General features: G+C 45.5%; 1 protein-coding gene and 1 long non-coding RNA gene across 2 annotated transcripts; one reads left to right on the top strand and one right to left on the bottom strand.

Moving 5' to 3' along the window:
* Positions 1–13726: 13726 nt before the first annotated feature.
* On the top strand, positions 13727–102327 carry Vstm4 (V-set and transmembrane domain containing 4). The gene is made up of 8 exons (XM_070020790.1): positions 13727–13789; positions 22119–22517; positions 43085–43153; positions 54381–54488; positions 61147–61180; positions 75477–75583; positions 77561–77622; positions 100434–102327. Exons 1-8 carry the CDS (start codon positions 13735–13737, stop codon positions 100557–100559), a joined length of 960 nt encoding a protein of 319 aa, XP_069876891.1. The 5' UTR covers positions 13727–13734; the 3' UTR covers positions 100560–102327.
* Positions 63838–77631, bottom strand: LOC138825970 (uncharacterized). The gene is made up of 3 exons (XR_011371537.1): positions 77543–77631; positions 64939–65091; positions 63838–63937 (listed from the first exon to the last, which is right to left on the bottom strand). It is a non-coding gene; the product is annotated as an uncharacterized lncRNA (long non-coding RNA).
* Positions 102328–121953: the final 19626 nt, after the last annotated feature.

The following is a 121953-nucleotide window of genomic DNA, read 5'->3' as shown; positions in this document are numbered from 1 at the left end:
TGTTTAATATGTCCTAATGAGACCTTTTGTTAGCCAGTGTCTGTGTTCTGTGCATCTCTCTGGCCTAGGCAGAGAATTCAGAGCCAAATGAATGTTATGGTTTTTCAGGACAACTTGGGGGAGAGGCTCTCAGCTCCAATATCCAGGGTCTTGCTTATTCAATTCTAGTATTCACATTGAGCAGCTTCAGTATTATTAACCTTGGCCCCATGGAAGATGGTCAGCTAGATTATAAACCTACATCATAAATATTTGCTTCCACCTTATGGTTTCTGAACTAAGCAATGTTTTTGTTGTTGTGCCAGTACTAGGGCTTGAATTCAGGGCTTTGAGTTCTTATTCATTTATTGTTTTTGTTCACACCTTGAGCTCTACCACTTGAGCCATAGCACCACTTCCAGCTTTTTGCTGGTTAACTGGAGATACGAATCTCAAAGATATAAGTCTCACCACAATTTTCAAATCTCAGCCTCCTGAGTAGCTAGGATTACCAGCATGAGCCACCAGTGCCTGGCTTAACACCACATTTTCTTTCTTTCTTTCTTTTTTCCCCTTTGTGGGTAAATGGATCCTTTATAACTTTCCTATGGATCTTTTTTTTTTTAATTGTGAAAATACCGTATAAAGAGATTACAATTACATGGGCAAGATAATGAGTATATTTCTTATCAAGCATTGTTGCCTCCTCTTTTGTTTCCCCTTCCCATCCCTTCCCACCCCCTCAATCCCCCCACCCTCGCACCCCCACCAAAGTAGTAAAGTTCATTTTTCGACATAACGACTTGTACATCTCATTGTTGCAATGGGTCCACTTGTATCCCTATTTAAACGATTTGTTTTTCCCCTTCCCCTCCACAAATTATACCAACATCAAATACAATGAAAGCAGGGGTTATACCGTGGGGGAGGGTAACACTATATTTTCTAAGTTCCTTGGGTCATTTTTTTTAATGTGCCAGAATTGAAGCATGTACTTTCCAGTTCGCTTCATCATCCCACCTTCCAGGTGCTGGAAACCCTCCTTACAGCTAGGGAGAAGGGAGACTCAGAAGGATAAATAAGGCCCAGGAGGGCCGGCTATAGGTGACTGCTTCCATCTCAGCCCTAGGGCTTGGCCAGGTGGACCCCCACACATGCCTGCATTGTGCTTCCCCCTGAATTCACCCCTGTGCTGCCTCTATTGCATGGAAAGGGCCTCTATCCCAGCCGCCTTCTTGCTCTATGAAAGTATTTAGCCAAGACCACCCATGCCGGGCCCTGCCCCTCCCCCACACCGCCGCTCCTGCCTTTGTCCAGCTGGTTCTCTGGGTCTTGCCAAAAAGCTCCTTGCTTGGCTGCTGCAGCCAGCAGCCAGCGGGGGTGGTGTGCAAACACCCCGAAGGACAGCACAGCCCTTTTCTTGAAGCTCCATGTGACCTGGCTGGCTCACGGCATGAATTGCATGCAAACCCCAAACCTCATCTAGAAAAGCCTTGGAGTCGTATCCAGTCTTTTTCTTCCAAGGCTGACTCTTCCCTGGCTGTTCTCAGTGGAGAAGAAGGCCAGCAGGAAGCAGAGCCGCCGCCGCCAAAGCAGGAAGCAAGGGTCCCACCCCAGCTCACTCGCTGTCCTTTGCTTCTAACCTCAGAGATTGGCTTTTGCTTTAATCCAGGCTACCTGGACAACCAAATTATTCATCCCAGCACTGTCGGGAGTCCAGAAATAGCCTGTCCCCTTGGCCAAGGAGCCAGAAGTGATGTGTGGGCTATGATTGTGGGATTTTTGTGGCTGAGTCACAGTATAACAATGTTTTGAATGTTTTCAATGGGGAAGCCTCTCTCTTTCTCTCTCTTTGTCTCTGTCTCTGTCTGTCTCTGTCTCTCTCTCCTTCCCTCCCTCCTCTCTCCCTCCTTCTCTGTCTCTCTCTGTCTCTCTCTCTGTCTCTCTCTCCTTCCCTACCTCCTCCCCTCTCTCCCTTCCCCCCCCTCACTTGCTCCTCTCTTCCCCCCCTTCACTTGCTCAGCTAGGGCTCGCGCTCGCGCTCTCTCTCTCTCTCTCTCTCTCTCTCTCTCTCTCTCTCTCTCTCTCTCTCTCTCTCTCATACCAGTGCTAGAATTCAGGGCCTAGGTACTGTCCCTTAGCATTTTTTGCTCACAGCTGGTGCTCTACCACTTGAGCTACAGCTCCATTCCCAGTATTTTGGTAGTTTATTGGGGATGAGTCTCACTGACTTTCCTGTAGGGAGGTTTCAAATCATGATCCTCAGACCTCAGCCTCCTGAGAAGGTAGGATCACGGGGGTGAGCCGCCAGTGTCTGGTCCATGCCTCTTCTCTTCACACTGAAAGTAGAAACACCCCCACCCTAGCAGTGACTCCATGCTCTTGTGTTCATGCTAACACCCAAAGGAGGGAGAGAAGTAGGTGTTGGCTCATTCAGATGAGTCAGATTTGGCAACTCTGGAATAGAGGAGAGAGGGGATCTTATGATGCAGGAATTAAGGATGACTATTGTGGTCCTAGGTCTGCAGAAAAAGTTGCAGAAGTGATCAAACAAGTTGAGGACAAGCATTGAGAAGTATTGTCTTTTCCAAGTTCCTTTTCGGTTGCTTTTTGTAATTCTTGAAGAAAAAAAAAAGTGAGTCAGTAGACCACAGAAGGAAAACCTCAGCCACGGAGAAACGTGGAAACGACAAGCAAATGTAGATGGCAGTTTTGATTTTGTTTTCCTTTGGATTTAATAACAGGCCGTTCCTTTCCCTAGGTTTTCTTGGCTCTGTCTAGGGTTTTGGCCTTGGCTTTGGGACACCCACACGGCTGCTCCAGTTTTCTCTGTCTTCAGGGAACAGGGAGGGGCTCTGGTCTCTGGGTTAAGCCCATAGCACATCCTGTGCAGTGCAGATCTGGCCTCCATGCAGCCTAGCCCTGGCTCACTCGGAACGTGATGCTTAACAAGGTTCCTGGATACACAAGCATCTCCATTCAGCACATGATTTCTTGGAGAGAAATCTAAGCAAGGCCTTGGACATCCCACTGGGTGCCACCCCCATGACCCTGCTCAGCCTCGCAGCAGCTAGCCATGCCCTTTGTGTGTTCTTCGAGAGCCTTGCAGAAAGCTCTGGGAAAAAGGCGATATCTTCCCCTCTGTGAATCCAACATGGACCGAACACAGACCGCCTGGATGGTTTCCAAGGCTGCAGATGCTAAATTGTATCGAGTGACCCTTCTGGCAGCATAGCCCAAGGTGCTCACTGGGAAGGTGAGATCCAAGACCACCAAAGCTGACACTACGTTACCTCCATTTCCAAGTCATTGTACATCCCCCAGTGCAACCTTTAGCTTGCACCCAAGGTGTGTGGGTGATTTATTACTGGGAAACAGCATATATGTTTATAGATTATCCCTAAGTCCCAGCTAGATTGGCGTGCGTGCGTGTGTGTGTGTGTGTGTGTGTGTGTGTGTGTATGTGTGTGTGTGTGTGTGTGTGTGTGTACATGTCCTGGGACTTAAACTCAGGGCCTGGGTGCTCAAGGCTGGTACTCCACAGCTCTACTTCTAGCTCTTTTTTGCTGTTTAATTAGAGATAAGAGTCTCTCAGACTTTCCTGCTTCAGCTGGCTTTGAACCATGATCCTCAGATCCCATCCTCTTGAGTAGCTTGAATTATAGGCATGAACCACTGATATCTGGCTAGGAAAGTTTTTCTTTCTTAGAATGTTTGCACACACATAATGAAATGTCATTGGGATAATACTCAAGTTCAGGCACAAAATCCATGTGTTTCATACACACCTCACACGTCTAGCCCCAAGGCCAGGCCATACACTCTGAAATTCCTCTGCTTCCTGATATGAGCCAGGCGTGGAGCTTTCCATGAGTAGCGTCATGTCAGCTTGCAAAATTATTTCAGATTTTGAAGGCTTTTGGATCTCTGGGTTTGGAATGAGTGCTGATCAACCTGTATGAAAATGGTGTCACTTCCAGTGAGAAGACAGGAACAATTTCAAGTCAAACTGTATGAATCATATCAAGGATGCTTGGAGGAGCCCAGAACCGGACCCTTAAAACATAAGCTGTTTGATCAGAGGAAAAACTGACTTCCAAAAGTGATTCTTACAGATGGAATAAGATAGGCCAGTACTATTGACATTGCTCACTAATTCATATTCTTCTGTGAGGGGCTACTGTTGGAAGCCAGTTGCATCTAGTTGTCTCTTGGGCACTTGTGACCATCAAAACGGTCCCCAGCATGAGGCATAGCTCAGCTGCAGAGCACTTGCTAGCACTCACAAAGCCTTGGGTTCTGTCTCCCATGCACATGTGCACACACACACACATACACATGCACACATGCACATCCCCCCCACACACACCCACACAGCAGAGTCTCCAGATATTACAACTTTTACCTGGGGCAAAACTATACCTGGGACAGGCACCAGTGACTAACGCCTTGTATTCCTAGCTACTGAGGATCACAGTTCAAAGCCAACATGGGCAGGAAAGTCTGTGAGATTCTTATCTTTAATTAAACACCAAAAAGCTGGAAGTGGAGCTGTGGCTCAATTGGTAAAGTGCTAGCCTTAGGCACAAAAGATCAGGGACATTGCCCAGGCCTCGAGTTCAAGCCTCAGGACACACACACACACACACACACACACACACACACACACACACACACACACACACACACACACATCTCTGGTTGAGAAGCAATGAGTTAGAGAGAAGTGAGGACTTTGGGAGAGAGAATAACAAAATGCATTTGAAGAATTGCTGAACACTTAACCCAGATGCAAAGTTGAAGGCATTTATCTCAAACCCATAAACACTCAGCACCCACCATCTTCCAGGCACTGAACTAGGTGCAGGGAGTAAAATGTGAATAAAGGGAATGAAAAACCCACAGCTGCTGCCCTATGGAGTTTATGGCCAGCAGGAAAATACATATATATGTACAATTAACACTAATTATGAAAGTGCATTTTCCCTTCCTGGCTCAGCCTTATTTGACTTTCTATTACCATCTCTTAGAATTCTGTCTCACTTACTTTGCTCTAACCAAACTGATTTTCTTTTAAAATCATTTATACCCCATGACCTTTGTACTTGCACTCTCCTTTGAGTGGAAATCAACCTTCTTTTTCTTTTCTTTTTTTTTTTAATGTCTCATCTGTGAGGTTTCAGCTTACATGTCATTTTCCAGTGGAACTTGTCAGGATGAGGAACTATTACAATCTGGTCAATTCTAAATGCTAATGCATATTGCAGCAGAGATGTTGAATAGGAAGTGGTTTGTGATTTAGAACTCTGCATTGGGGGATCAAGGGAAAGAAAGAAGGAGAGAAATAGCAGGAGGAGAGGATTGGCTGAGAGACTAACCACTTGTGAACAAAAACTTGGTTTGAGAGAGGAACATCTGGCTTGAAAGGTGTCCAGCTCTGGAAGTGTAGGAGGCAGGTTGGAGAGAGATTTGTGGTTATCCACAGATGCACGGTCAACAGGCCTAGTGCGTCCCTTGAGCCTTGTGTTGGATACGCTTCCTCACATCATCTCAGAAAAGCCATGATGTGGTCTTAGAATGAACATCAGTTACAAGGATGCTATCAGCCTTTTCTTGTTACCTCAGATGCCACAGGCTGTTTACATTTTCTATGAAAAAATGCTGAATGCTGGGCACTGGTACCTCTTGCCTGTAATATAAGCTACTCAGGAGGCTGAGATCTGAGAATGACAATTCAAAGTCAGCCCGGGCAGGAAAATCCATGTGACACTACAGCCATAATTAACCAGCAAAATAGCCAGAAGTAGAGTTGTAGCTCAAGTGGTAGAGCTCAAGTGGAGAAAAAAGAGCTCAGGGACAGTGCCTAGGCCCTGAGTTCAAGCCCAAAACCTGGCGTGCGCGCACACACACACACACACACACAGGTGCTGGATGATCTGTAGGAAGAAAAATGGGCCTCAACTCTGTTAAATTGTCTCAGAAGAGCTGGCTGGCATTGGAGGGAATTCAGTAGACTCAATGGGCAGGTAGAATCCAACAGTCTAAGAGGACAGAAGGCTGCTGAGTCTGAGAGAGTAAGTCTTAATTAGACAAATATTTTATTTTATACTGGTGCTAGGGCTTCAACATAGGCCAGGGAGCCATCTCTTAGCTTTTTTGTTCAAGGCTGGCTCTCTACCACTTGAGCCACACCTCTACTTCTAGCTTCTTGATAGCTAATTAGAAATGAATCTCACAGACGTTCTGCCTGGGCTGGCTTTGAACTTGGTAGCTGGGATTGCAGACACAGACCACCAATGTCCAGCTAAGAAGAACGCTTTTATTTAAAAATGTATCAAATGAAGAAATGAAAATGAGAGTTGCTAAAGTCTGAAATTTCAGCCCTTAAAAGGCGAGTGTATGCTGGGAGCTGGTTGCTCATGCCTGTAATCCTAACTACTCAAGAGGCTGAGATCTGAGGATTGTAGCTTGAAGCCATCTCAGCTAGAAAAATCCATCATCAAACTCTTATCTCCAATTGACAATAAAAGGAAAAAAGCTGAAAATGGATCTACAGCTCAAGTGGTAGAGCACTAACCTTGAGCTGAAAAGCTCAGGGACAGTGCCCGGGTCCTGAGTTCAAGTCCCAGGACTAGCGTACACACACACACACACACACACACATACACACACACACACACACACACACACACACACACACACACACATACATACACACACACACATCAAGAGATTGAGATAAAACTAAAATATGTCAATGACTTCTTGAGAATTAGATATGGCTAGTTAAGAAATAATATGGAAAATAATTCTATCCACTGTACCTTAGTCTGTTCTCTTGTAATTTATAAAGAATACAAGAGAATTTGGCTGTTGGCTTTGGAGGCAGGGCAAGTCCAAGAGCATAAGAGCAGCATCTTGCGTAACATGGGGCGATGCATATGCTTGTGACTGCTTAGAGGACCTCTTTTCCTCTTCCAAGGTAATCCTGTGAGGCCCCACCCCATGAACTCATTGAATCATAGTAACCATCTAAAAGCCTTACTGCTAAAACTGTTGTGTTAGGTTTTATCACTTCTACAAAACCTGAGAAAAGCAGCTTAATAGGGAGAAAGATTTATCATTATAGTTATTGTTATTGTTATTGTTATTGGTGCTGGTGGTCCTGGGGCTTGAACTAAGGGCCTGGGTGCTGTCTCTGAGCTTTGTTGCTCAAAGCTACCACTTGAGTTACAGCTCCACTTGTGATTTTTTTTTTTTGGTGGTTAGTTGGAGATAAGAGTCCCACAGACTTTCTTGCTTGGACTGGCTTTGAATCTCCGCCTTCAGATCTCAGCCTCCTGAGTAGCTAGGATGGCAGGTGTGAGCCACTGGCACTCAGCTGAAAGATTGGTTTTTGCTTCATGATTTTGGGGGTTTCAGCTCAGGGTCAGGTGTCTCTATTGCTAAATTTTAGGCCTGTGACAAGACAGGACATCATGGAGGAAGGGAATGTTGGCAGCCAGGAAGCAATGAGGACCAACAGGAAGGAGGCATAGCCAAGACATACACTTCCTTGGCACACCTCAATGATTCCCTTCCTCTGATTTGTCCCCACCTTCCACAGTTCTTCTACGTCCTGGACATTCAAATTTGTAAGCCCTCCATGGGTTAAAGAATTTAAATAAATTTAAATACTAGGTCACACCCTCATAATCTAATCCTCTCTAGAAATGCCTTCATAAACACAGCCAGAGGTGTCTCTCCCCTGTCTTCTAGGTGTCTCTCAATCCAGCCAATGTTCACCCGCAAGAATCACCATCACACACAGGTCTGAATGTAAGGGTCAAGTTGCTAACTCATGAACATGTAAGGGACACATTCAGTGAAGGATGCACTCTATAAACAGATGTTCATGAAAACACTGAAAATGCAATGAAATGTCCAAGGGATTGTTACTCGATCATCATTTGTCCCTCTTGTTTGCTTTGTTTTGTGAGTATTCTGTATTGCAAATGACAGCTTCTAGAATATAAAGGTAAATACATCTGATTTATAACAATACCTCCATTTGAAGCATCTCTAAAGCCATTCTTACTTACATTCATGCTCTACAGATCTCACTGTGAGAACACCAATTCTTAACATTCTATTCCTTAGCCCTTCCTAATTAAATTAGCTTTGATGTTAAGAGCACTCTGTAATAGATGGGGACCCAGCCTACTCAAGATAATAGGATGGCAAAATTTTTCTGGAAGTGTGTTCGTGTGTGGGGGGGGGGGTGTGGGTGTGTGGGTGTGGTCCTGACAGCCAGTCCTGTGTACCTGTGTGTGTCCTGTGTGGTCCTGAGTGCTGTTTGGGGCTTGAACTCAGGGCCTGGGTACTGTCTCTGAGCTTTTTTGCTCAAGGCTATTGCTCTACCACTTGAGCCACTGATTCACATACATGAATCAGTTACAGAAATAGCGAGTCAATGAGTTCAAAATCTTCCTCCATGAAGATCAAATGGCTGTCCTGCTCATCCTACATCTCTGTTGCTTACAATTGATGGCTTCTGTGATACCTTGAGATTAGTCTTGCTCCAAGCTAAGTGTCTTTGCAGCTCTGTATAGAGATGTATGGAGAGATGTCTTTTTCTTCATTTTCTAAATTATTAGGAATTTCCCTTAAGAGCAAGTTTTCTGCTTGGATTCCCAAAGCATCAGAACTGCATTTCATTGTAACATATCTGAAATTAGGAAAGAGCAATTTCAAATCAATTATGCTTTATAATAACAATATGAAAATTACCTGGTATATTAGATAATCATTACAGGATGTTTGTAACCATCATATAAATCAAATTGAAATGGATATTTTAACATTCATAGGCTTCTTTTAAATGAGTTTTTCCTCTGATGTCTGGGTAAGCCTTGAACTCCTGAGCTCATATGATCTTTGTGCCCAGCCTCTCAAGGAGCTGATACTACAGGTATATGTCACCATATCTGGTCACAAATTAACTTGCATTTCTAAACCTTATTTTTTTAAAAAAAAACCTTAGTTACAAAAACAGGACAATGATTTTCATATACTCTTCATTTAGCTTCATTGACTCTTTTTGCCTATGTATATGTTTGTTATATAATAGACATTGCAAATACACTTTTTGAATTCAGGGTCTAAGCACTATCCCTGAGCTCCTTCTCTTAAGGCTAGCTTTCTACTTCTTTGAGCCACAGCTCCACTTCCAGTTTTTGAGTGATTAATTGGAGATAAAAGTCTCATGGGGACTTCACTGCCCTGGTAGCCTCCTAAGTAGCTAGGATTACAGGTGTGAGCCACCAGCACCTGGCCAGATAGATTTATTTTTGCTAATCAATGAAGAATATATTTCCTGACCATTGAAGAGTAATTTGCACAAATCATGTCTGCTCACACACCAAATACTTCAGTATTTGTCTCCAGAAATACAAAAATTTCCCTTCTATAGCCACAATTAGGAAATACAACACTTACATAGACAATATGCTTGATCCGGCTCAGTTTTTCTCCCAACAAAACCAATAATGTCCTTTTCAGAAATTGTTTTCTGATCTCAGATCTGATCCAGAATCACATATTACATTTAGTTGATATGTCTTCCTGGGAGTTACTCAGACCATCTTTTTGCTCATTTAGTGTGACTCAGTGGTCAGTTTGAAGGTAAATATTTTTTGGGGGGTCCGGTCATAGGGCCTGAACTCTGGGCCTGGGCGCTGTTCCTCAGCTCTTCAGCTCAAGGCTAGCACTTTTACCACTTGAGCCACAGCGCCACTTCCAGCTTTTTTCTTTTTGCTTATGTGGTGCATGCAAGGCAAGCGCTCTACCACTGAGCCACCTTCCCAGCCCCGGAAGGTAAATTTTTTGTGGTCATTTACACAGATGGCTTGTCTAGTTTCTAGGTTCTTCCTATTCTGATCCTCTCTTTCTGGAGCCTTCTAAGAATCCTAGGCCCCTTCATTCTGTGTCCTGGGGGCTGGCCCAGGCTGCTGCTCCCAGCCAACCCACAGAATCCTTGGACCCAAGTTCACACTTACTTCTAAGGTTCTGGTTTGAATACAAAATGTTCAGAAGACTAGGTCTCCAGGTAGGGGCGCCATTGTGGGAGGGGCTGGGAACTTTAGATGGAGGAAGTAGGAAGTAGGTTTCTGAAAGTACTTTTGGGATGTATCTTGCCCTGGCCTTTCTCTCTCCTTTTCCTTCTCCGTCTCTTATTCATCCTCATCCCTCCTTCCCTCCCTCCCTCCCATCCTTCCTTTATTTCTTCCTTCCTTCCTTCCTTCTTTCTTTCCTTCCTTCCTTCCTTCCTTCTTTCTTTCTTTCCTTCCTTCCTTCCTTCCTTCCTTCCCCTCCTCCCCTTCCCCCATCCTTTTCCTCTTTTTCCTCCTCCTCCTCCTCTTCTTCCATACACTTCTGCTTCAGTGATGTTCTGCTTTACCATAAACTCTGGAGCCTAACACCAAGTCCTCTGACACTGGGAGCCAAAATAAAGAATTCTTCCCATGAAGCTTTTTTCTTTTTTATTTTCTAATCACAATTGTTTGGTTACAACAAACGACCTAACACTATGAATGAGGCCCATCTATCCAGAACACCATGGTCTGCAGTCTTTTGTTTCTTGTGTCAGGGGACACCGAGTGCACACCACATGCCTTCCCCAACTGTGCAGGAGGAAGGTGCTGTTGCAGGAGTCATGAACATTCTACCATGGATGGTTCTAGGCTTTTCCTTCCGGATGCACATGGATGGATGCATGCATGCATTGCCTGTAACTCTGATCACTTATTTATCTTCCTGGCCATCAGTTCCAGCTGGAAACCTCTTTATCCAAAGTCTATGCTTGGTTCGTTCCCTTTTGGTGGCAATTCAAGCACGTAGCTAACTGTTGAGCCATCTCCCATTGATGAGCAACAGGGTAGAAAATTCCTTCATAATTATTTGAACACAGGCAGATTGAAAGAGCAACATGTAGAAATCTGAGGAACACAGGACTATGAACCTTTCCATAAGGGTTTTATATAGGAATCTATTTGCTCAACACTTAACCAAGTTGATGACACATGCTCTCCTATCCTTGGCTCAGGTAGCAATAAACACTGAAAGAGCTTGAACTCAGGGCATGGGCACTGGTCCCTGAGCTTTATCTGCTCAAAGTTAAAACTCTACCACTTGAGCCACAGCTCCACTTTCATTTTTTGGGGGGCCATGGTTAATAGGAGTCAGGGATTTTCCTGCCTGAGGTGGCCTTGAACTGTGATCCTCAGATCTCAGGCTCCTGAATAGCTAGGGTTACAGACATGAGCCACCAGAAGGAAGTTATTTTGAGAAACTAGATTCTGATCCATGACACTCATAGGAGTGGCTGGATATTCATGTCCATGGAGATCTAGACCAACTTCAGAATGATCTCAATACCCATACAAAAAGCCCAGACAGGGGTTTTTAGGAAAGGTAATTTTGTTGTTGTTTGTGCTCATCCTGAGGTTTGAACTCAAGGCCTGAGCACTGTCTCTGAGCTTTTTTGTTCAAGGCTAGTACTCTACCATTTGAACCACAGCTCCATTTCTGGCTTTTGGTGATTAATTGGGGATAAGAGTCTCACAGACTTTCCTGCCTGGGCTGGCTTCAAACCACAGTCCTCAGATCTCAGCCTCCTGAGTAGCTAGGATTATAAATGTGAGCCACTGTTGCTCAGCTTTTTAATTTAAAATAACCGGGTATTGCTGTTTAATTTAAAATAATTGGGTATTGCTGTTTTAATTCAGAACAAAGTTGGACCTGATAGAACAAGACAGTAGAGATTCTTCAAATGACCTCAAGCTTGTGAGTGTAGTGAGTGAGAAAGCTGCAGGGGAGAGGGCAAAAATCAGGACAGTTTGTGCCAGTGTGGTCCAGAAGGGCTGAAATACTGAGTCTCATCTGGGTCTTTGGCCATGTTTCCCATGGGGCAGAAATGTGTTTCCTAGACACTGTCTTGCCAAGATGTTGTGCTACATCATTTGGGAAGTTGAAAAGCACTGACAGAGCAACCGGCTGAGAAGAACACATTATTATACATAGCACAGAGCTGCAAGAAAAGCACTTTAACAACTCCAAACCTTCAGCAAGCATCAGTTCAGGCAGAGAGAAGCAGGGTCCAAATGGTGGCTGTTTGGAACATCTGCTTGCTTCTAAGAGGGAGACTGATGATTTAGGAATGTACAAGGATCAGAGAAGATTTTGATGACAGCAGTCAGGATATACATTTTTCAGTTCATTCTGTAAGCCACAGAACCCTGGGCCTCCAGTCCTCTGGGAGCCTCAGTTTCCCAGTCTGTAAAACAGGACCTGGGTGGGTCATAAGGCTCACCCTGGGACTCAGCACCCTGGATCTCTCCACCCCTCATGTCCTCTAGAGAATGAGATAAGACTGGGTGCTGCTGTTGCTGCTGCTGCTGCTGCTCCTCCTCCTCCTCAAACATGCCCTCCCCCACTCTACTGATCTACTTTTATGAAACTCCACTAAGATTCCCACACACAAAATTTATTGCTTAGTGAGGTACTGAACATAACAGTCAAGCCTAGCAATCAAGCTTGGAGCCCCGATGAAGAAACCAAGCCTTAGCTCAAAGTATCCTGGACTAGGTGGCTTTGTTACTGCTAGCTGGTGGTGTGACTTAGGTCTGTCTCTTCCTCGCCTGTTGTTTGTGCTCCAGTCTATAATAATGGCAGTGGTCATGAAAGCTGATGTGAAGATGTCACCTGTCGGGTGCCAGCCTTTCACTTGATCTTCTTGGTCTTCTATTTGTCTCTGTGTTGGTTCTGTGGCTTGAACTCAGAACCTGGGCACTATCCCTGAGCTTGTTCATTTAAGACTAGCACTCAACCATGTGAGCCACAACTGCACTTCCGTGTTTTTGGTTGAGATAAGAGTCTTCGTGGACTTTCCTGCCCACATTGGCTTCAAACAGCCATCTTCAAATCTGAGCATAGGAGGAATGGGCCTATTGTCAAATTGTACAGAAGGAGAAACAGAAACAGGTGGAGATTAAGGAGCTGTCCCGGGACCTCACAGTGGAAGGATACATTAACTCCTGCAAGCCAACTTAGCTCAGATTGGTCAAGGGTGCCCTAGATGGTAACTGTTGGTAATTATTTCCACATATTCCGAGGGTCCCATATTCCACTAATTTTCCAAGGGTTCCTACCCTGTCCCCCTCTCATCTTCAAATTTAGGGTAGGAGGAAGGCTTTCCTGCCCCTTGGCTGCTCTGGGGCTCAGAAGATCCAGACTCAGTGTCTGGTGGAGTCTCAATTTTCTCATCTGGGACAGGGGCACAGGCAGTCAAGGGGACATTCTCAGGTCACTCAGCAAATGTTTCAAAAGGCCACTGCCCATTGCCCAATATGAGCCACAGGGGACTTAGAAGACATGCCCTGAGGGGGCCAGGGCTGGCCTGGCCTGTCCTAGAACTAGGGACGGAGGAGGGGCCGGACAGGGGTGGGTGGAGCCAGTGAAGCCAAATGGGCGGGGCAAGGTAGACAGAGGTGGGGGGCTGGAGGAGTGGGCGGACCAATGGGCGTGGTATTCTGGGCTTGGGCGGGGCCAAGCCAACGCGAGCCGGGCGGCAGGCGTGGCTGGGAGGCGTGGCTAGGCCGGGAGGGGCGTGTCTGGGGCGGGGAGGGCGTGGCTAGGGGCCGGGCCCGGCGGCGCAGGACCGCCTAAGCCCCGGCGCTCTCCCCTCTGGGCGTCACAGCGCCAGGCGGCGGCAGGGAGATGCGGCTCCTGGCGCTGGCGTTGGCGGCGCTCCTGGCGCAGGCTCCAGCCCCGGGTAAGCGCGCGGCGGGGGAGGGGGGTGCGGGAGGCGGGGAGGCCCGGGATCGACCGGGCCTGGCTCGGAGGCCCTGAGCTCCAGGTCGTCCCGGCCCTGCCGCCCGCGGTGGCCCGGGCTGCGCTGCCCTTGCGCGGGGCGCACTCCCTTCGCAGGCTCCGGGCAGCGCGCGGAGCAGCCCCTGGGCCCCGGCCCCGCTGTCTCCTTGCTCCCGGGACAGTGCTCTCGGGGTAGCGGCCCCGGTGTCCCTCCAAGTGTCTGGCGGTGGCAGGGAGGCTGAAGAGGGGGCGGTAGCCCCGGGCTGCGGTCGGCGCCCGCGATACCCTGGGCTGGCGGCGGGCAGGTTCCGCGGGACAGTGCGCTCTCCTCCCTCCCTCCCTCCCTCCCTCCCCATCTCTCTCGCCCAGGCACTCTTGTTTGGCTTTTTCACACAAGGCCACTTGAGCCACACCTCCACCTCCAGCTTTTTGCTGGTTAATCGGAGATCAGGGTCTCTCCGATTTGTCTGCGCCCGGCTGGGCTGACTTCAAACTTGGATCATCAGCTCTCACCAGCCTCCTGAGTTAGGGGTGGATTACAGGCGTGAGCCGCCAGTGCGGGGCCAGAGCCTCTCTCCTTAACTCACTGTGGAGACCCTGGGAAAAGGAGACCAGGAGTGGCTGGGTGGAGAGCTGGGGATCTGTCCCGCTAGGGGCTGGTGAGACTCCTTTGGCTGGGGGAGGGAGACCCTTTCCCCCCCAGCACCCCACTTGGCGGGAGCCACCTCTCTGACTTGCATTTGGGCAGCAGAACTCCATTTGGGCAGCAAATGGTTCAAGTTTCTTCTCTTGGTGTCCCCAGGTCCGGTGGGGCCCAGCTCCCCGCTTTGAGGGCCCTGCTGGCCAGACTTTACTCAGCAGTACACCGCTGGTCACTTTTCCTGGGTTGCCTCTCACATGCCAAGTGTTTATTATCTCATTTAACCAAAGTAATGATGACAAGAACATATTTATAGATCCAGATACTTCACAAAACATTGACTCAGTCAATTGGGCCGGTGCTGTCAATCATTCCTCCCAGATTATTTTGTAGATGAGGAAACTGAGGCTCAGGCCTACGATTGGACTTGCTGGAAGTTGCTTAGTTTGCAAGCTGGTGTGTTGAGCTGAGATTTGAATCCAAGAAACCAGGCTCTAGGCTGCTCAGAACCACTGTGTTGCTTTTGTTTTGAAACTCTGACACCCAGACTTACTTGATTTGCCAAGCTCCCAAGGGATACTGGCTGGAGCTGGCATTTGGGCTGCCATGGGCCAGAGTCTGAGGAGTAAGGCCCTCCTGGCCAGAACTGCGGCAGAACTTTCCAGACATCCTGGGAAATACTCCTGTCTAGATAGTCACTATCCTGGCTAGGAGTGGAACAACTGAGATTGGCTAGACCCAGGGTCTGGCCAGAACTTGTGGCCAGCATACAGAAGCCCCACCACTGGGTGTACTGGCATGGGTCCTTCTGTCCATACTTCCTCTGACCACAGGGATATCAGCAAGGGTTCAAGTCGTATGACCCTGACTACTGTCAAGGTAAAGAGCAACCTCTTATTCCAGAAGCCCTTGGCAGTCCTGACAGCTAGAATTTGAGGTCATTGTGCTTGTGTGTGTAACCTTTTATTTATTGTTGTTGGCCTAGTGTCATTTGGATATTGATAGCACCATTTGCAGGCCATACAACATGATCAATACAGGAAAATGACCATAAGCCTTCAGCCAGAATCGTGTCAGTCTTGCCATGTAACAAATGATTTTGAGAGCTTCATATGGCCTACAGGCTACATGTCTCAACATCTACCCTGCAGACCTGCTTAAGGTCCAGGCTTTTCTACCTGTCTTCCACCTGTCTTTCTTGGTGGGAGTAAGATCTTCCTGCTCACTTGATCCCACATTGCATTTTATTTACTTTATTATTATTATGATTATTGTACCAGGGTCTGAACTCAGAGCCTGGGTGCTGTCCTTTTAGCTTTTTTCCTTTTTTCTTTTCATTCTTTTTTTTTTTTTTTTACTTGAAGCTGGAGCTCTACCACTTGAGTCACAGCTCCATTTCCAGCCTTGTGGTGGTTGATTGAAGATAAGAGTTCCCTGTCCTTTGCCGGTTGAGCCACGATCCTCAGATCTCAGAGTCCTAAGTGGCTGGGATTACAGGCATGGGTTACTAGCATCCAGCTCCACCTTTTATTTTAAAGTAAAGAAAACTGACAGGTCAAGTATTTGCTCAAAGTCAAGCTACGATGCAGAGGGGGTGAGAGGAGTTGTCTTTGAAGCCAGATCACCTAATTTCCATTCAAATATTAGTTCTACCATGTGCAGTGTGAGCTTGAACATATTGCTTAGCCTCTCTGTGCCTCAGTTCTCTTGTCTGTAAATGGAAAATCAGCAGAAAATGAAGATAAACTGGAGAGTTTATCTAAAGAGCTTAGGACCATGCTTGACCTAGAAGCCATGGGTGATCTTCTGTCAGGCCATGTTTGTCCTGCATAAGAGCTAAGTTGAGTCATGGCTTAATATGAGTCACCCTTGGGCAACTCTGGTGGCCTCTCTTCACAGAGCCTCCTGGGACTATGGGTTTTATTTTATTTTCTGTGTCAGTCCTGGGTTTGTACTCAGGGGTTCATGCTCTCCCTTTATCTTTTTTTGCTCAAGGCTGGCTTCCTCCCACTTAAGGTAGAAATGTGGCTTGAGTGCAAGAGCCTTGAGGAGCAAAGCCAAGCAGGGCACAAGACCCTGAGTTCAAGTTCTAGTATCAGCACAAACAACAAAACACACATTTTAAAGATGTTACTCATGGGACCTTTGTGTTCAACGTGAAAGGCACCACCCATATTGCAGATAGAGAAGCTAAGGATTGTCTCTGAGAATGCATTCCTGTTCGATGCAAGTTCTAGCCCAGCGCAGGTAGACAACAGCCTCAACCTTTCCACCTCCACCCACAATTTCAATGGCCTGTTACTTCTCTCCAGAGAATGAGGAAGGCCTAGGGGCATGCACATGCATTTCATGTTTAGCCCGGTTCCCTCCTGAGACCCATATTCAGGCAGAAGTGGGTACTTGAGCCACAGTGGGTTGAAATTTACCCACAGACACAGATTTTTTTCTATTTGTAGTCTGCATGGGTTTTCTACTGCCTCGGGGCCTTTGCACAGATGGGACCCTCTTCCAGGAAAGTCATTCCTGGCTACTACTGTTTTTTTTTTATTACTTCTGATGTAAACTTTCTAGATCACTACTTTGACCTCAAAGTCTAGATCAGGTTTGTTCTGTGACTTTCCCAAACCCTGGACCATAGTTAAATTTTCCGATGACTTGTCCTGGCTTTGTGAGGTTTAACTGGACATTAATGCCTGGACTAGCTTTGAACCTGTGATTCTCAGATCTCAGCCTCCTCAGTAGCTAGGATTACAGGGTGAGACACTGGCACCTTGCAATAATGATTTTTGTTGTTGTTGTTGTTGTTTATTGCGGGGGCTAGTACTGGAGCTTGAACTTAGGGCCTGGGCATTGTCACTTGGCTTTGTCACTGAAGGCTGATGCTCTACCACTTGAGCCATAGCTCTACTTTTGGCTTTTTGCTGGTTAATGGGAAATAGGAAGTCCATGGACTTTTCTGCCTGAGCTGTCTTCAAATAGCTCATGTTCTTCAGATCTCAGACTCCTGAGTAGCCAGGATTATAGGCATGAGCCACTGGCACCGAGCAATAGCTATGTTTTTTATTGTTGTGGTGGTGAAGATTTTTATTTGTTTTGTTTTTGTGTTGGTATAGTACTGGAGCTTGAATTTAGGGTCTAGGTATATCCGTTAGCTTTTTCACTCAGGACTGACACGCTACCACTTGAGCCACACTTCCACTTCCAGCTTTTTGCTGGTTAATCCGGAGATAAGAGTCTCAGGGAATTTTCTGCCTAGGCTGGCTTTGAACCTTCATCCTTCAGATCCCAGCCTCCTGATCCCTAGGATTCAAGGCTGGTTTTAAGCCTGGATCGCTTTTTGAGGATGGTGATACGATGCAATGGAATGTCTGATTCAGTGCCTGCAATCTGTCTTTTTTCTTCTACAAGGGCTTGCATACTGTCTTCACAGCATGTGTGGCCCATGGTGTGGCTGGAGGAGCTGGGGCTCTGCGTGGGGAGGAGTGATGTGTGTGTATGCTGGTGGTTGGGCTCCTCTTCCTCAATTCCTTGGGGCTGTGTAACTCTAGCAATTTTAGGCAAGGTGAGGGCCGTTATGAGGGGGAGTGAGTTTAGCTGGTGGAGGAATGGTGAGTGTCAACTCTCTCGGTGCTGGCTCAGCCTGCCCCCTTTGCCTACGGGGCAGGGCATGCCTGCTCTGTCATTCAGACTGTCCTGGCGGAGGTATGAGGGAAGGCCTGAACACCCTGGTCATGGAACTCTCCTGGTTTGGCCTCTGGATGCAGCTGTGCCTGATCCCCACCTTTCTGCCTTCCTTTGTTTTCTCCATAGAGTCTAGGTCCTGATGACCACTGTCTCTGTTAGTAAACATCCTACTGTGTGCTCCTTTGCCGGGCTGACTCTACAGCAATATGCTATACTTGTGTCTCTCTTGGCTGGGCCAGATACACACACACACACACACATACACACACCAAGCTTCCACCTCTGCCAGGTAGAAAACTACCTGTGGTGCCAAAGGCCATACCTGACTCTGCAGTGGGGACCCTACAACTCTAAGTATATGATGTCAGCAAAGCTTTCAGACTGGTGAGGACTCAGTCACCTCAGTTCACCATCTACCCTATTTTGAAGGTGGGTGTGACTATCAGCTGGCAGAAGGCAGGGGGCTGTGTCTGTTTTCTTAGTCTGACATTTTAAAAAAATGTCCCAGCTAGACACCCATGTCTCAGGCCTGTAATCTTAGCTACTCAGGAGGCTAAGTTCTGAGGATCACCGTTCAAAGCCAATCTGTGCAGAAAAGTCCATGAGATTCTTATGTATAATTAGCCAGTGAAAAGCCAGTAGTGGAGCTGTGGCTCAAGTGGTAGATAGCCAGCTTTGATCAAAAATAGCTAAGCAAAAATACGGGTCCCAAGTTCAAGCCCCAGTACTGGCACACAACACACATACAACCCCCCTCAAAACAGCAACAACACAAAAGCATGTTGGGAAATAAACCAAAAAACTTCACATATTGGGGACCTAAACCACCAGTCTGGAAGGTAGAAGCTTAAGGTCAAGGTGCCAGGGTGGTTTCTCCTGAGCCTTCCCTCCTTGGCTGGCAGATCCTTTCCTCCCCTCCTCCCTGCATAGTCCTCTCTTCTGTGTGTCAGGACCCTCAGCTCCTCTTCCTCTTTGGAAACCAATCATGTTAGAGGGCATCCACCCTGATGACCTCATTTTAAGTAATGACCCCTATAAAGACCCCCAGCATGGTCCTATCCTTAGATATCAGAGATGAGGATATGAGTCACAGCTCAGCCCAAAACAAAGATCTTTGCACGTTGGTGGAAGAAACAGATGCGGGGCCATTTGGAGACCCAAACAGGTCAAAATAATGGCAGAGCAGTGAGCTGCCAAAGGGAAAAGCAGCTCGTTGCCTAGGGGAGTTAACTCAGCCCAAGCCTTTTCCTGGGAACTGCTGATGGAGCCTGGGCTGCAGGAATGGAAGGGTTACTAGTTTGTTTCCAGGATGGAATCTGGCCTCTCATGAGGACTGGAGCACTTGGCACATTCTCCTGGTTTCAGTCACTATAAATAATCCCTTCATTGCTGCGTTAACCAGAGGGGAGCCTGGAGTGGGGTCAGGGCTGTGTTGTCATCTCACCCATATTGTCTCCATTTCCTGCCTTCCCAGCTTGCCTGGGCTCCTGCTGTGGGGAGCCATGGGGTTGGGGTAGGCTTGGCTTTGGAGTCTGGAAGGCAGCTGCTGTGTCTCTCTGCTCTCTCCTCCAGTGCTTGTTGGGGTGGGGTGGGGTCAGCCTGGGGTCCCAGCTGCTGCCCTGCACATAGGGAGCCATGAGAAGAGACAAGTACACATCAGCTAGGCTTCAGCAGTCAGCTGTTTAGCAGGGCCTAGGGCAAGAGGCCCACCAAAGTGGGAGAGAGGCAGGGATGGGACTGGACAGTCCCTCTTTGCCCATTTCTCCCTCCCTCCCTCTCTCCCTTGCCTGTTGTAGGGTTTGAACTCAAGGCTTGGGTGCTCTCCCAGACCCTGAGTTTATTTTGTTCTAGTGCTTTACTACTTGAGCTACAATTCCACTTCCAGCTATTTTATTTATTTATTTTTACTACTTTATTGGAGGTAAGAGTTAGTGGATTTTTCTGTCCCAGCTGGCTTCTGACTTTGATCCTCAGATCTCCGCCTCCTGAGCAGCTAGGATTATAGGTGTGAGCCACTGGTACCTGGCTGTCAACACTAGGAAGGTCACTGAAGGAGCTGGGCATCAGCCTGCAGTATGCTTCAGGATACCTGAGACTTTTTCTGTATCACTTGTATGAAGTGTCTTTGGTCATATGAAGTAGAAGTCACCACTTCCCAGGACTCAGACAGGATTGTTCTTCCAAACTTCCCACACAGGTATCTCCCGGACTGACAGGGAGGAACGCAGGCCTAATGGGTCCTGTTGAGCTTCATTAGCCTTTTCTCCCGAGTTTATCCCCACTCTCTCTAAAAGGTAACCAAAGGCTAAGCCGAAGTCATGTGTGGGGGTGTTAAATAATGACCCCCAAAGCCATCCTGGCCTAAGCCCTTGTGAGTATTATCTTTAGTGGAAGAAGGTACTTTATGGATGTGATTAAGTTAAGGTTCTTGGATTATTGTAGAATATGGACTGGCATTTGGCTTCTAAGAGATGAGCAGGAAAATTGACCCCCAAATCATAACTTTCTAGTTATTTAGTATATTTGTTTGTTTTGACAATACTGGGTTTTGAACTCATGGCCTGGCAGTTGCTAAGCAGATGTTCTATGAGCTGAGCCCTGTGTTTCATTGGTTATTTTTTAGGTAGTATAGTTTATAGATAGTCTAGTTTCCTGCCCGGGAGTGTACCTGACCTATATACAATCTTGTACTTTCTACTCAAGAGGCTGAGATCTGAGGGTCAGCAGTTCAATGCCAGCCTGGGCAGAAAGTCTCTGAGACTCTTATGTCCAAGTAATCACCAAAAAACCTGCAAGTAGAGTTATTGCTCAAGTGGTAAAGTGCTAATCTTGAACAAAAAAAGCACATTTGGGGACATCTTTTGTTCCTGGGACTCATTCATTCTTTGTTATAATTTGTGCTTCAACTCTGAAAACATAGATCTGGATTCTAAGGAAAACACTTAGGAAACATTGCTACTAGTTAACATCCCCTATGACTTACTGTGCACTCTGGTTAGAGCTCAAACAGCAGTGCTGGAGGAAGAATGACAGGCCAAGTTATCTTAAAGGGCAGATTTGTCCTTCCACAGGGCAGCTCTGACCATGGGCACTTTTTGTGTGTGTATGTACTTGTCCTGGGGCTTGAACTCAGGACCTCATGCTATCCCTAAGCTTTTATGCTCAAAGCTAGTGCTCTACCACTTGAGATACAAGCTCCACTTAAAGCTTTTTGGTGATTAATTGGAGATAAGAGTCTCATAGACTTTCCTGCCCTGGCTGGCTTTGAACCGTTGACCCTCAGATCTCAGACTCCTGAGTGGCTAAGATACAGGCATGAGTCATCAACTGGTGCATGGCCCCGTGGGTATTTTATTTTATTATTATTATTTTTTAGGGGTAGGTTTATTCAGTAGACCTGCTGGGACCAGGCAAGGTTGGCACTCCATGTGGCTGGGAAAGGCCTGGGAATGAGAGAGCTGGGAAAGAGAGGAAAGAGCTAGAAAAGAGCAGAGAGTGCAGAGAGAGAGAGAGAGAGAGAGAGAGCAGAGAGAGCTAGAAAAGAGCAGTGAGAGAGCCCCGTGGGTATTTTAAAAGCAAGCCTTGGGAGTAGTGGGAAAGATGAGGGGGGGACATTTTCAAGAGTCCCCAAATCCCAGTCTTCCGAATGTTAAATGTCAGTGACTAATTTAAAAATATTCAAGAAATGCATTTTCCCAAGTGGTCCGTGTTTGACATTCTATGTGAAAGGAAGAACCATGTATAAGTGAGAATGTGGGAACCGACAGCAGATACCCCTAAAAGAACCTCTTCTTCTCACCATCATGAAAATGGACCATGAATTTCAACAGGCACTACCTTGCTGGCTATCCCAGGAGCACGGACACCACCAGCGTCAGGACATCTCTGTGGCTCCTGGTTGGGCTATCTGCACCAGCATAAGCTGGGGCCTTTATTCATTATTTTCTCTCCCTCTTTTTCTTTGCAGAGGTCTGCGGGGCTCTCAATGTCACCGTGTCCCCAGGGCCCGTGGTGGACTACCTAGAAGGAGAAAATGCCACTCTGCTCTGCCACGTCTCCCAGAAGAGGCGCAAGGACAGCCTCCTGGCTGTGCGCTGGCTCTTTGCACGCTCTGACTCCCAAGAGACCTTGATGGTCAAGATGACCAAGCTCCGGGTGGTGCAATATTATGGGAACTTTAGTCGCAGTGCCAATCGGCAGAGACTGCGCCTGCTGGAGGAGCGACGGGGGGCACTCTACCGGCTGTCTGTCCTGACCCTCCGGCCATCGGATCAAGGACAGTATGTCTGCAAAGTGCAGGAAATCAGCAAGTACAAGAACAAGTGGAAGGCCTGGTCTAATGGATCTTCAACAACAGAAATGAGAGGTGAGGGCATGTCTGAAGAGGTCCATGTGGGGACCCTGAGGTCAGGAGGAGGTCCATGGGGAGACCCTGTGTTGGTTCTGCTGGGCTGGACCGCATCTTGTGTGTCTCTATGACCGTGGCCATGTAAGTCGAGCTGTGGGGTGAGGGTACAGCTTTACTTGGACTCTAATGTTGACATAGGGTGTAGATATGAAGCAAAGACAGAAAGAAGCAAATTTCTATTCCAAGTTTAGCAACTCTACCTTTGAGCAAAATCTCCCTTTATCTGACAGATTATATTACCAGTCAGCTTGCTGGGGTCCTTTTGCTCTACTTACTTAGGAATCATGAGTAAGTAAAGAGAAGATCTTCCCATGCTGACAGTCCTGGTTTCTGAATGCCTAAAGCTTCGAGGCTCACAGCTCCAAACCCTGAGGGCTAGAGGCCTAGCTATTGTTTTAGACTTTAGAAGCCAGAGGCTTACGGCTTTGGTTACTGAGGCTGGAGGCTTCATGCTCTGGTTTTTAAAACTTGGCAGCAGTGAGCAGTGGTAGAAGACAGCACGGGCAGTACCTGCTGGTGTTGTAACTCTCCTACAGGACTTGGGTACCAGCATTTGTAGTCAACCATGGTGAGTGTTAAAGCTTTCAGTCTAGAGTGTTTGAGAACTGGGCCCTTCAGCAGCTACCTGGAACTCTGCGAGCAGCCAAGGACTGCAGTTTCTCATCTTCAGTTTTACACAACCCTCATTATCTACCACCTCTGATACCTATTATTTCTTTCATATGTAGTTACTCTCTGGAACTCCATATGCCTCAAGATGTCAGCTGTTAACATCTTGTCTTTCTTTATGTACCTAGCTAAACCCACTCTACTAATGATAAAAATTAAAAATAGGTAAGAAAAATGACTTTATAGAGACATTTATTAGATTTAAGTTGACCTGCATGGCTTGCTTATATAGACAGAAAGGGGGTGTGGCAATAGGGCCACATGATTGGCCTGTGCCAAACATGACAGTTGATGAACTATGTTTGCACCAATCATGGAATAATCCTACATACAATGAAGAACGCTGCTTGCACCAATCTTAGCACACTTTCATGCAAATAGAGGATTGTTTGTTTGCACCCATCATAGCATAGTCCCTCATGAGAGATAATGCTTGCACCAATCATAGCATTCTCTTATGCAAATTAAGGATTGTATTTGTATCAGTCTCAAGCCTTCTGTTAGACCACTAGGGGAAGTGGTTTCCCCCTGGTGTGGGTGGAAATGGCTTCAGGATCATCTAGAGTTCACCAAGGCTTTGGATGGCAAAAGTCTTCTGCAAGCTGTTTGAAATAGTCGCAGCTTTGTGCTTTAGGTTGCATCTAGCTTCCTCAAGGCACCTGTGGAGTGTCATTAGCAAGTGCAGCTGGCACCAGAGCAGTCCAGTTGGCTGCTTCTCTGTTGGTCCTTTGTTCAAGGTGGTCATGGAATCAAGAATGAGTTTAATGGCTGTCAATTAGCGAGTCAAATTGACCCGGATCCCAACATCTTAGCGCATTGAAGGAAAAAGTAAACATTAAAAGAGACACCTATATAAAGGCTTATCATTAACATTAACAGTGTCTTAACAGTACTCAACAGTCCTCTAATACTGTTTACCTTCTGTCCCAGTGCCCCAGAAAGAAGTGGGTTCCTTTTTTTATCTTTCTTGGTTGGACTACATGTGCTGTCAGATAAAGAAGGGGTCGGGACAGATTGAATTCAGTAGTAACATTGTGATCCTGTGGAATCCAGGATGAAATGAATGGAACTCTAACTTGCATGTACTTTGGGTACAGGGCATTTTTACAGGGAGAGGGAGAATTGGGATGAGGTGAGTGAAGGACTCAGAAGAGTCAAGGAAGCATAAAAATCACCAGAAAGTAATTGGGCCAAGCATTGGTGGCTCACATCTGTAATCCTAGCTGCTCAGGAGGCTGAGGCCTAAAGATCATGGTTCAAAGCCCAGGTGGGAAAGTCTAAGACTTATTTCCAATTAGCCAGCAAAAATGCCAGAAGTGGAGCTGTGGCTCAAGTCTTAAGTGGAAAAAGCTAAAGAACAGCACTCAGGCTCTGAGTTTAGATCCCAGTACACACACACACACACACACACACACACACACACACACACACACACACACACACACACACACACACACACACACACACACACACACACACACACACACACACACACACACACACACACACACACACACACACACACACACACACGCACATATACACTCAAAGCATGTGAAGGGGGTGTGGTCTCTGGCTCAAATGGAATGTAATCTGGGTTTGTAATAAGCTTCTGGAAGTGGGATCCCTTCCTTCCTATAGATGTGGGGTACAAGTTGTCTTCAGAAGGTGTTGGCTAGAAAAGATAGCTAATCTTTTGGTCATCCTGGGTTTGCTCAACTGGGCATAGTAAGAATTGTCCCAGGCATACTGTATGGGACTTTTAGAAACTGTTCATAGACCAAGATTGATCCAGCTAACCAAGGCTCAGAGGAGGCTGGCTGCAGTTTGGTTATGGAAAGAATCTTTGTCAGTGTCTAGCCTCTAACTCTAGAGTGTGCAGCCTTGATTTCTTCGGTGGGGTTTAGGGACACACCGAAGAGGCTCATCTTGGGAGGTCTTGATATGAATCACCAGGCCTGAAATGGTGACTCTGATCTGTTATTGCCCAGTGCAACTGAACCAAGCTGAGGTCACAGCTTGCTGAGACTTTCATCAAGACGTATGTGAAGGCTCTGAAGCAGCTCTCCCTTCATGGAGGAAGAGGAGACTGAGCCCTACATTTCCAGAAGATCTTGGCTACCTACCATGTGCCAGATGGGAGGGTTACTACTATTTGGTCACCATGACTTATTTTATTTGTATTTCTCATGATTTTAATAAGACTTTCTACTATGTACTTAAATTATATCTTTGTTGCTTCAAACTTGGGAGGGAGAAGGGTATGCCTTGTCTATTGCCCTGGCAAGACTAATGGGACTCCACAGTCAGCTCAGAGAAACTCATTTCCAGAAGGATGGATTGAAACTGGAGAAGGTAACTGTGTTGAGGAAATGAGCTACAGCCTGTCAGGGGGATAAGGTCTGTCTTTCCAGCTAGACAAGCTTTGCATACTCCAGTGAAGATTTCACATTGGGAAATACAATCGGCTAGTGTTAGTTGGTGTTGTTTACCCCATCACTCAGCGGGCATATATCTTGGTCTGATTCATTGCTATAACAAAATGTCCAAGACTGGATAGTTTTTAAATAAAAAGGATTTAATATTCATAGCTGTGGATGTTGTCCGTCGGAAAGCACAGTGCTTGTGCCTGATGAGGGCTTCTAGCTACATCATGTGCTTAGAAATATGATTTCTAAGGATCACTGGAGTCACAACAGAAGAGACAGAAACAACGAATTATTTTGGCATGTATAACTTCTTTGAGGGATGCCCTCCAACCAAACTCTGGCAATCAAGCCTTCTCCCTTTTTCCCTAACACAGGGACCCTGACCCTCTGCTCAGATGACCCACGCTCACATTCACAATCTGCTTGTGATTGGCTAAAACGTTATATTGGCTCAGGGGAAGAACTAACCTCTGCATATTAGTGGAAAGTCTGGAAAGTCCAGGAAAGTTTACATTTGGCAAGCAAGTTTCACAGAGGGAGGAGAGGTTTATCATGAATTTTGAGGAAGAAATGGAGACTGAAAATAGTTGAGATGGAGACACACAGGATTGTTTTTTCTCATAATATGGTAGAGGATGCCACATGGCAAGTATGCTTCAGAGCTTACCTTGATGACAAATTCACCCCTGTGATAATGCACTCATTCATTAAGCGACCAGTGGACTGATCTGTTTGTGAGGGCTCTGCCCAGTCACCTGCTACCTGTAAACACTATGTTGGAAGTCAAGTTTCCAACTCATGAACATTTGGTGGACATGTTTAAACTTTAGTACATGGGACTGACCTTCCTTACTCTGGAACTGAGTAATGGAGCAGTGGATGGAACTACCAATGAGAAGGGAGGCTTGTGAGCATGTGGGTGGAGCCACCAATGAGAGGGGAGGCCTGTGAACATGTGAGTGGAGCCACCAATGAGAAGAGAGACCTGTGAACATGTGGGTGGAGCCACTGATATGATTCACCTACAGGACCACAAAAATGTACCGGAGGCCCATTAAGGACTGGAGGAGAGGACAGTGCTGGAGCTGAGACCTGTGGTTTATATGAGGTGACATAATATAGGGGGACATGCATGGTGGACCATGTTTGTACCAAACATTAAGGATTTTCCACTTGACTTTGTTAGGCCAGTGTTCTCAACTTTGCATTGATTGGCAAAGGCAGACTCCCAAGCCACTGCCTTAGAGGATTCTAGTTTATTGGATCTGGGTTGGAGTCTGAATGAGTGACTTACAGTCCAGCTGATCACACTGCTAGACAGGGGAATCTTGGGGAGTCTGCTGGAGTGCCTTAGGCTGTGGAAAATACTGACCCACTTCGGATCTTTTGCTACTGGCTGCTTAGGGTATGAATTTGGGGATGGCTAGACTAGAAAGAAAAGAGGGGAAGTCTTTCATTGCTGCACAGCTTGAAATGATGGGGAGTTAAATTTGGTGACAAGAATGGAGAGATAGTAAGAAATCAGGTGAGATGTACTTACTGACCTATTCGGTAGGGATCAGGAAGAGAGCTTCAGCATAAACACAGGGGCATGTTCAGTACCTGTGCCTGATGGGGCCATGGCTGATAACGAGCCAGTCCATGGGGAGGTTTAGGGCTGAGAATAAGCATCATGAGATGGCTAAAGGCCATTGGGCCAGGGACATCCATTAGGCACAAATACCTGTGGGACTCAAGCTCTCTTGTGATGTTTTAAAATTTTAATTTATTTCTTTTTGAGATAGTCTTGCTTATGTAACCTGTGCTGGACTAGAACTCACTATTCCCCCATCTCAGTCTCCTGATGGGTGGGGTTACAAGCATATACTACCATGTCCGCCCAGCTCTGGAGTGATCTCAGTGTGAGCTGATCTCCAAGCCATGCAAGAGAAAGCTTGTGGATGGGAAGGTTCCCAAAGGGCAGGGGCCAAGGGTGGAGTCTGGAAAACACCAACATCTGAGCAGTAGCAAGAGCTAACTTAGCTTGGTGTTCACTGTGTGGGTTTTTCATGCTCTCTGGAAGCAGCTTAGAATCCTGGAGAAAGAGGAGCCACTGTAGAGTGAGGGGCAGCAGCCCTTTCCAAGGAGGTTTGGCTATGCCACACCTCCTTGTGAGGAGGGTGTGTGTGTGTAGGGGGGGGGTATTCACATTGTTACTCCAGCTGAATAAAGCCCCATTTCCTTCTGTTTCTATGACAACCACTTGCAGGTAACAGCTTCTTGCTTATTCCATGGACAGGGTAGGTTCAGGTGGTGTCTCACATAGGTAAGACACAAGGAAGGAAGTGTTCCTGTGGCTCAAAGTGGTAGACCACTAGATTTGAGCAAAAGAGCTCAAGGACAGCATCCAGGCCCTGAGTTCAAAGCCACAACTGACCAAAAAACAAAAAAATGAGAGGAAGTGAACTGCAGAGTACTCCCTGTGTTACCCCAAGGAATAGGCTGGTGGGTGGAAGCAAGGCCAATGTGCCTTATGTCCACATCATAGGTTCACAGCAGGATTGATGTGGGTGGGTGCACAGTGAGGATGGAAATTAAGGGAGACTAAGCAGCGGGTGGGGTGACTTCCAGCAGAGGCTGGAAGTGTTCAGCACCTCTCTGTCTCTTTCTCTGTCTGTATCTCTCTGTATCTCTTTCTCTATCTCTCTTGGTCTTTCTGTCTCTATCTTCTCTGGCTCTGTCTCATGTCTATCTCCCTCTGTCTCTTTGTCTCTGTCTCTGTCTGTCTCTATGTCTCTGTCTCTCTCTGTGTCTCATCTCTCTGTTTCTGTCTCTGTGTATGTCTCTCTGTATATCTCTGTGTGTCTCCCTGTCTCTAAGTCTGTGTGTGTCTCTCTCTGTCCCTCTGTCTGTCTCTACCTCTATCTCCATGGCTGTGTGCTTCTCTCTGTCCCTCTGTCTATCTCTATCTCTGTGTCTCTGTTTCTTTGCCTCTCTGTATCTCTCTGTGTAACACTTTGTCTCTATGTCTGTCTCTATCTTTGTCTCTATGTCTCTGTCTCTTTATTTCACTGTATCTCTGTGACCCTCTGTCTTTGTCTCTGTGTGTCTCTTTTGTCTCCTTTCCCTTTGTCTCTATCTCTCTCTGTCTGTCTCTGTCTCTCTATGTCTCTCTTTCTCCAGACCACTGGGTTGTTTTTTTTTTTGTTGTTATGTTGGAGGTATGCCTAGTGTTCTGAATTGGAAAGAATTCTGTATCCTGCAGGTGTCAGAGTCTAGTAAAGAGATCCCCAAGTGTTTTCAGCTCCTGGTACTTTAGGTTAAGAAACAACCAGCAAACAGTTTTGCTTGCAAAGCAACTGGGGCTAACAAGTCAAGGTCCATCCTAAAATCTGAGTGCATCAAAAATCCCTAGAGACAGACAAGGTGGCTGTTCATCAGGTGAGTTCCAAGGTCACCCTGAAATGAGGGAAAGCTGTCCTGCTCTGGGGACCAAATCTGTCATGTAGGGAGAAATAAAGCAATTCTTCACCTGAAGTGCTAGGGACCAGAAGTGTTTCAGATTTTAGAGCTTTTCACATTTGGGGAGATTTGCATCTATTTTACTAGTTGAGCTTTCCCAATCTGAAATCAGAATGATCTGAAATCAGAAACAAAAGTTAGTAAGGCTGCCTCTGTGCATAATTTTTCAAGTACTGATATCTCTTGAAGTAAATAAAACACCTTGCCCCATAGGTACAAACATCACATGTGACCCTGGTCTCTGGCTCCCTAACTACTCCCCCTCCCATTTCCCTCCCCCTCCCCCTTCCAAATACCCCCCCCCCCACACCATCACCACACTGTGCTGATGGCTCACTTGCTCAAAATCAGACATGTGGTTTGTACATCAGGCCTCTGTCTTACTTTGACATCCCTGTCTCCCTCAGGAGCACCCTTTCACCCCTTACCCTCGGCGCCAACATCCAGGTCATTGTGTCCTGTCTCCTGCTCAGTATAGAAATTCCTCTTCTTCCCTTTGCCCTCTGTCCTTCCAAGGCCTTTTTTTTTTTTTTTTTTTTGTCGGTTGTGGGGCTTGAACTCTGGGCCTGGGCGCTGTCCCTCAGCTCTTCAGCTCAAGGCGAGCACTCTACCACTTGAGCTACAGCGCCACTTCCGGTTTTCTGGTGGTTTATTGGAGATAGGAGTCTCATGGTCTCTCCTGCTGGGGCTGGCTTTGAACCGTGATCCTCAGATCTCAGCCTCCTGAGTAGCTAGGATTACAGGCGTGAGCCACCAGCACCCAGCCCAAGGCCTTATTTTAATTGTGTGTGTGTGTGTGTGTGTGTGTGTGTGTGTGTGTGTGTGTGTGTGTGTGTGTGTGTGTGTGTGTGAACTTGAAGCCTGGAGCTCTTCTTCAGCTGGCTTGTTCAAGATTGGTGCTCTACCACCAGGCTCTCTCTCTAGGTTTAAGCATCTCTGCCTTTATGTCTTTATCCACCCTGCCTGATTTCTTCTTACCCCAGATTTGTCCTCTAGGTACTGATGTCTGTCTTGGTTTCTCCCTAGAAATTGGGCTTTGTAGGGTTACTCAGTGAGAGGATGGCCTCTGGATTGGTGAGGGTTGTATACTGGAGTCCAGGAAGTCCAAGGATCCCCTGGGCTCAGGCACAGCCCAGTTCTATGGTCACCAGTGCAGAGATTTGAGACTTTGCATAGGTTGTTTTTTTTGTTTTTGTTTTTTTTTTTTTTTTTGTATTTTTGCTGGTCCTGGGGCTTAAATCCAGGATCTGGGTGCTTCCCTGAGCTTTTTTTGTTCAAGCTAGTGCTCTACCACTTGAGCCACTGCTCTTTTTCCAGATGTTAGGGTTAGGGCTAGGGTTTTGTGATTAAATGGAGATAAGACTCTCACTGACTTCCCTGGCTGGCCTGGCTTTGAACTGTGGTCCTCAGATCTCAGCCTCCTGAGTCCAGGTGTGAGCCACCAGCACCCAGCAAGTTTGCATATTTATCAAGGAATTTGTTCTTTGATCTACAATCAATGTCAGGTTTCAATGCGATATGTGGAGAAAACCAGAACTCACTTGTCACTGTAAAAGTTTTGAAAGTAAAGATGAAATGAGATTATCATCTGGATGTTTGTTTGACCCCAGAAATGTTAGAGGGGAAATTAATAATTATATCTGAACTGAATGAATGCCACAGGGAACAGAGATTCCAGGTTTCAGTGGAAGAAAGGAATGAATTCTTTTTTTCTCTGGAGACCTGGAATAGATAATTAGGAATGAAATTTACTAGACAGTTAAGTGTCTGGTTAAAGAAGCAAGCATACTTCACCATGTTTACAGTGGCCACTTGTGCAGACACAATCAAGGGGGGAAAGTTGATAACCAGAGTGAAATGACATACCAGAGAGAAACACCCTTCATCCTTCTGACCTGCACAGCAATCACCACTGTGTTGGATGGATTTAGATGAAAAACCTAGACTTGCAAACATGCATGAAGCATCCTCATGATGCATCAAGCTCTATCCCAGCTTCTCAGGAGGCTGAGAGCTTAGAAGCCAGGTGGGGAAGGAAAATCTGTGAGACCCTTACCTCCATTTAACCACCAAAAAACCAGAAGTGGAACTGTGGTTCAAATGGTAGAATACTAGCCTTGAGCAAATAAGCTAAGGGAGAGTGACCAGGCCCTGAATTCAAGCCCCAATACCAACACACACACACACACACACACACACACACACACACACACACACACACACACACACACACACACACACACACACACACACACACACACACACACACACACACACACACACACACACACACACACACACACACACACACACACACACACACACACACACACACACACCCCTAAACACTATTTGTAATATAATAGCTAGTTCCCTGTCAGAATGAGAACTTCCTTTCCAACTGCCTTTCATCCTGGAGAAGGCTACTTAATCATTATTTTTCCTTTGCTCTGTATGCTTTTTGTTCTAGAATTTGCCTTAGGCTGAGTGAACTTGGGAGGAGTGGCTGAAAGTAAACCAAGCTGGAACCTTGCTGTTTCCCATCAGCTGTCCTCCAGCATGGGACTATGTCCTAGCCCCAAGAGAGCCCATCTTTGGCCTGGGTCCTGCAGAGGCCAGGGAGACAGGAAGTGATCAGCCAGCCTCTAAGAGCAGAAACAGAAGATCTCTGTGTCTCTCTGGGCTTGCTGTTGCCTAAGAATGCTGACCCCATTATAAACAGTAGGGACACAGTTAACATCTGGATAGTTTAATCCTTGGGAACTGTCCCCTTGAAGAAGGGGTCGACTGTGAGCTGAGTATAGCAACATTTGAATTTGCTCTATCTATCGATCTATCTATCTATCTATCTATCTATCTATCTATCTATCTATCTATCTATCTATCTATCTATCTATCTAATCTACCTACCTACCTACATACCTATTTATTTGGGGGCTGTTCCTGGAGCTTGAACTCAGGGTCTCAAGCTCTAACTTGGCTTTCTTGCTCTACCACGTGTATCATGTCTCCAGTTCATCTTTGTGCTGGTTAATTGGAGATGGAGACTTTTCTGCCCAGGTTAGATTCAAATCACAATCCTCCAGGTCTCAAGTCTCCTGAGTAGCTAGGATTACAGGTGTGTGCTACTGGTATCCAGCCCTTTTTATTTTAGTTTAGTTTAGCTTTTGTACTAGTCCTGGGGCTTAAACTCAGGCCTTGCTGTTATCCCTGAGCTTTATATTTTGCTCAAGGACAGCACTCTATCATTTGAGCCACAGCTCCACTTCCTGTTTTTGGTTGGATAATTGGAGATAAGAGGCTCCCAGACTTTCCTGTCTCAGCTGGCTTTGAATCGTGACCCTCAAATCTCAGCCCCCTGAGTAGCTAGGATTACAGTTGTAAGCCATGGGGGCCTGGCCTTATCCTGCTCTTTGGAATGTAATTTTTTTTCTTGAAATCTGTGTCCTGCACATAATATTTTTCTGTATGGAAAAGTACATTCAAAGAGTCCTTTTGGAGTCCTTGGTGAACAATACTTATAGGACAGGCTTTCTCTCTTGTTTTGTTGCTATTCTTACTTTCCCTGGGATAAATTGAAGAAGCATTGGTTACTGTTTTTTTTCAACTGTGATGTATAGAGGGATTACAGTTACATAAATCAGGTAATGAGTACATCTCTTTTTGAATGGTGTCAACTTTTCCCTGACTTTCTCCCAGTATTTCCTTTCTGTTCCTCTGCCCCACAAATTGTATAGTTCATTTTCAAAATAGTGTCTAGTGAGTATCACTGCTGCATTTGTTTACCCTTTATCCACCATTCCTGTGCTCCCCTCTTACCTTCCTCCAAATAGATAAACTTAGAAACAAGACAATACATACAGAAAACAAAAACAGCCACAAAGGAGAAAACAGAAACACACACACACAAAAAAAATAGAAAATCTCTTTTTTCCATTTTTTGGAGTTTATTTAGATACATTTCTTTTTTTTTTTTTTTTTGGTCTGGTTGTGGGGCCTGAACTCTGGGCCTGGGCACTGTCCCTCAGCTCTTCAGCTCAAGGCTAGCACTCTACCACTTGAGCCACAGCACCACTTCCAGCTTTTTTTTCCTGCTTATGTAGTGCTGAGGAATCGAACCCAGGGCCTCGAGCATGCAAGGCTAGCACTCTACCACTGAGCCACCTTCCCAGCCCAGATACATTTCATTTTATATGATTATATGCACTAGCTATTGAGCCTTTGTGATCCTTTCCTAAGAATATCGTTCTTTGTTCTCAACTGTGTGAATGTCTAGAGTCCTGTATAATTTATCAGGTCCACATTAAAGCTACCAACACAACCATGTTCACTGCAGCATTGTTTACCATCACCAATATGTGCCTGGATGGATGAATGGATCAAGAAAATGTGATACACACACATACACACACACACATGCACACACACACACACACACACACACACACACACACACACACACACACACACACACTGGAAATCTATGCTTCCCTCAGAAAGCATGATACCATACCATTCATAAGGAAATGGAAAGACTTGGAAAATTATATTAAGTGAAGTAAGCCAAACCCAAAGAAATATAAGTTGCATGGTTTTCCTTATTTGTTGTAACTAAAATGTGCCTAAATATCTATAAGTAAATACAAAGGATGGTAAAAGACAAAAAATACACTTGATTACTGTTTGTTTATTTTTTACTGGTTTTGGATCCTGCCCTAAGCTGGACAGGAAGTTGAGAGCTAGGGGCTAGTTCTCTTTCATAGGAACCTTTCTTCATAACACAAACCTAGTCTGCCACATCTACCTGGACTCAAGGCCCATCTCTCTTCCAGGATTGTAGTAGACAGGGCTTCTCCAAACAAGATCCTGGGACCAAGAGCCTCAGAATCTCCTGAGAAGTGTCTGCCTAATTAGGTAGATTTTTGTGTGTGCATGTACATGTTAGTACTAGTGCTTGAAACTCAAGGCCTCATACTCTTACATCTTTGCTAAAGGCTGATGCATCACCATTAGAGCCATACTTCTGCTTCTGGCTTTTTCTGTTAGTTAATTGGGAATAGAGTCTGCCTGGGCTGGCTTTGAGTTGTGGTTTTCAGATCTGAGCCTCCTGAGTAGCTTGGCTTTGTCCACCTAAGCTGGTTTTGTGCCATGATTCTCAGATCTCAGCCTTCTGAGTAGCTAGGATTGCAGGCATGAGCTATAGCATCTGGCTTCAGACAGATTTTTGAGCTTCCCAGAAGCTGTTCCCTAGGGGCACTGCTTGGCAATCTCCATCTTATAAGCACCTATTCTCCTGTATCTAAGTATTGCAAATGGTTGGCCTTAGGATGCTGAGTGAAAGTCACTCCTTCCAAGGCCAAGATCTTCAGAACCTAGGAGAGAACACAGCTTAGTCTGGCCAGAAAGACAGAAAGGCCGAGGCTCATTTTAGCACTTGAGGTCAGTCTTTTCTGCATCCTGATCCAGTTCCCTGTGTGCTCTGTACATGCTGGGGTCTTCTCTCCTCTCCTCTGCTAAGTCTTGCCTTCAGCAGGCTCTGTGTCTTATGGTGCACCTTACTGAGGGTATAATCTATAGTGGCAATTTAAGCTGCTTTCTCTGTGGACTCATGGTAAAGGGAATTGAGGGCACAGGTGAATGAGAGGCAGAAACTGTCAGAGATGGGTTTCCCACCCCCACCCCCAAGACCTCTAGGAATCTTTGGCCACCTCTCTTCTGGATACCTGAGTCCATTCTGATAAAGGGTGTCAGCATTCTTGGTGAGTGGCACTGGAGCCCCTCAGTGCCCCCAAGGCATTGTCACAACACCAGGGATGAACTGCCAGCCATAGCTGTGAAACATGACACGCCCCTCCCTGGAAGTAGGTGGGGCTTCCTTTCCAAGTTAGGATTCAAAGCTCCTAGTTTTGGCATCTCCCTAAGGGCTGGCTTCTTTGTCAGCCAACTGAGGCTCTTTGTTTGCCACCAGCTTCCTGCAGACACAGTGTGGATAGGATCAGTTTGTCTGGTGACCTTAGGGTTGCATTTGATCCTGCCTGTTTGATCTTGCAGCCACGTTCAGTGGAGCAGTGACAAGGTAGACTTCACTTGTCCCTTGTTAGATGTCTCTCCATTCTGCTCCCCTGGGGAGGAACCAGAATGGCTGGCTTTTCAGTCATCTGGGTCACTGCTTCACTGGAAGGACAGACAGACTCTGGGAAAAGACAAGTCAGAAGATGGCTTATTTTCATTTTGCTTTGTTTTTCTTTGCTCATACCCAGGTTTGAACTCGAGACCACATACTAACTCAACTTCCACGCTTAGCTAGCTCTCTGCCACTTGAGAAATGCTTCCAGCTCAGCATTTTTCTGGTTATTTTGTTCTTGCAGACTTTTCTGCTTGGGCTGATTTGAACTGCAATTCTCCAGATCTCAGCAGTAGCTAGGATTACAGACATGAGACACTACTATACAGCTGGATGGCTTTACATCCTTTCCCCCAGGAGAGAGGATTCTATTATTATTAACTTGTTCCTGTCCTCCAGTGTTGTCCAGAACTGCCATTCCCCACCCATCACAGTTGAGCCCCTGGGAAATGAATGGAGTAAAGCACAAAGTCAGAAGGATAGGGAAAAGCCAAGATTGCATACCTCTCAAGCAAGACCCAAGGCAGACAGACTCCCTAACTGTACACAGTGCCAGAGGAATGGGTGATGTTTTCTGGACAGTGGTCAATGTGGTGCAGTCTCTAGCTTCTTGGGTTCAGTCCTGAACCCAAGCATAAATTACTACAGCATCTTGGGTGCCACCCTCCATGGGAAGCGGATCCTGTGGGGTAAAGCTGTGTATTGATCACCCAGGTCAAGGTCCTGATGCTCTTGTAGGAACTCAGGCTAGGGCCTTCATCTTCTAGTTCATCCAGGAAATCCCTTCTAGGACCAGAACTAGAATGTGTCACCATAAATAGCCAACACCAAGGCCTGATGCCCAGGCCAATGACAGTGCTCTGAGCCTGCCACTGTGCCAACGTGTCTGCCACTCAGTAAGCTGTACCTGTCACATAAAGTGAGTCTGTTTCTCTCACAGCAAGTGGGAGATCAACAAACGAGACCGACTTCCTTCCTCTCTCCCTCCCTCCCTGCCTTCCTTCCTTCCTTCTTTCTTTCTTCCAGTTGGTCATGTGTTGCCACTCTGCCCTTCCTGGCTTTACTTTTTAAATTAAAATTTATTTTCACTACTTAAAAAACCCCACATTTCATATCAAGACTAAACAATTCAAATGTTTTAAACATACATGTGTTTTTTTTAAGTAGGTCTGATTTGAACTCAGGGCTTTACACTCACCAGGAAGGTGCTCTACCTATTGATCCATACCCCCTCGCAGTTTTTTCATGCCAGTTCTGGGGCTTGAACTCAGGGCCTAAACACTGTCTCTGAGCTTTTGTGCTCAAGGCTAGTGCTCTACCACTTAAGCCACAGCTCCACCTCTGGCATTTTGGTAGTTAACTAGAGCTGAGTCTCCCAAATTTTTCTGCCTAGGCTGCATTTGAACTGAGATCCTCAGATCTTAGCCTTCTGAGTACCTAAGATTACAGGCATGAGCCCTAGGCACCCCACTTCTGACTTTCCTTTTAACTAATCTATTCCTCTTTCTACTGTGAGCTCTAAAGTCCACTGGGCAGTGAGCATGTTGGTCAAGCAGATCAAGAGACCACTAAAGCTTTGCTCAGAACAGAGGGATGGTGCTGGGGCACTGCGTGGATGTCCATGTACTTCTCTGATCACTCTCTCCCTTTCACATTCTCTGGCTGGGTACTGAGAAGCCCTGAGTCCTCGGGGAGGTCCTGCACTGCCCTCACTTATGGTGCCCAGATGAAGGCAGGCTGGAGGAATGGAGAGCTCAGATATGGGGTGATGAGGGGACATACTATGTCTGCCCCAGCTCTCACCAGGACCTTACAGGACAAGGCACTGGTGACTGTTGGGAGGGTGGATCTGGCTGCTCTTCTGTGAGTATGATAAGAAAGGACAGCCACAGGGGCATGCTAGACTGCTTGTTGGGTAGTGTGTGTGTGTGTGTGTGTGTGTGTGTATGTGTGTGTGTGTGTGTGTGTGTGTGTGTGAGAGAGAGAGAGAGAGAGAGAGAGAGAGAGAGAGAGAGAGAGAGAGAGAGAGAGAGAGAGAGAGAGAGAGAGAGAGAGAGAGAAGAGCAACCTAGTTCACAGTGGATAGACTTATTGTCTCTCATCTGAGAGACTAGCCTGTTAAAAGCTAACTGCACTGGAAACTGTTAGAAATGTTCTTCAAGAGAGGTGGGTTAGGAGAGATGGGTGACAATGTTATCAGACACTTTGTATTCATATACTGTTTTGTAGAATGGGAACTTCTTTGTACAACCACTTAATAAAAAAATTGTAAAAAAGGAATGTTCTTCAAGAAATTTGCATTTTATTCCAGAAGGCTTTGACTAACATGGACCATCTTTGATTGCAACCTGTGTTCTTGTTTTCCTTGGCTTATGCTTTTGTTTGATATATGGTTCTGAGATGCCAACTGAAGACCTTATGCATGCTAAACCTCCCATCTACCAGTGAGCTTTATCTTTAGCTCTTACAACGTAATGTTTCTGAGAGATATTTTATCATCTTCAAGACTATCCACCCCTGTTCTGGGTCCCTTTCATTCTTTGCTGATAGGAGAAACTGGCCATATTTTTGTGCCAGTCCTGGGGCTTGAACTCAGGGCCTGAGCACTGTCCCTTAGCTATAGTCACACAAGGCTGATGCTGTACCACTTGAGCCACAGCACCACTCTGGCTTTTTAGTGTTTAATTGGAGATTAGTCTCATAGACTTTCTAGCCCAGGCTGCATTTGAATCTTGATTTTCAGATCTCAGCTTTCTGACCTGCTATGATTATAGTAGGAGCCACCAATACCTGGCACAAAGGTCATTTTGTATGAACCACATGAAGTCCGCTGTGGAGGGAGCTATTAATAAAGTGGAGACTTGGATTGTCTTGTGGCTGTGGGTCTGGCCATGTCCACTAGCCCCAGTTCCTTATAATCTTTGGACTCAGACACATCCTTCAACAACATCTCAAACTCACATAGAAATAGCTCAAGGTTAGCAAAGGACACAAGATGTTACAGCAGACCTTGAGAACATTCCCCAAGCTCTGACAGTGTCCCCATACAATTATTGTCTTTCTTTTTAAAAAGATAAAATTCTTTCTAATCTTCCAACACTACAGTTAGTGTCGTGTGTGTGTGTGTGTGTGTGTGTGTGTGTGTGTGTGTGTGTATGTGCGCGCACGCATGTGCACATGCCAGTCCTGGATCTTGAACTCAGGGCCTATGTGCTGCACCTGAGCATTTTTGTTCAGAGCTTTTTTGCTCTACCGCTTAAGACACAGCTCTACTTCTGGCTTTTTGGTGGTTCATTGAAGATAAGAGTCTCATGGTCTTTCTTGCTTTAGCTGGCTTCAAACCATGATCCTAAGATCTTAGCTTCCTGAGTAGCTAGGATTATAGGTGTGAGCCACCAGTGCCTTGCCAAACTTGCTATATTGTCCTATCAAATGTTTGCCCTAGGAAAGGTGAGGAAAGCCTAAGGAACATACATCCATTAATCTCTTACATAGAGCCCCATTAGCTTAGACTTTCAGTTTGTGAGATTTATCAAAGCTTGTCCCCATTCATATATCAGGGAGAATTTGTTACCTTCTATCCCTAACTGTCAATGAACTCATTCATCATAGATGCTGAAAGATGGCTGAAACCCCAGTCTGTGGCTAGGACAGCAGCCCATTACAGTTGGTTGATTTAGCCACAGGATGGGTGATCCTTCCATGTTGGCCATCTGGACAATTATAGATTTACACTCAGGTCAGGGGTGGATACTGCACACTGGTTCTAGGTTCAAAATTAGAGCAGTCAAGAATAGACAGGAATCCCATCCTTAGGAAGCTGACCTACAAGAGTGACAAGCTTCCAGACTGTGACTCTCCTTTCACCTCCTGAAAAGTAAGCTTTTTGGAGGTATCTTTATTACCTATCTCTGTGCTATCTTCACTCAGATTTTGTCAGCTGACCTTGTCTATTCAAATGATTGAAGCCATGGAAACCCACTCAAGCCAATTCAGGAAGGGGCAAGGATGGTTTGATTGTGGAGGGCTCATACACTGCAAGGGTAGTAAGTAGCACATCAGGCCTCTTGAGACCTGGAGCTTAATGGAGCTCAAGTCTCCCTTCCATCTTCCCCTGTACTAACCCATGAGAGGAAGGGCAAATAAGAAAAAGACCAGACATTATAAAAACTTTAAAGCAATCCCCTGAACAGTCCAAACCCTAATTAGATTAATGTAATCATCCACCTGTAACTTTCCACCAGAAATTTTTATCTAGTACTCTAACAATGTCAGATTTTCAATTAGTCAGTCAAGGGAGATGGCAAAAACAGATGATAGAAACAAGTCTATGGATGACACAGGCATGAAAGTTATCAGGGATAGCCATTTAAATTTTATGATTAATATGGTTAGGAAATTAGATGACAAGCTGCAGATGACAAGGTTATAAGAAAATCAATTAAATGAATAGTTTAGAACTGAAAGATGCAATAAATGAAAATTAAAAATACAATGAAGTGGCTTTTATAGCAGATAGACTTAGTTGAAAAGAAGATTAGTGATCTGGAAGACAAATCAATAGAAAATATTTAGCATAAGCACAGGAAGAAAATTCAGAATTGAGTTTCATATTATTTGAGTTTTGTATTATTATACAAAAAAATTGCACTAATTGAAGTCTCAGGTCATCTTTGCCACATTGCTTTCCTCTTGTACTAATTCTATCTTTAAGTAGTTGTACAAAGGAATTTTGGTTCAACATAGCATACATTTTTTATTATCTGTAAGTGATTATGCAAACGAGGTGCCATTTACCAAAGCAGTTTATGAATACAGTGCATCTTGATCTTTATCTCCCCTTCAACATTCTCACCCCCCCTTCGGCCCACCCCTTCCCTTACTTTTCTTAGTTTTATAGTATATACAATGAGTTCTTGGCTGCATTCTCCCCATTTTCTCCCCTTCATTCATCTACCCCTCTCACCTTGGCTCCACGCCTCCATGGAAGTACCAATTTCCTGGAGCTGATTTTTTTGGGCTTTGATCTAGTCTTTCTACAGATTATACTATTTGAGCTCTCCATAGAGTCATTCATTTATAACCACTTGCATATCACCCAGTATGATTACTTATAGATTATGCATACATTCTATCTACTGCATTTGAGGGAAACGGTGCAACCTTTGTTTTTCTGGCTTATTCAATATATTTTTTCCAAATCTTTCCATTTCCTTACAAATGATGCAATATCATTCTTTCTAATAGATAAGTAAAATTTCTTTGTGTGTATATAACATGTTTTCTTGATCCATTCATCCATTGAGGGGCATCTAGGCTGATTCCATATCTTGGCTATGATAAATAGTGCTACAATGAACACGGCTGTTCTGGCGGTTTTACTATAAGCTTGTTTGTGTTCTATAGTACAATGCATTTTGATCTAAGTCACCCTTTCATAGTTCTTCTATCTCTCCCAACCCCACTCATTCCTTCAAGTTACCTGGTTGCATTAGCTATTATATTATGACTAATGCTCACCCCTCCTCTTTTCAACGATCCTTTTTTTCAAAAAAGAAATGTCCAGTCCTAGATTCTCTGGTCTCAAGTTCTTCAACAACACTGACTATATGTGGCCATTTAAATGTAAATGAATTAACATTTAATCTGATTTCAAACTCAGTTCTTTAGTCAAACTAGTCACTTTTCAAGTAATCAAAAGCTACCTGTGACCAACTGTACACTGTTCAATAGTGTGGTTACAGAACATTTCCAACCTCTTAGAGATTTCTATTTTAGCAATAATTTCATTCCCTGCAGGTTTGTTAGTTTACTTTTTGGGTTTTTACTTGTGATGGATCTCTTCCCCTAGTGTTACATTCTAGGTTTGACACTGTAGAACTAAGCTCTGTTTCCTGCCTTTTGGAAGCAAGCACAGTAAATTTGCTGATCAATCACCAACTCAAAGAAGACAAAATAACATCAGAATCCAGACCCTGCTGTTCTGTAAAACTGTTGCATGGGAGATGGTATTCAGGGTGACTGAAGGAGCCATCACATACAACTCTTCTGTGTAATATGTCAGATTGTAGGAAGACTTTCATTGGAATGGTAATATAACATTTCCAAGTATATGAAGCAAATGGTGCTTGACGGAAGTATATCTTGACTTTGCCATTGACTGACATTATTGTTTGTTTCTTTTCTTTTCTATTCTTTCTTCCTTTTTCTTTTCCTTCTCTCCTTCCTTTCTTCCTCAGTCCCTCCCTCCCTTCCTCTTTCCTTCCCTCTCCCTCTTTCCCTCCCTCTCTCTCTCTTTCTTTCTTTCTCTCTCTCTTTCTTTCTTTCTCTCTTTCTTTCTTTCTCTTTCTTTCTTTCTTTCTTTCTTTCTTTCTTTCTTTCTTTCTTTCTTTCTTTCTTTCTTTCTCTCTTTCTTTCTTTCTTTCTTTCTCTCTTTCTTTCTTTCTCTCTTTCTTTCTTTATTTTTGGTGCAGGTCCCAGGGCTTGAACTCAAGGCCTGGACACTTTCTCTGAGTTTTTTGTGCTCCACCATTTTGAGCTACAGCTCTATTGCCGGCTTTTTAGTAATTAGTTGGAGGTAAGAGTCTTATGGACTTTCCTGCTTGGGCTGGCTTTGAACTAATCCTCAGATCCCAGCCTCCTAGGATTACAGGCATGAGCCACTAACATCTGGCAACATTTTTTAAATATACTTTTCTTGGTACTAGTACTGGGACTTGAATTCAGGGCCTTGCACACTTGGTTAGCTTTTAGTTTTTGCTCAAGATAGTGCTCTACCTCTTGAACCAGAGCTTCATTTCTGGTTTTGCACTGGTTAATTGGAGATAAAGGTCTCTCAGATTTGTTTGCCTTGGCTGGCTTTGAACCACAATCCTCAGATCTCAGCCTCCTGAATAGTTAGGATTATGGGCATAAGCCACTAGCACCTGTGTGTGTGTGTGTGTGTGTGTGTGTGTGTGTGTGTGTGTGTGTGTGTGTGTGTGTGTGTGTGTGTGTGTGTGTGTGTGTGTGTACAGTCCTGGGGCTTGGACTCAGGGCCTGGGCATGGTCTCTGAGATTTTTTTGCTTTTTTTCAATGCTAGTGCTCTTTCACTTGAGCTTCAATTCCACTTCTTGCTTTTTGATGGTTAGTTGGGGATAAGAATCTCACAGGCTTTTCTGCCCAGGCTGGCTTCAAACTGTGATCCCCATATCTCAGCTTCCTGAGTAGGTAGGATTACAAGCATGAGAATCTAATACTTCTATTCTAGGAAAGAGAAAATCTGGTTTCCAGAGTTGTCTCAGTGAAATGGCGGATTTGGCTGGATTGCAAGGTGCCATCTTGTCAAGAGTGTTGATTTCTTTCTTTCTTTTTTTCTTTTTTTGTCAGTTATAGGGCTTGCACTCAGGGCCTGGGCATTTTTGTTCAAGGCTAGCACTCTTATCACTTTGAGCCACAGCTCCACTTCCACCTTTTTGATGGTTAATTGGAGATAAAAGTCTGATGGACTTTCTTGCCTGGGCTGGCTTTGAACCACGGTCCTCAGATCTCAGCCTCCTGAGTAGCTAGGATTACAGGCATGAACCACTGGCACCCGGCACCTGGCTGCATTTACTGATTTAAACACAGACAGCTTACTTTCCCTCTCCTGGGATTCACTTTCAGAGCTGTTGAGTATATGATATTATATCTTCCCTTGATATGTGTTTTTACCAGTGTGATCATCACTTTATCAATTTAAGTTCATGGCATTATTTGGGGTGGGGACCAGTACCATAAGCCTCTACATTTCATACTGAGTTTTTCCTTTTGTATCTTCCAGTGTTTTCCCTCAAAGCTTCAGAAGATTCATCCTTCGAGAAGAAGCAAAAGACCTGGGCAGTGTTTGAAGGTAAATGTGGCACTTTTTCTGATTGAAAGATGCAGCTTCACTTTAAGACAATAGGAAAGGAACAGAAATAGAAGAGGGGACTCGGACTCCAGATTCTTAGTTTGACCATAACATGAAGTTTTGATTGATTGATTGATTTTTGGCCAGTATTGTGTCTTAAACTCAGGGCCTCACAGTCTTGCTTGGCCTTTTCTATTTAAGGCTCACACTCTACCACTTGGGCCACAGCTCCACTCCAGCTTTTTGCTGGTTCACTGGAGATAAGAGTCTCACAGACTTTTCTGTTCAGGGTAGCTTGCAACCATAATCCTCAGATATCAGCCTCTTGATTATAAGCATGAGCCACCAGTATCTGGCTCAAACTTGTTTTTTGTCCTAAATTTACTCATGAATAAGATGGTCTCAGCCCACAAGTTTTGTCCAGAACCCTTTCTCCTGGTGATGTTAGACAGGAGTTTTCAAATAGTCTAAAATAAACAATGTATCTACTAAGAATGCTTTTAATATCAGGTTGCTTAAGAAGTTTGAGGTTCTAGAACAAGTTTCCACATCTAAAATTAGTGCGTTTTTTAAAATTTTATTTGTGAACATACTGTAAAAATTAGTGGTTTTTAATCTGTGTTAGACTCATCCATGGAGCTTAGCAACTGATGAAACATGAGTAGTATTTTTAGTGAGGATGATTTAGTTGGAACTAGTTGAAGCTCTGTGGTTGGGAGCTGGAGGTATGGATCAAGTGCTGGAGTGCCAGCCTTGGGTAAAACAGCTGAGTGAAAGCATAAGGTCCTGAGTTCAAGCCCTAGTCCCAGCATGTACACACACACACACACACACACACACACACACACACACACACACACACACACACACACACACACACACACACACACACACACACACACACACACACACACACACACACGAAGCTGCATGGATGATTTCAGCATGTGGCCAGCTCAGGAGACCCAGCTGAGAAGTGGTTCTCAAAGTGTGGGCCTAGCATCATTACCATCATCACCATCATCATTATCTTTATCATTAGCAATAGCTAATAGCCGTCAACTTGTTGCAGACACATGGTGTCAGGCCCTAGCTTACTGAGTGGTAGACTGTGGATTTTTACATCATCTAGATGGTTCTGCTGCACATACTCCCATGTGAACCTTAGCAGGTGTCGATTCTGCCAATGTCTGGTGGCATTTTTGGTAGCCACGCTTGTGGGGGTACCATGAGCATTTATTGAAGTGGTTAGCTAGGGAACTGCAAAATACCTTACAACACTGAGCAAGGTTCACACAGCAAAGAACTTTGGCCCCAAATGGGAAGAGTGCTGAGGCTGCACCTTACTTTGGAGGAAAGCAAGTTGAGACAGCACATGACCCACATGGCCGAGGATGATGTGAAGTGATTGCTCACACAATGAATCCATGTGCTTTGTCAGTTCTCAGGCAGATCTTTTGATCTGGGAAGGATTGGCTCCTGTTAATAGGTGGTCAGAAGCATGGGAGAATTATGTCTTGTGAAGGCTTTGGGCTTAATGGTAAGGAATGATCTCGGTAAAAAGGATCAAAAGAGGGGTGTGTGTCTGGAAACCCCCCTTAACCCTGGCCCCCGTGAGCCCAGTGAGGGATGGGTAGCAGGGGAGGTAGGCTGTGGGAAAGCACATGGGTCCAAACCCATCTCTTTTAGTTACCATGTGATAAAGCAAAGCACCAAGGCACTGCCACTCTTAGGAAAATGCAATGTGAATTGTGAACATTGCTAACCATAAGGAGTCACACTGTTAGGATTTTGTTATTGTTTGATTATTTTTTAGGTGCCAGTAATGGGGCTTGAACTCAGGACCTCAAGCTGACACTTGGCTTTTTTTTTTTTTTCTCAAGGCTGGCACTCTTCTACTTGAGTCACGCCTCCACTTCCAGCTTTTTGTTAGTAAGAGGTAAGAGTCTCATAGACTTTTCTGCCTAGGCTAGCTTTGAACTGAGATCCTTAGATCTCAACCTCCTGTGTAGCTAGGGTTAGAAACTACAGACATGAGCCATCAGAGCCCAACTTTATCCTTGCATATTTTTGCTACAAGTAGTTCCTTTCTCAGATTGTACTTTACTGCAACAATCATTCGTTGTAATCCCTGGCTTTTCTTCTGTTCCCACCGTCCCGTCCCCCCCCTTTTTTTCCACTTGTCCTGAGATTTGAACTTGGGGCCTAGGTGCTATCCCTGAGTTTCTTTTGCTCAAGGCTAGAACTCAACTACTTGAACCACAGTTCCACTTCCAGCTTTTTCTGAGTAGATAATTGGAGATAAGAGTCTCACAAACTTCCCTGCCTAGACTGGCTTTGAAGACTGTCTCCTGTAGCTAGGATTGCTTACAGGCATGAGCCACTGGCACCTGGCTCTTCTGCCCACTTTGAAGTTGTCCTTTTCTTTATCTGGTGACTTTCTCATAGCCAAATATTACCAGGTTCCTCCCTCTGCTTTTTATTCTGCTTCCTTTCAGGCAGAGGTGATAGTGATTTCATTCCCTAGAGTGAAATGAACTTAAAACAGACTAGCTGATTGTGTGTGTGTGTGTGTGTGTGTGTGTGTGTGTGTGTGTGTGTGTGTGTGTGAATACTGGATTTGAACTCTCACTTGGCTTTTTGCTCAAGGCTGGCATTCTACCACTTGAGCCACATCTAGACTTTGTTAGGAAAATGGAGGAGAACAGAAATGGAATAGGCTGGATTTGATTGTTAATAGGCAAGGACTGTTTATTGCCAGTGAGGGACACAGACTTTCCCACAGGTTTGGAGGTTGTGCAAGGGACTAGATGTTAGGGTGAGCTTATCTAGAGTTTAACAAGGAAGCAGAAAATAAAAATGGGTTATGGTCTCTTGGGGGCCCAGGGCGATGTCCTTGGCCAGGCCCAGAGTGGAATGCTCCACCTGGTTTGAGCAGCTATTGTCCCCTGGTCACCACCAGTGGTGTCCTTGGCCAGGCCCTGATTGGAACCTGCCTGCAGACAGGCATGTGGTCAAGCATGTTTGTGTGCACCTGGTGTCTTGCTTGACCTTGGGGAATAAGGCAGGAGTCAATCCTTCAGACTTCTAAGCTAGCTGATTTTGACCATAAGTTGTTGTTTTTTTCTTTTTTTTTTTTTTGGAGTTTTCCTATGATGTGGCACTGTGATGGTAGGGAGAGAAGGTAGGTAAGGAAATGACCTATGGTTTCCAAGGTAGGCCACTACAGGGTGAACCAGAGGGAGTCCGTGTGTCTAAGATGCTAATACTCTCCTTGGGGGAGACCGAAGTCTTTCTCCCTGTAGTTCTGATTAACGTATTAAAAAGAGATGAAAGAATCTGCACCTTTACAAAGTCTAAGGTAGTTTCAATGCCAGTGGTCTGCGGATCATATTTTTTAAATTAGATGGTAAGCCAGGTGCCAGTGGCTCACACCTGTAATCCTACCTACTTGGAAGTTTGAGATCATAGTATCACAGTTCAAAGTCAGCCCCGGCAGAGTCCATGAGTCTCTTCACTTAATTAGCAAAAAGCCAGAAGTGGAGGTGTAGCTCAAATAATATAGTGGTAGCCTTTAGCAACAAAAGCTATGGGACTGCACGTAGGCCCTGAGTTTTAACTCTAATATCTGCACACACACACACACACACACACACACACACACACACACACACACACACAAATGAGATAGTGTCAAAAGAAGACCTTATTCAGGTGCTGGTGTTTACTGAGAAGCTGGTAATCCTAGCCACTCAGGAGGCTGAGATCTGAGGTTTATGGTTTGAAGCCATGCCAGGCAGGAAAGTTAACCACCAGAAAACTGGGAGTAGAGCTGTGGCTCAAAGTGGTAGAGCATCAGCCTTGAGAGAAAAAGCTCTGGGACAGCATCCAGGCCCTGAGTTCAAGCCCCCACAATCAACAACAACAACAACAACAAAAAGAAGACCTTATATATCTGGGAAAACAATAGCATTTAGGCAGGACACACCTTGTATTAGGTGGCATGGTAATCAGAATCTCTGAAACACTTCTTAGGACTGATGACATTTTAGAATTCCTGTGCAGCCTCAGAATATCACCCTCACTCCCCCGCTCATCCTGTGCAGAGCCTGTCACTCATAGCAGACTTTTCCTCTATGAAGACAATCAGGTCCCTCCAGAAGCTCAGAACACCAAGCATGCCTCCTCAGCAGCTGTTTCTAAGCTTTCTCTTCCTGTCATTTCTGCAGCACCAGATTCAGCAGCAGCAAAAAAAAAAAAAAAAAAAAAAAAAAAAAAAAAAAAAAAAAAAATATATATATATATATATATATATATATATATATATATATATATATATCCCCTACAGCAATGGATTTTTGCTTTATTAACCAGCCACAGCTTTGGCAAAGGTCAGGGGTACAGTTGAAACTCTCTAGCATAAAGTTTGAGGCCTTTTGTTCGTAGAAGGGAGGGCTTCAGTGGGGTTGGGGATGGATACCTATCCTCCTGGGGCCTAGCTAGACTGAGAGCAAGCTGAACAAAACAAGCATTGATTGTCAGGCCTTTTGCTGAACCTCCACAGTGAGTTAAAAGTCCCCCAGGACAATCGAGCAGGTATTTTGCCCTGAGCAAGACAGCATTACAGGTTGCATTCAAAAACACTACAAGTTCAGAGTTTTGTGGACAGATTGGCCATCTCATAGGCTCTTGAATTTGCCCAGAAAATACTGATCCTGTTTTCTTGATCCAGTGAATGATACAGGGCCACAAGGAGTGGGATTCCTTGATTAAGGAATGCTAGAATCACCCAATTTCAAAGCAGGGCAGATCTCTCTGCCAGGTTGCCAGGCAACAGGTGCTGCTGGCTGCCTTGTCCAGGCCGGGTCAGGCAGTCTGGGAGGGTGGGCAGAGCTGGCATGCCACACTGCCACCCTGTCTTGTCAGCCCCTATGGTGTGCTCAGTGCCTGCAGCCTGCCGGCCTGGCCATCTGCTTTGGGGAAGTCTGAGCATTTTCAGCAGTTAGTCTGAAAATGACAATGATGTCTTTGGAAGTCCAGTGGCAAAAGATAAAACTGAAAATGGATTCAGGGACCCGAACATAGTCTTTGGTGTTAGTGTTGGATGTACAGAATAATCCTTGATATTTCATTACTTTTATTTTACTTTATTGTTTTATTGATTTATTTAGTTTGTGCAAGACTGGGAAGAAATCCAAAGCTTCATAATGCTAGGCATGCATTCTGCCACTGAATTACAACCCAGCCTTATGGTATTTTTTTTATTGTAATTGTAAAGGTGATATACAAGGGTTTACAGTTACATACATCGGATAAAGAGTACATTTCTTTTTGGACAGTGTCACCCCTCCCTTCCCTCACTCTCTGTTTTTCTCTCCCATCCCGTCCCACAAGTTGTATAGCTCATTTTCCACACAGTGTCCAGGGAATACCAATGCTGCATTTGTTCTCCCTTTGTCCCTCCATTTTTGTGACCCTCTTGTGCTCCCCAAAACAGATTTTAAAAAAAGACAAAAAGAAAACAAAAACAGCAACAAAGGAAAAAAAAACCTATTGTTTCCATTTCCTCGAGTTAATTTCCATGATCCCTCTGGTATTTTAAAAGTGAATCCCAGATTTGGTTAAGTGCAAATGTTCGGTTCAGTTTGGGCCTAGGTTTAGGTTTAGTCTGCAGATAAATAGTGTTTGGCCAGAGCTGAGATTTGAAACTTTCCAGCACACTTTTAGAATGAGAGAGATTTTTCAAGTCAACAGTTAAAGGGCAGGTGGGGGGACAAAGGGAGTGGGGGAGAGGGAACAGGACCAGGGCTCACCCTTGTAGCCTGGGAGTTACTTTGCCCAGCTGTCCCTGGCTATCTGAGGCTTTGGTGAACCTGGCTTCAGTAACTGGGAGAGATTTTTCAAGTCAACAGTTAAAGGGCAGGTGGGGGGACAAAGGGAGTGGGGGAGAGGGAACAGGACCAGGGCCCACCCTTGTAGCCTGGGAGTTACTTTGCCCAGCTGTCCCTGGCCATCTGAGGCTTTGGTGAACCTGGCTTCAGTAACTGGGGCTTAGCCTTTGTTTGCAGAGAACATGGGGGGAGGGGGACATGGTGGCAGCCTGTTCTTTTTTTAATCTACTCAGTAGAATGTATTTCCTTTAGCAAAGGCATGCTTGGAACAGAAGGGAAAATAAAAATCAGAATGCTGCTAAATGAAGGGAAGCTCAGGTGTTCTGAGTTTTTCTGCTATAAAGTGACACTTTCAAGGTTCCTGCAGTTTCAAGAACAGAACAGAGAGCAGGCCCAGCGACCCAGGACCCACATGGAGATGGGTGGGTCCTGTTGGCACAAATCCATAGCCCTGAGGGCCTGAGGGCTTGGTAGAGCAGCTGAGCCTTCGGACCGGACAGATGTTGTACAATTCTGCAGCCACAGCTGCCTGTGGAGAGCAGGCTCCTTTTGTGCCACACAGAATAGGCCATGATCTGAAGCCAGTACTGGGCCTTGAGCCCTTTGCCTCCTGTCAGGATAGAGTGGGTCCCAGATACACGTGGGGAGCTGTTGGGGGGCATCTGGGTAAGAAAGGCAAGCCTCAGCCTCCTTTCCGATACCCACAGTCCTGAAATCAAGGTGTTACCAGATGCAGGTGAAGGTTTGTGAAGTTTCTCTCTAAAAAGTAGGGACTCTTCACTTAGGGTCCTTGACTTTGATCATAGAATAAGAATTTCTGGACAAATCAATGATGATAAGAACACTTGGGCTGGGAATTTGGCTCAGTGGTAGAGTGCTTGCCTTGCATTCATGAGACCCTGGGTTTGATTCCTTAGCACCACATAAGCAGAAAAAGCCAGAAGTGGTGCTGTGGCTCAAGCGCTAGAGTGCTAAGCCTTGAGCTGAAGAGCTGAGGGACAGCGCCCAGGCCCAGAGTTCAATCCCAACCACTGATAAAAAAATACCCCACAATAATAATAAAAAGAAAACTTGGACGACCTTTATTGTGTAGGCAACTGAGCAAGCAACAGGCAAGTAGACATGCAGACAGACAAACAAGCAGAAAGGCAGAGACACTCCAAAAGAGTGTGGGTGCTCTAGAGAAGAGACAGCTCTTTGGTTGTGGGGGGATTTTACATGGTAAATGCAGGAGGTCTGACTTCAAAGTTATGAAAATGTGGGTGTTTGTCTTTGTGCTCAATCATTCTTGGTATTGTTACACTTTCTAAGTTTCCGGGTCTAGGTTACCATTCTGGTTGTTTGCATTTTGGAGGAGCATTTCTCTCAGAAAGGATACATCCTGCTAAACCAATGTTAATTCTTGGGGTGAGAAATACATCTCCCAGGAAGGAATGAATCTTGTTGTTTCTCTTAGAAGCAAAGATGGTGCTTCTGTGTTTCTAAATACCCTGTTTCTGTGTTGCTTTCACCAGGCCTTATTTTCCTCAAGTTATTCTGCCTCTTTTCCCCTAAAATGACTTTGGTCCCTTAGTCTTAAGGGAAGTAGATGAATGAATATCTTTAAGCTTAAGTTTTTTGAATTCCATTTACCATGCTTCATTTCCCCTAGTCTATTCAGCCTCATAGGAAGGGTCCAGATGAATGAATAAGCTCAGGCTGCCTAGCTCCAGTGGCGTGAACACTTTGTACAACAGCTCTCCTCTGGTTCAGGAAGGAAGCTGAGGGCAAGTTGTTGTGTCTTTTGGTCCCATATCTCCAGAGTCCTTTCCAGGCACATTTCTTATCTACCTGCCTAGCAGTATACTGATTATTTTGATGGGTAATAGTGCCAGTCCTGGGGCTTGACCTCAAGGCCTGGGTACTATCTTTGAGGTTTTTTTGCTCAAGGCTGATGCTGTACCACTTGAGCCACAGCTCCACTTCTGGCTTTTTGGTGTTTCATCAGAAAAAGAGTCTCACAGACTTTCCTGGAACTACCATCCTCAAATCTCAGCCTCCTACATAGCTAGCATGACAGCCGTGAACCACTGGCATCCAGCTTTTGATATAGTTTTTATTCCAGTAACGACTCCCTAATCCTGCTTCTAGTTTGCTCAAGGATGTGTAATGCCAGGACTGGCCTTGGAGTCACCCTGTCTGACTGCCCTGCGTCCTGGTATCCCATCCCAACTCCCAATCCCATTGTCCAGTGTTGTATGGTAACTATGAAGGCCCAACATTGTCCTCACAGATGATCCCCAATTCTCCACACCGCCATCCACGGGAGACACCAACCCTTCTCCCTAAGCCCCAACAATGCAGTTTGGGGTTTTGTAACAGGAACATTTTTCACTACTTCTATATCATGTGCCTCACATCCCAGTGGCTTCCCAATTTCTGTCCCCTTGACACGAATTTCCTACAGGACTTTCCCAGTAGTTTCCTGTAGGAAAACCCAGGGGGGCTACCCAGCAGTGCTTGGTGCTATGATTGACTGTTTAAAAAAAAATAACACATTTTACTCTTGGCTTCTAGAACTTTCTCTCCATCATCTTGCTGTTTCTGTAACTGGCTCTGGATTCCTTTGTGGGAGCCCCTTCTGCCCATTCACTCCTGCCTCATACTCAGGCAATACTGGGGTTCGAACTCAAAGCCTTGCACTTGCTTGGTTGGTGCTATACTGCTGAGCCACAGAAGACAATGTATGAAGGGAAATGTGCTCATGACCTGACTCATGCAATTGTAATTCTTCTGTATGTCACCGCTATAATAACCATAAGTAAATTAATCCTAAAAAATTCATCCTTCTCAGTTTCAGTGGATCCCATGATTTCTCGGCACACAGCCCCCAGAACAAAATCTATGAATGGATGCTCGAGAAAATAGTGTTGTATTTGAATGGAATCTACATAACCCTCTGGAATATTTCTAATCATCTCTAGATGATTTACCATAACTGATAAAGTGTCAGGTATATTGTAGTTTCTGTACTGCATTATTTAGGGAATGATGGCAAGGAAAATGTCTATGTATGTTCACTGGAGTCCCCTCCCCCTTTTCCAGATGTTTCTGATCCATGTGTGATCAGCTGCAGGTACAGAGGGCTGACCATTTTATTTTATTTTGAGTGTAGAATGTTTGGTGGCCGGGCACAGAAACCTACTCAAACTAGCTTAGAAATAAATGTTGACCATGCCTAAGAAAATAAGAAGATGGGGTTGGAGGTGGTAGAAAAATCAGCCAGTGAGCAAAAGCATCGGATACCAAGTTCAGGCCTGGTCTCAGACAAAGACCTCCTGGACTATAGGGAAGAGGCTGCCTTGGGCCTCCCTGAGCCTGGGACCATGGAATAAAGAGGTGGAACTCACTAGATACCCTGGTCTATCCTCTCCCCCTTCCACTGACTGCCAGTCCGATCCACATCTCCAGGCTCCCCTCAGAGGCCAGCCACCAACCACCCCTGCCACTTGTCCCTACTGGTATGCTGGCCTTTTCAGCTTAAGAATTCAAATATCTACTTCCAGCTGAACACCAGTGGCTCACGCCTGCAATCCTAGCTACTCAGGAGGCTGAGATCTGAAGACATGCTATTTGAAGTCAGCCCAGGCAGACAAGAGATCTGAAGACATGCTATTTGAAGTCAGCCCAGGCAGACAAATTCTTGAGTCTCTTATCTCTTATCAAACAGCAAGAAAAGCCAGAAGTGGAGGTGTAGGTGGCTCAAGTGATAGAGTGCGAGCCTTGAGCAAAATGAGCCAAATGAGAGTTTGAGGCCTTGAGGTCAAGCCCCAATACTGATGTGTGTGTGCCTGAGTATGCACAGACAGACAGACACACACACACACACACACACACACACACACACATTTCTTCAAAGACAAGGGCTTTACAAAGGTATGTTCCTGCTCTAGGAATTAAATCTGAATAGTATAATGTGATCAGTGTATCGAGATTCATGTTTATGAATGCTTGAATCATTTGCTATGGAAAAGAACGGATAGAATACCAAGCTGTCCACAGTAAGATTCAGGCCTTTTTACTGGCCAGAAGTTTCTGAATGCCATGGTTCATCCATACCTTGCCAGCATTTGGTACTGCTACTAGTTCTTACTTGAGCCATTTTGAATGCTGTGTGGGATATCTCTCTGTGGTTGTACTTTCTATTCCTTTAATGGCTGAGGAAATTCTCATGTGTTTCTTTGCTCCCTGCACATTCTCTTTGGTAATGTCTCTATGTTTTGCTTTTTCATGAGAGGATTGTTAGATTATCTTATGTTATGTTTGGAGAAATCTTCACATTTTAGATAAATCTGTAGCTTGACTCAACAGGGTTGGGTACAGAGCAAAACTTTTCAATATGGATGCAATCAAATTGGTCAAGTTCTACTTCTTGTTTTGTTTTGCTATTTACTGGGTACCAAACTCAGGGCCTGATGGATGCTGGGTCTGAGCTCAGCACCTAATTTCACTCCAGCACCTCAAGTGTTACTTATATGGGGAGTATTTCTGCTATTAAGTCTCTGCTCCAGCTTAGAGTCTACAGATTTCTCTCTTATGCTTTTTCTGCCTAAATTAAATTTAGATTTGTGGTTCATTTTGAATTCTTATCTCTATCATTTTAAATGGAAGGAAGTCTGACCACTTCAGCACGTAGGGAAGAATCTTCACTTACACTGTTTGTTTGTGTGTGTGTGTGTGTGTGTGTGTGTGTGTGTGTGTGTGTGTGTATGTGTTTTGGGTACTGAGGCTTGAACTCAGAGCCTTAGTGCTGTCCCTGAGCTTATTTTATGTTGTTGTTCAAGGCTACTTTGAATCAAGATACTTACATCTTAGCCACCTGAGTAGCTAAGAGTACAAGTGGAGCCTCCAACTTGAAGCGCTTTTGTAATAGGCAAAAAAAAAAAAAAATCAGTTGAGTCAGGTGTTGGTGGCTCACTGACATATTCCTAGCTATTCAGGAGGCTGAGATCTGAAGATCATGGTTGGAATTCAGCCCAAGCAAAAAAAGTCTTTGGAAGTCCTATCTCCAATTTACCACCAAAAGTCCAGGATGAAGGCATGGCTCCAGTGGTAGAGCACCAACCATGTAGAAGAAAGCAGAGTAAGACCTCAAGGTCCTCAGATCAAGTCTCATACTAGGGGAAAAAAAAGATTGAACATACTTGTAAGGGCTCATTTCTGGGCTCTTGATTCCATTTGATTCATCTGTGTCCTTCCAGCCACATATTGCACTGTAGTATGGGGATGTCTAGAACACTGTTATGTGAGCATGTAGTTCCCACGGCACTGACCCCCCATGTGCCCTTCTCTTTCAGATCTCTATGTGTGCGCTGTCCTTGTGTGCTGTGTGGGCATCCTCAGCGTTCTGCTCTTCACCCTGGTCATCTTCTGCCAGTCTGTGTTTCACAAGAGGAAATCCCGAGGTAAGAAAACAGATAAGGTCATGTCTGGAAAAGAGGACACCACCCACAGACCGGCAGAAGGTGCTGGGCAAAGTAGTACTTTGGAGGAAAAGACATCCTGAGTCAGGCATTACAGGAACTGGCAAGCAAGGTCAGCGTGCGGATGTGTTTCTCTCAGACACTGCTGAAATACACTGATGGCTGTGGCATTGTCTGGATACTCCTTTGCTTCAGGCTCCTTTCCTCCTGGGTTTCTGAGATCCACAATCCCTCTCATCTCATTTGCCACGCTCTGAAGAAGCTGCCGGGCATGGACAAAGCCTGGGGGCTGCATTTTCGACTCCATCTCTTAAGACTGGATGGGATCCTAAACTGTTCTGGACTTTGAGTCTTCTCATTCATGAAGGGGCTTTATATATCCTACATATCCTTCCTTGGATGCAACTTCTTATCATTATCAAGAGCTGTCACTTCACAGGCAGCTGCATCTGCGGTTCTTCCTCCTTTCTTTGCTTGTGCAGCCTGAGTGTTCCCTCCTACCTTTGTTTTTTTTCTTTCTGGTGCTGGGGTTTAAACTTAGTGCCTCATGATTACTTGGCTTGGCTTTCTAGCTCAGCTGGTTTTCTACCATGTGAGCCGCACCTCTAGCTTGGTTTTTTGCTGATTGACTTGGTCATGTAGCCTCAAGGATTTTTCTGCCCAGGCTGGCTTTGAACCGTAATCCTCTGTATCTCAGCCTCCCAAGTACCTAGGATTATAGGCATGAGCTACTGTACACGGCCTGCCTCCTTTCTTGTCAGTCTTACTGGTTCCCTACTCTCTGTCATCCCTAGCTCATTCTCTCTTCCTGGTTGTCTTTCTCAGGCCTGTGAGTTCTGCTGTTCTTGAGTTCTCTGTGAGTGCTGCTTGGGGTAGCTGGAGTCCTTGTCTCTCAGGAAGCCTCCATTTTGCAGCTCGGAGAATCTATCCAGACTGCTGGCCTCCATAGCCAGCTCCGTGACACCTACCCTCTCTGTGCCCCCCCCCTTCTGTCTCATTCAGCCCTCTTCAACAGCCTCTCTCAGCTAGTGGCACATGCTGTACATGGCGTTGGCACACACCTCCCTTCCTGAGGTCACTGTGAGACAGGGACCATGGGTGTGACTTGCCTTGTTTGGAACTTGACTTCACAAATGGTGAACAAATGGCTTTGTTTCACAGCTGCTCTGTTCCCAGCTGCTGGAGCTTGGAAGATCTAGAGCAGTTTCCAGACCAGCTGTTTTCTATAGGGTCCTGTGCCAGGGCTTGGCATGAAAGATCACACTTGAGCTGCATGAGGTCCAAAGCAAGACTGGTGGGGGGTGGGGTGGGGAAAGCACAGCCACAAAGGACAATCGGGACACACAAGAGCCGCTGGAACCTTCTCCTGGACTCGCGGAAAATTCAGAGAACGAGCATGGGCTCTGGGGTGGGCACCTGTACTCAGCATTTAAAAGCCCTCCTCAGCTGGCCAATGCAGTCTGAGTACCTGCTGTAAGCCAGGCTCCTGGTATGGCTCCTCCAAGTCCTCACTCAGTCCTGGATGGCACCCTGTGTCAGCCAAGCAAGGCTCAGGGGATTGATAAGGCCTCAAAATAGAAGAAGGACAGAGGTGAGGCTCAAGCCCAACCACACCTCAAGTCTACCATATTTCAACTCTAGGAATCCTAGAAATTCTAGAAATGGCTGAAGGAATGTCCATCCACCCTCCAAAGAGCTCCATCTCCCCAGCTCCTCAGCCTTGGACGTGTGACTCTTCTCAGTATCACAGGATGGTATCCTATGATGCAGGCTAGACAGGTCCCACCCACTGTTGGCCCAGGAGCCATGCACTGCACACACACTGAGGGCAAGGACAAAGGGGTGCATATGATGGGCCCAAGTGGCCCCCTTACCTGGGCCCAGCAGTCCTAGAGCAGAAGCTGCAAACATTCTAAAGCATAGTATTATTATTATTATTATTATTATTATTATTATTATTATTATTATTATTGTGCTAGTTCTGGGGCTGGAACTTATGGCCTGGGCACTGTCCCTTAGCTTTTTTGCTCAAGATTAGCACTCTACCACTTGAGACTCAGCTCTACTTCCAGCTTTTTTGCTGGTTAATTGGAGATAAGAGTCTCATGGACTTTCCTGCCTGAACTAGTTATCCACAGATCTCAGCCTCATGAGTTGCTAAGATTACAGGCATGAGCCACCAGCACCAAACAACCTGTGTGTGTGTGTGTGTGTGTGTGTGTGTGTGTGTGTGTGTGTGTGTGTGTGTTACTGGAATTTGAAATCAATGTCTCATGCTTACTAGGCAGGTGTTTTACCAGATTTTTTTTTCAGATAGGGTCTTCACTTTTGTCCCAGGCTGGCCTAGACTGTGACCCTCCACTCCTACCTTCTATGTAGCTGGAATTACAGCTGTGCATCACCATACTCAGCTTATAACAAATATTCTTTTTTTTTGGGGGGGGTCCGGTTGTAGGCCTGAACTCTGGGCCTGGGTGCTGTCCCTGAGCTCTTCAACTCAAGGCTAGCGCTCTACCACTTGAGCCACAGCACCACTTCCGGCTTTTTTCTTTTTGCTTATGTGTTGCTGAGGAATCCAACCCAGGGTCTCATGCATGCAAGGCAAACGCTCTACCACTGAGCCACCTTCTCAGTCCCTAACAAATATCCTTAAATGTTCCAATTATTAATTTGACATGAAATTTATAGATAGGTAAGGTGTACAGCCTGTATCCTCTCAAGTCAATTTACTGTTCTACAATTAAAGGAGAAAGAGGAAGGTGATTTATCATATAGTGAAGCAAATTCTAATATTTTTGTCTCTCCTTTTGAGAATATTTGAGATCTGGAAAAGGCAATCATCTTTTATATTTAACTCTTAAAATAAGGGCTATATAAGTATGTATGTATAGGCAGGGCAGTCATGGCTGACCCTGTAGTAATCCTAGCTACTTAGGAAGTTGAGATCTGAGGATCACAGTTCAAAGTCAGCTGGGCAGAAAAGGACACAGGAGACACTGATCCCCAATTAACCACCAAAAAGTGGAGTTGTGTTTCAAGTGGTAGAGTGACTACATTGAGCAAAATAGCTAAGGGATAGTGCCCAGGCCCTGAGCTCAAGCTCTAGTACTGGCACAAAATAAAAAGAAAAGATTATGAATGGGATTGTATTCTGGGCAGGGCAGGGCTGTTTCCTGGATGTTGTGGGCCTTCAGGTCTCACATGGTAAGAACACAGGACTGTGTGTGGAGAGGGGATATCTCTGTCTTGTCTCTCCCTGCAGGGAACTGCAGGCAGTGCTCATGGGCTGGATCTCCAATATTAGCAGTGCTTTTCTACACTGTTGGGCTCCCTGCACTGGCTGAGGTTGCAGGAAAGTAGAGACACCCATCTTGGAGACTCACAGTGGGTGAGAAACACTCAATGAACAAAGTAGAGGCATCAGGGATCCAACACAGCATCTCTGTAGGTCCCAAGTACAGGGTGAGCAGATCAGAGGAGAGAGCAGGCCAGCCACACCTGGAAGGGCCTGGCCTCCATGCAGGGCTGATCAGATGGGCACTCAGCTGCCAGGCGACAGAGACAGTGCCAATGGAGACAAAATCTGCCTGCATTTGTGGTGATCCAAGGTTTTGGCTAAGGAAGAGGAGAAAGGGCAGGGTGTGGCTCAGGACTGTGGCTTTCTGGCAGCAGATATAGGAAAGACTTGTCTTCCTTTCAGCCTTTGACATTCCACAGTTTGAAAGACTACCATTGAAAAAGATTCATGCCCCAGCCTGGCTTGGGTGGCTCATGCCTATAATCCTAGCTACTCAGAAGGCTGAGATCTGAGGATTGCAGGAAAATTCATGAGACTCTTACCTTTAACAACCTCCACCCCCCCAAAAGAAAAAGCTGGAAGTAGAGATGTGGCTCAAGTTGTAGAGCTCTGGTCTTGAGCAAAAAAAGCTCAGGCCTTGAGTTCAAGTCCCAGGACTGGCACACACACACACACACACACACACACACACACACACACACACACACACACACACACACACATGCCTGCCCTGAGTGGGCTGGCACACACACACACACACACACACACACACACACACACACACACACACACACACACAGATGCCTGCCCTGAGTGGGCTGGCTAACCAGTTTTTGGATCCAGTGTGCTGGTTACTGAGCAGTGGCCCATGGAGAAAGTTTGTTCCATTATCCACTTTTAATAAAAGGCTTTCTTCTCTTCCCTGATCCTTCCCAGCTCCCCAGTGGGGCCTCTAGGATCTCCTTTTAAACACTACTGCATCCAAATTCTTACCTTGGGGTCTCTGCCTTTGTGGGGCTCCACACTGAGTTTCCCTACACTCTGTAATCAGCACTGCTGATGCATAGTCACCTGTGTCTAGAATCACTTTATGAATGGGAGTGCCAGCCCTGCATGTACCTGGCTTTGGCCTCAGACTCTTCCCCCCGACCCCAAGCTGGCATGCATCTTCTGTAACCTATGCTGACCAGGCTCCTTGCTTTTCTTAGCTGCTACCTCCATTTCTTTCCAGGCTCCTCACTTCCAAAGCCTTCAGGCTGTCATCTTTCCTCACCTCTCCCAACACAGGCCAGCTCCTGGGATTCTCTTACCTCCAGCCTAAGTGCTGCCTGGCTCCTGCTGTGGAATCCTGGGAGACTCTGAAGTTTCTCCATCTGTAGGGATCTCAGTGCTGCCTGCTCATGGTTTTGTGAGAGTGGTACAGGGATTGAAGAGGGCATCCACTCTTTCCTCAGTGCTCAGTGTACTCAGTGTGCTCAGCAAAGCCCTCAGACAGGGCTCGGGCACTTATTTTTTATTTTAATTAATTTTTATTTTAATTAATTGATTAATTCATTTTTGTTCCTGTCCTGCAGCTTGAACACAGGGCCTGGGTGCTAGCTCTGAGCTTTTATTTGCTTAAGCCTACCACTTGAGCTACAGCACCACTTCTGGAGTCTTGTGCTTAATTGGAGATAAGAGTCTCATGGACTCTTTTGCTCCTGCTGGCTTTGATTCATGATTCTCCCATCTCAGCCTCCTAGGTCGCTAGGATTACAGGTGTGAGCCACTAGCTCCTGACGGGACTCAGACATTTATGTCATAGGAAATCACTGATATTTGTGCTCTCACACTTCCGAGGCTGGGAGGTTGACATTGAGGTGTTTTTTTCCATGGGCCTTTCTCCTAGGTTTTGACACACAAAAAGTTTTATAGTGCTGGATACTGGATCCTGCCCTGGATCCTGTATTTTTCCTACACAAATCACCCACAAATGTGATGCGGCATGACACAGATGTTTCATTTGCTTGGAATTTCATGGTCTTCAATTTGGGCTAGACTCGGTGGGACAGTTCGTTTGCTAGTCTCACCTGGAGTCATTGTTGCAGATGTAATCTACTTACGGAAGGGGCTGAGACCGGGCTCTCCTGGGGTCTCAGCTGTGAAGCCTGCTGCCTCCTTTTCATCTCCTGGTGGGTGTTTTAGGCGTTGACTTGTTCTACATTGGCTAATACTCCTTTGGCCCAGGCAAGGCATGCGGCTGAGCCCAGAGTCACTGCGTAAGGCAGCAAACACAGGTCCTGCTGGCTGTTTCAGCTTTCCTTCTGTTTGAACTGAGCCCAGCTGCAAACCTTCAATTGGATACTTGACAGATTAATGGTCCAGTATTTTGTTTCTCCTTTGCAGCCAGAATCATTTAGTATTCCCCCCCGAAAGACCTACTGTACAAGGATGTCTTGCTCCAAGACTGGTTTATCAAGGATATCTATTTATTTATTTATTGTGTATGCTGATCCTGGGGCTTGAATTCAAGCCTGAGCATTGTTCTTGCGCTTCTTTAGATCCAGGCTAGTGCGTTATTATTTGAACCACAGCTCCACTTCTGGCGATAGCACCTCACAGACTTTCCTGCCTGAGCTCCTTTCAAGTCTCAATCCTTAGATCTCAACTTCCTGGGTAGCTAGGATTACAGATAGAAGCCACCAACACTTAGCTCATTAAAAACAAAACAAAACAAAACTGAAGTCTCATTACGTACTCCAGATGGGCCTGGAACTTGCTCTATAGCACAGGCTGTCCTGGAAAGACCATGGAAATTTTCATCTTCATACCTGAGTCTTCTGTGTGCTGGAATGACAGGCATATACCACTACAAAGCCCAGCTTTGCAAAGGCCTCTTTTGCATCTTGAAAGAGTGTTCATTAAACTATGAAACCATTTTATACTGAGGAGCTTCTGAATGGAGACGGATTACCTGATCTGACCCCAAAACACTTCTTCATGAGATAAGACTGAGCTCAGATGTTGGGTGACTTTATTAGTTCAGGACCCTTCAGGTTAGGACCCAACTCAACATGCATTGGCCCCAAATGAACATTATAGGTTAGGTAACCAGGAAGCCTGAGGTGTGAGGCTTCTCACTTGGCTCCATGCACAGCTGGAGAAAATCAAACCCCTGGTATCTCTGTACCTGCTTGTATCATTCTGCTGCATTTCCTCCAAAGAGAAGCATGCAAGAAGCCCTTGGGGTGGTATAGCACCAACACCCAGAAAGACCAGAGTTCCTGCATTTTAGGGAATGACTTGTGTGTATCCAAAGTACCATTTATTTACTGTCTTCTGTTCTTTGTTTTTCTTTTACAGTGAGACATTATTTGGTGAAATGCCCTCAGAACAGGTAGGAAGATTTTCTGAGTTCCATATGCAATGACTTGTTATTTTCTTTTGGTGAAATATGCATTTTTTAAATGAGAAGATCTGCACATTAATGCACAAAGTCTATAAATGTGTGCTGTGCATGCGTTTGCGTGTTTGAAGTTGTGTTATTTGCAAAATCAGATGGCAAGTGGCTCAGGGTGCCAGCCATGTGGGTGTTCAACGCTGGAAGGGCTGAACCAAGCTACCTTCTGAGTACACACCCCTAATCGCCCTCTAGAGGACTGATTTGTTCTGCACATCCCCACTCACGTTTGCTGGTGGAGCATACAGCACAGGTTACAATCGTTTTAGATGATGAGGCCTCTTTGAACAATTACCTTGTGTGTACCACATAGGTGGATGCTAGTGTGAGGGGGATGGGCAAACACAGAGGATACAGGAGGGCGAATGTGGCCAAAATACTTTGTGTGCATGTGTGAAAATGGAGCAACGAAACTTGCTGAGACTGGTTTGTGGAGGGAAGAGGATGGAGAATGATGAGAGGATGATCTTGATCAAGATGCTCTGTGTGCATAAATGGACATGTCAGAATCTACCCCCCCCTTGTACAACTAATTGATGCTGATTTAACAATGGCATGGTTTTGCTTACGCTAATGAGCTGATTCTAGATTTTAGAAGACAATTTTCAGAAAGAACAGAGAGCATTTTCTTTTCCTCTTTTCAAAACTTATTCTGAGGTTACAAGAATCAAGCAAATGAAAAGTTGGTCAAATATAGGCATAGGGGTCAATAGAACATAATTGAGAGCCCAGAAATCGATCCTTACACTAAATGTTAGGTGAATCTTGGCAAAAATGCCAAGACAGCCCTATGGGAAGGTCATTTTAATGAAAGGTTCTAAGGCCCAGAACTGTCCATAGACAAAAACACAGAGACCTTTATCTTATACTGTCCTCAAAATTGATGGGAAATTAGACCTAAGTGTAAAGGATAACTTTGTAAAATATCTATGAGAAAAATCTTTGCGACACTGTACAGTATTTCTAAGCAAAGAAATTGATAAAATTCAAAACCTTTGCCTTTCCAAAGATACCACTAAAGCAAAGAAAAGATAAGCCACCATATGAGAGAGAATCCCTACTGATCAGATAGTGATAAGAAAATTAGTTCCTAATTATATAAAGAGCTTTTCTAACTCAATAAGAAGAAGACAAATAGCACAATTACAAATGAACAAAAGGATTGAATATAAAGTTCCCTAACAAATGTGCTATTAAGTACATGAAAATATTTTGTGTATCCTTAGGGAAATCATTAGGGAAATTCCAATTAAAATCACAGTGCAGTGGCGTGCTGATGGCTCACATCTGTAATCCTCACTACTCAGGAGGCTGAGATTTGAGCATCACAGTTCAAAGCCAGCCAGAGCAGGAAAATGCATGAGAGCCTTATCTCCAATTAACCACCAAAAAACAGAAGTAGAGCTGTGATTCAAAATGATACAGCACTAGCCTTGAGCAAAAAAATCTCAGGGAAAGCACCCAGGCTAAATTCAAGCCACCCAACCAACCAAAAAAAAAAAATCACAGTGCGATACCACATTAATGGCTATGATCATAGTGACAGACAATGTTAAAAACTGACAAAAGAGTAGAGAAAGTGGATCCTCATGCATTGCTGGTAGGAATGGGGCAGCCAAACAAGACAATAGTTTATAGTTTTTAAAGACATTAAACTAACCATATGAACCAGTAAATTCCACGTGTAGTGATCTGTCATAGGAAAATGCTCACATAAACAGCCATGTGGAATTGTTCATAGCTGATTTATTCATTGCAGCTGAAGCTGGAGACAATCTAAGTTTGTTCATTAACTTGTGAATGAATAAACATAACTTAGCAGTGTATCCAATAAAGTACTACTTGGTAAGGAATACAGAATACAGACAAAGGCTGGAATCAAAACATGAGTAAATGAATGATGCCAGATGCAACATTTACAATTGTATTATTTTGTTTCAACCAAATGCTTAGGAAAGGTGTATTCACAGAGATGGGAAGTAAAATCAGGCTCCCCATAATTGCAGGTAGGAATGGAGGTTAGTTGTAAAAGGGAAAGAGGGAACTTGGGGGATTTGATAAAAATGTCATAAAACTATAGTGCCATAGGGTGCCAATGGCTCATGCCTATAATCCTAGCTACTCAGGAGGTTGAGATCTGAGGATTGTGGTTCAAAGCCAGTCCAGTCAGGAAAGTCCATGAGATTGTATCTCCAGTTAACTACTAAAAACCTGGAAGTGGAGGTATGGCTCAAGTGATAGAGTGCTAGCCTTGAGCAAAATAGCCCAGGGACAGTGCTTGGCCCTGAGTTCAAGCCTCAGTGGCTACAGAGAATCCCTCAGGGTTTGCTTCCTGGGGTGCTTGTGTCTGGCCTGTCACGGGGAGTATGAAACTCTTCTTCCTTCCCTGCCTCAGTCTCTCCCTTAAGTTCCTTCATTCTGAGCAGGTGATGGCTGAGTCTCCAAACACAGCAAGCAATGCATTCATCCCACATTAAAGTTTGGTCTCCCCAGCCCTGGGATGCACAAGTGTATTTGTTAGCTTTCTGTTACTATGACAAAATACCTAAGAAAATAAAATTGAAGAGAGGAAAGATTTATTTCAGCCCATGATTTCTGAGGTTACAGTCTGCAGGCAGTTGGCTTGGTTGTTTTGCAAGGAAGAAAATCATGGCAGGAGCATGTGGTAGAGTAAATCAGCTTCCTTCTGGTGGCCTGGAAGTAAAATGGAAGCAAGGACCCCTTGGTCAGGGTCCCACTGATCCCTTCAGAGGCATGCCCCTAGTGACCTCACTTCCTTCTACTAAGCCCGACCCCTTAGGCATTCTGCCACCTCCCAAAGTGACCTCACAGCCTTATAAGCATGTGGCCTTTGGGCACTATTTTATACCAAAACCACAATGCTGAGGTCAAGGGTGATCACAGAGGCCTACTCAAATGCTACCAGCCCCTCCAATCCATGCTTTTCTGCGAGTCACAACTGGTGGCTGTCAGTGAAGAAGGTTAGGGTGCCTGATTTGCAGCTTTCCCCATGGGCCTTTGCCCATTGGATCAACCTGTACATCTGCCCCTGGAAAATTTGCCGTGACTGGCACCCATGGACCACACTAGGGCCAGGTCTTGGCTTCATAAACCTGGGAGTGAACATCTGCCCAGCCTGGCCCTCATCCTCTCCATTCCACCCTCCTGCCTGTCCTGCTTAATGCTGCTCTGACGTCCTCGCATGGTGCCTGGTGAAGGGGTTGATTCTCTCCTTCAATTTAGGCCGTGGCCCTAGGCACTGGCCCTGAGCTTTTCTGCTCAAGGTTAGCACTCTACCACTTGAGCCATAGCTCTACTTCTAGCTTTTTGCTGGGCAATTGGAGGTGAGTCTCATGGACTTTCTTAACCCAGCTGGCATCAAACTAAGATCTCAGCCTCCGGAGTAGCTAGGATTATAGGCATAAGACCCTGGTGCCTGACCCTTTTCTGTCTTTTGACTCCAAATTCTCAAGGAGGAGGGAGCAGAAAGTACAGGACAAGAGCCAAATTCCAGAAACGGAAACCCTCAGGCAGGGGAGGGGCCCGTAGGAAGAAGCCGCCCTTTGGTGCCTGAGAGGCTGTGGTCACAGAGAAAACAGGCTTCTCCAAGTGACCGGGGCAGGAACTGGAGACTCCAAGGAATCCTGTGACTTGCTAAGAGAAATTCAAAGTGGAGGAAAAATAAATCATCTCGCCTGTGTCTTATCCCTGAGGTCAGAAGCTGTCGTTCTCTTCTGGGAGGGGTGACCTTCAGGACTGGGACAGTGTTCCTTTCCCATGGCCAGAGGCATCTCAAAACACAGCCTGTGGATGTCTCAGGGCTCTGCGGGACTTCAAGCCCATCCTCCCTGGGGGAAAACAGGCCAAGAGCAGCATGAAATGGTCCCAGAAGTCCTGGAAATGTAGCCCCATCCACCATCCAGAGATTGGGCTCTTCCCTCCTGAGGTCAAGCTGGAGAAAGTTGTGCAAGAACAGACATGAACAAGAGGGAAGTAATTCCCAGGCAGCCTGGGAAGGGGACCAGGCCTCCTGGCTGGGTGACAGGGAAGTGCTTACAAGTGAGAAGCGGGACAGTGGGCTGCATGCACGCACGCCAGCCCTCATGCTTCCTGAGCCACACTCTCTCTCCTGCTAGATAGGGACATGGGGCCATCTATATTGGATGAACAACAGACACAGTTCAGCTTTGGCTCTGAGCTTAATTGAAAGCATTTTTTGGTCTTTCCACCATCAAAGATAATTATTTGTTTATTCATCTGCTACCTGGGCTTGAAATCAGCCTCATACTTCTGCTTGGCTTTTTTTGTTCAAGGCAGGTATTATTACCACTTGAGCCACACCTCTACTTCCAGCTTTTGGCTAGAAAATTCAGAGATAAGAACATGGCTTCAAACCATGATTCTCAGATCTCAGCCTCCTGAGTGAGTAGTGAAAGATTAAAAGTTAGAGTTACATTTTACAATTGCTAACTGCTGATTTTGCTTTTGTAAACTTGCTCGCCCTAGCACTAACCCCCCATTTTCTGGAAATAAGGAATTGAGTAAAGAGTCTTGGCGCCCAGATGCCGGCCCTGGGACAAGGTCTGTGGTCATAAATAAAGAACAAACAAGTAAATTCCCCAAGTGGTCAAATGGGACCCAAGAATGGGACCCAAGAGTGGGACTCAAGAATGGGACCCAAGATAAGGACCACCTGGCAAGTTCAGCAAACTAGGCCAAATGTTAATCAATCACAAGCCTGTAACTATGTAAACTCCCCTCCAGGGTGACCGCTCCCCCTAGACTTGCCCTGAGTCAACTGTTTTACAAAGAGTGTTATAAACTTCCCTGCATAGTAAAAATGATTGCTGGAGTGCATAGTGACTTTTAAATGGGCCAACCCCGGGGACACCTGGTGTTATATGCTAATCTTGTGGTTTTTGCCTTTAAGAATGCCTGTAACCTCGGTTAGGAGCTCTCTCCTGTACCGAGGCAGAGAGACCGTTTGTAAACGCTGAATAAACTCCTCTTGCTTGTTGCATCTACTGGTTTGGAGTCTTGGCTTCTGGGGCGCCCTCCCATTGAAGAAAGTATCCCAGAAGTCTGGGGTCTTTCAGTAGGATTACAGATGTGAGCCACCAGCACCCAGCTAAGAGGTTTTTAATAGCCCCTGACAATGGCGTTGTGGGATTCAATGAGTGACATGTTCAGGATCTCGGAGTAAAAATGGAGATAGGACTTTAAAGGGAATCTAAAGACCAGGCTCTGAACCAGAGATTCAATTACTGGATCATATACATATGTACACACACACACACACACACACACACACACACACACACATATACTATAGAACTATATATATATATATATATATATATGGATAGATAGATGGATCTAACATATAGACAGATACAGTTAGATCTCTCTCTCTCTCTCTCTCTCTCTCTCTATATATATATGTATCCCTATAGAGAGATAGATAGAGAGAGATAGATCTGTCTTTCCCTATAGATACATATAGTTATCTGAGATCTATTTGATACATATATCTGATCTGATACAGATAGCTATCTGGTAGTTCTAGATCTCTCTCTGTGTCTCTCTGTGTCTCTCTGTGTCTCTATCTCTGTTTCTGTCTGTCTGTCTGTCTGTCTCTCTCTCTCTCAATGGTCATAGGCCCTGAAACATTTGTTCTTTCTCTGAATGATGATTTGCTGCAAAGATGGCTGCTCCCATTCAAATCCAAACTCCTACATGGATTGTTGTGTGTTCTTTGCTGAAAATCAACATTGCTGAAAGACTTTGAAAAGAGGGGATATAATATATCTATTACACAGCTTTATTGGGAGGATTAAGTGAGTTAGCCTCTAATTAAGTCTTCCAACATACCTGGTAAGGAGTGAGCTCTGTGCAAATGATTCTGTTATTTCTTCATCTTTATACCAAGTTACTTTTTTTTTCCTATTTGATAGATTATAAAGCCATAGAGCAGATATAAAATAACACACCCAGCCTTTGCCCTGAAGGCATCTGTCTAAGGGGAAGCTCAGAGAAGTAAACTGTGGGCCCTGGGGTGCTGGAAATGGCAGAGGAGAAACTCCTGATAGCTTGGCTAGGCAGGAGAAGGCCTCCTGGAGGTCTGAAGGGCTACAGCATGTAAAACAGAGGAACAGGAGCAGGATTCAGGGAGGTCCATGGAGAGGGGGAGTTGGATAGCAGGGGTTCCTTGGCCTGTGGAGGTTGGAGACCCTGAGATGTAGAGCAGAGAGGAAGAGGGAGGTAATCTTATTGACAGTAACTAAGCTGCTCTTTGCATTGAGCACAAGCCCTCTACACTCCTCACAGCGCCCCCTCATGGGTAGGGGCTGTCATTGTCCTGTTCACCATGTGAGTGGCTCTGATGGCTCACACTTGTAATCCTAGCTACTCAGGAGGCTGAGATCTGAGGATCATAGTTCAAAGCCAGCCTGGGCTGGACAGTCCTTGAAACTCTTATCTCCAATTAACCAGCAAAAGGCTGAATGTGGAAATGTGGCTCAATTGGTAGCGCACTAGCCTTGAACAAAAAAGTTTGAGGATAACTCTCAGGCACTGAGTTTAAGCTCAAGGACTAGCACATAATAATAATAATATTAATAATAATGATAATAATATGTTCATTAAAAGGTCATAGAAGCAGCAAGAAGATACCCATTTCTGGAGTCCATTCACCACTGTAGCCTATAGAGAATGCAGGCCCGCCTCACACTCAATTCAGCCTGTAGAGAGCAGACTCCATAGTGATTATGAGGCTAATGACGCGGTAAAATAATGATCGGTGATACCCATTAAGTACTTGCCATGCACCAGACACAGTCTGACGTGTGTGATGTATGTCATTCATTTAACAAGAAAGGAGCCATTTCAAGGGGGTCACAGAGAAGGCGCGGCACTGTTCACCCATCTTAAAAGCAACGTAATACAATTTCTAAGCAGCTCCCGGCAAGTAATTCCAATTGTTCTTGGATAGTTGGGAGGCAGATAAGGTTCTTTAGCAAGCTCAAAGAACCTGGGGCATGATATGAGGTAGTTTGTCCTGTTTGCATGAGTTTGTGGGCTTTCTTAGTAGCAGCTGACTCTGGGGCCGGAGAACCTGTGGTTAGAGTTGAGGGATGGATGGGCCCTCTCGCAATCCAGGAGTCACTTGCCCTGTCAGAATCAAAAAGTAAGGCAAGAAGTAGAGAATCATGGGTATATTTCTGGAGGCAAAATGATAAACTGAGGCCATGCCTTCCACAGAGCATGGAGCAAGAAGACCCTGGAGGCCCAGAAGGATGTAGCAAAATCTGACCTAATGCCAGGCACTGGTGGCTCTCACCTGTAATCCTAGCTACTCAGGAGGCTGAGACCTGAGGATTGAGGGTTGAAGCCAGCCCAGGCAGGAAGTCCTTGAGACTGTTATATCCAATTAATTACTCCCTCCTCCCCCACCCCAAAAGAAGCTGGAAGTGGAGCTGTGGTACAAGTAGAATGCTAGCCTTAAGCAAAAAGCCCAGGGACACACACACGCGCGCGCGCACACACACACACACACACACACACACACACACACACACACACACACACACACACACACACACACACACACACACACACACACACACACACAATCCACAAAATCCCCACAGAATAAAAAACATGACCTAACACAGTTTCTGATTGCCACATGATAAGGGCTTTCTGGGTTGAGCTCCTTGGTGCCAGATGAGGCCACACCAAACAAAATCCCCCTCCCCCGCTTTTTTTTTTTTTTGCCAGTCCTTGGGCTTGAACGCAGGGCCTGGGCACTATCCCTGATCCTCAAGGCTAGCACTCTACCACTTGAGCCAGAATGCTACTTCTGGCTCTTTTTTTTTTTTTGAGCAGTTTATTGGAGATGAAAGTCTCATGGACTTTCCTGCCTAGGCAGGCTTCAAACTGCAATCCTTAGATCTCAACCTCCCGAGTAGATACGAATACAGGCGTGAGCTACCAGTGCCTGGCTAAGAAAGCCCTCTTTAGAGCATTTGGCAGGTAACTGTATCCAGGGACAAGAAGCAGATTCTCAGTTGATAAGGATTTGGAAGAAACAGACTTCAGGAGCCATTTGGATCTACATAGTGAAGACACATACACATGAAAATGGCGACCATGGGCTAAAGAAAGTACTCAGTCCTCAGGAAGGCTAAACTCATGGCAGTCCCCTTCATTTACCAGTTAGCTGCACCTCTAGTATGTTTCAGAGGCCAGTAGGAAGATGGCAATTTTTTAAAATTAAATTATTTTTGTGTGTGTGCTGGTACTGAGGCTTGAACTCAGGGCCTACACATGGCCTTTAGATTTTTCACTCAAGACTGGCACTGTACCACTTGAGCCACAACTCCACGTCTGACTTTTTGGTGGTTAATTGGAGATAACAGTCTTACAGACATTCTCCTTCATGCTGGCTTCGACCTGTGATCATTGGAGCTCAGCCTCCTGAATAGCTAGGATTATATAAATGAGCCACCCACAATGCACTGGTGGCCCATAGATGTTCAAGAGACATTCAAGGGACTCCTGCTGTACTTCAAGATAACTGTGCTTTGATGTGCTGTTTGTTACCAAAGCAGAGTATGGCCGGGTGTATGTGACTTACTTATAATTATGTTACTTTTTTAAGTAGAATCAGCTCAATTTATGGCAGATTCTGCCCCTTCTTCCTGTCTGCTCCCAAATACTCCTAACTCTAAGAGTAGAGACAGAATTTCTACATATCTGGCCCTCTAGATACACCATTTTGGTGGCTGAAATCATTCATTCTAGGCTAGTTCCTCTACCCACCCTTTGACCATGCTGAGCCTGGCTATTGGGGTAACAGGCACAGCTCCAGATCTCAAGAACTCAACCTTCAAGCTCTGTAGTGACCACCCCCTCCCTGTCCCGTTTCCCACCAGGGAAGAATTGGAACAGCTGCAGTGCCTGAATTTACTATGAACTTAAAATACACTGTGCTGTTGATGTCATGTTGTGGTAGCTTCTCTTTAAGGAACTGGTTTATGCCCAGCAGCTGTAATGGATCTAGCTCCATTGTTGATTTTTCTGTCCTAGTTTTGCTGGTTATCTATTGTCTGTGCGGGGTCCAGGTTTTATATTTCAGTGCCAATTGAGTCAGAACCCAAATGCCTGTTTAGCTGGCACTAAAATGGCCCTCCATTTAGGAAGGGCCTGGACAGCTCAGAGGTGTTGTTTTCTCATCTGAGAGGTCTGCAGATTCTAGGGGCTGAGCTGTTTCCACAGCAGTTTGCCTAGGCAAGACACAGATGCAGGTTTGCTGTTGTTAACTTTGATTTCTGTGCACACACACACACACACACACACACACACACACACACACACACACACAATGGCTATTCAGAATTTGTTGGAGCCTTGCAAAATCCAGGTTACCTACTCCTGCTGGTCATGGGGTAGCAGGCCATTGCTTGGGGACATAGCTTCTCTCCTTATTCCTGCCTGGTCTGCCCTGTGCTGGCACTTGCTTGGCACCACTGCATCTGTGAGAGGCCATGTCGGGGACCACATTCTGTTTTTATATACAGAAGAAAGACTTCTGACCAAGGTTTGCATTGAAACGTGTAGCCTTTCTCTCAAGGCTGAAGCAGGGGCACTGCGAAACGTCGCATTCCCAGGGCCTCTGTGAGATGCCCTCCTTGCTACCCACATGCTGGATGAGACTCGGAGGCTAGCTCATCCTGTCCCATTTCATACAGGCCCTGTCATCTAAGCTAACTTTTATAATAACTTTGTGATCCAGGCACTAGTGGCTCACCCCTATAATCCTAGCTATTCAGGAGGTTGAGATCTGAGAATCACAGTTCAAAGCCAGCCTGGGGCAGGAAAATCCATGAGATTCTTACCTCCAATGACCCACCAAAAAGCTGGAAGTGGAGTTGTGGCACAAGTAGTAGAGTGCTAGTTTTTAGCAAGAAAGCTCAGGGACAGCACCCAAACTCTGGGTTCAAGCCAAATAACCAGAAAGAGAAAAAAACAAAATCTGTAATAACTCTGTGAGATAGTAAAAGGACAGGTCACCCATTTTACAGATTAAAGATGTGAAGGCCCAAGGAAATAACCGTCTGGTCATCTCTAGTTAGACTGGAACGAGCATTGTTATAGGCCTTCTACCCCCTGCCCACTGCCCATTCACCATATATCTGGGCACCAAGGATCATGGAGGAGGGGAAAGCCTTTGTGGGATGGAAACTCCTTCTGGAAGGTGGCCAGGCAACAACAATACACAGCTCTTGCTCTCCTGCAAAAGCCCTACAGGTACTGCCTCTTGCTTTGCCCTTGTTAGAGCCAGAAACAAACAAAAAACCCAGCCCAGCTTAACAACAAGCGCCTCACAAACACTTCACTTCTTGCTGGTCACACAAACTCTCTAATTTTGAGGGAATTTCCGGGGCCATGTTTCCCATACTTCCTGGTTTCCATCCTTTCTGGCACCAGCAACACTCACTCTCTGTGTCCGAGACAAACTCCAGCTCTGTTCCAATCTGAGATTCAGGATAACTTTTGCTTGTAAGTTAATAATAAGGTAGGCTTTCTTAGTCAAAAGAACTTGGACCCAGCCCTGCTGGCAAAATGGAGAAAAACCAGATTTGGGCTGGGAGGAGCGTCAGTAACATTATGTCTCCGGGGTGACTCACTTGTGTATATGGGGTCTCACTGTTGAACTATGAATTAGAGCTAAATTTAGTTTAGTGCAGTTGTACTATTCAGAAGGAAAAAAAATGATGATGACAATGCAGATTTTTTTTCCTGCTTACTGAAAGCCCTGGGCATGGTGACATAAGTTCATTATCAGTGATGTTCAAGAAACTTTCATTTTTTAATATAGGAAAGAGCTAAAAGATTAAAGCCAAGAAAAGAGAAAAGGAGATGGAAATAACATTTGACCCTCCAGTCTGTGAGATATGATTGGAGAGATTATCTGAGCTCACAGGCAAAAGAAAGATAGGAAAAGATTTCAGAAGGAAAAGGAATTAGAGGAAATGTTGCAATAAATATTGGGATAGGAAAGGTGCATGAAAATCCATGAGAACCAATCCAAGATGCCAAGTAAATGGTGGCAGGTGCATTACACACACGATGGAGTTGTTCCATATAGTATCAAGGGGCAGAGTGGGGCTGACATGTTACCATACTTTGTCCAAAGCCATGGAAAATGTATCAAGAGGAGCACCACTCTGGCTAGGTGCCAGTGGCTCGTGCCTGTAATCTTAGCTACTCAGGGGGCTGAGATTTGAGGATCAAGGTTCAAAGCCAGCCATTCAGGAAAGTCTGTGTGACTCTTTTCTCCAATTAACCACCAAAAAGCCGTAAGTAAGGTGTGGTTCAATTGGTAGAACACCAGCCTTGAGCAAAAAAGGCAAACTAGAGTGTGAGACCCTGAGTTCAAACCTCTGGAAGCTCATACACACACACACACACACACACACACACACACACACACACACACACACACACACACAAAACACTAATGTACCACATTGAGGAAGGGTGGACATACTGTATGCAAGAGAGAGAATTTGGAAAATCTCTGTCCTTCTACTCCATTGTTCTGTAAAACCTAAAACCTCTCCAAAAATAAGTCTATTAAAAATGCAAACTAAAAATTTCAAATAAGCCAGGCACTGGTGGCTCACACTTGTAATTCTAGCTACTAAGAAGGCTGAAATCTGAGGATCGGCATTCAAAGCCAGCTCAGGTATAAAAGTCCACGATAATCTTATTTCCAATTAACCACCAAAAAGCCAGAAGTGGAAGTGTGGCTCAAGTAGTACAGCACCAGCCCTGAGCAAAAAAAAAAAACAAAAAACTAAGGGATATCGCTCAAGCCCTAGTGTACGCGTGCGCGCACACACACACACACACACACACACACACACACACACACACACACACACACACACATAAAAATAGTGTAGAACTGTGGAACTATCTTCAAACGTTGTGTATGGTCATACTAGTTAGTTCCTTTTATTTTCATACCTAAACCAGGAGTCTGCATTACTTTATATTGGAAAGGAAAAATGATAAACATTTTAAGAGTTTACAAAGCTAAGCTGAACATGTATTTGTGTATTTAAGCACTTCTAAGAGCTTCTAATCCCTTGTTTGCTTTTAGCAAAGTTTTGCAAACTCACATTCTTCTCAGCTGTTTGAGAACTGACACCAGGAGCCCTCTAAATCTAGGACCAGTTAACCTTTCTATTCCCAACAAAAATATGCTGACCTTGCAAAAACTCTCTGGAAACTAGGTTCTTGGAAGTTTTCCCACACTGTGAGATTCAGTCTTCATTTATTTGTTTTTAAATATCTAGTCTGTTATTAGAATTATGCATCATAACTATGTATATGTTTTTATTTGCATTTACTTGTAAATGAATCCAATGGTAACTCTTTCTGTCCTATCTGCTATTGGTTAAGTCTCTCCGCATCTTAATTCTCAAGAAATACTATTTTTAAATTCTTTTGTTTTGTTTGTTTTGTTTTGTGTTGGATACCAGGACCTTACTTTCTTGCTTGACTTTTCTGCTCAAGGCTGGTGCTCTACCACTTGAGCCATACCTCTATTTCTGGCTTTTTACTGGTTAACTGAAGGTAAGGGTCTCATGGCCTTTCCTGCCTGGGCTGGCTTTCAACCTCAGTCCTCAGATCTCAGCCTCCCGAGTAGCTAGGACTGTAGGTGTGAGCCACCAGGGTCTGACTTTATTTTTAAAGTTTTTTTGTGTGACTATTTCCAGACTCTAATTATGCAGATGAAAGTAAATTTGAGAATATATTCTTTTTAAATGAAATTACTTCAAAGTATTTTTTAAAGAAAAATCCTAGCAACCAAACATGAATTTTAAAAAGCTGACATCTTTATAATTCCACATATTCTAAAAATAACCCAATATTTTCTTACAGAACACAATTCAAACTATTGGCAGCATTTCAATCTCAAACCCCAGTGAGCAAAAAACAAAGTATTTTGTCTTAAATTTGGTCCCAATCTTAGGGACTTTAGGAAACTTTTTTTGTGTGTGTGCTAGCACTAGAACTTGAACTCAGGGATTCTCTTTTTAGCTCAAGACTGACAGTCTGCCACTTGAGTCACACCTCTACTTCTGGCTTCTTGGTGGTTAATTGGAGATAAGAGTCTGTGGACTTTTCTGCCCAGGCTGGCTTCCAACTGTGATCCTCAGATCTCAGACTCCTGAGTAGCTTTGGTTACAGGTGTGAATCACCAGTGCCTGGCTACTTCAGGAAATTTCTTTATGGTTTGAGGAGGTGGCCTCCTCTAGTACACCATACTTTTCCTGCGATCTGTGCCCAAGGATAGAAGATCCTGAAGGGGGCTTTCCTCCAGGTTGCTAGCATATAGGAAACCTTTGGAGCAGAACTGATGGGCATTCCAGGAGGTCTGTGGGCTCCATCCTCACATAGAGGTTTATCTTACCTGTCCACTGTGTGGTGCCAGTGTTGCTCAGAGCAGCTACGTAGCCTCTGTGAGCATCGGCTTTTGTATGTATAATGTAATGTAAAGCTCACTGTCCTGTCACACTGGACTAACAAGGATAACATACAGGAAGAAACCAATGCTACAGTTCCAACACAGTCAGCTCACTGGAGAGAGGCCCCTTCTCAGGGTAAGCTCACTGAGCCTGTGCTAGAGGTGAAGATACAGTAGAAGGGAGCTCAGTACTCATGGCAGGTCACGGGGGGGGGGGGGAGGGGAGGGGAGGAGGGGGAGACTTGGGGGAGGATAAGGACTTCGGGGTATAGCTCCCAGGAAGTACCTTGGACGTGCTCTGATTTTGAGGAATATGATCTTAGGGGAGCTCAAAGAGAACTTCCTAGTGACATCTTTCCCATCACCCTGGAAGGTGTGTATAGCCAGTATAGCCAATTCAACCAGATCTAAACCACTGGCTCCCCCATCTGTAGATTGTATAGAAAAGCTAGCCCTGCTCTCTCCAGGGACATCTGGAACTTTACACAGCACTTCATAGATGGCATGCTAACTCATCTCCTCGGCCGAGGGTCAGCAGCAGACCTGCAGCCATACCTGGAGATCAGCACAGAGCATCCCCTCTCCAGCCAGAATGCTCAGAAACTACTAGAAACTGCTGTTCCTTTCTCTTTTCTGCTTTCCAACATCTCACGAGACTTTGCCTTCACTAAGGGCCTTTTGCTTCCACAGCTCGGGGGAGACCGTCACCAGTGTTACCAGCTTGGCCCCACTGCAGCCCAAGAAGGGCAAGAGGCGGAAGGAGAAGGCCGATGTCCCCCCTGCAGTCCCTGCCAAAGGTAAGAAACGGGCCTGAGAGTCTCCGAGAGGAAGAGGCTGTGGTTGAGTGGAGGTGGGCCTGGGCTTGAGCATGGGACAAGAGCAGCAGAGGACATGCTACAGGGCACTGGGGTGTGACACACCGAGGTGCTCAGCCATCCCCGCCCTCAGGATGGCCTTTGGAGTGGGCCCAACATGAGTCTGGCAAGGGAAGGTTGGCCTGGCACAGAGGAGTACGTGCTATAGTTACTTGGAATTTTTCAAATGGTCTACAAATTTTAGAACAGTGGGAGTGTGTAGGAGTGGCAGCATCTTCTTGACCCACTGAGGGAATAGAAGTTCTGTGTAAACATGTCACCCAGGTCAGCAGAGCATTTGCGGTTTTTCCTGGAGAGGAAACTGAAGGTTATTCTATGACTCCACTTTTTGTGTGTCTGCTGGTCCTGAGACTTGAACTTAGGGCCTGGCCACTTGTCCCTGAGCTATTGTGCTCAAGGCTATTGCTCTATCACTTGAGCTCCACAGCTCCACTTCTGGCTCTGACATAGAGTCTCACAGACTTTCCTGCCTGGGTTGTCTTCGAACTGCTATCCTCATGTCTCGGTCTCCTGAGTATCTAGGATTATAGGATTGAGCCACCAGTGCCCAGCTGTGTGATTCCACTTTTGATTTATAGCAACATGATTGAGAATATAGGCATATCTCAAGGTGGGGATAAAAAGATCCACAAATCTTAGAGTCAACCAAGACTATCTGTAGATAGTTTCTAAAATAGCTGTCCAATTCACTTGTTTATCTTAACAAATATGAAATAGAGTTGGGAATACAAGGATTTCCCAGGTGGACAGTTCTTTTAATTTAATACTTGTATTTTGTTGAGTAGTTGTACAAAGGAGTTGTTTATGAATACAATGCATCTTGATCAATATCACTCTTTTAAACATTTTCACCCATCACTCCCAAAGCCACCTTCCCTCCCTTTTCTTAATTTTGTAGGATGTGCATTGGATTCTCTGACTGCATTTTCCCCTCATCTACCCCTGCTCCCCTCGATCCTGTCCCACCTTTTCGGCTTCTCATTTTCTGGTGTTGTTTTGCTGGACTGTGAGTTAGCCTTTCTAAGGAGTTATACTGGCTTTCCCCCTCATATTTGGGTTAATACATTTATGTGCATTGTATACCACCCCGAAGTGTTTATGCTTGTATTTATAAATGAATTCTAGCTTCTACATATGAGAGAAAATATGTGTCCTTTGTCTCTCTGACTTACTTAACATGGTTTTTTTTTCCAAGTCCTTCCATTTCTTTACAAATGATGCATTAGCATTCTTTCTAATAGATGGACAATTTAATCACTTGGTGTGTAAAGGACATCTCTTAGGGGCCCTTTATGCCCTCTGGTATTAGTAGGGTTACAACTGGAAGATGCAAAATGAAGGCTGAGGAGTGTGAGAACCACAGACCCAAGGAGGGAAGGGAGCAGAGTATAACTGGCCTGACCAAGTTCACAACGCTGGCCATTGCGTGCAGTATAGGGTGGCCATTACCATACCTTATGAAAGACAAAAATGAGGACACAGGGAGCTACCCCCCACGTGCATGTATATATACCATATGTATACATCTACACATATACACAAACCTCCCTGCAGACGTCATAGGCTATGTGAGGACTATCATTGTTTCCTGGGCTTGTGAGCAGCCAGGATGGCTTCTAGGAGAAGACCCTGCCCTTAGTGCATCAAGTTCCTTGACCTCATGAAATGACTTACCCAGAGCTGCGCGCTGACCTGGCTCTAAGGAGATGATGCCATGCACAGAGATTGGGCGAAGGACTCCTTCTCCACCCCAGGGAGGAAGTCCAGGGGTACCCAGGTCAGACACTAGCTCTTCCAAGGGATCTTCCAATTGGCACACAGTAGCTCAGTGGTATTCATGATAGGTCAACACTGAGAGACCAGGGAAACTTGTAAACTAACCTTGATCTCTTTCCACAGCTCCAATAGTCGCCACGTTCCACAAACCAAAGCTGCTGAAGCCACAGAAGAGAGTCGCCCTGGTGAGTGATGGTGCTGCGTGCTGGCGTCATCCCTCCTACCCATGACACACCCCAGGGCCCAGATAGTGCCCTCACATACCTGGTGTGCAGAGATAGCACCCCCACACGCTCATTGTGCCCAGATAGCACCCTCACACACTCGCTGTGCTGAAATAGTGCCTTTACACACTGGCTGTGCCGAGATAGCACCCTCACTCACGCAGTGTGTGGAAATAGAGCCCTTATACATTCAGCTTGTATGGAAATAGCACCCTTACACACTCAGTGTGCTGAAATAGCACAAACTTGGTATGTACTAAAATAGTGCCCTCACACTCCGTGTGCTGAAATAGTGCCCTCGCACACAAAGTTCTTAAAACCTTGGTTCCCCAAAGTATTTGTCTCTTTTTGCATCAGATTTTGGATCATTTTGTCTCCCCACTGTGTTCCCAAAGAGCCATTTAAATTGAAGCTGAGTGCTGATGGCTCACACCTAACTCCTAGCTATGTAGGAGGCTGAGGTCCAGAGGCTGGCAGCTCAAGGCCAGCCCAGGCAGAAACGTCCACTGGATATCATCTCCCAAATATTTAGGGAAAACAGGGCCAGAGATCAAGTGGTAGAGTACCAGTCGAGCAAGTGAGCAAACCTACAACAGCAAGTCTACATGCAGTTACTTTTCATTATCAAGGCTACTTTTCAAAAACAAGAAAAACAAAAGGCCGTACTCAGAAGCATAAAATAGAAAGCATACATGCTCATATTAATTTACCTGATAACTCACTGAAAGAGACCAAAGAACCCTCCAGGATGTGTGTGAAGTGTTTTTAATGTTGAAATAGCTCTGGGTTTGCAGAAGAGTTGTAAGGCTGGTGTAGTTCCCACATGTTTTTGCCCTCCCCCCTCCCCCCACCCCCGCCATGTAACATTTTATATAGCCATGGTGTCATTATCCAAAGATATTAGCATTGGTGTATTAATGTTACCTATGTTCTGGACTGCAGCCATATTCTCCAGGTTTCCCCCTGGCTGCTGTATTTCTGGGTTCAATTCAAGATACCATGTTGCATTTCCTTATCACACTCCTTACTTTTCCCCAGCCCAGGACATCCACATCTTTTTGCCACACTGGTATTTTTATTGTTGTTGTTGTTTTTGTGTCAGTCTTCAGGCTTGAACTCAGGATCTGGGTGCTGTTTCTGAACTTTTCTGCTCAAAGCTAGTGCTCTACCACTTGAGCCACAGATTTACTTCCAGCTTTTTTGCTGGTTAATTGTAGATAAGAGTCTCATGGACTTTCCTTCCCAAGCTGGCATCAGACTGTGATACTGAGATCTTCCTGGGTAGCTAGGATTACAGGTGTGAGCCACTAAGCCCAGCAAATACTGACATTTTGAAGAAGAATGGCCAGCTACTTACAGAATGTCCCTTAGTTTGGGTTTCCTGTGGTTTTCTGATGACTGGAAATGAGGTTACAGATTTGGAGAATGGCAGCCCGGAGGGACAGTTTCCTAATGACCTTGTTGGATCTGGGCAAAGGTCCATGCAGTGGCCCCTCCTGACCCACACAGGACACTTCCCAAGGACCCCCGAGGAGACCTAAAACCATGGGTGGTACCAGACCTTACAGGGATGGTCCCATATAAACCAGTGGTAATGTTGAATTTATTTTATTTATTTGCTCAAGGCTGGCATTCTACCATGTGAGCCACACGCACACACAAAGCTTTTTGCTACTTAACTGTAAACAAGAGTCTCAGGGATTTTTCTGGCTTCGAATCTCAATCTTCAGATCTCAGCCTCCTGAGTAGCTAGGATGACAGGCATGAGCCACTGGTGCCCTGATTAATGGTGTTGTGTTTTCAAATGAGGCACTTATTATAGGAGACAGGAAAAGAACTAATAATAAAATAAATGCAGGCAAGAAGATGCTATAACATGCAGTATTGTTTGTTTAGCCTTTTCTTCTTTTGACTGAGGTTGAACGAGGTTAAGGAGACTATGAGAAATGCAATTGGGGATTTGATTCAGGAGAGTTGCTGTGTGTCTATAATGACCATTTCACACCATGCTCAAGGTCAGGCCAGGCAGCTTCTACATGGTCGCATTTCTGGTTTTTCCTTCATATTCTCCTATGTCAGAAGCCGGCCCATACCCCTAGTTCACATGCAAGGCACATGTGTGTGTGTGTGTGTGTGTGTGTGTGAGAGAGAGAGAGAGAGAGAGAGGGGGGGGGTCAAAGCTCCACCTTCCAAAGAGAAATAATGGTTAATAGTCACCTTAGGGGTGATCTGTGGAGGTTGTGTGATTTTATTTTTCCTTGAACGTGGGCCCCTAACTTTGCATTTGTCAGTCTCTGCCTTCAAGACTTCCACTACAGCACACTAATGACAACTTTTTTTACGGGAAAGGGGAGTAGTGCTCAGGACCTTATACTTGTTAGACAGGCATTCTACCACATGAGCCATGCCCCCAGAATTGCTTTGGTTATTTTCCCAGAGTTTTTATTTTAACTATTTTTCAGCTAGGGACTCACATTTTATCTAAGCCATAATCACAATCCTCCAATTCACATGCCCCTCCCCACCCCCCAGCATGTAGCTGTATGACAGGCATACTCCACCAGGCTCAGACTGTTGATTCAAATGGTGTCTTGCAATGTTTTTGCCCAGGCCAGGCTCAAACTAAGACCCAGACTTTATGAGTACCTGGGATTACAGGAGTGAGTCACTGTGCCTGGCCTCTAATGATCACTTTCTATTTCTCTTGGTTGATCATTCTTTATTTATTACTTAGAATTCTATATGGAAGAACTACTCTTTCTGTAACTATGAATCCAGTAATTCCTTGTTCTTAGTATGGATACAGAGGTGTTTAGTTGATATTTTATAGTTTCTAATCATTGTTATTTGTGTTAATGCTAATATTGTTTAGCAGCAGGTATGAGTGCATCAGAGAAAGAGAATGGGGGGAGAGAGGATTGGGGGTTCCAGGTATGCAGAAGCAGTATATTGAAGTTCTGTTCATGTAACCCAATCATAGATGGCATCATATCTAAAAATTGTAGTCAGATTCCTTACTTCCACTCTAGTTTTGCACACAAGGACACAGACCCCCAGTTTATACAGAGTACTAAAGTGCCTACAATCAGCTATAGGAGAAAGTGTCAATAAACTTGGGCCAAACAACTCCGCCTCTCATCTGCAGTCTGTGAGCCCCCACCGCCCCTTTATCTGTTGAGCAAAAACACATACCCATTGTGCAATTCGTGGCTACAAAATACTGTCTTAAGCAGGTTATGTTTGGTCACTTATTAAAAGATTGGAACCAAAATAATTTTAAACAACAACTCCATTATAAATCATTATTGATTTATTTCTGTTTGAGTTGGCATGCTACTCTGGGTTGGAACTCAGCCAAAGATTTTTTTTTAATTGTACAGTACTGAAGACTTTCTTAGCCTAGCATGGTGGCTCACATATGTAATTTCAGCTACTTAGAAGACAGAGTTGAGGTGATCAAGGCTGAGCAAATAAGATGACACCCTATCTCAACCAATAAAGTGGGTGTGGTAGTTTATATCTGTCATCCCAGCTACAGGGAAGGTAGTAGGAAGGAGGATCTCAATCATATACTGGCCCTGGGGAAAAACGTGAGCCCTTGACTGGTGTCTCATACCTGTAATCCCAGGTACTAAAGAATGCTGGACTCTTGAGTATCATTGGGCAAAGCAAGCCCAGGCAACTTCCTGAGACTCTTCTCTTCCGTTAAAAAGCAAAAAGCCAGAAGTGGAGGTGTGGTATAAATAACAGATCATCAACTTTGAATGAAAAAGCTAAGTGGGAGAGCAAAGCCCTGAGTTCAAGCCCCCAAACCAGTACCAAAAAAGGAAGGAAGAAGGAAGGAAGGAAGGAAGGAAGGAAGGAAGGAAGGAAGGAAGGAAGGAAGAAAGGGAGGGAGAAAGGAAGCTATTAAAGAAAGCTATTAAAAAATAGCTACTATTATCAAACAAGGCCTTTTTTTTTAACCATTAGTAAACTTCAAATAGAAAAGCGAAGATGAGAAGATATAAAATAAGCTATAAATAATTCTTAATTTCACAGAAAGATCAGGACAGTTCTATGTATTTCAAAAGGATTTTTAAATGAAACTATTCTTTTTAAAACTTTTTAAATTTGTTATTATAAAAGTGATATACAGAGGAATAATAGTTATGTAAGTCAAGTAAAGAGTACATTTCTTTTTGGACAATGTAGTCACCCTTTCCCTTGCTTTCTCCTGGTTTTTTTTCCCCTCTCTAATGAGAGTATTCTTAATAACAATTTTTAATATCAGATTTATCCTTTGGATGTTTAATATATGAAGAGTTTAGAAACAAGTCAGCTGGGCTATCATTTTTCACTGGTAACAATCCACAGTCAAGAAATGACCTCAACTATGCCTTGGTCTGACCAGCAGTTTTAGAATAAAAAAGCATCACACCTAGCTAGCATCTGCAGGTTTGGTGACTATGAAGATTTATTTCACCCCAGGAGGCCAGCCTTGACCTTGGTTTCAATGTGATCAATAGTTATCTCTCTGATCGATAAGTTTTGATGGTAGCTGAAACTGAAATCAATAACTACTTGTTGACTCCTCCGGCCTCTGTGGCTAATTGAGAACCTTCAGGCATGTGTTGGCTGGGGGAGGTAGCCACTGCCTACCAAGTATTCTACTTTTCACACTCAAAACAGCCACTTAAGAGGCTGAGATATGAGGATCACAGTTTGAGGTCAGCAGTGACAGGGAAATTTGAGAGACTCTTATCTCTAGTAAATCACCAAAAAATGTAAATTGGAGCTGTGGCTAAAGTGGTAGAGTAGTAGCATTGAGTAAAATTGCTTAAGGATAGTGTCGAGGCCCTGGGTTCATGCCCCAGGACTAGCAAAAATCAACAATAACAACAAAAACCAACCAACAACAAGAACAAAAATAGTGTTTTCTAGTTGGATCCTCGGCTTCCAAGAAAAGCTTCCCAGTCCTCACTCTAGAAGCTGACCTTTGACAAGACGCTGGAAATGAGGGAACTCTTCTACAAACATCAGAACAAGAGCTGAGGTGCAGCTCAGGAGCCAGAACTCGTGCTCAGTTGCTTCAGGTTCTGAGTTCTAACCCTACCACTGCAAGAAAAGAAAAGTTCACAATACTCTAGAGGCAGATTTTCCTTTCAATCTGGATCCCCCAAAGTCTTCAGGGGTCCCCAATATCCTCACCTCAGTTAACCATTCTGCAGCTCCCATCTTGGGAGCCTAGCAAGCTAATTTACCCACTTCTAGAAAATGCTGTCTGTGCCGTCTTGTTTCAGAAGAGACAGAGAGCACATTTGATTTATTTTTATCACACGAGGCCAACTTATTGATTGAGAAGCCGAGTAGAGAGAAAACACAGTTTAAAGAGAAATGAGCAACAAGAAGTTCCATTGTGTTCAGAGGTGGAGAACCAGGTAGATAGCAGCATTCTAAAATTACTGAAAAGTACAGCAAACCTGGTACCTGTAGCTCATGCTTGTCATCCTTGCTAGTCAGGAGGCTGAATGCTAGGAGCAGGCTTTTGAGGATTGTGCTTTGAAGCCAACCTGGGCTTGGAGTCTGTGAGACTTCACACACACACACACACACACACACACACACACACTCACGCACGTATGCACGCATGCACACATGCACACACCAGTAAATCAAGCATCTCATTCAGGTTTCAGTGGACTTTGATACTTGCCTCCTTAACTGTGGTCTGTGCCAGTCCAACCGTTTGCAGAACTCCTCTAAGTTCTGTCACTACGCTGACGGGGTCAGACCATCCCTGTCTTGGAGGGAAAAATGAGTTCTTGTATAGAAGAGACTGAAGACAGAAGGCTCCGGAACACTGCAGGTTTTACCACCACAGGTTTCCTGGGGGCTGGGGAGTTCTCCTGTAGTCTTAGTCCCTCCGCATTGCTGCCTAGAGATTCTCCTAAATACAACTCCAACCGTACCATTTCCCTGCCTAAGATGCTGCAATGACTCCCCCTTGGCTCCGGGATGAAGCATTGCTTCCTGCGAAGGGAAGGCTCATATCATGTCTCTACTCCCTCCTTGCCCCAAGATCTTCCATCCTACTGAGACCCCTGTGGTCCCCGATCCATCACCTGGGGTCTCACCCCTGTCCTTCATCCTCCCCGAGAGCTGCCTCCAGCTCTGGGAGGCAGGGAGGCTCGCTCATCATCCTTGTTTTTTGAGGAGTTGTCCTGCACTTCCTCACCCAAAAATCCAGTTCACCTGTATGTCTAAACTTTGTGGCATCAGTACTGGAAAGCTTGGTCCCATTCTTGCAGATAAGTGATGTCTTCTTCCTTTACCCTGTTACTTCCTTTTCTCCAGCTGTGTCTCTGGCCCCTCTTCCTCATTAGGGTCCCCACTCAGTCTCCAGGGCTTGAATTCATTCCCTGGGAAGGTCAGCTCTCACAGGTGTACCAGTCAGTTCAGTCCATCAGTTCCCTAACTACCTGGGGCCTTTGAGCCAGTTCCACACCAGCTCTGTGACTGCTCACCACACACTCCCACATTCCCAAGATCCCTCAGCTCCACCCTGGCAAGACTGGATTCATTGCCGCCTTCTCCACTTGCTTCCCCTCACACATCCCTGTCCCCACGACATGAGTGGCAGTTTCAGCTAGAAGTAAGGTACCTTCCTCGCAGCTCCATGATGACAGGAGCCGTTCTGTACCTTCTCAGCTGCTGGGTGTGAGCAAGAATGTCCTGCTCCCTCACCTTGCTGCCAGAGCTGGTCATATGGCTGATTCTGAAAACCTCTTACTACCCGGATCAGGTCCTTTGCCTATTCTTAAATCATTTATTTATTGCTTTTGAATAGTATTTATACTGAGCACACTGCAGCACATGCATCAGGTTCTTTGTCTATATGGTCTCCAAAAATAACTCTGCGGACACAGAAGAAGTAAGGCCACAAAGATTTATCGAAGAAGAAGATAAACAGAGCTCCTGTTAAACTGGAAGGGTCCCAAGAGAGGACACCACCTAGGGTGCAGGATTAATAAGGAGTCTCTAGGAGCGAGCTACATGACTTGAGATCATTGTAAAATTATCTGTAAGAATTTCTATTTGAGTCCCTGCTTTTACTTTTTTTTGGATATAGAGACCATGATAAATCTTTTTTTTAAAATTTTGATAGCCCATATAATTTTACATGTCCCTTTTACAGCATTGTACATTTCTATTTACACTACTTTTACAATTTCACTAATAATGTAGAAGAGTTTCCATAGTTTTCCTCCCTTCCCTCTTTTCCTTTCTCCTTCTTACCCTCAACCCCTTCTTTTTTCTTCCCTCCTTGTCATCTTCTTCCTTCCCTCGATCCTTCCTTCCCTTCCCTCCCTTCCTCCTTCTTCTTCCCCTTCTCCCTCTCCCCCATTCTTTTTGACAGCAGCCATCCTACATGGTGTAAAGAGAGAGTTCATTACAGTTTTTTTGTCCCCTAATTATTAATAGCGTTGAATATCTTTTATGTTCTTGTGGGCCTATATTTTTAAAGAAATGTCTGATCAAGTCCTTTGTCCCTTTTTAGCCATTTCTGTTGCTGCTGTTGTTAGCTTGTTAGAATTCTTTGAACGTTTGGAATACAAGTTGTCTTTTCAAGCCTGTTGGTTGTGTCCTTTGATGCCCTGAGGGTGTAGATTTGCCTGGGAACTGGCTTCGACACCAGTGGGGGCCTGCTCTCTTCAGCCATTCTAGCATCCCCAGTAGGTCACTGGGACTCGCCAAGTCACTTCAGTGTGTGCACCGAGTATGTGCATGCTGGATGCGGGCTCTGTGGCTGGCGCTCTTAGTCTTTCCTGCCTGTGGTGTGGCACAGCTGCCCCAGCATGATCTGGAAGGTGGGAATAAAATCCCAGGCCCTAACTCAGACCCATGCATGCAGAACCCCTGATTTATCAAAATCCCCAGTGAATCTGGTGGGCTTTCAAGTCCGCGAAGTGTGGCTCTGCATCACTTCCCAGCTGGCTAAGAGGCCTGATTGGGTGGAGACTGTCAGGCTGCAGAGTCACCATCCCGCACCTCCGCGAGGAACTCTGTTTAACGTTGTTGTAAGGTAGTTCAATCTCCCGAGAGAAAGGGATGAGGAGAAAATCAGCTCTGAGTATTCTGAAGGCTGTGGCGCCTCTCCATCACCTCTTCCAGCTGTTTAGTCAGCTCCATCCACACCCATGTGGCCTTATTCCCCAGCATCCCAGGCCCCTGCACAGGCAGAGAATTCTGATGGGCTGCTGTGATCTTCCCCTGGGATTCTGCCAAGTTTAGTCTTTTCTCCTCTTGTCGACTGTGGAGATCAGAATGTTAAAAATGGACGGGAAGGCAGCGGTGCGTTCTATCACAGCGCAACTTGTCCTGGCTGGATTCGAACCCATGGAATGGTCAGTTGGAGCTGAGATACCATACTCTGTCCTGTTTGCCTGTTGTTGGAAGTAATTCCTTCCCAGTCCTGTTTTACCACCCAGCATACACTGCCAGGGCTGAAGGAGTTTTCCTCTGAATTGGTAGCAGCGAAGGGCGCCAAGTCTCCTTAGACACAATAGTGATAGAAATTCGGAGAGGATTTTAATAATCATCTAAACCCTAGTCAAATTACTTCCAGAGGACATGCCTTTCAGGTTTCTTGAAGGATGTTTATAATAAGCCAGAGGATTTCTCTTGTTGTCACTAATGTGTTCGAACTGGTTTCAGTGAAATTTTACATGAGGAAAAAAAAAAGGATATATTAACCTGCATAAAATATGTTCATAATCTCGATTTAAAATTAAAAAAGAAGGGGAAAAGAAATCCACAACCACATGCACAATATATCGCCCCCAAGTCAAAGCCTTCCTTGGGAAAAAATACAAGAACTTCGCTTGTCACATGTGAGCAACCATTTTCACAGAGATAAAAATTCTGGGTTCCCCTCGGTATACTTGCTCATCCCATTATTGTCACGGGGAGTTATGTATGTCTGCTGGAGAGAGAGGAATCAATGCCGGGGCTATGAAGGGGAGAAGAGTGAGGAGGGAAAAACAGAATTCATTTGGTTTCATGGGTTTCTGCCAGACCAGAGGGAATAGGCCCTGGGGCTTCTGGAAACCGGAAGTAATGGAGATGCTGTGAAAATGCTGGGATCTGTTCACTGGCTCAGCGCTGCTGTTCCTACACATGCTGCACAACTCGCGTGCAGGGCCCTCTGTCAGACACCCACGAGGTCCAACTCCAGTGTCAGAGGCCAGCAGTAAGCCAATTGAAACCCTTGGTTTCGTTGGACTAAATGAAGGCTTTATGACTGAGTAGCATTTAAGAACCTGTTAAGAACCCTGCCTTTAAGCCAGGCACTGGTGGCTCACACCTGTAATCCTAGCTACTCAGGAGGCTGAGATTTGAGGATCATGGTTCAGAACCATCCCAGGCAGGAAAGTCTGTGAGACTCTTATCTCCAATAAACCACTAGAAAACTGGAAGTAGTGCTGTGGCTCAAGTGGTAAAGTACTTGCTTTCAGCTGAAAAGTGTAGGGACAGAACCTAAGCCCAGAGTTCAAGCCCCACGACCGACCTCCCCCCCCAAAAAAATAAAATAACTTTGCATTTAAACCATGAGCCACCCTGGTGGCTCATGCCTATAATCCTAGCTATTCAGGAGACTGAGATGTAAGAATCAAGGTTTGAAGCCAACTGTGTGGCAGGAAAGTTGTCTGAGAGACTCATCTCCAATGAACTACCAAAAAGCTTGAAGTGCAGCTGTAGTTCAAATGGTAATATCCCAGCCTTGAGCAAAAGAGCTCAGGATCAATGCCTAGACCCCCAAGTTCAAGCCCCAGTACCAATAGACACACACACACACACACACACACACACACACACACACACACAATTTCATTTTGAGAGACAGTAAGAGTCCTACTATAGAAATGCCCAAACTGGAGGAGACCTGGCTTTGTAGCTGGAGAAGGAAGCGAGCAATGACCTCAGGACTGTGGGGTATATCAATGACATCACTGACTCTTCAGAATGCTTTTGTGTGCAAGTTGCCAAGGGGATGAGGGCTTGTGTCTGACAGTATCTGACAGGTGGATTGCAACTCAAAGCCTGCTCAGGCAGAAAAGTCTTTGAAACTTCATCTCCAAGTAGCTGGCAAAATATAGGACTAAGGTGTGGCTCAAGTGGTAGGGAAAGCCAAGCCAGAGGGCAAGCCCTTGAGTACAAACCTTGGGCTGCAGGCTGGTTCAGGCAGGAGGGAGACCAGAGGCTGTGGTTCTGTGGACCGTATCTCCCAGTGTATGCCCCCCCCCGCCCCCAACTCCGGTGAGGCCTGTCCCAATGCCTCTGCACCCAGCCCCTCCCCAAGGAGCAGAACTCGCCTTCCATCTCAGCCTGGCTGATTCACTGTCTTTATTGGACACTTCATTTCTGGGATCATTGCACTGCTGGGAAATTTTTTTTCAAAGTTTTTTGCTCTATTTTATTTTTGTAATCTCATGAAACAATATCATTTCTGCTCACATTTAAGGTTTTTTTTTAAGGCTTGTTTCATTATAAGCCTCAGTTTTGAACACAGAGTACTTTGGAGTTGTTATTAAAAGACTTTTTCAATCTCAAATGGAAAATACTAGAAATGAAGTGCCATTTTTGGAAAGGAAGGGAAAAAATGCCTCCACATATCTCAAAAACATACAAGCTTAAGGCACCCACAGTATCAGGAAGAAAATGTCTTTGTGCAATGGTCGTGCACAACAAACCAGTGCAATTCAGGGATTATTTGCCCTTGCCACATTAAATCGTAATTTTTACAAAGGAAGTTCATAAATTGTCAGTGAGCAAGTGTGATGCCCAAAAGGCAGTAAGACGCAGCCTCATGGGTGTATAATAAGAATGCGCATGGAAACATGAAGCACAGTGGGACACTGGTAGCTCACACCTGTAATCTATCCACTCAGGAGGCTGGGACCTGATAGATCACAGAGAAGTCTTTGAGACTTCCTCTCCAAGTAACCAGCAAAATACTGGACTGGCTCAAGTGGTAGAGGATCAGCCATGAGCAAGAAAGCCAAGCGAGAGCACAAGGCCCGGAGTCCACACTCCGATATGGACACAAACACACAAAAAGAAAAATGGGCCAAGATGCCCACCGTTCACATTGCATACAATGTAATTAAACAAATGAACAGACATGCTTAATTCTCTTTTAGATTTGTTCTTAATTCTTGGCCCTGCCCTGAGCAACTTGGCCATGACTGGACACTGTGGTTGTTGGGTATGATGGGGATGATAAGGGTTGGGGAGATGGCAGTGAGGAGCATAGTGATGATGACTATGATAATCATGGTGGTAATGACTTGATTTTTTTTGTTTTATATCAGTCGTAAGGCTTGAACTCTGGGCCTGGGCACTGTCCCTCAGCTCTACCACTTGAGCCACAGTGCCACTTCTGGTTTTCTGAGTGGTTTATTGGAGCTAGTAGTCTCTCCTGCCTGGGCTGGCTTTGAACCATGATCCTTAAATCTCAGCCTCCTGAGCAAGATTTCAGGCATGAGCCACCGGTGCCTGGCCTGCTGGTATTGTTTTTAGTAGTGGCAGTGGTGATGGTGATAGTGGTGGTAATGGTGGTAATGGTTTTAATGGTGGTGGAGTTGATGGTGGGGTCGTGATAAGGGTGGTGATAGTGAGGGTAATGGTGGGGATGACTGTAATAATGGTGATGATGGTTTTATAGGAGATGATGATGATGATGATGATGATGATGATGATGACAGTGATGATAGTGATGATGGTGATGATGGTGATGATGGTGATGATGGTGATGGTTTTGTAGGTCGGGATGATGGTGGTGATAATGATGACATGCAGACACAGCCCCCATGCTTACTCTTGTCTCCACATCACACGTGGGATGTGGGAAATGACACGTCCTCTCCTGGAGCTGTGGCAGAGCCACAAGCTTGGCCACACCCCTGCAGTTCCCCTTGGGGCCTTGGGCTCCGCCCCTTACCCAGAGGTCCAAATCGTAGCTCCCAGGGTCCTGTCTTGACCTCACTGCCCAGATGGGGAGACGATGAAGGTTCTCAGGGCAGCCCAGCGACTCAGACCCTCCACGAGTTAAGATGAAGCATGAAATTCCTTCATCCGTGGGGGGACGCTGGCCCCAGAAAGCTGCCTCCCGCCTGCCTGGCACTGTCTGCAAGGTGTTAACACGCCCATCAGCGAGCACCACACAGCACAGCTTTTGTTCTTCTTCGTGGACAGCCAATGACTGGCCATTGGATAGGGCCACAGCGGACCCTTCACAGAGCTGTCTGGTGAGAGTCGGGGCCCGCACGGTAACACCAGTGCTGCCACTCAGTAGCTCTTGGCTCAAGCACAGCATCTGTGCCTTCCTTCCTGCAGGAGCACACTGAACTTGGCAGCAGTAACTGATGTGGCCTTGTGGTTGTGCTAAGAGAACATTAGATACGAGTGTCACAGCCTAGTGGAGAAGAGAGAAGGCAGCCATGGCTGATACCACACGTATCAAGGGAATGTGTTCAAGAGCATTTGGGCTGGTTAAGAGAGCCAGGGAGGAATGACACATGAATATAAAGTCCTGAAAAAGCCAGGCGTCGGTGGCTCATGCCTGTCATCCTCGCTACTCAGGAGGCTGAGATCTGAGGGTTGCAATTCAAAGTCAGCCCGGGCAGGAAAGTCTGTGAGACACTTATTTCCAAAGACTGAAAGAAGGAAAGGAAGGAAGGAAGGGAGAGAGAGGAAGACATGGAGCTATGGCTTAAGTGGTAGAACACTAATCTTAAGCAAAAAAGCTCAGAGACAACATCCAGGTCCCGAGTTCAAGCTCCAAGACAGGTGCATGCACGCACACGTGCATGTGCGCGCGCGCGCACACACACACACACACACACACACACACACACACACAGAGTCCTAATAAAGCAAGGGAGCAAGGCGCATTAACATGGGGAAAGAACCTTCCAGGCAGACAGCACAGTGTGAGCAAAGGTCCTGTGGCCATCTCTGGGTGGAATGCTGACCAGCTGCGTCCAAGAGACGCAGCCACCAGTGCAGCTGGAGGCCTGGCAGCGAGGCCAGCATGGAGAACAAGCTGAGGCCAGGGAGCCTGGCTGCAGCCGCGCGGGACCATGCACGTTTGCCATCCTGACATTCCTGCAGGGCTTCGAGCTTTACTCTGAACGTGATGAGAAGCCATTTGGGAATCTGTAGGGCAGTCAGCGGCATGGTTTGACTTCACATTTTGAAGGGTTATTTGCCTTGCTACTAAAATTAAATCTGCTGGGCATTGGTGGCTCACACCTATCATCTCAGCTACTCAGGAGGCTGAGATCTGCGGATCTGGCTTGAAGTCAGCCCGGATCTCCAATTAACCACCAGAAAAACTGGAAATGGAGCTGTGGCTCCAGGGATACATTGCTAATCTTGAGCAAAAAATGCCAAGAGCAAGAGACCCCCAAGTTCAAGCCCCTGTACTAGCACTAATGAGTGAAAGTACAAATACTTCAAAGGAATCAATTAGTAAACCAATATTTGTTCATAATCTATTATAAAAATAATAGCATAGTAATAATAATTGAGCCATCATACCACATTTATTATCTGCCTACCATGTACTTCTCTACATATGTTTCATACATTAGTGCATTAAATACTGTAGGAGAAGAACTGTTACGAGTTGAGGAAATACAAGCACAGAGAGGCGAAGCACCTTGCCCCCAGGTCACACAGCTCATCAACAGCTGTCTTTAGGGCTCCAAGAACATATAATTTTTTCCTCACCACTGGACAGATTCTGTACAACCCAACTCAGAAAACACAGATTCTCAGATGCAGCCTCTTTCATGGAAGCAGACATCCAAATGTGTTCCTTTGGCTGTCTGAAGAAATGCATCCTCTCACACGGCATTGCTGGTGGAAATCCTCATGGCAAACAAGTGATGCATTCATCCACAGTCCTCCGGGAGGAGGAAGTGAATGACCCCAGTGGACCGCAGAGTGGCCACAGGGTGGTCAGCAAGAGAAGCCTCGTGTAGCAGATTGACACCAACCATTGTCTATCATCATGTTTCTTCTTGTAAAACACACACTGGTGACATGGGGAGGCATCCATTTGTCTGATGAGTTACAAACCTTGAACGAGTCAGCTTGAGCTATAGCCTGCCCAGGCTTCTAGATGCAGCCATTGTACTGTCTTGAGAGCAGCAAGCCAGGGCACATGGCTTGTGATGCACTGGATTCACTCTGGGTGTGTTCTCCGCTCAACACCCTGGGAACTCGCTGGACTGAAGATGGTGATATGAATTGGCCCTGCTCAGCAATTTTCAGCCAATCAAACCTTCAGATTACAGCCTCTGTCTCTGAGGCCAGTCTTCTGAGGTCTAGATCATCTCTCTTCTATGTTCCTAGAACACATTGGACCAAGGGTCCATAATCACACAGAGGCTGGTAGTGCAGGTGGGAATCCAGCTGGAAAGCATCCCCAGGCTTCACCCAGCCGAAAGAGCAGAGTAACAAGAGGCACTGGGTGGCCCACTAAGTGCCCAGGCCCCTTGTGTCTCTGGACACCTAGCTGGGGTTGTGAAGACATGCCGCAGTCAACAGTCAGAGATGCACGCTGCATCGGAGAGTGTGGCTGAATTCCAGCTCTGGCCTCTGCCTGCCACCACCTCTGAGGTCCGCTGAGACCCTCCGGTTCCAGCAGCCTCAGTGATGTTTGCTTCAAGCAGATTCTGCCTCTGGAGCCTGCAGTCCTCGTGGACCAATGCCACGTACTTCGAGAATAGACTTGTGCAACGCTCCAGTGGTTTCTTTAGGAAATGCCCTGGGTGTGTCCAGTTTGCCCTCATCCATCACGCAGCTACATTCTTCACCTAACCAGACGACAGGTCCAAACAGGGACCACCCCTGTTGGAATGTGGTCACCCCCATCCCCAGCCGGGGCAAAGGAAAGCCCCATCCACGCTGCCCCTGCTGCCATCTTGGATGCCAGGTGCCTCGGGAATGGGGAGACAGAGGCTGTGGCGAGAAGCTCGGGGCACTTGAATCCCAGTGAGAGTCTCCCTTCCGCTGCCCTCCACGGCAGCCCCACGCGTGTCTGCCTTTGCAAAGCCTTGGGTGCAGTGGTCTCAGCTCCTCTGGATGCCTCTGCTGTCCGCAGAGTGGTGTGAGCCCGCTTCCAAATGCCATGTCGTTTGTGCCCATGAGTTTTATTGGCAAAGTGTTCTCCATGAGGAAACTCGTGAGCTCAGAATTTAGGCTCTTACTTTTTTGGTGCTGGTCCTGGGGCTTGAACTAAGGGCCTAGGCACTGTCCCTAAGGCTTCTTTGCCCAAGGCTAGTGATCTACTATTTGCACCAAGCTCCTCTTCCTACTTCTTTGGGGGTGGGGAGGGCGGTGATGAAGATTAGAGTCTTCCAGATTCTCCTGCCTGGGCTGGCTTTTTTGCAATCCTCAGAGCTCAGCCTCCCGGGATTATAGGTTGAGCCACCAGCACCCAGCAGAACTCAGACTTCTTAGCAACTAGCCACCTGGTTACCTAGAATGATGTTCCAGCCTGTTCAGGTCGGTTTGCTCACCTGAGAAGGGGTTATAGTTATTGAGCTCACCTCCTACCCTACGGGGCCAAGGTGAGGAGGGTACCGGGTGGCAAGATGCAGTTCATGTGTTCTGATTCTTCCTGAAGACCAGTTCCCAGCCACCTTGCTGAGCTATCTTCCAAAGATGCCTCCTCGGCCTGCCTAAATCCCACATTTCACACTTCCCTCTGGGGAAGATCTGTCAAGGTTGATTCTTTACTTCTATTTAATATGTGAGTCAGTCCTGAGGCTTGAACTCAGGCTCACACTCTCCTTAGGCTGGTACTCTACCATTTAAGCCACACCATATCTTTTGGATTTATGCTAGTTATTTGGAGATTAAGAGTATCTCAGATTTGTCAGCCAGAACTGACTTTGAGATCTTCAGATCTCTTGCCTCTTGACTAGTTAAGGATTATAAGCTTGAGTCACTGGCACCCGGCAATAAGATATTTATATATGAAAGAGGATGCCAGTTAGCAGACCTTAGGAACTCAAATAAGTCAAATTCATCTCCAAGTTGTGCTATGACAGCAGGCCCGACATGGACCATGCTGACTTTTCTTCCCTGAGTTTGGTCCTAGAGAGACCCATGAGGCCTCCCTCAAGGAGGAGCACCCCCTGTTTACGGTGGAGCACCCCGTGGTGTGTGTGTGCAAGAGGTATTTTTCAGGGAGACTTTGTTACTTCCCTGTTGGATAAAAGATGAGCACTTCCTTTAAAAGGAGATGAGGAAGTGTGCCCCCTGATACTTCTCAGCCTCTCCCAGGCAAACAGATTCCTAACAGTGCAAATTCTGCAGCCCTGCAGCCCATATGTCAGGGTGATGTCTGCATAAACATCCCCATCCTGTACACTGATTGGTGGCATTCCCCCAGTTGTACTTTTGACACTGGGCAACTGGTAGAGGCTCCATTGCATTGTGTGTGTGTGTGTGTGTGTGTGTGTGTGTGTGTGTGTGTGTGTGTGTGTGTGTGTGTGTGTGTGTGTGTGTGTGTGTGTGTGTGTGTGTGTGTGTGTGTGTGTGTGCGTGCGCGCGCGCGCCAGTCTCAGGACTTGAACTCTTGGGTGCTGTTCTTAAGCGTTTTAGCTCAAGGCTAACCCTCTTAACACTTGAGCTACAGCTCCACTTCCGGATTTTGGGTGGCTAATTGGAGATAAGAGTCTCAGACTTTCATGCCTAGGCTAATTCTGAACCACGATCCTCAGATCTCAGCCTTCTGAGTAGCAAGGGTTACAAACTGAGCCACCAGTGCCTGGCTCCGTTGCACTTTTTTTTTGTTTTCTTTCATTCCTGCCTACTGAACTTTACTTATGCAACAGTAATCTGTAGGAGAATGGATTGTTTTGCAGGAGTCTGGGGAAGAGAATGCTCATGCGCTTTCCTGCTGGTCTCAATGGTAACATGTAGCTAGACTCCCGGAAACAACACCCACAGAATGAAATCCTCAGAAACTGCTCATTAGGAGTTGGAAGTGTTCATGTTTCCAAGAGACATGGAACTTCTGCATCCCTAAGGAGTTACTTTCTCTGGTGTCAGCAAACTCTCGTCATTCCTTCCCCTGGATGTATTTTCTATAATCACCACTCTGAACTAGAGGAAAGAAAGGCTTAAATTAGAGGCAAGAAATGCAGGCTGAGCTGGTGTCTGGGGGGTTGCAGCCCTGCCCTTTGGTGGGGACAGAAGCGTGGGGAAAGCCAGGTTGACGATCAGAAACTCAGAAACAGTACTTGGTCATTCCTGGAGTCCACAGGCTAGACTCCTGGACGCATTCAGGACCTGGGTGATGTGATAATCCCCCCTCACTCTTCTGGAGGTTGGAAAAGCTCTGCTATGGAGAACTTCACCCCATTGTACAGCCATTAGTACTGCATGAGTTTAGGACTGACTGGAGCATTCCAGCACAGGAAAGAATGATTATGCCTCTGAGTATTAAGACACTATTCCTAGAATGACTAAGAGAGAAATGAGTGGTGGAAAGGATGCAGAGCCACTGAAATGCTAATGCTTTGCTGTGAGAATCAAGTGCTCCCTTCTCAACAAATAATTGGGAAGTTCCCTAGGAAGCTGAATATCCACTTGCGCTATGACCCAGCAATTTCACTCCAGAGCATATGCAATAGAGGAATGAAAATGTCACAGAAAACCTATGCAACTGTGTTGATAATAACTTGATCCATAACCACCCACATTTGAAATAATCCACTTGTTATTTGGCAAGGGAAACAGTTCACTAACTGTGGTATGCAGAATGCCCTGGAATACTACACAGCAATGAAAAGGAGCAGATGTTATTTCTATACACAACAACCTTGACAAATGTTCATGGAATCATACTGAGTGGAAAAAGGCAGTTCCCAGAGTTATATGATATATACATATATATATATATATATATATATATATAATTACTTCTTTTAGGTGACTTTGTCTAAGAGACAGCATCATAATGTACAAAAGATTAGCGTCGGGAGAAGGGTAGAGAGGGCAGAGCGAAGGGTGGTAGTATCTCTGGAATGTGTCTGGGGTTAGAGGAACCGATTCATGTGCCAAACTTCACAGTGCTTACTTTAACAATCTTGAATAATTTTTAAACTCTTTTGTTGGCTACTGAGCAACATGGCAGGAAGCCTGAGTAGAATGGATCACAGGGCTGAGTGTGCACATGCATGGCCCACACCGTGCATGCGTGGCTCCTGTGTGTGAACATCCTGCAGGAAGAAGGGAACGGCACAACTCAGAGAACACAGCTCAAGCACAGGCTTGGAAATGCTTTGTGTGTGCCAGTACTGGACTTGAGGTCAGGGCCTCGTGCTCTTGCTTAGCTTGTTTGTTCAAGGCTAAGGCTCTACCACTGGAGCTAGAGCTCCACTTCCAGATTTTTGCTTGCTAATTGGAGATAAAAGTCTCACAGACTTTCCTGCCTGGGTTGGCTTTGAACCTTGATCCTCAGACCTCGGCATCCTGAGCTGCTAGGATTACATATCTTTTTAGAAATAATTATATATTATAAATCTTTACTTATAAGCAGTTACAAACATATTTGCTATAAGTAATAATTATAAGTATTTGAATTATTTAATAAGTAATATATAATTGCATGTACTTTATTTCTAATTACATATTATTTAAAAGTGATTACATATTATTTATAAATAATTATTTATCCTCATATAATTAATTATAATTGTTTATAAGTAACTATTATGGTAAGTAATTGCTTATAATTATTTATAAATAGTTACATACCAATTATATGTATAATAGGTATTAATATAATAATATAATGTTAATATAATTTTATTTATAATTAAAATTACATAATAAATACATAAATAGATAACAATTTAGCATAATATGTCTTCATCCCTCAGCCATTAAACCATTCTGTGATGGTGGTGAGAGAGCGTGAGAGAGAGAAGCAGACAGGCCGAGCACAGAGCGAGTCACGGCTGTGAGCGCGTTAGTGGAGACGGTGGTTCATGGAGATTGCCAGAGGCCTGGCTGGCTCAAGGGGAACAAGGGCCGCCTTGTGCATGGGGCAGGCGGGACACCCATCAGTTTGAGTAGAAGCCTGAGCTCCCTCACCTGGTGGGGACAGGGGACCAGGTAGCGTGCTCTGCACCCCAGGTCTGACCCTGGCCCTCGCAACCATCCCTGGATATCCACAGTGCATAGTACCTTTCCCTGGCCATTGCAGCCAACAGCTGGTGCTGTTCAGGGGACGTCTCAGACAGTCCCAGCCACACACCAGAAAGGCCCCTGAGGTGCGAGTCAAGGGACCTCTGCTTGCTGGGGACCTGTGAGTCCTGTGGCCCCGTGCCCACCCTTTTAACACCACATCCAGAGCCCGCAGTGCTTCCTGCCCTCGGGGCCATGTCCCCTTTATCTGCAGGAGGACTGCAGGGGGCTGCGATTGCTGAGAGTTCCCTAGAGACCCAGTGCCACCCCCTCCTCCTGCTGGCCCCTTGGGCACTTCCTGGAGAGTGTGAGTCCCCAAACCCTGGTCTATGTTATATATTTTATTTTATCTCAAAAACTATTAGCATTCATTGTCTTTTAGAACAAGGTAGATCAGACTATCTGAGCATAGGGTAGGGCCCCTGTAAGTACCTACGGCACCTTTGTATTGATGTTTTTAGGTGTTACCTGAATAGCCAGATGACCTTAGCCCTAACTTGCATTCTACACAATGTCTCGGGGGACAGGTGAACGGGGAGTACATTTGAATGCTCAGCCACCAAAATCTGGAGACCATGAGTGCCCCTGCATGGGCCCGGGAGTTCATGGAGCCCAGAGATCAGGATGCACTGTGTGTCCCTCTCCCACCAAACTGAACATTTGGGCTTTGGGTTTGCTTCTTGGTACTCTGAGATCCCATGACCTTGTTCAACTATTCTTCATCAGAAGAAACAAGAGACCTTGCTCAGGAAGGTCTGAGCATGCAGAGGTAGCAGGGTCCCCTCCTGGAGCCAAGGAGCCCTGTTTTGCAGAACTTCCCATCTTCTTCACCACACCTCAGCCCAGGATGGAAGAAAGGACAGAGGAGGAGGGGGGGGGGTAGGAAAAGGTAGAGGAGGAGGAAAAGGTAAAAAGGGAGGAGGAGGAAAAAGAAATAGAAAAGGAGGAGGAGGAGGAAGAAAAAGAACAAGAAGTGGTCATTTAAAAAGTTCAACACAGGCTCTGAGTTCAAACCTCAGAACCAGCAAAAAAAAAGGAAAAGGAAGAGCAAAGCAGAAGCAGCTGAGCAGCTGTAGAGCTGCAGAGAAGCAGGAGCCCAGGGATTGGATAAAATGTCCTGCTGACATGGAGATGCCTGTTCACCAGAGCCCTCCTGTGCTCAGTTGTGAAACTGAGGCTGATCCGCGGTTCTTCCCCCTCCTGGATTCGGAGGCTGGCTTGCCTGGGTGTGGGTGACTCAATGGCGCATGACGCCAACAGAGATGACTTGCCTGGGTCTCTGTTGCTGCCTGAGCCTGGCTTCCTGTTCACGCTGGAGCCAAGTACTCTCTGACCAGTTGGGATGGAAACACTGGAGTGTTGGCTGTCCTCTACCTAAAAGCTGATGCTGGGCATGGCTGGCCAGTTCTGCAGCTCGACTTGTTGTAGCACAGGTTCAAGCGCAGGTTGTGGAGGGCAGGGCAGTCAGAGGGCGGGCAGCATGTGTTGGGAGGGGCGTGATTGTGTGAGAGAGTCCTAGGGCCTCTCCTCTCCAGCCTCGTTCCAATAAAAGCATCAGGTCCTTTCCATCCCTTCTGTCAGCTGACTCACACCCGTCATCCTAGCTACTCAGGTGCCTAAGGTCTGAGGATCACAGTTTGAAGCCAGTCCAGGCAGGAAAGTCCATGAGACTCTTCTCTCTAACCAGCAAAAGGCAAGAAGCAGAGCTGTTGCACAAGTGGTAGAATGCTAGTGTTGAGCAATCAAAGCTAAAGGGAAGCACCCAGGCCCTGAGCTCAAGCCCTAGGACTGACACACGTGCGCACACACGCGCGCGCACACACACACACACACACACACACACACACACACACACACACACACATACACACACAAAGGCACCTTGGCTTAGAGCTAAGTTTCATTTGTTTACTGGGGATCGCAGGTGAATTCACTCAGCTAAAACATAGATGAGGCCTACAGCAGGTCCCCCTCCCTGACTCTGCCCACTCCCTGGGAAGCCACCTCCTCCATAAACATTACTCATTGCCCTTGGATCCTGTCTATTCTCTACTCTTACCTAGACTTTGAGATATGCCAAAAGAGGTGGGGGGGCTAAGCTACTTCTCAGGTGCACCCCAGCTACCTAATGAACATCAACCCAAAGAAAGGGGGCAACATAGAAACTGATAAGAAATATACTGGCCAATAGAAATTGATTTCCAGGTTCTTTCAAGATGCCCAGGACTGGTATACATTCATTCCGGGGCTGCAAACCGCATGCACTTCCCAATCCTGCACGTCCTGCCTGCTGTCTCAATCAAATTACTATATTCCAGAAATATGCATAAGGGAATTGATTACACACATTTTTATAGTGGGTTGTTGTTTGTAGCAGCAATTGAAGTACCTTTTCCGCTTATGAAAGTACTAATTGTATTTGTTTTTATTGCTTTGCTAGATGCAATTATTTATTTAGTGTGCTTTGGCGTTATTCAATTATGTGTACTATAGGAACATCATAAAAATGTATGAAAACAACACAGAAGCCCAGGCTGGTGACCTGTATTGAGAAAACGTGTTATTTTTCATATCCAAACCTAATGAAATAACTTAAGAATAAATAGATAATCTACACTAGAAAACAATGCAATTTCAAGGCAAATGCAATAAAAAAAACACCTGGACAATATGATTTCATAAATCTTGGTTCTAAAATTTACATGAGTTGGGTTTTGAGTGTTCATTGGAAGACACGGGGCATTTCTAAATGGAAGCATTATAATGTGAAATGTGATGAAACCCAAAGCAAGAGTGAAAACAGGGTTTTATGGGCAAGTAAGATATGAACAACCAGGAAGCCAAGTAAAGATGTGTGTGTGTGTGTGTGTGTGTGTGTGTGTGTGTGAAAACACAAGCAGAGACTCTCAAAAATGGTGAGACAATTCATGCAGGCTGCTTAGCTGTATCTTGTCAGGAGCCTCACCTGATGTGATCAAGATGGCATTCTCTCTTCTACGTTGACACTAATGAATACATTCGCATTTTGTAGCCAGGCAGCAGTAGCTCACACATGTAATCCTAGCCTCTCAGGAGGCTGGCATCTGGGGATCACACTTTGAAGCCATCCCCAGCGGTGAGATCTAACCTTACTTTATTTGGGGTTCCATATATGCTTTAAAACTTTTTGACTGGGCTCTAGTGGCTCACGCCTGTAATCCGAGCTACTCAAGAGGCTGAAATCGGAGAATCTTGCTTCAAAGCCAGCCTGAGCAAGAAAATCTGTGAGACTCTTATCTCTAATTAACTACCAAAAAGCTGTAGGGAGAGCTGTGGCTCAAGTGGTAGAGCACTAGCCTGGAGCAGTGCCTAGGCCCTGTGTTCATGACCCAGGACTAGCACTACCCCCCACCCTCCCCCCCAAAACCCAGAATGTTGGTTCATTAGTTTCCCTTTAAGCCCCCTAAATGCGGTGAAAACACATGTGTGATGAATAGACATGAGATATCACAATTAGAACTGTGGTGTTGTCTCCACAGCCAAAGATTGCTGAAGAAAACCTGACCTACGCGGAGCTCGAGCTGGTCAAACCACACCAGGTGCCTAAAGGCGTGCCCACCAGCACCGTGTATGCACAGATCCTCTTTGAGGAGAACAAGCTGTAGCTTCGCCCCCAGTTATTTATGAAGCCCCAGAAACAAAGCCCCTATTTTTGTATTTTCACTCGTGCCTTCTGTGCAGTGGGGAGCCCCTTTCCGGCTGCATTCCAGTGCCTTCCAAGAGGTACGAGGCCGCTTCCCCGCAGAAGAGGGGTCCCAGCCCTTGGACAAACCTCTCACGACATGCAGGCCCTAGGCTGACCCTCGGGTCCAAGAACACTGCTCCGAGAGCACCGGAGGACTTTGCTGAGCCATTTTCTTCACCCTCTTGTCTTCATTTTCTACCCTTTCTGTATCTGTGGCACCCAGTCCTTAGATTATAGCTGCAGGAAGTGCCATTAGAGGCAGAGGGTAAGGTGGCACACACAGGTTTCCAAGGTGCAGATGACACTGCCTGGACACCAAGAACACAGGAAACCATGATGGCAGCCGCACGGGATGATATCTTTGCTTTAAACAGATGCACCAACCCTGGTAACATTGCGAGCCAGAGTGTGACAGACCTGAGGTCTTTCCCCAGGAACCCTGGTGCCTCCCTCCTCACTCCTCATTCTCTGAAGTTCCAGATCCAGAAGGCGCCATTCCAAAGCCCTGGCCTTGCAACAGGCCTGGGCCAACAGAAAAACTCACATCTTGCCTTTTGCCAAAGAAATAAGCTTGTGACACACTCCTGTAATCCTAGCTCTCTGAGAGGCTGAGAACTGAGGATCATAGCTTGAAGCCATCCCAGGCAGGATCGTCTATGGAACTCTTATCTCTGGTTAACCACCAGAATGACCAAGGAGAGATATGGCTCAAGTGGTAGAGCATCAGCATTGAGCAAAAGAGCTAAGGCACAGCACCCAGGCTCTGCGTTCAAGCCCTCGTACTGGCATAAAAAAATCCAAAAAGGGAAAGGATGAAGAGAAAGAGAAGAAGAGGAGGAGAAAAGCTTGCCACCAATGGACAAAGGGCAAGAAAGTCTCTTCAAAGTGTGCTGAGCTCTGGTCAGCTGGTGCTGAGTGCCTGCTTGTGGGAAAGCAGGGTCTTTTGCCAGGTTTCCTTAGGGCAGGAGAAGCAGAAGTACATACCACTCTGGAAACCTGTCCTGATACCCTGCTCCTACCAGCGCCATCCCATCTCAACCTTTGCTGTGAATTCTGATTGGCTTGTGTGGGTGTCAGGAGTGTGGATGTTCATCTGTGGGGAAGTTGTTCTGTGGGACACATGGTGTATAAGAATCTTGGACTTGCTGAGTGGATTCTTTGTGCAAGAGTCACCCTGTGCTTAGTGTTAAGGATGTTTCTGAATATGTGTGTGTACTCTGGGTGGCTATTCATGGCACACTATGGAAGTTACTTGGCTATGTAATGGACCTTGTACATGTGATAAATCATCTCTTTTAAACACAGCTGGTGTATGAGTTATGCCCATCAATATTGTGTGACATTGGTTGAATTTCTTATCCCCTGATAGTCTCAGATTCTATAGGTGTGTAAAAGTGACTTGGGTTTTTATAGAATTCTTAAGGGGAAGATGGGAGAAGGGATATTCCCAGATTCTGGAAACTGTAAATTGCTATACACATGATCTCATTTGAGATCTAGTTTAAAGCCATCTGAATTGTCAAAAATCTCTGAGGCCTCCATTACAATAGTAAATTTTTCCAGCACTGGGGATTATACCCTGGGGTTTTTATATGCTAGATATGTGTACTCTATCTCTGAGCTACACCCCTAGTTCTAAAATAGCTTCAAAATGTACCATGAACCAGTGGCTCATGCCTATAATCCTAGCTACACAAAAGGCTGAGATCTGAGGATTGAGATTCAAAGCCAGCCTGGGCAGGAAAGTCTGTAAGACTCTTATCTCCAATTAACTACCAAAAAACCTCTAAGTGGAGCTGTGGCAGAAGTGGTAGAGCACTGGCATTGAGCAAAAAAGCATAGGGAGAGCCCAGACCTCAAGTTCAAGCTGCAGGACTGTTCCCGGTCCTGCAAATAAAGGCAAAATTTTGTCCACAAATTTAGCTCTGTAGTAATAGGAGTCATTCTTGTGGATTATCCAGAAGGAATCAAATGGATACCAAGAGAGTTCTCCCTTTACAAAATGAAAATTTAATCTCTTCCCAACGCCTCAACATCTCATTCCATCTCTACCAGATCTGAAAGGTAATGGCTATGTCTCACAGTGTGTGAGGAGGGAAGACTGTTAGAAAGAACCTGTGACAATCAAGGTCATCCTCTTTGGGAAGAGAGACTGTGGCCGACACTTCCTTCATATTAAAATTGTCATGGAAACACTCTATGTTATCTTGGAAGTGTTCCAGCAGATGGTGGTACAGCAGTTTGAGGATGCATGGTGATTCCTATCATATGTACAAAGACCCACATGGGTGGGTGGGACCACCAAAGTGCCAGGTGGGATGGAGAATTGGGTGTGTGGCAAGGTACAGGCCACATCTTCAGATACACTTAGGTCTCCAATTGTACCCGTTATAACCAGTGAGAACTAGGAGCTAGAAACAAACACATTCCACTAAGCATAGCACAAGCTTTAGTGTGTGTGTGTGTGTATATGTGTGTGTGTGTGTGTGTGTGTGTGTGTGTGTGTGTATTAGAGCTTCACCTCAGAACCTCATGCTCACTGTTGTTTTCTTGTTTGTTTGTTTTTCCCTTAAGGCTGGCACTCTACCACTTAAGCCATACCTTCACTTCTGGCTTTTTGGTGGCTAACTGGGTATAAGAATCTCACGGAGGGGCTGGGGGTTTAGCCCAGCGGAAGGGCGCCCGCTTGGCGCACCCAAGGCCCTGGGTTCGGTTCTCAGCCCTAGTTTAAAAAAAAACAAAAACAGAATCTCACGGGCTTTCCTGCCTAGGCTAGCTTTAAACCAAGATTCTCCGATCTCAGCTTCCCCAGTAGCTAGGATTGCAGGCATGAGCCACCAGCACTTGGCAAAAGCATAGCACATGTTTTAAAAGCTGATTTGAACCTGTCATTATAGATTCAGTTCAGCCCTCTTCTCTCAAACTCTGGATATGCACAAATTGACACAAAGATGTGGGATAGGGGATCTGCTGACCATCCCTCCCTGAAGATGTTTCTCAACGGAGAATGGAGGCTTCAAATGCAATCTGTGCAGAGCTTGGCCCCAGTGTCCTGTCATCTCCACCCAGACCTGGAGGCAGTGGAGGATTTATACCTGATGCTTGTTTGAGGTAATCAATGTGATCATTCTTGCCATTGTGAGCTTTAAAAAATGTGCCTAAGCCAGGCATCAGAAGCCCATGCCTATAATCCCAGTTACTCAGGAGGCTGAGATATGAGGATTGCAATTCCAAGACAGCAGGAGCAGGAAAACCCATGAGAGACTTATCTCTAATTAACCACCTCAAAGCCAGAAGTGGAGCTGTGGCTCAAGTGGTAGAGTACTCACCTTGAGCAAAGAAACTCAGGGACAGCACCCAGGTCCGGACTTCAAGCCCCAGGACTAGCACACACACACACACACACACACACCTCTACACACCCCTCCCCCCCACAGTGTCTGCTCACTTATTCTGTATTATTGACATTTCTAAAGCTAACCATTTAGATAGAAATTAGGAAAACTTTTCCAGTTTGTTCTTACTAGGCATCACTGGGGGCAACTGGGGGGAAAAGACTAAAAGGCCAAACCTACCACTTCTTGAATCTTACTGGTGTAAAAATAACATACATTCATCATAATTTGAATGTATAATGAAGTAGGTTGGTCCTATGGCTAATGACTCTCTTTTTACTGATGATTCACAGCCTTCTTGTCACTTTGGTAAACATATCTATAAAGAGTTTGGGCAAGTTGGGTGCTGGTGACTCATGCCTGTAATCCTAGCAACTCAGGAGGTTGAGAATGAAGATTCTGGTTTGAAACCAGACTAGGCAGGAAGGTCTGAGAGATTCTTATCTCCACTAAAAAAATAGTTGCAAGTAAAGCTGTGGCTCAAGTGATAGAGCCTTAGCCTTGAGCAAAAAGAAGCTCAGGGACAGTACCCAGGCCCTGAATTCAAGCCCCAGGACCAGCACAAAAATATTAATAATAGTTATTATTATAAAGTATTTGCACATAATCCAGTACACCCTCCTAAGTACTGTAAACAATCTGTAGATGAGTTATAATACCTGATACAAAGCAAATGTTATGCAAAGAGCTGTCCTATCCTGTTGTATAGAGATCAATGCCAACATACTTCTATTTCAAATACTTTCAGCCCACAGTTGGTTGACTCTGTAGATGCAGCTCCTATGGATGGAAAAGCCAAATGTAATCCCAAGCCCCTGCTACAGTCTGCACCCTACCTTTTCGGCAGACCCATCCCAGGCCCTGAAGATGTTCTCAATGGAGCACTAATGCACTCCTGCTCTCCTTAAGGAATTGATTTCTTAGGAGCAGAACGGGGACCTGAGCATGGCTGACGTAGTATGCAGAGGGTGGTGACTCCATGGTAGGAGCCTATTTGTGTTGGCTGTATAGGTAAGATGGATGTCCTCTCGAGTCTCCTGATCTTAGAAACTGGGCTCAGAGAGGTGAGCCTAATTTATATGAGACTCACCCAGAAGCACACCCTAGCCCTCATACCTGGGGCAGAAGTGATTAACTGGGAAGGAAAAGGAAACAATTCCTGCTTTCAGGAAAGCAGGCTCTGCGTTCAGGGTAGCCTTGTTGGGCTTGGCTTGTAGGAGAGAGTCAGATGTGTGGGCATGAAGACCAGCATTCCCTGAAGTGCACAAATCCCCTGTGGCCTCTGTAAAATGGGGATCCTGGCTCAGGAGATCTGGGACAGGACCTGGGATTTTGACTTTCAAAGAAGCTTCCAGGGAATATATCCATGCTCTGGCCCCTGGGCCCCACTTTGCGTAGTAAGCACATAAACTGATGGAAACAGGGCACCAGAAATGAGTGCCTTCAGACTTCATGTCAAAGCTGGAGCCCTGACAGTAGGCAAAGTCCTCAGGGAGAGGCCACTGGAAGGAGAGAAGGTGCCCAGGGCTGGGCAGTGCATGTACCTAAGTTGGCAGCTCCAGAGTTGCTGAGGAACCCGGAAAAGGAGACCAAGGACAATGAATGGGTTGAGCACGCCAGGAGAAGGCTGCCTTCTTTTCTCAAGGGAACTACTCAGCAGTGTGAATTCTGGGTGGTCACCTGGATAGGAAGTTGTGCTTTTTATTTGCTCATTCTGAATGTATAGTATGTATCTCTTTTTTTTTAATTTAATGGTGTTTTCCTGAGAGAGAAACATAATCTCCAAGTGCACAAGACTAACAGATTTTGGCTCTTGGTCATGTCTGCTCCACTTCGTGTAGCATTTTTCTGAGGTGATTTGTGTTTTTTTCTGTCGTCTGGCATAGATGCTATAGACCCTCCTCTTACTGAATGTGTAAGGTGTCTGCTTTCTAAGAAACACAGTGCAATTAGTTCCACACCAATTTAGTGGCTGATGGCTAAATGTTTAATGTACTGCACCCTATAGTTTTAAATAGAATTAGAGATGCTTACATCTCGGGTTAAACACACCTTGTTCTTCCGCATTAAATTTTATTATAAGTGTCTTCCATCAGCAAACGGGAGAAAAGCTCATTAGTGGCTGGTCTGGGGGTTGTGGCTGCTGGGGAAGGAAATAGAGGTCTGTTCTTTTATTGCTGGTTTCTGGCTGTGGGGGCAACTAGGTGAGATTCCTTCCTGGTTACATGGATGTGTCGAACTCTAGACATCGGGTCTACCTGTGGGTCTCAAAGAATTCACCAACATCTAACCCCCTTATTCAGGAGTCTTATTGAGTGCATGGGGCTAGTTTTCTTTTAAAAATCCACCATCTATAAGAATTTTAGAGACATGATACCAGGGCCTGATTGGAAGGGTCTCCAGAGACCATGCTGAGATAAAGCTGGGGTCAATGGGAAAGCACCTGCTTTTCTGAGGCCTCACTGGGGCCTTGCTGGGCTCTGGTCTCTTGACTCCCAGCCCTGTGACCTCCACCTGTATGTGACTTCTGATGCACCCCCTTCCCACCTGAGTGTACCCTCCTCGCTCAGGGCTAATCTTTGCTCAGTTAAGGATTGGGGCTCCCAAGAGGAGGGCAGAATCTTCTCAACTCCATGCTCGCTTCAGCCCCAGGGAAGGAACAAATTCTTCACAGAGCCCTAAGAGGGCTATAACTGTTGATTTGGAATGCTTTCATTAAATTTTCGTTATTGTTATGCTAAAGGATGTACTGAGGAGTTACAGTTATATAAGAATACTTCATTTTGGACAATGTCACCCCTTCCCTTGTGTTCTCCTAGTTTTTTCCCTCCCATCCCCACCCACAAGTTGTATAGTTCATTTTACACAGCGTGTCTAGTGAGTACCACTGCTGCATTTGTTCACCCTTTAACTCTCCATATCTATGTCCTCCTGGCCCTCTCAAGGACAGATAAATGAACAAACAAGACAAAAGGAAAAGAAAAATGAAAACAACAAAGAAACAAAACCTCTTGTTTCCATTTCCTGGAGTTCATTTTGAACAATATTTTATTATATGATCAGATACACATATACATTATGCCTTTGTGTTCCTCCCTAAGAGTGTCCTCCTTTGAAAAGTATCAGGTGCTGGACACTGGGTGGAGCCAGTTTTCATTCAGCCAGTGGCATCCATGTTGATCTGAGGTAGGAGACGCAGAAGCTCTGCAGCTCAGCCTGCTGCCCCTAGGGACAGCTCTGCTCACCTCTTTCATGACCCCTCCCCCCATCACCTCTGACTTGTCCTGTGCCATCTCAACTGCCAGAGGCCAATCCCTAAAATGGAGACTGGCCAAGTCAATCCTATCAGGTCTAAAATCATGCTTCTAGTCATCAGGACATAATTCAGCCTCCTGTACAAGCAGTCACTTATTTATTTCCTGAGCTGTGTCTGCCTTCCCAGCTTCACTCCTCACCTCTTGCCCCTCTGAACTCAAATCATGCTGACTCTTAGCTACTGCATTGGGGGAGGGGCCCATGCCAGTGTTGCGGGGTCATCATAGCTGCATAGGGGAGCTCCATGCTGAGCAGGGCCGGGGCCATCAGAGTAGTCGTGGTCCCTAGAACCCATGAGGCGCTAACACCAGGTTTTGGGAACCACGGTTTCCCCACAGGTTTCCAGCTGTGAGAACTCTATCTTGAGAAAGCTCTGGAGCAATAGACTAACGATGGAGCCCAGGTGAATCTTGTGCCTGTTGGTGTTTCAACCCCGGCTGTAGCTCTGGCCAGAGCACCTGCAGCAGCATGGTGGTGGTCAGCTGTGGGGCAGCCTCAGGAGGCGAGCGGGGTGAGCGTGGTGAGGGCTGAGCCCAGCAATGCCATCGGTCAGTCTCTGATATGCAGAGGGACCACCAGAGGACTGACAGGACCTCCTCCCATACTGGGCCCTCACAGGGCAGTGGCAGATTTTCTCTCTGAGGTGGGCAGCCTTCCCCTGCCCTCCCCCACTTGCCTTGGTGAGTCTACTTTCCACCATGATCATGAAATACCTGAATCAATTAACTTCAAAAGGGAAAGGATTCTAAGAATCCAATTCAAGAGTGCATGGACCCTCTGCCTTGAACCTCTGGTGGGCAGCATCTCATGGTAGAACCTTCTGGCAGGTCAAGACTACTTACATCCTCATGTAAGAAGTGAAGAAGATGCTGGGTGCTGGTCATTCATGTCTGTTATCATAGCTACTCAGGAGGCTGAGATCTGAGAATCATGGTTTGAAGCCAGCCAAGGCAGGAAAGTCCAAGAGACTCTGATCTCTAATTAGCCACCAAAAAGCTAGAAGTAGAGCTGTGGTTCAAGTGATAGAACTCTAGCTTCGAGCATAAAAGCTCAGAGTCAGTGCTCAGGTCCTGATTTCAAGCCCTAGAACTGGTGCACGTGCGCGTGCGTGCACACACACACACACACACACACACACACACACACACACACACACACACACGGAGTGAAGAAGAATAAGAGGAAGAGACTGAAGTTCTAGATCCCCCACAAGGCTTAATCACTCCTCACTAGACCACACCTTCACCTCCCAATAGAGCCACCTAGAGACCAAATCATTATGGCCCTTTGAGGACATTCCACAAAATCATAAGATCTGGTGTTTGAAGAGAATCAGCTATCCAAACAGAACCTTGTGGAAGGGGTAAGAACTTCTGGGAGGCACAGGGCAAGGCCTTTCTGGAATATAAATACACATGTGTTTACAGACCTCTTTCCAGATGGTGCTGGGCCTTTGCAAGCAGGACCATCAGGCCCGAAATCCCCACTGGGGGACTTCAGTTTACAAGGGAACCATGTCCCACCCAGGAAGTGAGGTGAGCCCCCAGGAGTTCAGATTGAGGCCTTCAAGCGTGAGCAAGGAGGGAGGGCAGCAGGCACACCAGGCTTCTCTTACTATTGGTTCAAAAGACAGCTTGGGTCTATTATGAGGAAATAGGCCTGGTAGAAGGCAGGAGAAATGCCACAGTGGGAAGGGGACTGTGGCATACCCACAGGTGCACAGAAAACTCAAAGAGATCCTAAATAACAGAATTGTTCATCTCCACATGGAGGGAACTTGATGGTGGTTTCTTTTAACTTATTTCTTTTATTCTGGAGGATTTCGACTTTATGAAATTTGTTGCCATTCACATAGCTCACTCCAAATATTCAAGAGACTAAGATTATTGTGAATGCTCCAATTCCTCTGTCTCTGGCCAGCTTAATCAGCACTGTCAGGGAGAGAGCAAGGAGTCCTTTAACCAGAAGTCAGGGCTTCCTGGGCTGCAGATCTGGGTGTGCAGGGACCCATGGTCTCCTAGGTGTCCAAAAGGCTTCTTGGACCCTTCTTGCTTCTTTGTCGACTTTGAGCAGCAACTCTACTACGTGGCATTGACAGCACCACCTGGTGGCCACTTGTGAGACCATGCAGACATCTCTGTCCCTGTGTGTTTCAAATGGTCTTCTTCTCAAAGCCCAGCTCCATTTGCCTTTTCTATAGCCCATGCATTATTTTCATGATCCTTCCTTGGTCCAAACATCCCTTTTTATCTTCTTAGGCTATTCTCTCCCTCTCCTCTCCCCATTTCACTCCATTTTCAAGTAAAATGGTAATGTATATCGTGTGCCAACAAGAGTTTATAAACTAATGAAGCATGTCAAAGGTTCTGTCTGGCGTGCGTACTAGACTAAGGATTGAAACTCCAGATGACATTCAGTGTCTGTAGTTATCTTCTGCATGTGCATTTTTCCTTTGGTATATTTATATTTATAATTTATATAATGTAAACATTTGAATATTATATGAACATAAATATATAAATGTTTTATATATTTATAATATGTATAACACATATTCTTTTGCTATATTTTTCTTTTGCAATAATATTTAATTTGATATATTTCCTTCCCTTCTTTCTTTCTTCTTTTCTTCCTTTCTTTTGTTTGCAAAACTGGAGTTTGAATTCCAAGTCTTATACTTGGTAAACCAACCCTCTATCACTTCATCCACACATCCAGCCAACTTACTGAATCCTCTCATTCTCTACAATATATCTCTACCTTTCTTACTTTTCCCTTTTTGTAAAATTCGCAGTACGATCCCTTTTTGCAGACGACATGATACTATACCTTCACGATCCCAAAAACTCCATCCCCAAACTCTTAGAAATCATAAATCACTTCGGCAAAGTAGTAGGATACAAAATAAACCCACAAAAATCAGTTGCCTTCCTGTACACTGACAATGTACAAGAAGAGAGGGAAATAAAGGGAGCAACCCCATTCACAATAACCTCCCAAAAAATAAAATATTTAGGAATTAACCTAACCAAAGATGTAAAAGAACTATTTAATGAAAACTATAAAAAGTTAAAGAAAGAAATTGCAGAAGACACTAGGAAATGGAAAGACCTCCCATGCTCTTGGATAGGCTGACTTAATATAGCAAAGATGGTAATACTTCCAAAATTAATATACAAATTCAATGAAATTCCTATTAAAATCCCAATGACGTACATCACTGAAATACAGAAAACAGTCCAAAAATTCATATGGAACAACAAAAGACCTAGAATAGCCAAAACAATTCTAGGGAATAAAGACAACATGGGAGGGATATCCATGCCGAACTTCAAACTCTACTATAGAGCTATAATAACAAAGACAGCATGGTACTGGCACAAAAACAGACCCGAAGACCAATGGAATAGAATAGAAGATCCAGAAATAAATCCACAGGCCTACAGCCAGCTGATATTCGACAAAGGAGCCAAAGACATACAATGGAAAAACACAGCCTCTTCAACTGGTGCTGGGAAAACTGGGCGGACACATGCAGAAAACTAAAAGTGGACCCCAGCCTATCACCATGCACCAACATCAACTCAAAATGGATTGAAGACCTTAACATCAAACCTGAATCTCTGAAACTATTGCAGGACAGAGTAGGAGAGACACTTGAACTAATAGGCACAGGAAGGAACTTCCTGAACAGAGTCCCAGGGTCACAACAAATTGGAGAGAGACTCGACAAATGGGACTACCTTAAAATAAAAAGCTTCTGCACAGCTAAATCTATCACAACCAAGCTAGAAAGACAACCAACTAATTGGGAAAAAATATTTACCAGCAATATATAAGATAAGGGGTTAACATCCTGTATATACAGGGAACTCAAGAAACTAATCCCTCTCAAACCTAACAAACCAATTACTAAATGGGCAAGGGAACTAAAGAGGGACTTCTCAGATGAAGAAATAAAAATGGCAAAGAAACACATGAGGAAATGTTCATCATCCCTGGTGGTGAAGGAAATGAAAATAAAGACAACCCTGAGATACCTACCACCTTACCCCAGTCAGAATGTCCCACATCCACAAATCAGCCAACGACAAATGCTGGAGGGGATATGGAGAAAGAGGAACCCTATTACACTGCTGGTGGGAATGTACACTTATACAACCACTTTGGAAAGCAGTCTGGAGGGTCCTTAGAAAGCTAAAGATTGACCTCCCTTACGACCCAGTCATACCACTTCTAGGCATCTACCCTGAACAACAGGAACCAATATACAAGGACACGTGCACCTCCATGTTTATTGCAGCACTGTTCACAATAGCTAGGATATGGAAACAACCCAGATGCCCCACCACAGATGAATGGATCCAAAAATTGTGGTATCTATACACAATGGAATATTATGCAGCCATTAGAAATGACAAAATAATGGCATTTGCAGGGAAATGGATGGAGCTAGAAGGAATCATGTTGAGCGAGGTAAGCCAAGAACAAAGAGACAAACGGTACATGGTCTCCCTGATAAGTGGCTGCTAAATCCAAAATGTTAGGTGATACGACAAAACTAACAGGACTTAAGAAACAAAGAACTCCCACTCATCTGATCGAACCACTACTAAATATCCCCATGCTGCTGATCAAATGTATGGTGTATATGTGTACACCGATATATGTTATAGACTGTGATAGACAATTTGCTCCAGGAAAGTTAGAATGAACTTGTGACTTTAAATGAGCATCATTATTCCACCATACTGTGAAATTTGGGAAATTATGTAATCACTTAATCACAATTAAAAAAAGAGAACCTTGGGGAAGGTAGGGAGAGAAGGGATGGTGGGGGAAAACAATGGAGAGGATAACAATGCTCAATAGGAAGTCTACTCATTACCTTGCTCATGTAACTGTAACCCTCTGTATAGTATCTTTACAATAAAAATTTAAAAACATTGGCAGTATGGGTTTGAACTCAGGACCTCGTGCTTACTAGGCTGGCGCTCTACCACTTGAGCCAGGCCCCCCCTAGCCGTAAAAGTAATTTCTTCTTGCATTCTTCTCAGACACCTTGAGCCACTAGTCATCCTATTTTCTGCCTTGAAAACTCAAGGAACTGTCACCACCTGCTGGGGGCCACAAGAATAAATGCACATTGTAGAAAGAGTCTGAGCTGTGCAAACACTGCCCTGGACATGTCCTTTTTCCTTGTTCTGGATTGAGAAGACCCCTTGTGAGGACTTCAAGAATCCACTGGAAGCCTGACCAGGCTTGGACCTGTCTCAGGAATGTTGAGCTCTTGGATTTTCTTCTCAGTAGCATGAACGCTCAGTAGCATGAGATCTGGCTTCAACCATGGGTCTGTCTTTCCATTGCTGTGTCTTTGGAAAGCCATTGGTTCTCTCTGACTTCCAATGTTCTCCTGAGAAATGGCCTCAGCCAACAGAATATCAAGAGTCATCTTCCTTGGGCAACAAGCCCTCCTCCTGGGGCGAAGGACAAGACTCACGATCACAAACACTAGCAGCACACCTTAGAGGAAGGTAGGGGTGGATGTACAGGAAGGGGGACAGATATGGGGGGACTCCAAGATGGAGATTAACCTAGGGGGCAAACTGCTTCCCAAGCCCAGGACTGGGAGTGGTCATACTGGAAGGTCTGCCATCCAGGCTGGCTCTTGGAGATTCAAGATAAAACTGCTGAGAACATGTGAGCACTGTGCCTGGCTCAGAGGCTTCTCCACGAGGGTCAGCTGATCCACTGCCCTTCCTCCCCTGGCCATGGTCTCCAGCTACTAGAAGTGTATCCCTGCCATATTTTCTTCTTCAGACTGCTCTCCTCTGGGGAATGGGATCATAAAACCACAGTTTTCACTGGGTGCTGGTGGCTCACACCTGTAGTCCTAGCTACAGATCTCAGTCAAATCTCAGGAGGCTGAGCTGAGGATCATGGTTCAAAGCCAGTTTTGTCAGGTAAGTCTGTAAGACTCTGATCGCCAATGAATCACTAACAAGCCAGAAATGGAGCTGTGGCTCAAGTGGTAGAGCACCTGCTTTGAGCAAAAACAAACAAAAACTCAGGAACAGCACCCAGGTCCTGACTTCAAGCTGCAGGACCCGCTACCTACTATCCCCAACACACACACACACACACACACACACACACACACACACACACACACACACACACACACACACACACACACACACACACACACACACACACACACACACACACACACACACACACACCTCTTTCTCCTTTTCTTTGAACAGTGAGTCTCATAGAGGGCTTCTTGTCAGCTTTGCTTCTGATTATCTGTCCTAGTGCCCCCTACCATGTGTGGCTTCTCAATACATAGAAACAAAACACAACATGGAGAAAGAATACCAAGGAGCTTCGAAAACTTACAAAAAAAGAAAAGAAAAAGAAAATCCTACCTGGCAAGGATTTTGTTCCCTTATAGATTCTGTTTCTCTCTGAAGCCAGTATCCAAATCCTCTGCCCAAACCACACTATCCAAGGCTTCCACACTCAGCAAAACTGATGCTGTTAGATTTGCCCCGCTGGCAGCCCCTTCCGCCCTTTTCCATGAGACCAGCCTGAAATAACATGCTCGGCTAGGGTGGTGACAGATCCACTAGCATGGGGCTGGTGGCGCCCTCTAGTGCTGGCTACTTGTTGTCTGTGATGGTATCTGGGGTGTGCGCCACTGGGGTGGCCTGTGGGGCAAAAAGGAGCTCATAGATTTTTCTCAGAGAAACACTGGACTGTGATGGGCCAAGGGGACAGCTCAGGGCCAGACCCACTGACTCAGAGCTCCACAGCTAAGGTCAATATGGAAAACCATCACAGAAAATGTCCTCAACTTCCGATAACTTCCTGCCTGCCCTTTATGTCCATCCTCAGGGTAATGTGTATGAACTTGAGTTTGTTAACAACAAAAGAAGGGCCTGAGTGCTGGTGGCTCATGCCTGGAATCCTAGCTACTCAGGAGGATGAGGTGTGAGGATCATGGATTGAAGGCAATCCAGATAGTAAAGTCTGTGAAGCTCCTAATCTCCAACTAACCAGCAAAAACTGGACAAAGCGCTCTGGCTCAAGTGGTAGAACACCACTTATTGAGTAAAGAAGCCACCTGAGACTAAGAGGCCCGAGTTCAAGCCCCAGTTCTGGCACCAAAAGCAAAGAGGGTGAGCTGTAGGCATACTCCATGGCAGAAGAGCTCATCTTACCTGCGGGAGGCCCTAAATTCAATCCCCACTATTGCAAAAGAAATCTTAAAAATGGAAGAGAATGTTGTTTTTTCTCAGGTGAAATCCCACCTCTAAAACAAGGTGGTGAGGATATCTGTGTTTGCAAGTTGCCTACAGGTTGCAAAGGATCATCCTGTTGTTGTGTTGAATTTCTCTAAATATTTGTGTGTGTGTGTGTGTGTGTGTGTGTGTGTGTGTGTGTGTGTGTGTGTGTGTGTGTGTGTGTGTGTGTGTGTGTGTGTGTGTGTGTGTGTGTGTGTGTGTGTGTGTGTGTGTGTGTACCAGTACTGGGGTTTGAACTCAGGGCCTGGCATTCTTGCTTGGCTTTTTCACTCAAGGGCTGGTGCTTCATTATTTGAGGCAAACCTCCACTTCCATTTTTTTTTCTTTTTTGCTGGTTAACTGGAAATAAAAATACTATGTTTTCCAAAATCAGAATCTCACAGGTTTTTCTGCTCTGGCTGGCTTTGAACTGGTATCCTCAGATTTTAGCCTCCTGAGTAGCCAGAATTACAGACATGAGCCATTAGCACCCAGTCAACCCCTTTCTTAATGTGGTATTTGGGATTTGAACCCAGGGCTTTACACATGTGAAGCAGGCCCCATCCATCCACAGCATTCCCAGCACATTATTTTACAGTACTTTCTCCCTGAGCAAGAGCCAGACCGTGTAATGCTTCCTAGATATTCAGCAAAAGCACAGACGTCCTGGCTGCCTCCTCTCATTCGCCCAGCCCAGCCCTTTCCTGCTCTGTGTCTGTATCAAGTTGCCTTTCATCCTCCAGTGGCGCCACGTCACCAGCTTTGCCTGGCTTGTGTGATGCTCAGCTGGGCTGGGCACGCCTCTGAGTAGCTCTGCTGACCTAGAGTACTCCCACACACTGACAGCCTGAAGCACAGACATGTGTCCAAGTAGGACAGACAAACCTTTGAGTTCCCCATCCTGCTGCCTTGTGACACAGGCAATACTGACCTAACTAGAAAACGTTTATTTTTTAACTATTTTATTGTGGACAATGGATGTAATAGAAAATATGCCAGCTCTACCACATAAGCCGCAACTCTACTTCTGGCTTTTTGCTGGTTAATTGGAGAAAAGAGCCTCACAACCTCTCCTGCTCAGGCTGGCTTCAAACTGTGATCCTCAGATCTCAGCCTCTTGAGTAGATAGGATTTCAGGTGTGAGCCACCAGTGCCTGGCTTATTCGATGCATTTTTAAGTGTATAATTGTGTGGCATTAAGTATATTTACATCAGTACACAACCATCACTGCCATCCATTTCCAGCACTTCTTTATTAAAACCTGATACTTGTTAAACAATAGCCCATCAGTCCCTCTGTCCCCCACCACCTACAAGCCATCATTTGAAAGTGATAGCTCTAGAAAACAAGTTAGATAATATACTATTTGTGGGTTTTTTTGGGGGGAGGGGCCGGTTGGTGCTGGTCCTGGTGCTTGAACTCAGGGCCTATCTGCTGTTCCTGGTCTTATTGCTCAAGGCTAGCACTCTACCACTTGAGTCATAACCCCAGTTCCAGCTATTTTGTGGTTAATTGGAGATTACTGTCTCATATTTTCCCATTCAGGCTAACTCTGAACCACAATCTTCAGATCTCAGGTTCCTGAGTAGCTAGGATTACAGACATGAGCCACCCAACAGAATTTGTCTTTTGTAAACTGGCTTATTTCATTTGGCAATAATGTTCTCAAAGCTTACCTATTTTTAGCATGGGTCAGGATTGTTTTCCTTTTCAAGACCGAATGATATTCCACCATTCATGTTCATTTATTTGCTATTGAACACTTGTGTGGCCCAAAAACGCTTGTGTTCTCTGAACAATGCTTCTGTGCACATGGGTGTGCAAGTGTTTGAATCTCTGCTTTTAAGACTTATATATTTCTTAAAACATTTAATTCTCCACCAGCACAGGGTCTCTTATAGGGCAAGTGTCCAACAAATACATGTTGGCTGATTTGTCACCACCATATCTGAAGTTTTCAATGTGTTACCTCAGAAGCATGTCCTGAAAACTTAATCCCCATGTGACCGTTGCTCAGGGTAGGGCCTGGAGGGAGGTGTTTAGGTCATGACTGGGGTAATGTTAATTATAAAACTTGCAGGCTGTATATTCTGGGGTGCTTGCCGTGCAGCATGGAGGTCTGTGCCAGATGCCAGCCGTGGACTCAGGCCCTCTGGCCTCCAGAACTAGAGTAATTTTGTAAATTACTCAGTCACAGGTGTTCTGTGTGACAGCTGTGCAGAATGGACCCAGAATGCACAGCTTCTCTCTTAAGTGCAGCTGAAAACCAATAGTTTCTCTGTAAGCCCCCTTCAAAAGTATGAAATATGAAATTAACAATAACCAAGTATATAGCTGGCTTCCAGTGGCTCACTTGAAAGGCTGAGACCAGAGGAACTCTGTTCAAAGCCAGCCCAGGCAGGAATGTCTGTGAGACTCTTATCTCCAATTAACCACACCCAAAAAAAACCAAAACAACAACAACAACAACAACAACAACGCAGTAATAGAGGTGTGGCTCAAGTGAAAATTCTAAGAGATTGAGCCCAGGCCCTGAGTTCAACCCTCAGTACCGGCACAAAAATAGAGAGAGAGACAGAGACAGAGAATATACAGTAGTTCTAGTACAAATAAAATTTAACACTAATTTGTAGTTAAAAACATTCTACTGGTTTAACATGGTATTTGGGAGTAAAGGGCGTTGAGATGGTTTAATGAATATGGAAGACATTTTTGTCTGGAACATTTGCAGGGCATGATTTGAGATCTGGACTTGATTCTTGATTTGAACCCTCACAGAATCATGAGTCCCAATGGGCCCCAGGGCTCCCCATGGCTCTGACCAGCCCTCACCACCAGGCCTGGCATTCTGGCCGCCAGCTACCCTGGGAGCCAGCATCCTTGCTTAACATCTTTGTCTAAGCCTTTCCATTCACCACAGCCCAGCAGACACTGCTTGGGTCTTGGTGCCTTGAGGTGAACCTGAGAAAACATCCAGGCTTAGATGGGAGCAGAGGTGGGGCCAGGACATGGGAAAACTATCTGACCTTCAACAGGTTCAGAGAGGGGTCCTGGGGCACCTCTTAAAAGCTTTCGGTTTTCCAGTATTTCCAGATGCTTCCTTCCTGTTCCCTGAGTCTAAGTATTTTCCTCTATATGAGAGAGAGAGAGAGAGAGAGAGAGAGAGAGAGAGAGAGAGAGAGAGAGAGAGAGAGAGAGAGAGAGAGAGAGAGAGAGAGATTCTCTTGAGCTGACCATAGTGTTGTATGCTCCTCATACAGTGTTCACTGGGGAGCACTCCTTCCTGGCCACACCTGCTTACCCTTTGCTGTCTCCTTTCGGATAACCAGCCTCAGGCCAGGTTCATCTGTTCTGATTCAGGTTCGAATCCTTGCAGATGCCTGTGAGAATGAGAGACCCCATTTTGTGGTGCACTCCTGTGCCAGGGCCAGTCCCTCATGGGTGCCACGGGGCACCCGCATGACAGGAGCATCCTTTTGCTTCTTTGGTGTTCTGTGTGTCTTTGCCACTGTCTCGGGCCTGGTGGGGGCTGCTTGGGTGGGAGTCTCCCTGGCAGGGCTCTGTGCAAGCGACACTAATTGTGCCAGAGAGAACGGCTCACTAGAGTGGAAAATGGTCTTCATATATCTAGCTGAAGACGATAATGACCTTTTAAATAACAGAAGCAATTTTATTTCAATACCTCAATTACTCTGAACTCTCAAATGTCAAAGTGCTCGGCACTTTCCAAAGAGCTTAATATAGACATTTATAGCACTTAGACACAGCTAGTTTCTTATCTAACCTAATTATGTGTTGTACAGGAAATGGCGAGGCTGACCATCTGTGTTATTTTTCACAGTGAGCCCCACGCCTGGCCTGGATGCCAGCTGGAATGGTTCTTCCACCGAGGGGGTTGCCAGCAGGGGGGGAGGCACATGGGGTTCTTGCCTGGGTTTGGGCATCTGTTTGATGATGCCAGAGCACGGTGCTCTGAGCCTCACTGGGACAGAAGCAATGGTCAGGGAGAACCAGTGTGAGCTGGATCCACACGGTGGGCCCCTCTGTCTCGTTGCTTGTTTATTTTGTCCTTGCTTTGTGATGTGTGTGTTTGTGTGTGTGTGTTTGTGTGTGTGTGTGTGTGAGTGTATGTGCGTGCATGTGCACATGCCAGTACTGGAGCTTGAACTGAGGGACTTATGTTCGTTTTTGGCTTTTTCCTTTGAGACTTGTGCTCTACCACTTGAGCCCCACCTCCAATGTCCAGCTTTTTGCTGGTTAATGGAAGATTAGAGTGGCTCTCAGACTTGTCAGCCGAAGCTGGCTTTGAACCAGGATCCTCAGATCTCAGCCTCTTGAGTAGCTAGGCTGACAGGTGTGAACTGCCGGTGCCCAGCTCATCGTTCACTGTTAGGTGTCCTTCATGATAATTTTGATGCAAGTCTTTGGTCAAACAAGTGATTTGCAGATACCTGTGGGCTCCTTTTTCATTTTAATTGCAAATATCTTTGCACTCGTTTTTCAGCAGTGTCTTTTAAAGAATAGCAGATCTTAAATTTGTTCAAGTCTAATTTGTCTAATCATTCCCTAATGGATTCTATGTTTGATATTGAATATTAGAAGTCTTTTGTAATTGTAGGTGTCCTCTTTAGGATTATGGTTCATTGAAGAGCATGTTTTGTTTTATAGTGTGAGGTGTGGAGGTCAGGTGTTTTCCCTTTACATATGGATACCCAGTGCTGCAATGCCATTGGATGATGGACCTCTAATTACTGTGTGATCTTGGCATCTTTGTTGATATCTACTGGCCATAAGCAGGTCAGTTTGTGAAACCTGCGAAGCCCACCAAGCCAACTGTCTACTTGTTGCCCATAGTACACTGTCTTAACTACTCTAGCTTTGTAAAAAGTTTCAAAATTGTTGGGTGCTGGTGGCTCACACCTGTAATACCAGCTACTAAGGAGGCTGAGATCTGAGGATCATGGTTCAAAGCCAGCCAGGGTAGGTACATCCATGAGACTCATCTCCAATTAACTACCCAGATAAATCTAGAAGTGGAGCTGTAGTTCAAGTGGTAGAGTGCCAGCTTTGAGCAAAAAAGTTCAGTGAGTGAACCCACGCCCTGAGTTCAAGCCTTAGGACCACGTGTATGCGCATGTGCATGCATGTGTGTGCGTGCACACGCACATGCACACGCACACACACACACACACACACAGTTTTGAAATGAAGTAGGGGGAGGCCTCCAGCTTTACTCAATGATTTTAGGTTCTAGGTTATTCTAGGCCCTTGACATTTCCATACACATTTTAGAATCCCTGAGTCAATTTCTACCCAAAAAATGCCTGTCACAATTTTGACCGAGATTTGTTGTATCTGTAACTCCCTTTTGGGAAAACTGACATGTTAACAATATCTAGTTTGGGGTTGTTCCATGGCTACTCTACAGGTCTCCATTTAAGTAGGTTCTCAGTTTTCTTGCATTGTACTGTTTTTTTTGTAGTTTTCAGGGAAGATTTAGGTCTCACACATCACTGGCCTTGTTTATTCCTAAGTAGTTCACAGTTTTTGTGTGTGTCGATCCTAGGGCTTCAACTCAGGGCCTGGGCACTGTCTCTGAGTTTTTGTGTTCAAGGCTACTGCTCTACCACTTGAGCCACAGTTTCACTTCTGGTTTTTTGGTGGTTAATTGGAGACAGGAATCTCAAGGATTTCTGCAAAGGCTGGCTTTGAAGTTTGATCCTCAGATCTCAGCCTCCTGAATAGCTAGGATTACAGGCATGAGCAACTGACACCTGTCCTAGTTCACATTTTTATGTGATTTTAAATGGCATTAAGAGCTTGGTTTCAATTTCTGATTGTGTGTTGGGATTGAGGTATCTGGGGAGACTGGGCATGGCTTGAGATGCCATGGAGGCTCTTGGCTTGAGTGACACTCACGCCATTGCAGATGTTAACCACAGAGACAAAGCACTATTATCACAGAACAACAGTTCTGGCATCTTTTATCATCACTGCTGTACTACTGAGGACTGGGCATATGGCAGGCCCAGGGTTCCACCCTACAAACACATTCTTACACATGTGCACAGCAGCCTTCCAATGGAATTCATCCCCCCCCACACACACTCCCATTTAGCAGAGGAAGTGCACATTAGCCAGTTTTCCTCCCAGAGTTTGAGTCCCTGTGGAAGTCAGGCCTTGAGTTCAGGTGTCTGCTTCTGACTCTAGATAGGAACAGGGCTCCGGGCCTCCTTCTCTTAGGGTTCATGGTAGCCATCTGTCCTGCAACATTCTGTCCTTACTATTCTGATGTCCCTGGACAAAATGAGTACCTGTTCCGGCGCCTGGGATAAAGATGGCTGTGGTTCTCAGAGCACTGTCTGAGACCCCAGAGCCCCTGTAGATAGACAGGCTGGCTTTCTTTTTTCATTTATTTTCATGTATTTAGCAAACTATAGACTGCCTCCAGCCTGGGATTTCACAGACAATTAATGCTTAGATGAGGTTAATGGTCACAAATTAAAGCATGGCATTAAAAACAAATACGAAGAAACTACTGTACAGGTGACAGAAACAAACCATGAAGATGGTGTGGGAATGAGAACAACTTGGCAAATAATTGAATTAATGACTTCAAGAGGGGAGAGAAGAGAAAAGAATCTTCATTCTCTTCTCAGGTCCCTATGTAAAACAGCATTTTCTTTTTTTTTCTTTTTTGGGCCTGTCCTGGGGTTTGAACTCAAGGCCTGGGCCTGACCGATTATGCTCAAGGCTAATGCTCTACCACTTGAGCCCCACATCCGGCATTTGTTAGGGAATTCTTTGGAGATAAGAGTCTCACAAGCTTTCCTGTTCAGGCTGGCTTTGAACTGAGATCCTCAGATCACAGGTGTGAACCATGGGTCCCTAGCTAAGGCAGCTGTTTGAGCTTCCCTCTGTTTATGGCCTGCCCAAAGGAGCAGGATTCACATAGGTTCAAGGCCTGGGCCTTGATCAGCCTCTGCCACTGCCCTACCCAAAGGGAAGGACAGGCCTCATCCCTTCTGCCCCCTGGTGCAGGGCAGAGCAGTGACCACAGAGTTGTGACCACAGAGCTGACCACATAGAGTGTGTGTGCCTGGACACAACTTTTCTTCGTCAGGCCCCCAGCCTGGCACAGGTCAGGCACCTTCTTTCAACACTAGTGGGTGAGGTAACAAATGAACAAGTATTAAGTGTAGCTGAGGAAACATCCTCAGCAATGACGGTGAGAGGTGCTCAGGGCCCAGTCTGGTGGGTGAAGACCACAGGGCTACAAAGTGATACTACACAACACTGAAGACCTGCTCTCTC

Source organism: Dipodomys merriami, unplaced genomic scaffold, assembly GCF_024711535.1.
Source record: "Dipodomys merriami isolate MVZ:Mamm:240054 unplaced genomic scaffold, mDipMer1.0.p SCAF_14, whole genome shotgun sequence".
In the NCBI taxonomy this organism is placed as follows: Eukaryota; Metazoa; Chordata; class Mammalia; order Rodentia; family Heteromyidae; genus Dipodomys; species Dipodomys merriami.
The sequence above is the reverse complement of the archived record's forward strand: the minus strand, read 5'-3'. Positions and strand labels throughout refer to the sequence as shown.

Coding starts and splice junctions, on each gene's coding strand:
- Vstm4 (XM_070020790.1), top strand. CDS start 13,735: ATGCGGCTCCTGGCGCTGGCGTTGGCGGCGCTCCTGGCGCAGGCTCCA. Junction 43,154..54,380: donor GACCTGGGCAGTGTTTGAAG/GTAAATGTGGCA, acceptor CTTCTCTTTCAG/ATCTCTATGTGTGCGCTGTC. Junction 61,181..75,476: donor GTGAAATGCCCTCAGAACAG/GTAGGAAGATTT, acceptor TTGCTTCCACAG/CTCGGGGGAGACCGTCACCA.